This window comes from Trachurus trachurus (assembly GCF_905171665.1).
Source record: "Trachurus trachurus genome assembly, chromosome: 21".
Classification (NCBI taxonomy): domain Eukaryota; kingdom Metazoa; phylum Chordata; class Actinopteri; order Carangiformes; family Carangidae; genus Trachurus; species Trachurus trachurus.
The window spans coordinates 30,167,481-30,308,064 of NC_139899.1; the positions used below are offsets into that span (position 1 = coordinate 30,167,481).

General features: G+C 41.9%; 4 protein-coding genes across 5 annotated transcripts; 3 read left to right on the forward strand and 1 right to left on the reverse strand.

The window, feature by feature from the left end:
* Positions 1-38,963: 38,963 nt before the first annotated feature.
* Positions 38,964-66,886, forward strand: ccdc80 (coiled-coil domain containing 80; the record flags this gene model as incomplete). The annotated part of the gene is made up of 10 exons (XM_083997047.1): positions 38,964-39,369; positions 40,407-40,604; positions 42,395-42,936; positions 43,448-43,801; positions 45,587-45,743; positions 52,021-52,157; positions 55,256-55,407; positions 57,236-57,339; positions 64,211-64,294; positions 66,564-66,886. Exons 1-10 carry the CDS (start codon positions 39,033-39,035, stop codon positions 66,884-66,886), a joined length of 2,388 nt encoding a protein of 795 aa, XP_083853173.1. The 5' UTR covers positions 38,964-39,032.
* Positions 66,887-69,259: 2,373 nt separating this feature from the next.
* Positions 69,260-87,369, reverse strand: slc35a5 (solute carrier family 35 member A5). 2 transcript variants are annotated; one of them, XM_083997054.1, is made up of 10 exons: positions 87,168-87,369; positions 85,021-85,192; positions 84,066-84,164; positions 83,846-83,979; positions 83,622-83,689; positions 82,564-82,752; positions 77,540-77,740; positions 77,216-77,343; positions 74,296-74,564; positions 69,260-70,065 (listed from the first exon to the last, which is right to left on the reverse strand). In XM_083997054.1, the coding sequence occupies exons 2-10, from the start codon at positions 85,145-85,147 to the stop codon at positions 70,000-70,002; spliced, it is 1,281 nt and encodes a 426-aa protein (XP_083853180.1). In that variant the 5' UTR covers positions 85,148-85,192; positions 87,168-87,369; the 3' UTR covers positions 69,260-69,999. The 2 variants fall into 2 exon arrangements, with proteins under 2 accessions (XP_083853180.1, XP_083853179.1); XM_083997053.1 differs by having other exon boundaries at positions 85,021-85,189; positions 87,168-87,368.
* A 2,460-nt stretch (positions 87,370-89,829) lies between these two features.
* On the forward strand, positions 89,830-109,912 carry f5 (coagulation factor V). Its single transcript, XM_083997031.1, has 25 exons — positions 89,830-90,122; positions 90,960-91,042; positions 92,224-92,346; positions 93,986-94,198; positions 94,780-94,941; positions 95,819-96,040; positions 96,752-96,917; positions 98,014-98,197; positions 99,567-99,663; positions 99,764-99,969; positions 100,435-100,582; positions 100,667-100,879; positions 101,067-103,239; positions 103,330-103,498; positions 103,598-103,834; positions 104,504-104,720; positions 104,804-104,983; positions 105,106-105,222; positions 105,771-105,842; positions 105,971-106,056; positions 106,751-106,906; positions 106,989-107,133; positions 107,911-108,062; positions 108,926-109,108; positions 109,221-109,912. Exons 1-25 carry the CDS (start codon positions 89,950-89,952, stop codon positions 109,365-109,367), a joined length of 6,024 nt encoding a protein of 2,007 aa, XP_083853157.1. The 5' UTR covers positions 89,830-89,949; the 3' UTR covers positions 109,368-109,912.
* A 2,505-nt stretch (positions 109,913-112,417) lies between these two features.
* rgcc (regulator of cell cycle) lies at positions 112,418-120,614 on the forward strand. Its single transcript, XM_083997073.1, has 5 exons — positions 112,418-112,577; positions 112,967-113,140; positions 116,619-116,735; positions 117,184-117,246; positions 120,048-120,614. The coding sequence occupies exons 1-5, from the start codon at positions 112,550-112,552 to the stop codon at positions 120,053-120,055; spliced, it is 390 nt and encodes a 129-aa protein (XP_083853199.1). The 5' UTR covers positions 112,418-112,549; the 3' UTR covers positions 120,056-120,614.
* Positions 120,615-140,584: the final 19,970 nt, after the last annotated feature.

Genomic DNA, 140,584 nt, shown 5'->3' on the forward strand with positions numbered 1-140,584 from the left:
AGCTTCAGGGCGGCTGATTTCGGCTCGGGCAGGAGCGAAATGCATTGTGGGTTATCATAGTACGCAGCAGTGTGAACGCTCTGCATACTGTATGATCGATTAGTATGTAGTATGGAGTATGGAAGTATGCAGTATGGAAGTATGTAGTATGGAGTATGTGGTTTCGAACACAGCCCAAGTTTTATTTTGTGATCCGTTTGAATTGTGCCATGACAAAAAAATATGACCTCTACCTGTTTAAAACCGCTGAGAAACCAGCTATAACTCCCTGGAGGCACGAACAACACAAGTGGCTTTCTTGGTACTGGTTTATTTGAAGCTCCCTCCAAATCCACCGTGAAAACTATAACATACAGACATACAGACACAGTATTAATGATTACATCACCAGAGCAAACATAAACATGAAAACACTCGGCAAAGTAAAATACAGAAAACACATTAATTACCTCGTTGGCTGCGTGCCGTGTAAAGGGGGAATTATCTTTGGTCTTCGGTTGTTCCTTAAACACTTTAACACCTTGTAACCACTTAAATTGGTCTTTACCTTCACTAGTTAGCTTAACTACAGCAGATGTGCGTCTTCACTTTTCTCCTCTTTACTTCTCACTCTCCAGAACGGCGCAGCAACACACAGAATGTCAAAATAAAAGCGGTATTTTCAAAATAAAAGTTGACAGCCCTCTTAAGCCCCACAACACACAAAAAACACCTGAAACATGTACCAAATGACAATAATATTATAAACTGTGATAAACTATGACTATCAGCTACACTCCCACCAAATCACACAAATCTTATCGTGGGATTTCTCTTAATACAATACTGTAATCAAGACTCATCAATTTCTTAATGAAACATTTCTGATTAACTATTTGACATGGGATTTCAGTCAAACATTTTAGTCTGCTTCAATCAAAGTAACAACCTTCTGTACAGGTCTTTCAAGCACCACTGTTTTAGTTGTTGGTTTCCCTTTTTTGTCAAACGTGGTATCACTAACCAGCAACTTTAGTTTTCTCACCCTATCATCTGACCCTGGGTAAACCTCTGTGATTCTGGCTAGCTTCCATTTGTTGCGTGGTGCCATATCCTCTTGTAAAATGACAATATCATTGACTTTCATGTTCCTTCTGTTTTTGTACCACTTCTGTCTTGACTGTAAGTTCAGAAGATATTCTTTCTTCCATCGTGTCCAAAATTCGTTGGTCAAATACTGTACCCGGCGCCACCTCTTTTGAAGATAAAGATCTTCGTTGACAAATTGTCCAGGTGGGGGCAGAATGACCGCAGACTTCATTGTGAGGATATGGTTCGGAGTTAAAGGTTCCGGGCCGGATGGGTCATTCAAATGCTCAGCTGTTAGTGGTCTGCTGTTAATGACAGCCATAACTTCATACATGAATGTCCTTAAAGAAGAACTGTCGAGTCTTCGTGCTGACTTGTCAAGAATGGCTGTAAGAACACTCCTTACCGTCCTTATTTGCCTCTCCCAGGCACCACCCATGTGACTTGCTGCTGGGGGGTTTGTAAGGAATTCACATCCAAGACTCTTTATTCTTTCTTGATCCATTTCTTCCATTAATTTGGCGAACTCTCTTCTTGCACCAATGAAATTAGTGCCCTGGTCACATCTTAACTGACGTACATTTCCTCTTATGGCGATGAATGCTCTCAAGGCATTGATAAATGCATCAGTTGTCATGTCGTCCAGCATCTCTATGTGTATGGCTCTAGAACATAGACAGGTGAGTAAGAGACCATACTTTTTGAGCTCTTTTCTTCCCTCTTTTACATAGATCGGACCAAAACAGTCTATGCCAGCATAGGTGAAAGGTGGAGTAGCCTCCAATCTGTCTTGTGGTAAGTCACCCATCTTTTGTTCTTCTGTTGGTCTCCGATACTTTCTGCATTTGACACATTTGAAAATGTGTGATGAGACGACACTGCTACATCCCAGGATCCACCATCCGTTAGCTCGCAGTTCGTTCATCGTCATTCCACGGCCTTGATGCTGGGTCTTCTCATGGAAATGTTTGACAAGTAAAGATGATATATGACAATTTTTTGGTAGAAGCGCTGGATGCTTCACAAATGGGTGCAGTGTGGCGCGACTCAGACGTCCTCCCACTCTTAGGATACCATCCTCGTCCAAGAATGGACTCAACTTGCACAGTTTCTTGTCTTTTGTCTTGATGGTAGCATTCTTTCGTTTTAGGTTCTTTATCAAGTCAGGAAAAGCTTCTGCTTGTACTAGCTTGACTATTACAAGTTCTGCTTCTTTCCTTTCTTCCAAGCTTGTACACTCATTTGGTTTTTGCTTCTTGTCTTTGTATTCACTGATCTGTCTTCTGAGTCTAGCGACTGCCTTTACCACTCTAGACCAATCAGAAAACTTCTTGAAGCGTTCCACTAATGACTTTTCTTCCTTTGCTTTAGTGTTACAGACAAAACTCTTACGGATTTCAGGATCATCTTCTTTGATTACTCCCACCCTGAGTTCTCTGGCCGGCAATTCACACTGCCACAGAAACTTCGGCCCTGTGAACCAAGTGGAGTTCTTGAGCTGTTGTGCAGTCAAACCTCGCGACGCATGATCCGCCGGATTGTCCTCAGATGCAACATAAGCCCATTGTTCAGGTTTTGTACTCGCTTTGATTCTTTGTATGCGGTTGGCCACAAACACCTGAAACCTTCTGGCGTCGTTGTTTATGTAGCCGAGAACAACCATGGAGTCTGTCCAGAAGAACTCTTGAAGATCTTCTATGTCTAGTTCTTTGAGAAGCATGTCACTACTCCTAACTGCGACAACTGCTGCCGACAGTTCCAACCTTGGTATAGTTGTTATCTTGGTTGGTGAAACTCTTGATTTACCCATTACCAGACAGCAGTGAACTTCATCAGATGGACTGACAGCTCGAAGGTAAGTACATACGCCATAGCCAGAGACGCTTGCATCCGCAAAATGGTGAAGCTCATACCTTTTGACACTGCTGAAATGTGGAGGTAAGAATGATCTTTTGATTTCTATTTCAGCTAGGGTGGGTAAATCTCTAATCCAGGACTCCCATTGTGGTTTTAAATGCTCTGGAAGATCCTCGTCCCAGCCTAACTTCTCTCTACACATTTCTTGAAGTATTTGTTTCCCCAAAAGGACAAAGGGTGCCATGAACCCTAGGGGGTCGTACACAGAAGCAACTGTAGACAGTACACCTCTTCTTGTCAATGGATTCAGTTTCACTTGAACTCTGAATTTGAATGAGTCAGATGTAATACACCACTCCACTCCGAGAGCTCTCTCCATGTGTGGTGAACTCAAAGCCATGTCTTGATCTTTGACCACTGCACGTTCTTCCTCTGGGATGGTTGCAATCACGTTCTCATTGTTAGATACAAACTTGTGGAGTCTTAACTTGCCATTGTAGCAAAGTTCTCTTGATTCTTTGATAAGCTTGATAGCTTCTTTCTCAGTTTGAACACTTGCTAAACCGTCATCCACATAGAAGTTTCTTTGAATGAAGCGTACAGTGTCATCGCTGAACTGACCTTGTCCTTGCGCTGCCAGATGTTTCAGGCCAAAATTAGCGCAGCCAGGAGATGAGGCCGCTCCAAACAAGTGGACCTTCATTCTATAGATGGATGGCTTGGCTTGCAAATTGCCGTTCTCCCACCATAGAAACCTCAAATAATCTTGGTCTTCCTTTTTTACGTGGAACTGGTGGAACATGCGTTCCACGTCACACATGACCGCGATGGAACCATTCCTGAAACGGCATAGGACACCCACCAACGTATTTGTTAAGTCCGGACCAGTGAGCAGATGATCGTTGAGGGAGGTTTCTTGATACTTGGCAGAACAGTCGAATACTATGCGTATTTTTCCTGGCTTCTGTGGATGATAGATTCCGTGATGTGGAATGTACCAAGCCGGACTGTTGTCAACTTCATCCTCAGGGACCTTTTCTGCGTCACCTCTTGATATGACGTCGTCCATGAACTTGACATAGTCTTGGTAGTATGTCTGATCTCTCTTTAGTCTCCTTTCAAGACAGTTGAGACGTTGTATCGCACACGCCTTATTGTTTGGCAACTTCGGTCTTTCCTCTTTAAACGGTAATGGCATCTCAAAGTGACCACTGTCCTTTTGTGTAATGTTCTCTTTCAACTTTGCAAGAAACTTCAAGTCATCTTGAGACACTGGATCATTTTCTCTTGCTCTTTCTAAGAAATCTGATTCCAAGATGTTTATGATGTCTGAAGGAATGATCTCTTTCACTTTGATTCTGTTCACATAGTGTACTTTAGTTCTGAGATTGACAGATGTATCCATCGCTGGTGTCACTTGTCTCACTACTATGTGATGACTGATCCCGATGGTGTCACCATAGTCTAGACAGGGATTGCCATGCCCAACAACACTCCATCCGAGGTCTGTACGCTGTGCGTATGGCTGGTTCTCCTTGCCAGACACGACTTCTCTTGGAAGTAAAGCCTGTGAGCAGTTGTATCCAATAAGCAATCCAACTTCACAGTCCTGTAAAGGTGCGATTACTCCTTGAAGGTGCTCTAAATGAGACCACGCCTTTACAGTTTCATCTGTTGGGATGTGAGATCTGTTAGCTGGAATAAAGTCTCTTGTATAGACTGGTGGTAGAGAAACCTTCTTGTGAGTGTAAAACCCTCTGACCTGTAGGTTCTCTATTCTTTGGGAGCTCACTAAGGTGGTTCTTGAGGTCATAGTAGAGAGCTTGAGCTTGACAGGTTCTTTGTTTACTTCCAGAGATTCAGCGATTTCACTGAGAACAAAGGTTGTGTCGCTTTGAGAATCCAAAAGTGCGTACACAAGAACTTCTTGTGCTGGCTGAGATGACGATGAAAGCCATACTGGAATGATTGCAGCTGTGTGTGTGTCAACTTCTTCCAATATCACTCGGTTTGAAGTAGCAGCTGTGGTTGCTTCTTTATGTTGCACAGATTGAGGGTTCACTCTGTATTTTTCTTGAGTTGTACTTGACTGTTCTTGACTTTGAGGTTGTGGTGAGTATCGCTCTTCTTTAGGCCGTACTGCATGCAAACAAGTGGGATGTCGCTTTTGACACACATCACAGACGCTTCTACTTTGGCAACTCTTTGAGTGATGGCCAGACTTGAGACAGCCAAAGCATAGCCTTTCACTTTGAACAAACTTGATCCTGTCTGGAACTGTTTTCTCCATGAACTTCCTACATTTGTGCAGAGTGTGCCCACCTTTTTGACAGAAAACACATAACATGTTCGCTCTTTCATTTAAACTTGTGGCTAGTGTCTTTGCTCCTAAGCTTTGAGGTCTTTGGTACTTCGGTTTCTCAGACTCAGCTTGTTTCAGTGACTGCAATGACGTGACAGGATTACAGGCGATTTTTGCTTCTCTTGTCAGAAATTTAACAAACTGGCTGAAGGAGGGAAATTGGTTGCTTTCTTCTTGAACATCAATAACTTTCCGGTTCCAACTTGCTGTAAGCCAGTCTGGTAATTTCGACAGAATTTTCCTGTTCTCGTTACAGTCATTCAAGATCTCCAATGCTTTAATATGGACCATGGCAGCCTCACAACTGCGGAGGAAATCCACAAACTCTCTGAGCTCAAAGCTGTCTTTAGAGCCTATCTTAGGCCATGCTTGAAGTTTGTCCCTATACGATTTTGCAATCGTGAAAGGATTTCCATACCTCTCTTCTAAAATCTCCCATGCAGCCGCATAAGCAGATTCAGTTCCAAGTAGGAAATAGCCCTCAAGTGCGTTCTTTGCTTGTCCACCTACGTATCTACGCAGGTAGTATATCTTCTCTTTTTCTTGAATGTTTTTCTGGTCTATTAGTGTTTCAAATGAGAGTTTCCAATCATTGTATTTCAATGGATCCCCACTGAAGACTGATGGCTCTGGAACTGGAATCCTATTGGCAGTTAAAGCACCAGCCAGTACTTTAACAAGCTCTGCTGTACTGTCATTTGAGGAGGTCGTTGTAGCTTGGGGAATGAAAGGCATATTTAGCTGTTGTCTTGTTGGAGCAGAATCTTGAGTAACTTCTACTCTCTCTTGTTTTACAGTGTATTTTACAGTGTCTTGTCTCTGCCCTTCTACAGGTTTCATCTGATCATAAACATGCATTCTTGCTTGTGCAGCATTAAGACTTTTCATTGCCTCCAATTGCTGAATCTTTCTCCTCTTCTCCTCAAGAGTCTTTTGTAGAGCTGCATGTTCTTCTTCTCGTTTAGCTCTAATTTTAGCTTCTTCTTCTTCTCGCTGTAAGCGACGCTTGATGGCTGCTGCCTCTTCGTCTGCCACCTTTCTCTTAGCTTCTGCTTCTAAGCGCTGTAGTTCTAGTTCTTCCTTTTCTTGCTCTTGTAGCACTTTTAGAACTGCTTGGCTTGCAGCAGCTTCAGCAGCGGCTTCTTGACGCTTCACAGTAGAATGGCTTGAATGTTCTGAGGCACCTTTCAAGATAGACAGCACAGAACCTGATTTACTGCTACCTGAATTGAAGAGAGAACCTGCTTCTGGCCACTCTTGCTCTTGTTCTGGAATGTTTCCACCCAGTCGACTTGAAGCTTTGGATGCAATGAACTTTGAAATCCCTACACACAGATCCACTCTTCGACGTGTATCCTGATCTGGAGGCGAGACTTTGCGCAGTTCATCATAACTGTGCTGGACATCTACAGAAAGCCCTACGACATCACCAATAATATCTTGAAGCAGATCATCAGATAAAGGCTCTGTTGACTGTGACAATGTTTGCTTAGCTGCTTTAACATGTATTCTCCACTTTCCATATATGTGATTGAACCTTTGTTGGAGCTCTTTAATTTTCCCTTCATACATTTCTTTACCCTTTTCTGTGAGGGTTCTGGTTCTCTGACTTCGTCTAGGCTCCTGAGATTCCTCTTGGTGACCTTCAGCAAAATCTGCTTCTCCATGTTCAGGTTGGTCTTGGCGATGTTCACTGTCCCTAAGACTGTCCCTTTCCTGACTTAAATGTTCTTTTGGTTCTGACATTGTTAAATCACTACTTGATTTTGCAAAACATTAGCAGTTAGGGTGTTCACAAATAAAGCTTAATGTAATAAACACCTGTTGCATCTATTAACAACTCAAACATATCAATTTGTTACTCAAAATGCACCTTAGAAAATTAAAGTGAGCAAAATCACGCAATTAACCTTTAAATGTTACTATACACCCTCAATATCACAAACAATCAGATATCTCAAATCTTAAATGGCAGTTAGTAATCACTAGTTATCAAAAAAAATTAAATATGCACTACAGCAACTTGTATTTACAGAATAACAAACTTAAAAGAAGTTGCAGGATATCAAGCTGCAGAAAAAGGCGATCCTTTGAACTTGCCGCGTCGTTAATTAGTCACTTGCGCCAGATGAACAGTCCGAGTTTTCACTATAACTCCCTGGAGGCACGAACAACACAAGTGGCTTTCTTGGTACTGGTTTATTTGAAGCTCCCTCCAAATCCACCGTGAAAACTATAACATACAGACATACAGACACAGTATTAATGATTACATCACCAGAGCAAACATAAACATGAAAACACTCGGCAAAGTAAAATACAGAAAACACATTAATTACCTCGTTGGCTGCGTGCCGTGTAAAGGGGGAATTATCTTTGGTCTTCGGTTGTTCCTTAAACACTTTAACACCTTGTAACCACTTAAATTGGTCTTTACCTTCACTAGTTAGCTTAACTACAGCAGATGTGCGTCTTCACTTTTCTCCTCTTTACTTCTCACTCTCCAGAACGGCGCAGCAACACACAGAATGTCAAAATAAAAGCGGTATTTTCAAAATAAAAGTTGACAGCCCTCTTAAGCCCCACAACACACAAAAAACACCTGAAACATGTACCAAATGACAATAATATTATAAACTGTGATAAACTATGACTATCAGCTACACCAGCAGTTTATCGTAAAACGGCAACAGAAGTGTATTTTGTGTGACGACGCTCTGCGGACTACAGATCTGGTGTCACACAAAAAATACGTCACCAACTGACGCGGGAAAGGAAGGACGCCATGTGGTGACGTCACCTACGCGACCTGGAGTCTTTCTGGTTACGGACTCTTCAGAATTTTATTTTACAATAGTTTTACAACAAACTGCTGATTTCTCGGCATGAAACGTGATGTTTTAAACATGGCACAATTCAAACGGATCACAAACTAAAACTGGGACTCCCGTTCATTTGTATGGAGACTTTTTTCGAGTTGAGGACCCATGGTGACCGTTACTTCCTGCTTCCGCTTCGGCTCTCTATATGGAGCCTGAGAGGAGGAAGAGGAGGAGTGACTGTCATTAGACTTTTAATGAGGGAGCCATAAGAATCATCTCATATCTCCTCCCATGTGTTCTCCATTCCTGCTGGTGATGTCACAGCTCTGAGGTGGTCTCGTCTCTAGTCAGGACCGAGAGGAGGATGAGATGAGAAGAGACACGTCGGTTATTAAACGCTCTCAGAGACCAGTTGGAGACGACCGACCGCCACCATCTGTGCCATCGATGGAGCAGAAAGCAGCCCCCCCCCCCCCCCCCCCCCCCCCCAGCTCTCAGCCCCGTCACTGATCCCTGAGCAGCTCTCTCATGTCTCTCTCATGTCTCTCCGGTGCCAAACCAGCTGTGTGGCTGGCGCTGGGCTGCACCAGGACCAGAGGCAGCTGAGTGGACCTCTGCAGCTTCTTCTCTTTTACTGCTCTTGGATCAGATTCACCAAAAAAACAAACCAAAGAAAAAAAAACTCTGATTTTTCACCTTTTTCTTGTGGTGAGACACGTTTTCTAAACATTTCCTCTCATGACTTGGAAAACTTTCTTCTGCACGACACTTTTGCGCTTTTATTTCATCTTTGCTTCGACTGGTTATTTCTCTGGACTGCTGTTGCTGTTGCTGTTGCAGTTAGAGTGTTTGAAGCTGTTTTATGAGTAAAATAATGAAAGTTCAGGAAGAAAAAAACACATTTTTATGCAGATGTTGCTGCAGGTGTTTCCTTATTCAGTATTGGACCGTAGCTACCTGCAGCTTGTTTTTCACTTTGAGCAGAATATGACACGTTGTTTAAGTGGTAAAATATATTCTCAGTCTTGAGTTTTAAATGTGACTGAGCCTCCAATTAAGGTACACATGTAGCAGAGTTAAGGTAAAAATCCTACATAGTTCCTCTTTAAGACCTTTCCCGTCCTCTCACATGTTTTCCTGCTTCTGTAACACGTTGTCTGTGAGTGTGCATCCAGCTCTGGAGCGCATTCTTGTCCACTAATAACAAAAGCTGAGACACATGAGATCACAAAGCTTCCCAACACAAACTGCAACCTCATTACAGAGTATGACAACAGACAAAGAGCTACAGCGTGAAACATAAATAAATGAGATTTTACATCTGTTTCTGATTTTTTTTAAAGACTTTTCTTTAGAGTCTGACTTTGTCTTTGTTTTCGTTGGGCAGTAGCCGCATCGCTGCCAGAACAACACTGCCAGCACCAGACTTCCCACAGGTCCTGAGGAGAAGACTGACAGCACATCTGACCAATAGCAGAGCAGCAGAGCAGAAGCCCCGCCCCCCTAAAACTCTCTGTCCGTGCAGAACATCCCAAACATGCAAAGGGAAACTTGAGGAGCACAAAGAGAGAAAGAAACTCAAACACATTTCTTTCTACACTGAAGCTCTTTGTCAAACAAAACCAGGCCAAACCACGACATTTGGTGACATCATGGAGGAATGTGGCATCATGGGAGTTGGTGTCTTCACCACTATCGACATCAGAGTCTCCACAGACTGGATGAGTTATCCACCCCCACAACAAACAACAGAGCAGCTGATTAACACCATCAGTAGAGCAGATTCATCCATCCATCCACCCATCCACCCATCTATCTATCTATCTATCTATCTATCTATCTATCTATCTATCTATCTATCTATCTATCTATCTATCTATCTATCTATCGTTCTATCGTTCTATCTATCTATCGTTCTATCTATCGTTCTATCGTTCTATCTATCTATCGTTCTATCTATCTATCTATCTATCTATCTATCTCTCTATCTCTCTCTATCTATCTCTATCAATCAATCAATCAATCAATCTCTCTATCTATATCTCTTTCTATCTATCGTTCTATCTATCGTTCTATTCAGCTATGGTTCTATCTATCTATCTATCTCTATCAATCAATCAATCAATCAATCTCTCTATCTATATCTCTTTCTATCTATCGTTCTATTCAGCTATGGTTCTATCTATCCATCCATCTATCTATCTATCTATCTATCTATCTATCTATCTATCTATCTATCTATCTATCTATCTATCTATCTATCTATCTATCTATCTATCCATCTATCCATCTATCCATCTATCCATCTATCCATCCATCCATCCATCCATCCATCCATCCATCCATCCATCCCTCTGTTTTCTACCAGAGTTAAAGTCCATGAAATGATCGGAATGGGGAAAACCCCCAGTCACCCATCACTGGTGCTCTAGCAGCTTTATTGTGGAGAGAAAGGGTGTGTGTGTGTGGGGGGGGGGGTCTGAACCTGAGCCATCACAAATCACTTAGCAGAGCACTTTAGCGACCTCAAATGACTGACAGCTACTGACATGGACCTCTGACTGTCTATATTTTCCCCTCGCGCATTTTTGTCTTTCGCTCTCTGTAAGTGCTCTGTAATTGGCCGAGGGCTGAGGGCCGAGGGCCACCCACGCTGACCGACTGCTCCCCTACGGAGAGGAGGAGGAGAAGAGAAAGAAATCTGAAGTTTTGATCCACAAGAAGATATATTTGTGGTTTTAAGAACCAAAAAACCATCTCAGTGTTGTTTTCCATTTCCTCTTTCAGCTTCTCTCTGGAGCTCTAGTAACAACAGGTCGGTGTCAGCCAATCAGAAGAGAGGAGGAGGCTCTGAGTCTCTCTTCTGATTGGCTGACTGTTTTCTAAAGTGATCCGATAAAAATAGAGCAGATTTCAGAATAAAACACTCAGAGAAACCAAATCCTACAAAATGTTGGATGGATGGTGGATCCAGGTGGTGAGGGGGCGGGGCTTAGTTGTGACATCACAAAGTGACAGGAAGTCCTGACGGCTGGTTTTAAGGCCCCGTTTATACGTACCCGGGTATTTTTAAAAACGGAGATTTCCCCCTCTCCGTTTATAAAAAACACTGCGTGCACACCAGTCCGTTTTCAGAAAACGTTTTGTTTACACTAACCCGTGTATATATGCCGTCAAGAGCTGCCAAACCTGTAGGTGGCAGTAGGGCATTGATGAATACTGGATTTTAGTATTCGCCGAATACTTCCCAATAGTCGACGAATAGTCGAATATTCGCCAGATTTTTTTTTTCCTAATCCATAAGGCACCTCAGCTGCCAGCCATAACCCTACACTGTTTGCTTCTGTCATAAATACACAATGTATTAGCTGTCATCCATTGTGGATAAGCATTTACATGTATTTAATTTTACATTTGAAGTCTCACTATTATTTGCTATTCATTTCAACACGTTCTAAAATAAATATTTTTTTATCTGCCGGTCATAAACAGAGCTGCGTCGGACACTCCTCCGCTCTAAATAGCAATATAGCCTAACTTAAGTTATATCCACCTTCGGTCGTTACATGCTATAGAATTTAGAAATAAAATGTCATGTTGACTGATTGTAAAACATTTATTTATTAATGTAAATGTAAATGATTTTTGTACATACAGCCCCGAAGCTTCACTTTTCATTCAAACTAATGTTGCTAATACAGTTGTTAGATTTCATCAATTAGAACAACATTTATCTCCTAAAAAATAATTTAACTAGCCGGCGGTAACCCTCTAAAACCTGCGGGTACGTTAATCAGCGATCGTCGTCACGGACGTCAGGCGGCCGACCAGCTCTGCAGCCTGGGAAGGGTGACTGGCTGCACCCGGGTGGCTGCTCACACAGGCGGAGCTTCACTGATCCGAAAAAAGTCGGAGTAAATGTCCAAACAGGCGTCATTTGGATAAACTAACCGCACATTAAGGATCGAAACGGTTAATTTCCCTCATGAAAAAATATTTAAAAAGTGACACATTAACAGTGCTACCACGGTAACTTTTAGCTGCTGTGATTTAGCAGCTTTTAGCTGCTTTGGCTTCACCGGCCGCAATGCATTCTGGGAACCACAAGCACTACACTAGTCTCACACACGCCCACAGCGCCCCCTGCTGCATATCTGCTGTAGAGCATTAATGTAGATGCCAATCCACGGCTTTATTACAGCACCGGGCTTTTGAAAAAAGAAAAAAAGGAAAAGGCGAATACTCGACTATGACTCACAGCGTCGAATAGTGGTTTTGATAGTCGAATATTCGAATATTCGACTATTCGGTGAAACCCCTAGGTGGCAGTGTAGTGAGAAGCTCAAGCCCACGTCAGCCAATCAGAATCCCGCACATGATCCCGCATAGCAACCTGATAGCAACAACAACAACAACAACAACGTCACTTGCCCTCCTTGCGTGTAAAGTTTTAATATTTTTTCATGCGAGAAAGTAACTGTTTAGATGCCAAATATACGGCCAGTTTATCCAAATGACGGCTGTTTAGAAGTTTGCTCCGATGTTTCTCGGAGAGGTGAAGCTTGAAGCTTTTTTTTTTTTTCGGAGAAGTGAAGCTCCACCTGTTGAGCAACGACCGGGACATCACAGAGACAGTGTCCGCTCTGCATTGCTGCTCGGCCGGCCAGCTTCTGTCGTCCTCCCGGGATCAAAACGACGTGTAAATAACTTACCCGCAGGTTTTTAGAGGTTTACCACTGGCTGGTTAAATCATTTTTTGATGATAAATGTTGGTCTCATTGATGAAATCTAACAATTGTGGCTGTAGCAGTTTGTTTGAATGAAAAGTGAAGCTTCATGTGTGTTAACTGTTACTGGACAGAAGAGCAGCTCAGCCTCGGGACTCTGTACAGAAATCACCCCATTTAAACTTACATCAATAAATACATGTTTTACAATGAACACATCAGTCTGCATAAAATTTTATCATTATTATTATTTATTTATTTTATTAAGTTATGTAATATGGTTACGGTTAGACGTCAGGGTCTGACGTCGGCTACCCAAATCTCCGTTTTTCTCTGTTTTTCTCCGTTTACATGCAAACGTGAAAACGGCGTTCTCCAAAATCTCCACCCTGGCCGGAGTTTTTAAAAAGCATCATTTTCAGGGGCGTTTTCTCCGTTTGCGTGTAAACGGAGGGTGCAAACGATGGTTAATGTCTCCGTTTTTAAAAGTACCCGGGTACGTATAAACGGGGCCTAAGGCTCAGTTTCTGAATACAGGCTGTGTGCATTTCTCTGTGGACTGAGGCTTTGATACTTTCACAGTATTAATATAGAACCTGGAGCTGCTTTATAATCACACTACACATGGACATCTACCTTTATACTGTATGGAGCTTTAACACAAACATCTACCTTTATACTGTATGGAGCTTTAATACAAACATCTACCTTTATACTGTATGGAGCTTTAACACAAACATCTACCTTTATACTGTATGGAGCTTTAATACAAACATCTACCTTTATACTGTATGGAGCTTTAATACAAACATCTACCTTTATACTGTATGGAGCTTTAATACAAACATCTACCTTTATACTGTATGGAGCTTTAATACAAACATCTACCTTTATACTGTATGGGGCTTTAATATAATTGGCCTAAATTAAAGTAATGTAACCAGGTTTATAAACTTATTCCATAGATTATTAACCACGTTTGATGATTCTCATGAACTCACATGTCACATGTCAGCTCTTTTCTCGCTCACTTTTGATCTCCAGTGATCAAGTGATATTTTCTTTCACACAGTCATCAGTGTAATCGTGTGAGAGAGTTGTTCAGAGACTCTCGGTGCTCGCTCGCCCGCTGGAGCTGTGACTGTACCCGAAACTCTGCTGCTGTTGTCTCTGCGAAATGTCAACATTAGTACAACGCAGACTGTCTGCCTCTCTGCCCCACAATGGGACTGTTGTATCAGCGTCAAAGACACGACAAAGTGTTTCAAGTCGGGACACTTGGGAAAGCTTAGCTTGGCTCTGCTTTCTGTGTGTTTTTTGTACAGAATTCAGAGCTCGGGGTCCAAACTCTGTGTGAGCAGCCTGACGATGGCTTCTCAGTCCCTCACACTCAGTGGTGTAGTCTAGGACCTAGATACTCAGGTATACTCAGCATACCCACTGAAAATGCATAAATATTTCAGTATACCCAGTATAACAAAACTATCTAACTAAAGTAAATGTCAATGGTTCTCAAAGTGGGAGGGTTGACAGGGTTCAAGAGGGTCCCCAACCTTTTTCTTGAAATTTTACCACTCTTTCCTAGAATTTTTTCCACTTTTTTCCTTTTATTTATTTATTTTTTTTGAAATTTCACCACTTTTCCTAGAATTCTTTTGAGAAATTTTTACCAGTTTCTTCTCAATTTTTCTGTTTTCTGTTCTACTTTTTACAATTTTTTAAAGAAATTTTACCCATTTTGTATTATTGTTTGTCCCCTTTTTCCTGGAATTTCTTCTAAAATTAAAAAAAAAAAAAATTTCTTAGAAATTTTAACCACTTTTTCAGAGAAATTTTACCAGATTTTACCAGATTGTTCTAAAAAAAAAATTCATTTTCTACAAAATTTTAAAACTTTTTTGTTTATTTTTTTGTGAGAAATTTGTACCACTTTTTTCTAGAAATGTTTAAACTTTTTTGGAGAAATTGTACCACTTTTTTTCTCTATAATCTAATCTAATTTAAACGTATATTGATTGTTTGTGTATTTTCAATTCAATTTCAATTCAATACTTTATTTCGGACACAGCGGCGGTCCATAGAAGAGTAAAAAAAAACACACATGCACATATACACAACAAAACAGACAGATGGTGTTTGCTTCAAAATTTTGTCCAGTGGGGGTCCGTGGTCTAATTTGTGTCAATTTTGGGGTCCTTGATATAAAAAAGTTTGAGAACCACCGGTCTATGTGATACAAGTATGAACAGTTTACCCACCTAAAAAGCAGTATACCCACTACAAAAAATTAGACTACACCACTGCTCACACTCACACACATACACACACACATGAGGATCTGATGTGACTCCACTAAAAGCTTGTTAATAAATCCACAGCAGCTGCATCTTCGTGTTTGCCGAATGAAAAGATCAATGTCCAAACTGAAAACATTCAGCCACATGTTTCAGATCTGGATCATGTTTGTCCACATTCATCTCTCTCTGAGTGAAAAAGGACACAGGACACAGATGAGTCTGTTTCTGCTTCAGAGTGTTGACAATGTGCACACAGTGATGAAGGAACTGCATTGGGACAAGAGGTCACTTCGTTGTGTCCACACAGAAACATTTCCGCTGCGCTGGGAGTTTTTTTGCAGCACATGTGTTGTCAAATCATGTCATCAATGTAAAAACAAAAGGAGAAGCTAAAACTCTGACCAGAGAAGTGGAAGCTGCTGTCGAGCCTGAAGCCTCGGCACCGACATGTGAAAACATGCAACAGAAAAGATGAAGAGTCTTTGGTTCTCTGATGACAACGTGCACACTGAAGGAGCCAGGAGTCGAATCACTGAGCTTCTCTGTCACACGCAGCGCAGTGTTTTGTCTGTTTTGTGTGTTTTCACGTGCGCTAGTGTCCTGGTTTTGATCACAACAGGGTTCAAAGCTGAGACAAAACCTGCTTTGAGAAACCTGGATAAACCACATTCAAATCAAACAATACAGAAAATGTTTAACGACAGTACGACAACAACAGAGCAGATTTACAGTGAGATGATGCTGTGCAGCCTGGTTACCGTGGACACACAACATGTTTGACACAGATTCACTTGTTGCACCTTAAAGGAATAGTTCACCAAAAAATGAAATTCAGTCATGGTTGACTCACCCTCATGCTGATGAATACTCTGGAGTAGTTTTTTATTCCTCAAAATGCATCTGGAGACCCGGGAGGCCGGTTCCTAGTCCAACCAAAACTTTATATGAGAGTAATAGGGCCCAACACAAAAACGTCCATAAAACTACACAAAAAGTGTCTTGAAGGGATATAGTCCAGAGTTTACTGGTCATTTAGGCAAGTCCGGTAACGTCCGTGTGCGTCGCCTGAACGCAAAGCGCGCCCGAGGCAAATTCAACACAGGATTGTTGAGGCTGTAAAAATGTCCTAATTGACGTAGTTTCCAGTAAACTCTGGACTATCTCCCTTCAGGACACTTGGATTGCAGCAGACGAGCAGTGTGGAGGAATATTAAATGGTTTTTGCGTAGTTTTATGGACGTTTTTGTGTCGGGTGCTATTGACTCTCATATAAAGTTTTGGTTGGACTAGGAACCGGCCTCCTGGGTCTCCAGATGCACTTTGAGGAATAAAAAACTACTCCGGAGTATTCATCAGCATGAGGGTGAGTCACTAATGACTGAATTTCATATTTTGGTGAACTATTCCTTTAAATCTGAACCTGGTCTGGTGTCTCCTCCTCTGTGTCTCTAACCCTCCTCTCCTCCATGTGCATTTGTTTCCAATGAAGCCGGTGAGAAATCAATCCATGGAGCGGTGGATAAGGTTATTTATCATCTACCATGTTACCATGTGTATATTGCTCCTCCTGAACTGATAAACACTCTGTCTGCTCTCATGACGTCATGCGTGATATAACGCAGCACCGTCCAAGACTGCGGTGGAGCTCTGACTCTGAGCTGCAGCTGTAAACGAGTCAGAAACAAGAGACAAATCTGCAAAATATTATCAGGAGCACGAAGCAGGAAAATCCCATCACACACGTCTTTACTGCTGCCGTCATGATCCATCTACATGATCTGTCTGTGCATGATGTGTCGTGGTTACACTGCAAAAACTCAAAATCTTTCCAAGAATATTTGTCTTATTTCTTGTCAAAATGTCTCATTTCTGGTCAAAACTAATCTCTTTTCACTTAAAATAAGACTCATCACCCAAAAATGAACTTGTTTTTAGATCATTTTCACTTGTTTCAAACTAATTTTTGCTTGAAATAAGTAGAAAAATCTGCCAGTGAAATGAAGTTTTTTGTGCTTGTAATAAGAAAGAAAAACTTGCCCCACTATCAGATTTTTTCAAGTGAAACTATGCTTGAAAGAAGTAAAAAGTGTCTAAAAACAAGCTACTTTTTAATGTGATGAGTCTTATTTTAGGTATAATGAGATTGGTTTTGGCTAGAAATTACATTTTGACTAGAAATAAGACAAATATTCTTGGTAAGATTTTGAGTGTTTGCAGTGAAACTCATCACTGCTGCTCCAGTAACTCCTCAGACACACAACACATCTTACACCACTCTCTCCTCTCCTTTTGGAAACACTTGTTAAGACTCTGATCATTTTGCTTTCTGTGGTTTAGAAAACTGACTCTACTCCAGGACTGGACTCCATTTCCTCAAACTTTCACTCATCATCGCTGAGACACGTGTCCTCCCGTGCCAACCTCTCACTTCAACTCACTTCAACCCATGCTACAGTTTTCTCTGTGGTCCTTGGCTGAACATCCAGTTTTTTGTTTTGTTTTTTTGGACTGCTGACCTCTTTAAATCCACGTGCGTGCGTGTGAGCTCTAAACGTGTGTGTTTTCACAGGTGTATGTGTGTGTATGGGTGTGTGTGTGCAGCCATCAGTGGGTCAGATCTTGTATAAGATCCTCAGCCTGGTATTACACTGTAAAAATCAAAATCTTTTCAAGAATATTTGTCTTATTTCTTGTCAAAATGTCTAATTTCTAGTCAAAACTAATCTCTTTCCACTTAAAATAAGACTCATCACCTAAAAATTAACTTGTTTTTAGATCATTTTCACTTGTTTCAAACTAATTTTCACTTGAAATAAGTAGAAAAATCTGCCAGTGAAAGCAGGTTTTTTGTGTTTGTAATAAGAAAGAAAAACTTGCTCCACTATCAGATTTTTCTACTTATTTCAAATGAAAATAGACTTGAAATAAGTAAAAAGTGTCTAAAAACAAGCTACTTTTTAATGTGATGAGTCTTATTTTAATAATTTGATTAGTTTTGACTAGAAATAAGACAAATATTCTTGGTAAGATTTTGAGTTTTTGCAGTGTATACACATACATAGTTATACATTAAAAAAAGTAGCTTGTTTTCAGACACTTTTTACTTATTTCAAATGAAAATAGACTTGAAATAAGTAAAAAGTGTCTAAAATCAAGCTACTTTTTATGTATAACTATGTATGTAAATGTATAAATATACATATTTTAGGTATAATGAGATCTGTTTTGACTAGAAATGACATTTTGACTAGAAATAAGACAAATATTCTTGGTAAGATTTTTTAGTTTTTGCAGTGTAGGCCTCTATTCAGCCTCCTCCAGACATCAGAGGTGTTTTGGTGCCCGGCCGCTGGTCGGGAGCCGTTAGCCGCGGGGGGACTTGGCACCGGCGGGCGGCCCGGCCCGGCTCGGGGAGAGACGTGGAGACGCTTTAAGGACTCTAGCTGTGCTTAGTGAGAGAGCAAACATTCTCATCCTTAATCCTCCCCAAAGTAAACTTGACCACCACCAGAACTGGCTGCCCCGGCCCCGCGGGACACGGGACACTGTGCACCAGACGGGATGTTAATAGCTCCTTCTACTTCCTCAGATAAGTTAATGTGCTGCAATGTCTCAGAGCTGGAACAGACTCAGTGCTGGGAAAGTTCAACTCATCATTCATTCACCCCACTGTAGACGCTGCTGTACACACTGCAAAAACTCAAAAACTTACCAAGAATATTTGTCTTATTTCTAGTCAAAACAAATCTCATTCTACTTAAAATAAGACTCATCACATAAAAAGTAGCTTATTTTTAGACACTTTTTACTTCTTTCAAGCATATTTTCGCTTCAAATAATCTGATTGCAAAAAATTGCTTTCACTGGCAGATTATTCTACTTATTTCAAGTGAAAATTAGTTTGAAACAAGTGGAAATTATCTAAAAACAAGTTAAGTTTTAGGCGATGAGTCTTATTTTAAATGGAAAGAGATTAGTTTTGACAAGAAATTAGACATTTTGACAAGAAATAACACAAATATTCTTGGAAAGATTTTGAGTTTTTGCAGTGCACTTACTGAGAGTGAAGATTACACTGCAAAAACTCAAAATCTTACCAAGAATATTTGTCTTATTTCTAGTCAAAACAAATCTCATTATACCTAAAATATGTATATTTATACAAATACATACATAGTTATACGTAAATAAAAAATAAAAAGTAGCTTGTTTTTAGACACTTTTTACTTATTTCAAGTCTATTTTCATTTGAAATAAGTAGAAAAATCTGACAGTGGAGCAAGTTTTTCTTTCTTATTACAAGCACAAAAAACTTGCTTCCACTGGCAGATTTTTCTACTTATTTCAAGTGAAAATTAGTTTGAAACAAGTGAAAATGATCTAAAAACAAGTAAATTTTTAGGTGATGAATCTTATTTAAAGTGGAAAGAGGTTAGTTTTGACCAGAAATGAGACATTTTGACAAGAAATAAGACAAATAATCTTGGAAAGATTTTGAGTTTTGCAGTGTATTCAGCATATATGACTAGTTATGTGTATGTGTGTGTGTTTGTGTGGAGGAAACTGACACACCTGAGATGGCGACTCCAGTGACGTATGTGTGTAGTTTCACCTCATACTCCAGCGGTGTTAGTGCTCACACTGACCTGGGTGAAGCAGCCCTGCAGACAACGCAGACGACCACAGCACCGCTCCATCATCCATCTGTAAAACACAAGTGTGACAACAAGTTACGGCACCAAATTTAGAAATGAAAAAACATTATATTACACTTTAATTGCATGAATCCATCCTGATATTTTCTTATAAAAGCATGTTCTGATCTGATGATACTCTAGTCTAAAGGGTAGATATGCTGTCGGCACTTCCTGTGACTTTGTGATGTCACAACAAAGCCCCGCCCCCTCACCACCACCTGGACTCACCATCTTCCAACAACTTGAACTTTTGTTTCTCTGAGTGTTTTATTCTGAAATCTGCTCTATTTTTTTAATTGGATCACTCAGTAAACAAGTCAGTCAGCCAATCAGAAGTGAGGCTCAGAGCCTCCTCTCTTCTGATTGGCTGACACCGGCCTGTTGTTACTAGAGCTGCAGAGAGAAGCTGAGAGAGGAGAAAACTTTAACATTTAAACACGGTGGATTTCACTGACTGTAAATAATATCTGCATCACCAAACTATGCACTGTTTGTCAGCCTGTTGTGTGTCTGTGTGTGTGCATTATATGTGACTGCACAGTGTGTGTGTGTGTGTGTGTGTGTGTGTGTGTGTGTGTGTGTGTGTGTGTGTGTGTGTGTGTGTGTGTGTGTGTGTGTGTGTGTGTGTGTGTGTGCGGGACACAGAGCCTATAGGCTGGCTCATTAGCCGACAGAGCCACTTGGAGTTATTTGTACCAGTAGCTGTGCATGAAGGGAATGTTATTCTAAAGCCTGACTGTGGAATGCACTGTTCAAACACTATAGACCTGCACACACACACACACATACACACACTGTACGACGTTCCCTTCACATGATGAGTGAAAACATCGCTGTGGCAACCTCACCGGTGTAAAAAAAGAAATCATCTCCTGCTCGTTTTCATTCACACTCGTGTTAAAAACGTAGAGTGAAAACAAATTCACACACAGGCCTGGGAGCGTTTATCAGGAACACACACACACACACACACACACACACACACACACACACACACACACACACACACACACACATGAGCATAAATATTCATGCATCATCATGTATACGAGCCAGACACAGATCTGCACAGTCTGCTGGAGGAGGAGGAGGAGGAGGAGGAGGTCATCAAACGTCTGTCAAGGAGCAGAGGATTTTTCAAGATTTTTAAATTCCTCAGTGAAAACTTATCCAGGGAGGGAGCAGCTGGGTGGGTGGGCCGGGGCCAAGAGAGGGGGGGGGGGGCACAGAGACAGGTGAGGGAGGGAGGGAGGGAGGCAGTCACCCAGGTAACAACAGGTGCTTATTCAGAGCCACCTTTAGATCAGTGAAGCTACAAACTGTCTTTTAATAGAAGAAAGAGAGAATTAATGAGAAAGAGTGTAAGATGTGTTAAATCCAGAAACTGAGTGGAGGTGAAGAGACCCGTGTGAAACCAGCTGTTTATATTGTAACCATGACAACAAGCACCATGTATGGCCAGGGAAGTGGTTATTTCAGGCCAAATAACTTCTATCTTTATCCTTAAAGGGATATTTCAACATTTTTGGCAAATTCTCCTATTGCCATAATCCCTATAGTCGTAGGAGTATAGGTTCATTACCTTTAATTATCGGTGCATGTTGTTTTGAGATCGGCGGGGCAGAGACGTGAGCTGCTCAGCTAACTCAACGGAGGCTAATGGTATTTCTACGTCACATTATGTACCTCATCAAACTCATCAAATACACAATCCAACAACTCCACAACGCTCTGGTGGACAAGTTGTGACCTGCACATTCACCACGCTATGAAATAACCATTATGACACATGAAGAAAATTACTTGCACTTGTGAAATCCCTCTGCCCAGCAGCCGTGTCTGGAATGTAGTCCCGGCTGCATTTCCCTCTAAAACAACTCTGTCTGGTAACGTTGTGTTATTATCTCATAGCGTGGTGAATGTGCAGGTCACAACTTGTCCACCAGAGCGTTGTGCAGTTGTTGGATTGTGTATTTGATGAGTTTGATGAGGGAAACGTGGAAATACTGAGCAGCTCACGTCTCTGCCCCGCTGATCTCAAAACAACATGCACCGATAATTAAAGGTGATGAACCTGCTGCTGTGACTATAGGGATTATGGCGATACATTTGTCAAAAATGTTGAAATATCCCTTTAAAAACCCTAACCTTAGCCATGACTGTTGTGAGGTCAATGCCGTGTACGTATATCAGTATGTTTATTACTATAACACGAGGACCCACACGTCGTGGTGAAGGCGGAAAAGCTCCAGTTCTGATGATGTCACAGTTAAAAAAATAAAAATAAATTTAAAAAAAAAATATGAAAAATCTGTGACAAATGTCTGACATCATGTCCTCCTCCTTCACGGCCTCTCTGTGGATAATTAAATCTGAGTTGTTTATCTGCTCACATCATTTTAACCACTTGACTGAGGCTCATAAAGTCATTAACTGGCTCTTATTAGATTTAGACGGATTAAAGTTCACATCCTGGTGCAGCTCTGACCTGCAGCGCTGCGTTCACCGACTGCAGCGTCAAGCAGAGGTTTAACCTGCTTCAGCTCAAATACTGAACTCATGAGGTAGCCTATATTTACATCATGTAGTATTACACTTTTATATCTCTAAACCTCTTTACTTCAATCAACCAAGCTACTGTGAAACAGAATTCAGATTGTGTGCAGCCACAGTTCCTACTTATATAGATTAAAGTTCAAACATGTAATGTATTAAACCTGCAGCTTTACAAAATAACAGTGTCTGTTTTCACAATAAAATCATCTTTTATTTCACTAAATCGTATCGTATCTGGACTAAAGAAGGTAAAATGAGCTTCTCCTCCAATGAACAGCTGTTTGAACATGGATGCATCACAGTCTAATAATGTAATGTACAACTTTTGATGCTTTAAACACATTTCACTGATAATACATCAGGACTGTTCTGCAGGATTGAAGTATTTTATACATTTGCTCTGTTACTTTAACTTGTGAACATGTGTGTTCTGTTAGGACGTAGTTTAGATAACGGAGGTAAACTACCAGCAGGAGGAGAAAATATTATCAGGTCTGAAATAAAAGTCAGGTCTGAAACACATCTGGTAAAGTACAAACACTGTTATAAGGTCAACATAATATAGGCTATAGTATATATATATCTTGCACTCATAGCTTGTCTTTCTGAACTAAACATCCTCTGATTGGCTGATTGATCGACAGGTCAGTAGCTTCTGATCTTCACAACCTGGAATTCACTTAGAAGTAAAAAAAGAAAAAAAAAAAAAAGAAAGAAAAAAAAAACACACACACCTAAAAACAGCCTGCGACCTCCTGCCTGCAGCCTGAGGCCAGAGAACGAGTGCGTGGGAGTGAAAGGAGACAGGAGACTCTCATCATGGTGGACGTCCAACTTTTTTTGCAACACACAGGTCTCTTATCTGTATTTATTTATTTATTTATTTTCACAACCTGAAGCTGAACCACAAATATTCCCAGAGAGGAATCCGTAGCGCTGCAGTAAAACTCAACTCACTCACTTTCTCTCACACTTACTCACTATTTTTTGAGACCTTGTCCTCTGACCCAGGCCGGTCTCTGCTCAGGGAGGTTTTCTCTCCTGCTCTGTTGCCCGTGACCTGCTGCAGAGTTTCTTTTTAGTTTTTTTCTACCTCCTCTCTCTCCCACTCCTTCCTCAAACAGAAGCATTCATGGGTTGGTTGTTATTAAACCCACAGGACAGAGAGCGACTTATCCACCGCTTGGTGCGAAGGCCAAGGAGAGCAGCACATAGGCCACAGAGGAGCAGCTATATAAAGTACTGTTGTCTGGTACATATTATATGGTATATTCATTTGTCTGTTGGTAAAAACAGGAGGCAAACATGCTGCACAAGGTGAAAGGAGTGTGTGTGTCAGTGTGTGTGTGTGTGTGTGTGTGTGTGTGTGTGTGTGTGTGTGTGTGTGTGTGTGTGTGTGTGTGTGTGTGTGTGTGTGTGTGTGTGTGTGTGTGTGTGTGTGTGTGTGTTTCTCTGAATTCAGGTTAATCCCCTCACAGTGTTTTTTGTAACAGGGTGGTGGTTGAAGATTTTGGCTAAAAGTAGCTGTAAGTCCATAATTAGCTCTGGCATGTAGCACCACATGACTTTAGGAAATCATGAAATTATAACATTTTTCAACAGTTGGTTGAGCTTGATGATGTCAATCTCACAATAAAAACAATGACATAGGCTATATAAAGCCGTCTTCTTCTAAAGACTTGGCTGATGTCACTTTGGACTGAACCATTATTTTTATAACAGGGGAATTCGTATGTTGTTATGGGGTTTTTCAGATTTTTACATTGTTTAGGTTAAAGGAGTCAGGAATATACATACTTCCCAGTTACGATTCTGCATGGTCCCGTTCCCGGTTCCGGTTTCCAGACCGGTCCCAGTTCCGGTTCTGGTTTCCATACCGGTTCTGGTTCGGTTCCGGTTCTGATCTCGGTTCCAATTCTGTTTCCAATCCTATGTCCCCTAGGTCCCTGTCCCGGTTCTGGTTCTGGTTCTGATCCTGGTTCCGGTCCTGATCCCTGTCCTGGTTTCGGTTCTGATTTTGTTTCCAATCCTGATTCTGGTTCCAGCTGCGGTTCTGGACCCGGTCCTGATCCCGGTCCCCTTATAGTCCCACTCCTGGTTGTGGTGGTTCTGATCGTTATCCTGGTATCCCAATCCCGATCCCGGTTCCGGTTCCAGTCCTGGTTCTGGTCCCGGCTCTGATCCCAGTTACGATTCTTGTCCTGTTCCCGGTTATGGTTTCAATTCCGGTTCCGGTCACAATACCCGTCCTGGTTCCAGTTCTGATCCAGCTGAAGCCCAGAGCTCATAGGAGAAGTCGATCACAACCTGATTCTCCACTGTTTATTCTTCAGAAACATCTGGAAATCTCATGTTTTCTTCATAGACTGTAAAAGAAAACTTATTAAATCTGAATATTTATATCACTATTAACAATCTCACTGATCTTTCAGCAACAATAAACATAAAAAAGTCTAAAATCATTCAGTGGTGGTGAAATGGGGCTTTGACCAGCCCTGATAGGAGCTGCTATAGGTATTCATCCAGGCTTAGAAAACACTGGTGGGATAGCCTGCTTATGAATTATGTGGAGAATTGATTCTCTGTCTTTGTGTATGTCTTTTTTCTCTCTCTCCTTCTTAAATCTGTTGTTGTTGATATGGACCGCTTGTTGTGTCTGCAATAAAGATTAATAATAATAATAAAAATCATTTCAGTAACTTGCAACAAAACAATAACCAATCCTTTTTTTCCTTCTGTATAAACAGATGTTATAGTACCGTATTGTACAAAATTGTGTTTTATATTAAAGCAGAAGTAAGTGATATTTTTGTGTTAATATTAGTCTTAAATAGTTCTATCTTCCGACAGCAATCACTTACATAGAGTGTTTGGACCGAAACACGGGTCTGTCAGTCCCTCTGCTCTGCTCTGAGCCGAGGAGAAAACTTTTCTCATATCCTACAAGTTTTATCCAATGAGGAGAGAGAACGACATGAAGGGCTGTGTGTGCAGCCAAGGGATGCGCCTGAATGTGGTGACGTAGGGACGAGGACTGTTATGGTGCGTTCAGGGCATCCCGTAACTGTTTTTCCGACCTGTGAAGTCGTACCAGTTCAATCTGGTACGACTTCACGGGTCGGAAGTTACGAGTGGCCGTTATAGTGACTTTCACAGGTAAAACAGGTCGGAAAAACACGAGTGGGTTGCCTGGAACGCTACAAAGTCGTAAGTTGTGACTTGAAGCTGTAAATTACGGTGTCAAAAGCCTACCTGGAACGCAGCATTAGCCAAAATGACCGGATCGCTTACTTCTGCTTTAACTGGGCCTAGTGCCATATATAAACGTACATTTATAAACAGACCTTCATATTGTTTATAGCTATTAAAATAATACACATGTTCAGATATTCTATGTTTTTATTTTAAATATGTGCAGCCATCTATCAACAGACCTTGTTAACTGATACTCGGCTACTGATTATTATGTACTCTGGTCATGATGACATCACCGTGGATCATTTGGACGCAGGTTAAGGTTCACAGTGGTTCATTCCTAAATATTTAAGTCGGTGGCAACACGGTGGAAATCATCTTTATTTACAGTCTGCAATCACCAGTGATGCATGTGGCTGGTGCTGAGGTATGTAAACCTGCAGCCTGTTGGTCCATGCATCAGCGTAAACCAGGAATCTTAACAAACCTATATCAGAGTTCATCTAAAAAAAAAACACACACACTGTGAAGGCTAAAAGTCTTGGGAAATCAAAATTGCTTGTTATAATAATAATAAAACAAACACGATTAGATGAGGAGGAGAAGAGCTGATAGAGTAATTTATCCAAACAACCAGGAGTTATTAAATCGGATTCAGAGAGAGGGACATTTCCTCCTAAATTACTGATAATCCAAAGAGACTCGACAAGCTGCAAGAGGCCTGACACATTTACAGGCTTATTAAAGATGCCTATCAAAGCATGATCGACATCCCAATCCAAGGAAAACATCCGCTGCTCCGGTCTGATCTGGATGTGGATCTGGTCTAAGATCTGGTCTGAGCGCGACGGCCGGCCTGTGGATCTCTTTACACTGTAGCGCAGCCAGATTTCATTATCATCCTCATCTGTGCTCTATTATATATCAGCTATTTCCTTCCGCACAGGCATGGGATTTCTATTTTGATATGCACTTGGATTTTTTAGAAAAGTTGAGCTGCATATATATTTATATATACACTGTATGTGCTTGTGTGTGTGTCTATGTGGTTTATATTCAAGGTTAATAGTCCCAGCGCTCTCCCTCCTATCGTGGACGTCTGCAAGTCATTATCCGGCCTGAGCTGCAGTGGAACCAACAACAAGCCTCCGGAGGACAGAAACAGCAACATATGGCTGATTTGCACATATTTAATGCTGCATATATTTCATATTTCTCATCATACTGTACCTCCTCCTCCGCCTATGGCTATGCACTGGATGTTTGACCTCCATTTCTTTGTGCTGTGTTGTAGATTCATACTCATACTGTTTTCTTTTTGCGGTGTCGGCCTGTTGGGATGACTCACTCACTCACTCTCTGACTGTCCATGTGGGAATCATTACAGTTTCAACATATGTTAAAATCAGCTTTTTCGTTTTTCAGAAGTAGCTCTGACTGCACCATGATGATGATGATGATGATGATGACGGAGAAGAGGAATCATTTCCAGTTTGTAACGTGGCCGATGCATCAGATCAGAAGTTGAACACAGTGGGTGACGTCTATAAGGATCCTCTTACGGCGAGCAGATTTAACATTTAAAAGCTAAAGTTTGACTATCAGGAATTAACATTGTAGATATCAACAACGTCTTTCTGACTTGTCCTAATTACATTTTAAATAGTTGAATTTTTTATTCAAGATATCTGTTAATCAGATTTGCCTCATCAAAAGGAACATTTCAGATCCACAACTATGTTCATCCTAGGACAAATGACGTAACTTTTTCCATTCATGTGTATGGGGTTTGTCATTACAGATATCTACAATTCAGTTGCAGATATCCACTATGTGAATTACAGATATCTGTAACTAGTAATTCCAGTTACAGATATCTACAACTTCATTTCGCCTAGTCAAAACTTAATTGAAGATATCTGAAAAGGGACATGTAGATATCTTACATAGGAAGAACGTAGTTGCAGATATCTGAAATGTTTTTTTTGACTAGGCAAAACTGAATTACAGATATCTGCAACACACATCCAGTCTGGCTTTTAAATGTTAAAATGGCTTGCCATATCCTCTTGTTATTGTTCCTCGGCCGGCGTCCTTCACACATTCCCAGGGTTAAAAAAAAAAAAAGAGAAAACATTAGCATACCAGTTACTGAACTTCACATGGAGTTGATTTTGGAGTGTATATGTGTGTGTGTGTGTGTGTGTGTGTGTGTGTGTGTGTGTGTGTGTGTGTGTGTGTGTGTGTGTGTGTGTGTGTGTGTGTGTGTGTGTGTGTGTGTGTGTGTGTGTGTGTGTGTGTGTGTGTGTGTGTGTGTGTGTTCGGGGAGTTACAGTGTGCTCCCCGAGATAAATCAGGCTACGTTTTCTTTTTCTTTCTTTCTTTCTTTTCTTTTTTTTTAACTCCGTCTTTATTCCAAACTATAATGTGATGCAGGAATGTGCTTTGTCCTGCTGAGTTTGTGGATGCAGCTCGTTGCAGTCGGCCCCACCCTCACCACCCTCACCACACACACACACACACACACACACACACACAGGCCTGAATCACTGTGTTTTGCTGCTGCTGTGTTCACTGTAGTTTCCCTCTGGCTGATCTTTAACATGAAGCTGCCAGCTGGTGTAACAAACGATTTGCAGTTTGTTTTCTTCATGTGATCACTTCCTGTTTGAATCATAAAGATCCAGTGAAGAGCTCAGTGTCCAATACAGTCGTTGTATTTTACTGTAATATTCTACTTCTATGCTCCACCATACTTATTTGCCACCTTTAATATCAAGTCAAACCTGCAATAATTGGACATAAAGTTCATATTAAATTGATTTTCAGTGTATTTTTTGCATTGCTCAGTGACTCCATTGTTATTATCCATATGTAACCCAGTTATATCACCTGAAGTTATTAGTGGTCTCTATTCCTTTGGCTGCTGCAATTCTTTTCTCAATTTCCTCATCTTATCTTATCTTATCTTATCTTGAGCATATTTGAACCACCTCACCTGTTGATATTCTGTTGCATTGCTCAGAGGTTTTGCTCCACACCAAGTCACTAACCTCAGGAATAATGACCAATAATATAATGTGTTATATAAAGTATAAAGTTTTTAAAACTCCTCAGGCCAAATCAAAGTCAAGTCTCAAGTCACCATGAGAAAACTGTAAATCTTCTATTGAACTGCAGTGAGAGATGATGGATTTTATTGACTTTCATTGTCCGACTCACTTCTCCCACAGTAGGCTACAAAAAAAATACACACATAACACAATGATCTATTAAAAACATACAATATGCAACATTTAATAGTGCAATCACAGCAGCAAGGTGAGATAGAAAGAGTCCAAACGAAGTCTGAGGTCTTCAAGGTTTTGTTTTATTTTGAAAGGCAGCTTTTTAGGATCTGACTCCAATGAGAAATAAAAAACAAACTCCATGTTTTTCTAAAAAACCAATGACAGCATGAGCAAGACATCATGTTCAGGCTGAAGCCGTGCAGATCTAACTCCCCCCCCGCCCCTGGTTCAGGTTTAAGTCTCAGGTTCACCCTTAAACAAGCCCCTCTCCCTCCCTCGCTCCATGATTTATCTGCTCTGCTCCACAGAACAAGCAGGACCTGAACGTCCCACATGTTAGGGTCATTAGCTGGGAAGCTGCGCCATGTGGGGATTGACTCATGGTCTGTCCTCCCACACCGCAGGCCCACTATGATGTTTCACCCCAATGAAAGGCTCCCTATTGACATGATGAATGGGCCCGGGCTCGGCCTCGCGCTCGCAGCCGCAGCTCAGGCGGATCGAGTCGGGTCGGGTCCGAGCCCTAGCTGAGTTTACACATGGACATAATCATCCTAATACACAGCTGTACACATCAGTGGGCGAACACACTTACAGGCTACTTAGCTGAGCAAACTTTACTAAAGAATCTATTCACATGTGTCAATGGGCGGCGTTGTCTGCCACAGAGGTTTATTCAACTAAAAGCTTCTCACACTGATGAAGATCCTCCAGCACCTGAGAACGAGTTTAAAGGGATAGTTCACCCAAAATTGAAATTTCAGAGTCCTCCGTGGCTTCTCTGAGTTACAGGGGGTCTCGGCGTAGCAGTGCATGTCCATATAACGGTTGCAAATGGATACCAACTGTCTTCGTAACAAAAAGACACACCAAAAAACATCCAAATACCTCCATGCTGCTCCTATGTAATGTCCGTCTTGTATTGAAGCCCCGAAATGTGAAATTGTCCCTCGAAGAAAATTAAATAAGTCTATTTTTCAAGCTTGTTTTGTAGCGGAAGCTTCTCGAACTGGGAAGAGGAGCTTCCGCTACAAACAAGCTTGAAAAATAGACTTATTTAATACAAGACGGACATTACATACGAGCAGCATGGAGGTATTTGGATGTTTTTTGGTGTGTCTTTTTGTTGTGAAGACAGTTGGTATCCATTTGCAACCGTTATATGGACATGCACTGCTACAAATTTCAATTTTGGGTGAACTATCCCTTTAAATCTCGTTTTTGTGCTTTCGAAAGTCCCAGAAAAAGGACAAATAATGAGTTAAAGATGTAGAAAATGTGGAAATATGAAGGTTTGTCTATTAGCTAAGAGGACGTTTAAGCAATCTGGTGCAGACATCTGACTCACTGCTCACATTCTGTAGTGATTAATCAATTTAAATTGTTTTAACCAGTGGAGGTTAGCGGAGGCGCTGACTCACGCACTAACTCAAACTATATTTATTAAATAATATCCTCCGTTTGACTGTCCAAGAGAAACAAAAAGGCCCAGCACAGGATTTTTGACCTTACTGAACTTAGTCAAAGAGCAAAAAGAACAGCAGGATCCCATCACCTCATAAACACATTGTTAAAGTCTTCTTGAATTTATATTGACATTACGTAACTCAAATTACCATTTAAAAACTCTCATTGTGGCTCCAAAACATTAACACATCATCAGAACTGTTGTCATAGATTAAAAACCAACAATTTCTTATATAATGGGTCAGAATAAAAGGCTATAAACCAAAATTGAAACCCAATAAAGCTGTAGTTCCTCTCCTGACCACTAGAGTCTCCAACAGTGAGTCAGTCTCCATAGACTCGAATGTTAAAATGTCCTTTAAAGGGGAACTATGGAAGTCCAGTAGCTTTTTCACTGTTTTGCTAACAAAGAAATGTTGAAGCTGCTATTGGGGGCATTTCTAAGGTATGATCTCTGTCTACATGGGAATCGAACCCGTGACCTTAAAATCAGGAGTCACAGAGCTAAGTGACGTTGAGCTTGTTTTCTTGTAACAAATAGCCTAGTTATGAAAAGTATTATATGGTAACCCTTTTATTTGCAGGCCGTTAATTACATGATAATGTCAGGAAATGGCCAAGAAATTACAATTAATTGCATAGTAATGTCTAGAAACAGCCTAGAAATATTCATAGTAATGTCATGGTTTTCATAAAGGAAAAAGATTGCACATGCTTTTCATGCTTTGAATTTTTGTGTGAAAGGCCTCTGTAACTGACCGATATTTCTGGGCTATTTCTACAAGGTTCAAGGTTCAAGGTGTCTTTATTATCCCCAATGGGGCAGTTTGTTGTGCAGCCAGCAGAGGAAGAAGAACCACATACATACAACATGAAAACTCACCAAACAGTGGACATAATAAATACAGCATAGAACACATGATACAATAAAATAAAAGGCAGCATATGGATAAAAAGAGGAGCTACTTGGGGAGGAGAAGAACTACCCCTAAGGGATAGTTCGACATTTTCGCAAAATGGCCCATTGCCATAATCCCTATAGTCATAGCAGTAGGTTTGTTACCTTTATTTGTCGGTGCAAGCTATTTTTAGAACGGCGGAGCAGAGCCGTGAGCTGCTCAGAGCTACGCTACGGAGGCTCATGGGATTTCTTGGTTTCCCTCATCAAACTCATCAAATACACAATCCAACAACTCCACAACGCTCTGGTGGACAAGTTGTGACCTGCACATTCACCACGCTATGAGATAATAACACAACGTTATCAGACAGAGTTGTTTTAGAGGGAAATTCATGCAAAACCGTTGATGCGCGTTCCCGTCTGGGACAGTTTTTCAGCAAGCAGTCTCTGCATTTACCTCTAAAACAACTCTGCTTGCACCGACAAATAAAGGTAACAAACCTACTGCTATGACTATAGCGACTATGGCAATGGGCTAATTTGCCAAAATGTTGAACTATCCCTTTAAAAGACTCACGTGATAGTGTTTCTAATCAATCGTTATTTCTTGGTGATATTTCTTTATATTTAAAATCAACTTTATATTCTTTATATTTCTTATTAAATATTTATTATTTCTAGACTATTATGATGCAATTCATTGTTTTTTCTTGGCTGTTTCTTCACATTATCACGTAAATAGCGGCCTGTAAATTAAAGGGTTTGCATTTGCAATCACAAGGAATGGTTAGTTAGCTTTTGTGTCATTATTAGTACTGTAAGGGTTATCAGAAAGTGTGATGTAAGATATGGTGCAGGTGAGGTGAAAACATGCAGCTGGACAGTGCTGTGCATTATGTCATAGACTTTGGACCATGGAAGCCCGGGGTTCAAATCCTGGTTGGTCTGAAAAGGGGGAAAGGGCAGTTTTTTTTGGTCTGCGTGGCCCGAGGCTTGGCCCGCATTGGCTACATTGACCATTCATAATTCCTCTTCAGGGCCCCCTAGTGGTCTCGGGGCCCTGAGCAGGTGCTTAGCCTTGGGCCGGCTCTGGCTTCAGAAACCTGAGTGTCTGACATGATGTTGCATCGATCAGTGTTGGATTTAATAATAATCCTCAGGCCAACTCAGCTTCAGACTCTCTCTCTCTCTCTTTCTCTCTGTGTAGCTGTGGGTGTTTTCCATCTGCCCTGTATGTTACATTTTTCTTTTTTAGGACTTTCAGGTATTTCTCGTTGCTTGTGGCCTCGTTTCTCTTTCTCCCTCCAGAGTCCTACAACGTGAAGTGTTAAAAAAAGATTTAAAAAAAAAATACAGGACCAGCACAATAAATCAGTGCTTTACTCTCCACTGGGTTTTTACTCGCTGCTGTTTGCACAAGGTGTTCACAACAGGAGTGTGGACGCCGGGGTCTCTGCTCTCAGCAAAAACACACTTGTGGTTGTGGCTGGTTGATATTAGGCTCCACACCCAGGAGCCAGAAACACACACACACACACATATACACATAGCATACATACACACTCACATACTTTGAAAGCTGCTCAGTGTTTTAACATGTGAACTCAGATTCTGCTGAAGAGGGGGAAAAAAACAGTCGCACACATTAAATAGAGGAAACAGAACAATGGAGGGAGGCTGCAAGTGACAGCATGAGACCAGAGATCATGAGCTAAAGAGAAAATCATTCCCCTCGGCTCTGCTCTGACTCACATCAACCCACTTAGTCAAATAGTTTCTGTGTTCCAGTCGTGCTGCTGCGCTGCTGCTCCACTAAAACGTGACAGATGAGAATCATTAGGTTATTTTGGTCACATGTTTGCACCGCCCTTTTTTTATTATTTCTGAGCAGGTCGGTCGGTCGCTCGGTCGGTCTTCTCTTTTCAACTCCGTCCAAGGCTTAAAAATGTTCATGGGTGGAAGTGGTCAAGGAGGAGTCTGCTGCTCCTGAAGCTTCTGAGGCATGCTGGGAAATAACAGCAGACACCAATTAAAGGACGTTATGATCTCTATAATCAGCAGTTTAAATCTCCATACAGTATAAAGGTAGATGTTTGTGTTAAAGCTCCATACAGTATAAAGGTAGATGTTTGTGTTAAAGCTCCATACAGTATAAAGGTAGATGTCTGTGTTAAAGCTCCATACAGTATAAAGGTAGATGTTTGTGTTAAAGCTCCATACAGTATAAAGGTAGATGTCTGTGTTAAAGCTCCATACAGTATAAAGGTAGATGTCCATGTGTAGTGTGATTATAAAGCAGCTCTAGGTTCTATATTAATACTGTGAAAGTATCAAAGCCTCAGTCCACAGAGAAATGCACACAGCCTGTATTCAGAAACTGAGCCTTAAAACCAGCCGTCAGGACTTCCTGTCACTTTGTGATGTCACAACAAAGCCCCGCCCCCTCACCACCTGGACCCACCATCCAACACTTTGTTGCAGGATTTGGTTTCTCTGAGTGTTTTATTCTGAAATCTGCTCCATTTTTATTGGATCACTTTAGAAAACAGTCAGCCAATCAGAAGAGAGGCTCAGATCTTCCTCCTCTCTTCTGATTGGCTGACACCGACCTGTTGTTACTAGAGCTCCAGAGAGAAGCTGAGAGAGAGAGGAGATGTTTTTTCTGGCTCAAAACTTAAAAATAAAACATAAAAGAGAAGTAAAATCTGGAGTTTTAAAGTTAGTCATGTTAGATATTTCTTGTATCTTCGTGTCGAACCTGTTTTCCATCAGTGAAACATCCTGTGATGAACACGCAAACCGTTTTGTCTGCATGCAGTGCACCGTAGCTTCCCTCTCACTGACCTGTCATCGGGCTGATGAAACAGAGGCAGAGTTCAGAGGTCGAGGGGTCGAGGTCAAAGGTCATTGTCTTTATGAACGCTACCCGGGACTGAGCGTGCTGCGTCAACAACAAACTTCATTGGGGTCAGGATCATGTGACGGTGGAGTGAGACAGAGCTGCTTCAACACAGCAGAGCCGATCGATGTAGCTGCTGATGTCGGATCAGCTGAGGAGCTCGACGACGCGACGATTGACATGTTTCTGTCTCTGTAACAATGTCAAGGTGACGACATGTTGGGAGGGAAGAAACTCGAAAATCAGAGATTCCTCCACACACCCTCACCGCTTTATGGGACATCTGAGTTCACACGAAACATCTCGGCTCGGGCCGACAGCTCCAGACGAGTGTTACACTGCTCATGAAAAGTCTTTGAACGCAACATGTGAGACGCAGATGGCTGGTGCAGACGTGTGTGTGTGGGTGTCAGACTCTGTGAGGAGTAAGTTGTTGGACTTTAACAGGACGAGGGTGGTGCAGGGAAAATGTTGCCAAGATGTCTCTTTTCTAAAACAATAATCCTGCTGTTTCATACTGAGCTGAGCCTGAGTTCGATGCCAGAGCTTCGTGCCAATACCACACGGGCTGACGGGTGTCAATCAAACCACAGCTGCATGCATACATCGCCTCATCCTAACCACAAGACGAAGGGTTAACGCTCTGCTGCATGTGTCTCTTCCAGGATCTTCCTGGAGTCGTCTCGCCACCGTTTTTGCAGTTTCTTTTAATTTTTTCCAGCTGTTTAAGTTTCTCCGCCATTTCCTTTGTGCGCTGCGGGACGACTGTGTCCACCAAAGGACATACTTTGGTTTTGTCGGTTTTCCAGTGTTCACACGTACGTACTCAACAGTGTGCACCGCCACCACCGCCATCGCTGCACTGCAAAAACTCAATATCTTACCAAGAATATTTGTCTTATTTCTAGTCAAAATGTCATTTCTAGTCAAAACTAATCTCATTCTACCTAAAATATGTATATTTATACATATACTTACAAAAAAGTAGCTTGTTTTTAGACACTTTTTTACTTCTTTCAAGCATATTTTCACTTGAAATAAGTAGAAAAAATCTGATAGTGGAGCAGGTTTTTCTTTCTTATTACAAGCACAAAAAACTTGCTTTCACTGGCAAATTTTTCTACTTATTTCAAGTGAAAATTAGTTTGAAACAAGTGAAAATGATCTAAAAACAAGTTAATTTTTAGGTGATGAGTCTTATTTAATGTGGAAAGAGATTAGAAATGAGACATTTTGACAAGAAATAAGACAAATATTCTTGGAAAGATTTTGAGTTTTTGCAGTGCATTAGATTGGATGGAGAGGATCCTGGATGATGCTGATGTGAGCAGCTCTGCATCGGCTGCACATGTGGAACGACACATGAACCAGATGTTTAGAGCTCGTGCATCTGCCCCTCTCGTGCCTCAGTGTAAACGACTGCTGGTGTGAGTCCACATGCGGTTCGTCTGAAGGTATAACAAGGCTGGCAGAGCTGGGAACGGTTTGCACTGCGGCTCATGCAGAGTGATGTGATTCAGGCCTGTTCAGGCTGTGGGCAGCAGGAGGACGGAGGGACGGAGTGTAATTAAAGAGCAAATTACAGAGACTTCTGTACATTGAGAACGCACTCAGTCAGTGAGGTCAACACAACCAGGCACCAGCTCGTCCAAACAGCAGCACGGCCTCTGTGTCTCCCCTCTGACTCTTAAAGGGATAGTTCAACATTTTGCCAAATTGGCCCATTGCCATAATCGCTATAGTCATAGCAGTAGGTTTGTTACCTTTAATTGTCGGTGCAAGCTGTTTTTAGAATGGCGGAGCAGAGCCGTGAGCTGCTCAGAGCTACGCTACGGAGGCTCATGGGATTTCTTGGTTTACATCATCAAACTCATCAAATACACAATCCAACAACTCCACAACGCTCTGGTGGACAAATTGTGACCTGCACATTCACCACGCTATGAGATAATAACGGAGCCGTTTTAGAGGTAAATTCATGCAAAACCGCTGATGTACGTTGCGTTCAGGGACAGTTTTTCATCAAGCAGTCTCTGTATTTCCCTCTAAAACAACTCTGTGTGGTAACGTTGTGTTATTATCTCATAGCGTGGTGAATGTGCAGATCACAACTTGTCCACCAGAGCGTTGTGGAGTTGTTGGATTGTGTATTTGATGAGTTTGATGAGGGAAACCAAGAAATCCCATAATGAGCCTCTGTAGCGTAGCTCTGAGCAGCTCACGGCTCTGCTCCGCCGTTCTAAAAATAGCTTGCACCGACAAATAAAGGTAACGAACCTACTACTAAGACTATATATAGCGATTATGGCAATGGGCCAATTTGGCAAAATGTTGAACTATCCCTTTAACAGAAATCACATGATCCACTGTCCTGTATCTTTATCTTTATTGTTTTTATTTTCATTGTACCAGTACAACGAAATTGGAGATGCTATACTCCAAAGAAAACGCACATCCATAAACATTCACATAGAATTGATGTAGGACATCATTAAAGACAACGATAAGAAGATAACGATTAGACCATTTCATAGGTCTATCGTGCAATACTGCATCCGGCAGCAATGGTAAAGTGCAAACAGCTAAGATGGTGCAAAGTCCTGGTCCTGGTCCTGTCCTGCAGCTGCTCTTCAATCCGCTGACATCAGGAGGACGGGATGTTGGGACGAGGCTTGTGAATGAGTCCCAGTGATGTGAATAGAAACAGACGTCTCCATGTTCCTGCTGTAAATAGCTACTAATTATTGTTTTTTTTTAATCACATAAAGAAACTGAAGTCACTGCTTCACAGTCTGAGACTTTTAATTATTCTAACATTGTTTTTTTGGTTTTTTTTTTAGCATCTCTTTCCCAAAGTCTGGCCGGGAATGTTTATCATTCCCAGCTGTGTCATATGTATCCATCTGTATCCCATCACTTGAAGCACCACTGTCTCATTACATAACATGTTTGCTGCAGACACAGAGATGTGGCAGCAGCATTGATCCTCTTTGACATGAATTAGCAGCTCTCCACGCTGCACAGGCTGACCGGCCGACTGACTTTGCCTTCACAGTGAGAGTGGATGTGGCTCCGACCGAGCGGTTTGCTTTTCTTTACTTAGGTCTTAATTACAAGCCAAACTGGGGAAACTTTTCTTAGAGGAAATGGAAAGAGGCTAAAAGAGCCGTCATAAAAGCAGCAAAAAGACAAGTCAGTGCAATTATGTGATTCTGGCAATAAACATGCTGTTTCTCACTATAAACAGTCAGAGAGGGACAGAAAATGGATGGTCAGGTCAAACCTCTCTGAGCTCTAAGTATACACCACCAGCAGCTCTGTGTTTCAGGCTGTTTCCCCTCTCTCTCTGCAAAACCAAAAATAAGAAGCAGCTAGCCCTCTGGAGGTAGATGGGAAAATGTGGTCCACTTGGAGGACATGATGGTGGAGAGGGATGGGGTTTGGGGGCGTTTCCCTGTTGGCTTAAAAAAGGAGGAACTTGACACTGAGTCTGATTATGGTCATTTCTCTTCCCGGTGGCGAGGCGCGGGACTTTCTCTCAATCCACTTTTATTCGACCACTTTCTGAAACATAAAAACCGCCGCAGAGTGCGAAGACACAGAGTTTTTTTTGGTAAAAAAGGTATTTTCTAGTGTAAAGGTGGGGTGTTTACTTTGCAGCAGACTGAACTGGCAACCCGTTACCCCTCGGGGCAAGTCCTGCTGCCATCGCGTCGCCAGGAGTCCGGAGGCTGAGGTTTAAGTGTGGACATTTCTGGGAAAACCTCCAAAAGCGGAGATTTTTTTTCTTTTTTGCCAAGGAAGGCGAACCTGGGAAGAACTAGAAGAGGAGGAGGAGGAAGAGGAGGAGGCGCGTTTTCCTGCTCAGAGTCAGCGCAGGTTCCACAGAGCAGAGGTTCACACTCTGATCTGCTGCGATCACACGACGGGAGGTTTGGTTTCTCCTCCTGCTGCTGCTCCCACAAGATCCACTAACCAGAGCTCCGTTTAAGAGGAAGAAGAAGGAGAAACAATGCAGTCGGAGTGAAGAAGTCTGGTCTGATCTGGAGATGTGACGCGGTTTCCAAACTTTTTTCGCCTTATTCAGACTTCATTCATTTTTGTCCGGAGCTGGAGGAGGAGGAATCAGTGGGGGGAAGTTGTTTCTGGATGCAGAGATGAATGATCTGTGCTCATCTCCTATGGGATTATTATTATACACCTGAACACGGAAGGAAGTGCAGCTGAGATGAAGCTCTGGATTTAACCACAAACTTTTTCTTCTGTGTGTGAGTGTGAGTGTGTGAGAGATAAAGAGCGCGCAGTGAAGTGGATCCGAGCAGCAGCAGCAGAAGGCATGGAGTGAGAGAGAGAGAGAGCTCCCTGTCAGACCAGCCTGGTGCGTGTGTGTGTGTGTTTGTATGTGTGTGTGTGCACGCTGTTCGCCTTTATCTGGAATTAGTCGATTATTATTGACCTCAAATGCGCTAAAGACGCACTGGATCTCTGTCTGTCTGAGTGTTGATCCGTGTTTCTCCGACACATCCACCTCTGCAGGATGATGAGAGCTGCTGTGCTCGGCGTCGCGCTCCTGTACCTGCTGACCTGGACGGGAGAAGCCGACGACAAACAACAGACTCCTCAGGTCAAGCGAGTGCCGTTGCATCGACGCGTAAGACTTGGACATGTCCAGAGCGCATCCAACAACAGGGAGCGCGTCCTCGGACGTTTGCGCCCTGGATTCAGTTCGGCGATTTCTGTGCACAGCCCCACGGGCGCTACGGAGGAGGAGAAGGAGGAAAAGGAGGAGGTTCAGGCCGATGAGGGAGTCCCAGCTGCGGCCAGGAGAGCTGGAGGAGCACGGCCGCTGCTGCAAAGGAGGAGGCTCGGTGTGAACAGTCAGCAGCCGGCGGACATGCAGCAGGATGAGGGGGGCAGAGCCCGGGTGGCCAGGATGCCCAGCAGCGCCGGATCTCCCAACCTGCTGGCCAGCTTCGCGGGGAAGAACCGGGTCTTGGTGATCTCCGCTCCTCACGACTCGGACGGGTACTACCGGCTCATGATGTCCCTGCTGAAGCCGGACGTGTACTGCGAGCTGGCCGAGAGACACGTGCACCAGATCGTCATGTTCCACCAGGAGGGAGAGATGGGGGGCAAGGTGAGGAGGATCACCACGGAGGGGAAGGTGATGGAGGAGCCGCTGGACACGGCGCTCATCCCCAGACTCATGAGCTTCCTCAAGCTGGAGAAAGGTGAGTTTTATTTATTTATTTATTTATTTATTTATTTATTTATTTATTTATTTAACCTTTATTTATCCAGGAAGGATCCATTGAGATTCAACAATCTCTTTTCCAAGGATGTCCTGGTCAAAAGGAGCAACATTACAAAACAATCAATCATACATACTACATACATAGCAGAAGCAAGGTATAGCAAAAAAAGACAATGATAGTAAATACAATAAAAGAGACCCTAAAAGTGCAACACAATTTGAAAGCTAAGAGTCAGGTGCAACTGGTGACCAATAGTTCAGAGAGAGATTTTTAAAAGCCGGAAAGAGGGATGAGAGATCCCATCCTCATCCTGCCTTGCAGGAGTGAGGAGGAGGAGGAGGAGGAGGAGGAGGAGCAACATCTGGATGCAAACATCTCAAAAGTTCTCTGACACTATCTGTGCACCCCAGTGCTGTAGTCTAATGTTTTGTAGTGGGTAAACTGCTTTTTAGGTGGGTAAACTGTATACATACTTGTATCACATAGACCGGTGGTTCTCAAACTTTTTTACATCAAGGACGCCAAAATTGACACAAATTAGACCACGGACCCCCCCATTGGACAAAAAAATTGAAGCAAACACCAGAAATACACATATAATCAATGTACGTTTGAATTAGGCGTACATTTTTGGAAGATTATAGAGACATTTCTGGGGGAAAAAAGTGTTAGCCTACAATTTCTCCAAAAAAGTTGAAACATTTCTAGAAAAAAGTGGTAAAGTTTTGCGATTTTTTAGAAAAATCTGGTAAAATTTCTCAGAATTTCAATTTTAAATTTCAAGAAAAAGTTGTGGACCCCCTTGAACCCTGTCAACCCTCCCACTTTGAGAACCATTGACATTTACTTTAGTTAGATCATTTTGTTGTACTGGGTATACTGAAATATTTATGCATTTTCAGTGGGTATACTGAGTACACCTGAGTATCACATAGACCACTACACCACTGGTGCACCCTCACCTCATCTGATCTGTGATGTGATGTGATGTGATGTAATGTGATGACCTGCAGGTAAGTTTGGGATGGTGCTGCTGAAGAAGACGCTGCAGGTGGAGGAGCGGTACCCCTACCCGGTGAGGCTGGAGGCCATGTACGAGGTGATCGACCAGTCGCCCATGAGGAAGCTGGAGAAGCTCCGGCAGAAAGGCTTCGTCCAGAAGTGTAGAGCAGCAGGTGTGGAGGGGCAGGTGGAGCAGGGCACGCTACCAGGTGAGAGGCTGGAGGAGGAGGGAGGAGGAGAGGAGGAGAGGGGGAGTTGTGTTTTCATAAGAGAAACTTTTCTGAGCTCTGCCTCTGAACAAGACGCCTCAGTCTGATGCTTTAACCAGAGAGCTGTGGTGGGAAATGTAATTCTGTCTGTGGTTTCCCCCTCCAATAAAATATCACATAAAAATATCAGCATCAACATCAGTGTTTCTGTACTCCTCTGCATCTTCCACAGAACTCACCCACTCTCTCTCTCTCAGCGGCTATTTCATCATCACTAGAGTGTATTTCCAATGAAAACGATGACACTATGTTTTGTAGATAATCCAGACTTCTTTGGATTCTGATAAACGCAGAATGAAAATAGATTCTTGACGCCTTAAAGATGTCAGAGGAAAAGAAGTTTCAAATAAAATATGCCCGTCCCAAAAAAAAGTCACAACAAAGTAGCTTTTATTACGACATGCATTCACTGTGGCATCGTTTCGATAAGCTTCTGCAATGTCACAACATTTATTTCTGCCCAGAGTTGTATTAATTTTTCAAAGATTCTCAATGGACTTAATATATGAACTCTGTGGTCACATTGGATCACGTTTCTTCCTTGAAGATGATGGTTCTCCACTCTCCTTTCAGTCTTTAGTAATACGTTGGACGGTTCTTAACCCAGTTTTAGAAGTCTAATCAATCTCCTTAGATGTTTTATTTGCCTGATGCCAATAATTTGACCCTTCTGAAACAGATTAAAGGGACAACGAGGAGTTTGTATTTGGTTATAAAAAAGTCTCATATTAATGTGGATGAATCTACGTTACCCACACTTGTTAATTGCTCCATTTTCGATAAATATATTGTTTTGTCTTTATCGTTATTTTGTTATTATTATTAGTGGTCGACTCGCCCAGCATTTCCTACTTTCAGTTTTGCAGATGCTGCCCGGCGGGTCATGGGAATAACGCCGCCGAATCGCCGTTTATGGTCGGAACTACGACGGTATCTGATCGTCTTTGAACCTCCAACTTTCATTTTTGATCAATGAAAACATTCTTGGCAAATGTTTTCGCTTTTGTCCGTCTTGCGCCGGTCCAAGAATTTCACCATGGGCGCAGAGGCTCATGGGAAATGTAGTGTGAAAACACTTCACTTTCCAAAACTCCTCATTGACCCTTTAACATCTTCTCCACGACCACAGGATGTGTCTTCAGACAAGTTGTTGCCAGCTGAAACATAATCATCCATGCAGTAATTATCCAATAGGAGGCTCGTCTTACCCATTAGTTTGGTTAAAGGGACAACGAGGAGTTTTGGAAAAGCGAAGTGTTTTCACACTACATTTATGAGCCTCCGCGCACCGTAAAATTCTTTGACCGGCGCAAGACAGACTCATGTTTTCATTCATCAAGAATTAAAGTCAGAGGTTCAAAGAGGTTCAGATACCGTCGTAGTTCCCACCATAAACGGCGATTTGGCGGCGTTATTCTAATGACTCGCCGCAAAACCGAAAGTAAAGAAACGCTGGTCGGCTCGCCCAGCATTTCCACCACCACTAATAATAACAAAATAACCATATAGACAAAACGATATATTTATCGAAAATGGGCCCATTAACAAGTGGTAACGTAGATTCATCCACATTAATATGAGACTTTTTTATTGTTGCGGAATTTTTCGTTCCACCGCTGGAGAAACTCCTCGTTGTCCCTTTAAATCCAAGTGGTGACTTTTATTTTGGACGGGCAGCAGTGTATCAACGTTTTTAAACCCCATGATGTGTTTGTGTGTTCGTGTCACAGTAGTGGACTCTCCTATACTAGAGAGAAAACCAGGGAAGAAGATCTTCAGGAAGCCCATACACACCACGACAACGACCACCACAGCTGCCACGACCACGACGACAACGACGAGGCCGACAACAACCACCACAACAACCACAACAACCACCCGGCCCCCCACCACCACCACAACCAGAGCCACAACTACAACGACAACCAAAGCCACGACAACCACCACCAAACCCACCACCACCACGACCAGAAGAACCACCACCACAACCACAAGAAGACCCACTACCACCACTACTACAACCACCACCACCACTCAGAAACCAACCAGAGCCCACACCACCGCCCTGTGGCCCCCGGCCCCCAGAACCACCGCCGACCCGTACTACGACGGCCGCAGAGACAGGGAGCGGTACCCGGCTACTAGAACCACGCCGGCCGGGGACAACCGCACCGACAAGGACGGCAGAGACCCACACGGACGCAGGCTGGTGCCCGCCACGCATAAACCCTCCAAGGTCAAACCCACCAGGAAGAAGAACGGAGGAGAGAAGGTGAACAGTTTATAAAGCTGCGTGTTTTCTACTTTTTTCAGTGTTGATTCATAAAAAAGAACCAAAAAACATCTCAGTGTAGTTTTACATCTCTCAGAGGGGCAGATTTCAGAATAAAACACTCAGAGAAACCATTTCCTGCAAGGGTTGGTTGGTGGGTCCAGGTGGTGAGGGGGGCGGGGCTTTGTTGTGACATCACAAAGTGACAGGAAGTCCTGACGGCTGGTTTTAAGGCTCAGTTTCTGAATACAGGCTGTGTGCATTTCTCTGTGGACTGAGGCTTTGATACTTTCACAGTATTAATATAGAACCTAGAGCTGCTTTATAATCACACTACACATGGACATCTACCTTTATACTGTATGGAGCTTTAACACAAACATCTACCTTTATACTGTATGGAGCTTTAACACAAACATCTACCTTTATACTGTATGGAGCTTTAACACAAACATCTACCTTTATACTGTATGGAGCTTTAACACAAACATCTACCTTTATGCTTGTGCAGGTGCTGACTAACGAGTACGAGGACAGGTATGAACCCAGCAGACCGACGGTGGGAGACCCCGAGGAGGCAGAAACCTTCACCGAGGGCAGTCCCACCAAGAAGGTCAAGGGTAAGCACAACAAGCACGACAAGAAGAAGAAGAAGACGGACAAGGCCACCAAGAAGGCAGAGAGGAGGGGGAAGGTGGGGAAGGAGGGAAAAGAGGGGAAGATCGGGGGTAAGAAAAATGGAAAGAAGCTGTTGAAGTACCCCGAGAAGGAGGACTACCCGAAGCCCACCAAGAAGCCAACGCCTCCCCCGAAGGGATCTCTCAGCTCCTTCCTGGACTACTTTGAGAGCAGGAGGCGGCTGCTGGTGAGAGCATGACATAACAGTCAGTTCATAAAAGGGCTCACTCACTGTTGCCTGGCAAAGATCCTGTTTCAGGCTGCAGGCAGCCAGAGGGAAATATGTGTCCTCAGATACAGTAGCATTATTAAACTGCTCACATCGACCAACTCCTACACACACACTCACACACACTGTTCCATGTGTTTTCTGGCCCAGAGTTAGATTAGAAATTCCTGTGACTCTCATACGTCTGTTCTATATGAGGCTGTGGCCTGCAGCTGGTTAGCATACAGTAGTTTAGCATTCAAAGCTGGAAACACAGGGAAAACTGTTGGTCTGGCTCAGTCTGAAGGGAACAAACTCTGCACACAAATAAATTTAAGCTATTTCATGAACACGATTAAGCTTCTACACTTTCTGTCAGACAACCAGGAAGTCACTGTGCCAGGCTAATGATGGCTCAGAGCTTGGAGGGACGTCACCTTAGCATTTTCCAGTTGAAAAACAAACATGAAAGTCGGAAAACTGGATGATTTATATAACAAAACAAAAATATAATGATTTGTAAGGTAAGATTCCAATGCAAACAATTTATAAAGTTTTTAAAAAGCCATCTATACATGAAAAATATATGTAATGTGCACCAAAAGGAAGAGGCCATTAGCCGTTAGCCGCCACTGCTAGCCATTGTTAGCGATACTATTTGGATAACAACACTCTAGGAGTTTTTTAACACAAATGGACAGTGTAGGAAAATAAGAATTTTACAGTGTGTGAAACAACTACGAGATAAATAAAATATACAGTTGGCTAAAATTGCAGAGTGTTCACCACTGTTGACGAGAAGCGAGTAGCAGCCATCTTGAATTCTTATGTCGGGGCTGGTGGGATTCGTCTGACTTCAGGGAGCATTCATTAAAATTACTACAATTTCTGACTTCTGAGTCTAACATGCACACCTCTGTAAACCTGTAGTGAGACTTGGGGCTGAAAATCAGATTTTGTTACCTTTAGATGGAGCTAGGCTAGCTGTTCCCCATTGTCTCAGGTGTTTATGCTAAGCTAAGCTATCTAGCTGCTAGCATCAATCCTTCATTAAACTCCCAAAAACATTGAACTGCTCCTTTAAAGAGAAGTGAACTTTAACACAAGTTCCTTTCGCTCCACCAAATTACATGTGATTTTTTTTGTTTTTCCGCAATAAGAGGCGGTCAGCCAGAGAAGCAAACAAGCTAATTTAGAGAAGTGATTTGACAGACAAACCAGAAGTCATAAATCCTCAACATGAGTAGGCTGTTGTGTTGAGTTTTTCTTGCCCAGGTTGTGTAGCTGGAAGGTACGGTCACTACTCTTCTGCACCATTTAACAGGAAATGCTCCAATCAGAGCACGTTTGTTTGTTTTCCAAAACAGAAATCAGAGAGCTGGAAAAAGGTTGTTTTTTAAAAGCCAAAATATTTTCACATCTGGAGAAGTAGGCTAAATCTATTTCTGATTATTATTATTTATTTATTTTTCAAACTAGAAAATTCCTCCTGTGCTCCAAGGCAGCAAATTGTCCACTTGTCCCACCTTTTTTTTTTAATTTCCTATATTTCAGTGTAATAGGCGCAGGAAAGTCTGCACATCTGTGTGCTGACAGACTGAGTGTCTCTGTTTTGCAGCGAGTAGAGATTCTTATCACCGCGGTGCTGTGAGCGGCCCGCAGGTTAATGTAAACACCACCTCTGCAGCTCCCTGTGTGGATATGTGTGTGTGTGTTTCATTGCATGACATGCTAACCTCTCCCTCCCTTCCTCCTTCCTTCCAGCTGATTACATCCCCCGGTGAGGAGAACAGTATGTATGCTCAGCAGAGGGATGAGTACCTGGAGGCGGTGTGTGAGATGGCCATCAGGAAAGTCTCCATCATCACCATCTTTGGCTCCCTGACCAACTCCACCATGAAGATCGACCACTACCAGCTGGGTGAGTTGAGTAGTAGCAAAGACGGTTTATAAACCAAGACCTTCCATGACGAGTCAACTTCCTGTATGATGTCACGTGGGCTTCTGCACGGCCACGCCCCTTTAGGGAGACCAGAGGCAGCATAGAGTGTATTGACTTCAATGGGACACCGATTATGCACTGCAAAAACTCAAAATCTTTCCAAGAATATTTGTCTTATTTCTTGTCAAAATGTCTCATTTCTAGTCAAAACTAATCCCTTTTCACTTAAAATAAGACTCATCACCTAAAAATTAACTTGTTTTTAGATCATTTTCACTTGTTTCAAACACATTTTCACTTAAAATAAGTAGAAAAATCTGCCAGTGAAAGCAAGTTTTTTGTGCTTGTAATAAGGAAAAAAAACTTGCTCCACTATCAGATTATTTTAAGTGAATATCTGCTTGAAAGAAGGAAAAAGTGTCTAAAAACAAGCTGCTTTTTAATGTGATGAGTCTTATTTTAAATAGAATGAGATTAGTTTTGACTAGAAATGACATTTTGACTAAAAATAAGACAAATATTCTTGGTAAGATATTTGATTTTTTGCAGTGTGGTCGCAAATTTTGGACTCATTTTTCACAAGCCACATCTCTTCTGAACAGTTTGACACGAAAACAAAAAGAAAATCCACTTTGTTCAAGTCCTGTCTCTGTCTCGACGACATACTCTCGCGAGATTTGGCACAGATCTCCTAGGCAACGTCAAACAAACGGCCGCGAATTCCCGTGAAAATTATTCAAATAATTTTTGTCATGCTAAATATGACTGTTAGTAGTGTAAATATTTAATATTATCATAAAAAAATATGAACATCTCACTTTCATCTACCTACAAATTGTATAAATCCACACACACGTTCACAGAACGAGGTGGGGTGACGGTTGACCACGCCCATTTAGAGAGACAGAAAGTGTATAGCTACCATTTCTATCATTGGAGCAGCCTCTCATGGAGGATCTTTCTGTATATTGAATATCTTTGGTAGTAGCTTCTCTCTCTCAGTGTCAGCGAGTCAAAAAGGCCGAGGGCCGTATGTGGATGATTGGCAGTTCCCTCTCTCAGACATCGATGTTATTCCATCCAGCTCCTCCATCTGGCCGCTGGGCAAATACATCTTGTGCTGAGTCATTCACCTACTGTGGATAATTGTTTAGGAGAAGCCAAAGTCTCGGTGGATGTTTTCCACATTTTTTTTTGTATCTTATGAGAGAAGTTGGTGTTTGGTTGCTGAAAAAGGCTCAAACATGAAGTCAGAGAGTGTCAAACTGTCAGGACTGTCTGTTCTGATTAACTTCAGCTCAAAGAAGAGCGGGTTTCAGAATAAAACACCCAGAGAAACCAAATCCTGCACGTTGCTGGATGGATGGTGGGTCCAGATGGTGAGGGGGCGGGACTTGGTGTGACTGCTCTGTTGTGACATCATAAAGGGACAGGAAGTCCTGACCGCTGGTTTTAAGGCTCAGTTACAGTTTTTCTCTGTTGGTTTGGCTCATTTCTTGAAACAGAAATTACATTCTTAAAACTATAAGACCATTTGGCCAAACAGTCTTACAGTTCTGCACAACAGTACAGCTCACTAGCAAAAGCGCATATCTCTCCCAAAACTGTTCACACATGCTTCAAAACTAGATTCCTTTACCATGTAAAGTGTCAGTACCATCAAAATGGCAAAGATCTTTCTCAATTGCTTTTGGCTCATTTGCATTCACTTAGTGCTTTTACCAAAAATAAACTGGATGGTTCAGCATAACACCATGGATGAGCTGCAGAACCTCATATCTCTCCCAAAACAGTTTACTTATGTGTCAAAACCAAACTTCTTTCTCATGTAAGTAGTCAGTGCCCCCAAAATGCATCATCCCTGTGGCATTCTGTGAGCACTGCAAGTCAAAATGCTTAGATGTTTTGTCACTCTGCCATTGTGAGGCCATGATTGATGACGTGGTCTATAATTGTGGCCCGAATTTCATCAGGCACAACTCTGTGTCTTCTTGCTCCTCGGCCTCTTCCGCCTATTCCACCACGCATCCGCACTCCTCCTCCTCTTCTTCTTCTTCCTCCTCTTCCTCTTCCTTGAGCAGGGAGTTGCTCATGATAATTTTCTTGGCCAGGTACCTCCATGTTTATACTGCAAAAGGTACAGGCCCTAGCCAAGCTCTATACACGTTTGGCAGCATTCACAATCATAGACAGCACCAGTCAGGTAGCTAAACAGCTGATTGATTGGTCATCTGAGATGTAGGAACTCCTCCTTCGTTAGTCAAGTTCTAATTTCACCTGACTGTCAATTACTGTCATGAATTTATGAAATGCTGCAAGAAATTCATATGGTTTTTATGGTATTAGCCTACATTATGTTGACTAATTTTGACAGTTGAACAGACTATTGTGCATATGATGATTTACACAGTGAAATCATGCTGACATGTTTTGGAGAGAGCAACCATTAGACTGAGAATCAACTAATCAGCTTAGATCAGCAAGATCTATTCATTTGGAAAATGTGCTAAATGTATGCTCATTGTGTTAACTCTAGGGTACTTGTACATAACCATTTGCAAAGATGCACTAAGACACTTGAGACATGTACTAAGACATTTGCAATTTGATGAAATCAATGAGAAATGCCATTCTGTTGTGAACATTTGCAAGGTGGTTTGGAGATTTGTCCATGTTATTTTGAGAATGTAATTTCTGTTTCAAGAATTGAGCCAAACCAATAGAGAAAAACTGTAATACAAACATCTACCTTTATACTGTATGGAGCTTTAATACAAACATCTACCTTTATACTGTATGGAGCTTTAACACAAACATCTACCTTTATACTGTATGGAGCTTTAATACAAACATCTACCTTTATACTGTATGGAGCTTTAACACAAACATCTACCTTTATACTGTATGGAGCTTTAATACAAACATCTACCTTTATACTGTATGGAGCTTTAACACAAACATCTACCTTTATACTGTATGGAGCTTTAATACAAACATCTACCTTTATACTGTATGGAGCTTTAATACAAACATCTACCTTTATACTGTATGGAGCTTTAATACAAACATCTACCTTTATACTGTATGGAGCTTTAATACAAACATCTACCTTTATACCGTATGGAGCTTTAACACAAACATCTACCTTTATACTGTATGGAGCTTTAACACAAACATCTACAGTATTCTGTCATCTTCACATCTGGTCAAACTTAATCAAATCAATACATATCATTTGAATTATTTGAGAATATTCTTATTCATTTCTGTTGAACAGCTTCACTCCACTCTCTCCACTGCAGACCGGTCTCTTCTCTGCAGCTCACTACAGTTTCCACGGCTCAGACTTGGTTCAGGTTTTTATGATGTGAACGTTCACAATCTGAACTCCGAGGCAGAGCCGGGTGCCTGCTGCCACGTGTCCTGCTGTCCTGTCCTTGTTTTACCTTCCTCATACGAGATGTTTCCAGCAGCAGCAGCAGCTCCTGCTTTAACATTCAGGGACTCTGCCAGAGTCGGAGCAGGTGACACTGCCGATTCCCATGATCTCGGCCTCTCTGCTCTGACTTTACTGCGCCTCTCGGGAGCAGTTACTTTTCACTTTAAAGGGACATTGTGTAACTTCTCCTGTTATCTATTCACGAAAATCGATTATTTGGTTCTTCAGTGTGTTTTTCATTAACCAGTAATCCCCCCATCAACAAAGTGAAGTGTTCCTTTCAGCTCTGAATGAGCCGTTCATATCATTCATATCTCCATGGAGCGGGTAAGCTCGGTGCTGCTGCCATGTGGTGTCTCCATGTTTCTACGTTCAGTGGCAGCGTGACGGTAGGAAACCACGGAAACTCAGCGGAGACACCGGAGCTGTCGGCTCAGGTGGAGGTGGCGTCTGTGAAAAGTCACCGCGGTAACGCAGTGAGGAGGAATGGAGCGTTACACTGATGCTGCATTCACCTGCAGTCGGGCAGACGGCCGTCGCTAACAAACCAGATGTCATTTTAGTCACAGAAGTCCAGAGAAAGCCGGTAAAACAATACCACATCGCCATGACAACATATTGTCACGTGTATTGTTTTGCCTCGTGCTGACGGACCACTTGTTTACATAGAGGCTTGTTTATGCCGTTACGTGCAGCGGCTGTCGTCAGTCTGCCGTCTGCCCAATTTCACGTGAATGCAGCATGAAAAATACGACTGAGTTGCTTGACATATACAACCGCAACGCTAGATGGGAGGAATTCCTACACAATGTACCTTTAAAGTTTTATTCATGGGTGAAGCCAGTGCTTGTGTGTTGGTATAATAGGTCAGATAAGCTCTTTTAGGTGTTAAGCCGGTGCATATTCTCATTTGTCCAGGTCATAGTATTTCAAAGGAGGTTAAATCGAAAGCAACTGGACTTAGTTATTTGTCTAGGAAGACGTTTCACCTCTCATCCAAGAGGCTTCATCAGTTCATGTACACAGCTGACCAGGCTGGGACTAAAAAAAATCTTTTAGGTGTTGTGTATTGTACGTAGCGAGGAGGAAGAGGAGGAACATACCTTCCTCCTGCATCACCCTCCTGAACCAGGGGGGTAACTCTGCCTCCACTTATCTGCAGCTGATGTGTAAGACAGTTACATCACCACACCCCCACATATCCCACACACACACACACTCTCTCTCTCAATGTAATTATGACTTCACCTTTTAAAAATCCTCTTTAAAAAAAAAAACTCCCTAAACAGCTCCTCGTTCAAAAGGAAATGAACAGCGGGGTGTTTTTACGAGAGCTGCTGTGTCATTTGTGCTCGGCAGCAGCTTGTCCGTGTATTTTGAGACATTTTACAGCCGTCTCCAAAACCCCCAGTCTCCGGGGGGAGTCGGTGTGTGTGTGTGTGTGTTAGTGCGTGTTAACGTCGGGACGTGTAAAACCTACTTTGTAAAAACTTTATGAGTGTGTGTCGCTCCGCACGATGACGAGGTTTTATCCAGAAGGAATGCTGGAAAAAGAGCTGAGGTGACGTCGCCCACCCACACACACCTATACTTACACTTTTGTTCCAGAGGGTCACACACTGCAAAAACTCAAAATCTTTCCAAGAATATTTGTCTTATTTCTTGTCAAAATGTCTCATTTCTAGTCAAAACTAATCTCTTTCCACTTTAAATAAGACTCATCACCTAAAAATTAACTTGTTTTTAGATCATTTTCACTTGTTTCAAACTAATTTTCACTTGAAATAAGTAGAAAAATCTGCCAGTGAAAGGAAGTTTTTTGTGCTTGTAATAAGAAAGAAAAACTTGCTCCCTTATCAGATTTTTCTACTTATTTCAAATGAAAATAGACTTGAAATAAGTAAAAATAGTCTAAAAACAAGCTACTTTATATATTTTTGGTATAATGAGATTTGTTTTGACTAGAAATAAGAGTTTTTGCAGTGCACTGTGTGTGTGTCAGCCTAAATGTGTGTGTGTGAGCATGTACTGTATACAAACAACTGGTCCTTTCAGTGTGGCCCCTCCCTCAGTTTAGTGAGCTCACAGTGTTATAAGTTGTTGGCTGGTTGTGTTGAGAACATGTGCAGCACGACTGTGTTTTGTTGTGTTTTCCTGTGTGTGCAGTCCTGAGTGTGTGTGTGTGTATGTGTGTGTGTGTGTGTCCTGTCTCCCACAGTGCTGCTGGGGTTTTCCTGATGTGATTGCTCATGCACATGACATTACACATCACAGAGTGGGTGAAACAACCACCGAGACACGCACACACACACACACACACACACACACAGCTCTGCGGCCTCTCTCTCTCTGTGTGTGTGTCTGTGTGTGTGTTGTGCACACGCATGCACGGAGGCGGTGGTGATTAAAGGCTTTCGCTCTGGCCTCTGTAAACGCCAGCGACAGTAAATTTGGAAGTCACCGACGCCGCTGCCAGATCTGAGGGAATAAAAGCTGCTCTTTGTGGACTCGTCCCTGATTGGCTCTGCCTGTTTCCAGCAGCGTCGTCGCTTCACACTCGTCTGTTTTCAGCTTCGCGGTGGAAAAAAGGCGTTTTTTACTGCTGATGTCTGAGAGCCCAACACTCACTCACTCTGAGTTTGTGTTATTGTGGTTTAATTTGATGGAAGGAACTTGTTGTACAGCACATTAAGTCGTTTCTCACAGTTTGTGTATGAGCCTTTTCATTTGTCAGACGAAGAGTCTCACGTATAAAATATCAAAGAAGATGTCAAAGAGTCTGTGTCTCAGTGTCCTCTCCTCTCCCCTCGTCTCCAGAGAACGACAAACCCATGAAGGGTCTGCGTCAGGAGGATCTGGTGAACCAGGACCTGATCACAGAGCTGAGGAAGGAGTTCAGCATGACGCACGACGACTTCTACATGATCCTGACCGACACCGACATGAGAGTCAAGGTAGGGACTCTTTCCTGTGGAGCTGCAGGTCCTGGTCCAGTGTTATAGGCCTGACTGAGTGGTATAATACATTAAACACAGTAGGAAAAAGTATTTACATTGATAAATCGGCACAGACAGGAGAGATGCAGTAAGTTTATGGACAGGAACATATAAATATAGAATCACGTTTTCATTCAGCAGCAAGAAATAAAAACTCCTGTCAAAGCAGAAACTAACAAAGTCCCGTCAGGTCTGTCTGTCCATAAACTGACTACATCACTTACCTGTGTAGAGTGAAACTAAGGCCATTTAAACTTGATGCCGTTTAACTAAAACCCTCAGAGTCAGAGTCAGTTTATTTGTCATTTGCAGAAGGAGACTGCATTAGAAAAGGATTTGCAAGAGCTCAAACAGTAACACTTAGGACAATAAGACAGTAGACAGCATTGTTAATAAAACAGTCAAGTAAACAGATACAATAAATAGAAACAGAATAAAAAAGGACAACCCTATATCTGAAAAATTTGGTCTTTTAATGCATTTTCCACATGAAAACTCAAGTTCCAGTTCACTGAAAATGATTTGATTCCTATATTTGTCATTTCTCCTGCACAAATGTACATAAAAAATGAATGTTAAAGTGCTTGACGGTGCAGTAGTGGACTGAGATCAGATCAGATCAGTGTTGGGCGTGGCAGTGAGAGGACACGGTGCATTAAAAGTCCTGATTTCCTGTGGGAAAACCTGCTGCCGCTGCTGTGTGGTGTTTGTGTGTATACAGAGAAAATAAAAAAGAGTTTAATCTTCCTAAACGTCACTGTATGCAACAGACGTCAGATCTTTGAGTTTGAGTAGATGAAGATCTTTATGAAAATGATCTGTTGTGATGTTATTATTGAAAACAGAGGGGAAAAATATTCGTTTTTTATATTTACCCAGGGCTCCAGACTGATGGAGGCATTTTGAGACGGTGCAAGTAAATGTTTCATCTACTTGCACATGTGCAACCAGGAAATTTGCTGTTTGTTTTTTCCAACTTCCAACTGAAACGGGCGACTCAAATAATCTGGAATCTGTCATCACAGGTGTCAGGCCGATGTGTGTGAGGATCATGAATGAAAAGGAAATGTGAATATTTGCTTTGCAAGTTGATTTAAGTGTTGTGCGCCCCTAAATTTAGGTTAGAGGGAGGGGCCACTGTACTGCCTGCGAGTCATCTTCACCTGCTTACGTTAGCATTTAGCCATAATAAACTGTTTCCACCTGGGTGGTTATCGACCACTGGTGCTGTAAATACTGTAAATACTGTGTAGGACAGGAACCAGACCAGACCAGATCCGGGTTTAACAGAATAAATGAAACCAGGTTTGAACTCTGACTTGAAAAGCTTTCCTCCAGGGGCCTCGTCCCTTTGAAGCCTCTGAGACTGGAGGTCTTAAAGGTCCCTCTGATGATATTTGAACAATCTCACTGTAAAAACTCAAAATCTTTCCAAGAATATTTGTCTTATTTCTTGTCAAAATGTCTCATTTCTAGTCAAAACTAATCTCCTTCTACTTTAAATAAGACTCATCACCTAAAAATTAACTTGTTTTTAGATCATTTTCACTTGTTTCAAACAAATTTTCACTTGAAATAAGTAGAAAAATCTGCCAGTGAAAGCAAGTTTTTTGTGCTTGTAATAAGAAAGAAAAACTTGCTCCACTATCAGATTTTTCTACTTATTTCAAGTGAAAATAGACTTGAAATAAGTAAAAAGTGTCTAAAAAAAAGCTACTTTTTTATGTATAAGTATAAATATACATATTTTAGGTATAATGACTTAGTTTTGACTAGAAATAAAACAAATATTCTTGGTAAGATTTTGAGTTTTTGCAGAGCAGAACCTGCTTTGAATCATATTTTCCCCCTTCAGGCTTGTTTTCCTGTTTTATTCATAGCCTCGGTCTCCGCTGCTGTTGGTCTCCTGCTCTTGTATTTACACGTCGTCCACCACATCTGTCCAACACTTTGATCGTCTCTCTCTCTCTTTGAAGGTGGACTGACCTGTCCACACACACACACACACACTGCCAACACGCTGCCCTTAACTGAAACACTGTTTTAATTCACACAACATGACATTTTGCCCAACACCTGTGTGTGTATATGTGTGTGTATGTGCATGCCAGGGTAAATCAGCAGGCTGTTTTTGGAGAGCTGCATCAAAGAGGCCAGTGTTGAGCTGTGTTGAGCTGACAGAGGCAGAGACAGGCGAGGCAGTGAGCGGACGAGGATGTGGGCGTCGTCCTGAGACAGAAAAAGGGCAGAAAGAGCAAAGAAGTGGAGAGAGAGAGGTGTGAAAGAGCAGAGCTGCAGCGTCCACCGACCCCAGGAAGGTGTGAGTGTGTGTGTGTGTGTGTGTGTGTGTGTGTGTGTGTGTGTGTGTGTGTGTGTGGGGCTGTGGTGCATGTGTCACGTGTTCATGCTGAGATTTTTTTTCGCAATCGGTAAATGAAACCACGACGTTGGTGTGTTACTGTGTCTTCCCAGAACTTATTACACAGACACACACACACAGCGAAAGGTCACACCACCACATCCACCAACACATCATTTCATCACTTTATTGGATTCATGTTCCTCTATTGTTTAAACAAAAAAAAAAGCAGCTCAGCTCCAGATTTTTCTCTCTGCAGTCATATTGATTTATTTATTCTGTGGCTTCGACCAGATTTTCAGAGAGAGAGAGAGCATGTGTGCTCTGCAAAAACTCAAAATCTTTCCAAGAATATATGTCTTACTTCTTGTCAAAATGTCTCATTTCTAGTCAAAACTAATCTCTTTCCACTTAAAATAAGACTTATCACCTAAAAATGAACTTGTTTTTAGATAATTTCACTTGTTTCAAATGTATTTTCACTTGAAATAAGTAGAAAAAGATTTTTTCAAGTGAAAATATGCTTGAAAGAAGTAAAAAGTGTCTAAAAACAAGCTGCTTTTTACTGTGATGAGTCTTATTTTAAGCATATTGAGATTTGTTTGACTAGAAATGACATTTTGACCAGAAATAAGACAAATATCCTTTGAGTTTTTGTAGTGTGACTGTTCTGGTTCTGCTTGATGTTTCTCTGCAGCAATCCTACGAGGTTCCCATCGCCATGAAGGCCGTGTTCGACTACATCGACACCTTCTCCTCCCGCATCCGAGAGATGGAGCAGCAGAAGAGAGACGGTGTCGCCTGCAAGAAGGAGGACAAGCCCCGCTCGCTGGAGAACTTCCTGTCCAGGTTCGGATTTAAAACGCACGTTCAAACACACGCGGCCAAAAAGTTCATGCATGCGCAAATATCACACCTCAGGAGGAGGAGGAAGGAGGTTTTCTGCAGAGATTTGCCCCCATTCACACACAACAGATACACACACACACATAGTAGATCTGTAGCAGAGATGCAGGGCGGGGCTGAGGTCAGAGCTATTCCACACCAAACTTAGAAAACCATCTCTCCATGGCTTTGTGCACTGGTGATGTTTGATGTTTGATGATTTCCTGAAAGAGTTGCCACAAAGCTGCAGCCGCTGGAACCTGAGCAGAAACTTCTTTTAAAGGGTAATTACCGTTTTTTTACAACCTGGACCTTATTTCTAGCATAAAATACGATCATTTCCTCACCCAGATAACTTTGGTGTCATTACAAGTCGTTCTGATGAAATGAGCTCCAGCCGAGAGCTGCGTATATCCGTATAATGGAGTCTACAGGGCAGCAGAATGCAGCCTCTAAATAACACATTATCTGCAGAGAAACTCCTTCATTTCACCAATATTTAGTTCTGATAGGCTAGTGCTATTCCCCTCTGAGTCCGGGGTTAGCTGTTATCAACATCCGGGGTCTGTAGGTTGACCTACTGACCTCTGACCTGGATGACGCGGCTTGTTGCTAGCGCTAATGCTACGGTTCGTTTCTGCGTGTTTCTGACTTGTCAGAACAAAATGAGCAGCTGGATGAAGTTCAGCTTCCACAGGCTTCCTCTCCTCAACCTGGACTCACTAAAGCTCCGGCTAGTTGAGATAAAAATGGACCCGAATGCCGAAGCAGAATGATTATTATCAGAATGAGCCGGGCGGCGCTCGGAGATGACATCATCCAGGTCAGAGGTCAGTAGGTCAACCTACAGACCCCGGATGTTGATAACAGCTAACCCCGGACTCAGAGGGGAATAGCACTAGCCTATCAGAACTAAATATTGGTGAAATGAAGGAGTTTCTCTGCAGATAATGTGTTATTTAGAGGCTGCATTCTGCTGCCCTGTAGACTCCATTATACGGATATACGCGGCTCTCGGCTGGAGCTCATTTCATCAGAACGACTTGTAATGACACTAAAGTTATCTGGGTGAGGAAATGATCGTATTTTATGCTAGAAATAAGGTCCAGATTGTAAAAAAACGGCAATTCCCCTTTAACATGCTGCATATAAAAAACCGTGGAGAGCAGAGAGAGTGTGTGTGTGTGCATGAACAAAAACATCTCAGCTTCACGTACGTTTTATATTTAAAACTGAAAAACTGGAAGTCCTTGAATTGTAGATGTTATCATACTGGGGTTTTATTTTTTTTTTTAAGTATTGGTACTGTAGGAAGAAGAATTATTGGGTGGTCCCGACCCAGACTGTTCCCACTTCCGTCAAACATCTGTTGCTCTGCTCCTGTAATCAGCTGGACCACAATTTATAGCGTTTATAAGCAGCGTTTGCCCAGACTGCCGCAGCCTGTGTGTGTGTGTGTGTGTGTGTGTGTGTGTGTGTTTTCCACGGATATTAAAAGTAACACAACCTCCTGCTGCTCCTCAGGGCTGAATCAGTGCAGTCACATTTTCTTTTTCTTTTTTCTTGTCTCTCTGTTACCATGGAGACGTGGGTTCTCCAGCTCCAGATCACAGCACCAATAAGCCGAGATCTGGCAGTGTTTTTTTTTTTTTTTTTCTGTCCGACCATAATTTTGGGACTGTGTGATCGTCCTGGCAGTAAAACAGTACTATGCTGATATGTGCACAAGCTGCTTTCACTAAAGTGCCACTTACAGTAACGTTACAGGGCTAAAAATTGACGGTGATTGCAGGTTCCGCTGGAGACGTCGCCTGTTCATCATCTCCGCCCCCAACGATGAGGAGTGGGCCTATCAGCAGCAGCTCTACGCCCTGACCAGCCAGGCCTGCAACCTGGGTGAGTCGCTACTTTATTTTCGACGATGAAACATTATTAAACAGTAGAAACGTCACCTTTTTATTCAATATAGCAGCATTAGCTTTTATTCTGAGTCATGTTTGACTCTTTTAGCTCCATGTTTGGGCTCCACCAGCTCCTGGAGGAAACATCTGGCTCTGTATAGCTGCTAAATGCTGCAGCATGTTCACCATTGGACCAAATCAGTGATACTTCAGGCTGGAAAACCAAAACCAAAACAATGAGCTTTTTAGATGATTGATGGTGTGTGTTTTTTTACAGTGTAGAAGTAGATGTTTGTGTTAAAGCTCCATACAGTATAAAGGTAGATGTTTGGATTAAAGCTCCATACAGTATAAAGGTAGATGTTTGTATTAAAGCTCCATACAGTATAAAGGTAGATGTTTGTGTTAAAGCTCCATACAGTATAAAGGTAGATGTCCATGTGTAGTGTGATTATAAAGCAGCTCTAGGTTCTATATTAATACTGTGAAAGTATCAAAGCCTCAGTCCACAGAGAAATGCACACAGCCTGTATTCAGAAACTGAGCCTTAAAACCAGCCGTCAGGACTTCCTGTCACTTTGTGATGTCACAACAAAGCCCCGCCCCCTCACCACCACCTGGACCCATCATCAGACAAGTTGCAGGATTTGTGGTTTCTCTGAGTGTTTTATTCTGAAATCTACTCTTTTTTTATTGGATCACTTTAGAAAACAGTCAGCCAATCAGAATAGAGACTCAAAGCCTCCTCCTCTCTTCTGATTGGCTGACAGCAACCTGTTGTTACTAGAGCTCCAGAGAGAAGCTGAGAGAGGAGATGGAAAGCTAGATGGTTTTTAGATCTTCTCATGGATCAATCCTTCAAAATAAGACATAAGACAGAATAGGAAAATACAAATCTTAGAAAGTTGTGCAACACAAAAGCTTTATTTAAATTTATTACTGATCATTGAAAGCAGGATTTATTAACTAATAATAAAGCCACTTGTTTGACTAATAAACCATGTCTTATTATTAGACAGTGGTGCTTGAGAGTGCAGCTGCAGAATTGAGAGGAAATAAATCCAGAGCAGTCGTTTCATCTTGAGCTTGAGTTTCTCATAGGAATTAAATGAAGAGCAGTGAATGAGTCAAAGTCATAACTGTGACAAATGGGTCCGAGTCCCGAGCCAGAGAGGAACGTCAGGAGTCTTGAACTCATCTAAACACGACGACGGGAACACGAGGTTCAAGTCGGGAGAAGAGAGAAGAGACTAAGAGCGTTCCTGATGATGACAGCATTTATTTGGCTTAGCTGAGGAGACAAGAGCCATTTAACGTTTATATTAATCTTTACAAAAAAGACAGGGTTGTTGAGATTATTTTGCGACGGTTTAGATAAATGTGCGTCTCTATTTTTAGATATACAGTAATAATAACACTTAAGTAACTGTGGAAAAGTTGAGAAACAGGCCGGCCGTCGTCAGGAAAAGGAAAAGAGCTCGACGACGGCTCCTGAGAGAGAACAGAGCAGCTCTTTGCCAGTTCTGTCATCTGGCATCCCTCTGCACACACACACAGCATGCACACACACACACACACACATATACACACAAACACAGATGCCGAAGATATCTGGAGGGCTTCGGTAAACAAAAACATTCCTTGTAATCAGTTTGCTCATGTGATTGACATGTTCAGGAGTGGTGTGACTCAGAGTTTTGGCAGCAGGCGACAGGACACATGTCTGGGTAACGTTAAGGTCACGGTGAAGCAGCAGCAGCAGCAGAGAGAATCAAGAATCATTCAACTGAACTGAAATGAACTAAACTCAGACTCTGGTTCAGATGCAAAAACACTGTATACTGTATGTGTTTCACTGCTGCAGCTTCACATGTTAATACACTGCAAAAACTCACAATCTTTCCAAGAATATTTGTCTTATTTCTTGTCAAAATGTCAAAGTTATAGTCAAAACTAATCTCTTTCCACTTTAAATAAGACTTTAGTAAGTGTTTTTAGATAATTTTCACTTGTTTCAAACTAATTTTCACTTGAAATAAGTAGAAAAATCTGCCAGTGAAAGGAAGTTTTTTGTGCTTGTAATAAGAAAGAAAAACTTGCTCCACTATCAGATTTTTCTACTTATTTCAAATGAAAATAGACTTGAAATATACATATTTTAGGTATAATGAGATTAGTTTTGACTAGAAATGACATTTTGACTAGAAATAAGATAAATATTCTTGGTAAGATTTTGAGTTTTTGCAGTGTATGTGAACAACTGCAATAATAATTTACAACATTGTTCTCAAACGTCGACACTGTGTCTGTCTATCAGGACGAACACAACACAATGACTCAGCATGTTGTCGCCTCCTTTCCTGTTTTTTTTGTTTGTTTCTGGCTGCAGCAACAGGAAGTTGTTGGAGCAGCAAATAACTGCATCACTGTGTTAAATATCAAGAGACTCAAATTACACAGCTAAAATAGCTCCACTGGTGAGGCATAGATTGTTTCAGTTATATAATGTAATGTAAAAGTATAATACAATGGATATACAATATCATTTGTAGTGGTAAATAAGATCTATAAGAAGATATACTGTATAAGCTCCATATTCTCCTCTTCTGTCTTTTATTTTGAAGGGTTGATCCATAAGAAGATTTAAAAAAAAAACAAAAAAAAAAAACATCTCAGTGTAGGTTTCAATCTCCTCTCTCAGCTTCTCTCTGGAGCTCTGGGTGGGGTTGCACCAGTTTGGCGTATCTCTTTACTAAATTCAGGATTTAGTCATTACTAAACCACTACTAAACCCTTAGTAATTACTAGCTAGTTTGCAACTAGTTGTTTACTAATTTCGGTTGCACCAGACCAGTGTATGCAATCCCGTATCTAGTAAATGCGTAAGTGGTTACTAGCAGGTTACTAGTCGCATTAAGTGACGACAACAACTCGGCTACCCAATCAGCGTGCGGAGCAGAATGTACACAGGAACAGCTGGGCGCTTTTATTTTGAAATGTGTCCCGCATCGACACGGAAGCCGCCGGCGATGTTGTGGTATTTCTGCCTGCACGGGCAGCTGCACGTACTGGTTGAGGTGCTCACACTGGCGGCGGCGCCACTGACACACTGCCCGACACACAGTACCGTTGTAGACTTGAATTGTGTCCCCAACCACATTCTGCATCGACCCCGTAGCGAAGCAACGTAGCAACGGAGGTAGAGCCCCGTTCGGAACCGTGCTTAATTGCTGCAGCTAACGTTAGCATGTCCGTGATCCACATTATGTGGTCGCGTATTTAAACGGTACTGACAGTAAATATCAAAGTCATCATATACATCTAAAGGGTGGATTCTGTCTCTCAAAAGCCTTTTCCTAACGGCAGGTTCTCTGTTTTGTAAAGCAAACCTCTCTAAATGAGCCGTTATAAGCTAGTCGTTGTTGTTTTTTTCAGTTGGTTTTGATCCTGTGTCGACAAACTGTAACTAGTAAACAGTTACACAACCCCTAGGGTAGGTGTAAATATTTAGTAAACTCTTAGTAATTACTAGCTCTACGTAATTCCTAGTAAAACTGGTGCAACCGATTTTAATTTAGTAATGACTAAATCTTGATTTAGTAAACACTTACACATTTACTGAGGTTAGTAAACACTTAGTGAGAGGTGGTGCAACTGGCCCCTGGTAACAACAGGTCGCTGTCAGCCAATCAGAAGAGAGGAGGCTTTGAACCTCTCTTCTGATTGGCTGACTGTTTTCTAATGTGATCCATTAAAAAACAGAGTAGATTTCAGAATAAAACACTCAGAGAAACCAAATCCTGCAAATTGTTGGTTGGATGGTGGGTCCAGGTGGTGAGGGGGCGGGGCTTTGTTGTGACATCACAAAGTGACAGGAAGTCCTGACGGCTGGTTTTAAGGCTCAGTTTCTGAATACAGGCTGTGTGCATTTCTCTGTGGACTGAGGCTTTGATACTTTCACAGTATTAATATAGAACCTAGAGCTGCTTTATAATCACACTACACATTATGGTCGTCGACCTTTGTACAATGTGGGACTTTTAAATCATTAAATGGACCCTTTAATACACTTGTATTATTAGTCAGTCAGAAAGTCATTAACAGAGGTCATGGATGTTTCAAGACCTCTCTTACTGGAGCTTTCTCTCTCTGGCTCTTTTCAAACCATTTCATATTAATATGTAAAATGATTTTTTCCCTCTTTTTTATGAGAAAAGTAATAAAAACAGAGTTATTAAAATAGAAAAAAGAAAAGTTTACAGTCTAGATAGAAGCTGAGGTACTTCACTGTGGTCTCATAAGAGTTCCCCTTGACCTCCTGATGAATGCATGTGAGGAGTCAGACAGGCCGAAGGTAACCATTAGAGTTATTCTTATTAAAGCCGTAAAGAGCTTCTTCTTTTTAAAGGGATAGTTCAACGTTTTGGCAAATTGGCCCATTGCCATAATCGCTATAGTCTTAGCAGTGGGTTCGTTACCTTTAATTGTCGATTTTTAGAACGGCGGAGCAGAGCCGTGAGCTGCTCAGAGCTACGCTACGGAGGCTCATGGAATTTCTTGGTTTCCCTCATCAAACTCATCAAATAAACAATCCAACAACTCCACAACGCTCTGGTGGACAAGTTGTGACCTGCACATTCACCACGCTATGAGATAATAACACAACGTTACCACACAGAGTTGTTGTAGAGGGAAATACAGGGACTGCTTGCTGAAAAACTGTCCCTGAAGGCAACGCGCATCAGCGGTTTTGCATGAATTTCCCTCTAAAACAACTCTGTCTGGTAACGTTGTGTTATTATCTCATAGCGTGGTGAATGTGCAGCTCACAACTTGTCCACCAGAGCGTTGTGGAGTTGTTGGATTGTGTATTTGATGAGTTTGATGAGGGAAACCAAGAAATCCCATAATGAGCCTCTGTAGCGTAGCTCTGAGCAGCTCACCGCTCTGCTCCGCCGTTCTAAAAATATCTTGCACCGACAATTAAAGGTAATGAACCTACTGCTATGACTATAGGGATTATTATGGCAATGGGCCTATAATGTTGAACTATCCCTGTAAATCTGAGAAGCCTTTATAAATGTTTTCCTTTTAGTTATAGAGTTTACATTGTGAAATATGCCTTATTCAAGTGAAGTGAGATCTCTTTTCCTCTGACGTCATCTGGAGAATGTTTTTCCATATGAGTGAGTCAGGTGACGCTGGGGGGTAGGAGGAAGCTTGTCTCGCTTATCAGCAAACCCAGGACTTTTTTCTCCTCCGACTCATGTGTTGCTCTTGGCCCGGCTGGCACCCAGGCAGGGCTGCTCCCTCCTCCTCTCCTCGCCGGCCCAGACAGACAAAGGGCCGGTCCCTGCTGACTGGGCTGAAGGCCTGAGAGGTTTGATCCTGGTATTCAGGACTTGGCTCTCACCAAGTGAAAAAAAAGAGAAAAAAGCCGGCGTTCTTCTCCTTCTTCTCCTCGGCTGTTTAATGTGGAGTCCTTTCTCGCTTCAGAGGAAAACAGACTCCTCCAGACGGACCTCCACCACGATCTCCTCCTCCTCCTCCTCCTCCTCCTCCTCCTCCTCCTCCTCCTCCTCCTCCTCCTCCTCCTCCTTCCCCTTCCTCTTCCTCTTCCCCCCCCCTCCTCCTCCTCCTCCTCTCCTCCTCCTCCTCTTCCTCCTCTTCCTCTATCCTCCTTTTCCTCCTCCTCCTCTCTCCTCCTCCTCCTCCTCCTCCTCCTCTTCCTCGTCCTCCTCTATCCTCCTCCATCCTCCTCCTCCTCCTCCTCCTGCTCCTCCTCCTCTATTCTCCCTTCCTCCTCCTCCTCCTCCTCCTCCTCCTCCTCCTCTATCCTCCTCCTCCTTCCCCTTCCTCCTCCTCCTCCTCCTCCTTCCTCCTCCTCCTCCTCCTCTTCCTCCTTCCCCTTCCTCTATCCTCCTCCTCCTCTCCTCCTCTATCCTCCTTCTTCCTCCTCCTCTTCCTCCTCCTCTTCCTCCTCCTCCTCCTCCTCCTCCTACCCCTTCCTCCTCCTCTTCCTCTCCTCCTCCTCCTCCTCCTCCTCCTCCTCCTCCTCCTCCTCTCCTCCTCCTTCCTCCTCCTCCTCCTCCTCCTCCTCTTCCTCTCCTCCTCCTCCTCCTCTTCCTCTCCTCCTCCTCCTCCTCCTCCTCCTCCTCTTCCTCTCCTCCTCCTTCCTCCTCCTCCTCTATCCTCCTCTTCCTCCTCCTCCTCTTTCCTCCTTCCCTTTCCTCCTCCCCCTTCCTCTCTCCTCTCCTCCTCCTCTCTCCTCCCCCTTCCTCTCTCCTCTCCTCCTCTTCCTCCTCTTCCTTCCTCCTTCCCCTTCCTCCTCTTCCTCCTCCTTCTCCTCCTCCTCCTCCTTCCCCCTCCTCTATCCTCCTCTTCCTCCTCCTCTTCCTTCCTCCTTCCCCTTCCTCCTCTCCTCCTCCTCCTCTATCCTCCTCTTCCTCCTCCTCCTCCTCCTCCTCTATCCTCCTCTTCCTCTTCCTTCCTCCTCCCTCCTCTATCCTCCTCCTCCTCCCTCCTCTATCCTCCTCCTTCCTCCTTCCCCTTCCTCCTCCTCCTCCTCCTCTCCTCCTCCTCCTCCTCCTCCTCCTCCTCCTCCTCCTCCTCCTCCTCTCCTCCTCCTCCTCCTCTCTCCTCCTCCTCCCCGTTACCTTAGAGACCGGCGCTCAGGACGGCTCCAATAATAAACATGAGTGAAGCCACAGTGGGATCAGTGTGGACGAGCAGATGGGCTGATGGGTTAGGGATTAGAAAGCCAGTCGGTACTATCTGTCTCTTAAGATGTGTGATGTGATGTGATGTGATGTGATGTGATGTGATGTGATGTGATGTGCTGCTAACTCTTTCGTGTTTCTCTGCAGGTCTGAGACACATCGCCGTCCTCAAACTGGTCGGCACGGAGACGCCGGATATGGGCGGAGTCCTGGAGCTCTATCCAATCAACGGTAAGAACGTCCTGATCAATGGGAGTGTGAGACAGGAAAACATGACTAACACACACATGGTTAACAAACCAACACAACAAACCAGTTGCACCAAACACCTTAATGTTTCCTCTTAAAGGAATAGTTCACCAAAAAATGTAATTCAGTCATTAGTGACTCACCCTCATGCTGATGAGTACTCCGGAGTAGTTTTTTATTCCTCAGAGTGCATCTAAATGAGGTAGTTTCCAGTAAACTCTGGACTATCTCCCTTCAGGACACTTGGATTGCAGTGGACGAGCAGTGTGGAGGAATATTAAATGGTTTTTGTGTAGTTTTATGGACGTTTTTGTGTCGGGCCCTATTACTCTCATGGACTACGAACCGGCCTCCCGGGTCTCCAGATGCACTTTGAGGAATAAAAAACAACTACTCCGAAATTCATTTTTTGGTTAACTATTCCTTTAAGTTCAGGTTGAATCAGTTCTTTTCTAAGGGAGCTGGACAGAAACTCTTATCAGCACAAACTTGAGTCCGTTCTTTAGTTTTTCCTCATTTTGTTTGGAAACTGCTTTTGTGTAACAGTTGAACTGACCTTAAGTGATTCTTTATTTAGACTTAGATAAGGAGAAAAATAAATACTTCAGTTGGCAATGTTAAGGCTTTCTTGTGCAACTGTTTTTCTTTTAGAGACATCTTAGCCTTCGATTTGATCCTTTTTATCCTAAACTACATATTATTTTATCTATTATTAGTCTTATTTCATGTGTTCTGTAGTTCTGTTCATCTTGTCATGTTTGAACAAGTCTCATGTGCAGTGCAGCTGATTAATATACAATCATCATGCAAAACTCAACCAAATGTTTACACCTCGAAAGAACATCTACGATCATAGTTAAGTCTGTTTGTTTGGTTGTGTGGCTGTATTCAGCGCTTTAAGCCCAAAACAAATTTCCTTCGGGAGTAAAAATTGATCTAATCTGACCTCGAGTCTGGTTAAAAACCTTAACTTTGAGGTGTTTTGTGCAGCCGAGCCGACCACAGAATCTCAATCAGTCCAGAGTTTCTCCAGAGTCCCACCACTCATCAGTAATTCAGCAAAGAAGAGAATCTACGCTCCGCTTGTTATTCCACCGTGTCTCCAAACATAGAGGAGCCTCAAAGGTTCCTGCTTTAACAGAAAGACGGTGTAGGATGACCGACCGGGCAGATGAGATGTTGCTCAACAAACAAGGAATAAAAAACGGGAGTCAGGCTTGTGCAACACGGTGAAAACCAGAGCGGCTGCCAACGGCGCTGTGAGGAGCAGATACAGTAAATGTAAATGTAAACAGTTAAAAGAATGTCCAAACATTATCCAGTTCAAAAAGAAGTACAAAGAAATTATTTTCAGTATGTACAGGAATGAGGGTGTTTGACAATCACAAGGTGCTTATTGTTATTTATTGGGTATTTACCCACTTCGTTTTATTTGTTGTTACCTTTAGTTTGTCTTTGTATATGTCTTTATATGTATATGCCCATATATCAGAGAGATAAAGGTTAGTGATAATATATTAGAATAAATCCAGCTAGATAAACTTATAAATTAAAGGGATAGTTCAACATTTTGGCAAATTGGCCCATTGCCATAATCCCTATAGTCATAGCAGTAGGTTCGTTACCTTTAATTGTCGGTGCAAGCTATTTTTAGAACGGCAGAGCAGAGCCGTGAGCTGCTCAGAGCTACACTACGGAGGCTCATGGGATTTTCCTCATCAAACTCATCAAATACACAATCCAACAACTCCAAAACGCTCTGGTGGACAAGTTGTGACCTGCACATTCACCACGCTATGAGATAATAACACAACGTTACCAGACAGAGTTGTTTTAGAGGGAAATACATGCAAAACCGCTGATGCGCGTTGCCTTTGGAGGCAGTTTTTCAGCAAGCAGTCTCTGTATTTACCTCTAGTTTGATGAGGGAAACCAAGAAATCCCATGAGCCTCCGTAGCGTAGCTCTGAGCAGCTCACGGCTCTGCTCCGCCGTTCTAAAAATACCTTGCACCGACAATTAAAGGTAACGAACCTACTGCTATGACTATAGGGATTATGGCAATGGGCCAATTTGCCAAAATGTTGAACTATCCCTTTAATGAATTATACACAGTTACAAAATCTTCCAGGGTATGTAAACTTTTGAGCACAACTGTAAATCCTGCCTCCTCCTCCTCCTCCTCTTCCTCCCTCCTCCTCCTCTTCCTCCTCTCTCTGCCTCCTCCTCCTCTCTCCTCCTCCATCATGCAGGCACTGCTACGGTGGAGCGCGAGGGGATGTCGGCCTCGCTGGTGAAGGACATGAGGAACTACTTCCAGGTCAGTCCGGAGTACTTCTCCATGCTGCTGGTGGGGAAGGACGGGAACGTGAAGTCGTGGTACCCGTCCCCCATGTGGTCCATGGCCATCATCTACGACCTGGTCGACTCCATGCAGCTGCGCCGCCAGGAGATGGCCATCCAGCAGTCGCTCGGCATGCGCTGCCCCGAGGACGAGTACGGCGGCTACGGCTACCACCAGCACGGATACGAACACGGTTACCAGGACGGCTATCACCAGGGTTACGGATACTAACTGTATGTGTGTGTGTGTATGTGTGTGTGTGTACAGTGGCATCATGCAAAAAGATGGTCCACCCCTGGTTTAAAACGTCTGTTAATGTGTTTAACAGTTCAATAAGTGGAGGATGAAATGATCTGCAAAAGACATAAAGTTAAACATGAAACTCTCTTTTTCAATATTTTAATCAATATCAGTGTATTATTTTAGTTTTCTACAGTTTCAGAGTGAAAAAGGGAAACAAAGCAGTAAGGCAATATTTGTATAGCCCGTTTTTACCAACAGTTTGTCTCAAAGGGCTTCACATGTCATCATAACAACATCCTCTCACATCGACTGAGGAAAAACTCCATGGAAAACCCTCTTAACAGGGAAAAATTGGAGAAACCTCAGGGTGAGCAACAGAGGAGGGATCCCTCACCCAGGACGGACAGTAGGGGTGAGAATCTTTTACTATCTCACGATTAGATTCGATTCTGATTTTTGGGGCTACGATTTTACGATACGATTTTCGATTCAAAACGATTTGATTCCTAATGATTTCTGCTTCAGTCTGTCGGTGAGCAACGGATTCTCATGATCTACTCCAGTCTGCTTTGCAAGACAGAATGACTAAAGTGTCTTTTTCACATTTATTGAGTTTTAAACATTTATCCATGCTTAGATGGAATTGTTGAAACTGTTGGATAAAAGCAATATCACATGTTGCTTAAGTAACACAATTAAAAGTGCCTCTTTATTTAAAAGAAATAGTGCAGTTAAACATGCTGCCTTTTAAATTCTAAGGAGATGGAGGCCGACAGCCAGCACATTTGTTTCATTTTTTAATTTTATATCGATTCTGAATCGTATTAAATGAGAATTGCGATTCTTATGTGAATCGATTTTTTGACACACCCCTACGTACAAAGCAGCAGCAGCAAAAGAACGGGAAACCCAGGAGACTTGAGCTCTCAGAGAACTTTGACCAAGGATCATGCAGGGGGCCCAAACCTTTGCTGAGGGCCCTTTTCCTTTTCTGTCTTTAAACATGGAAAAGATGAAAAATATATATATATATATATATATATATATATATATATATATATATATATATATATATATATATATATATATATTATATAGTTTAAAATGTAAAGGGAATGTGTCATCTGTAGCTTTATGTCTTTTGGAGATCATTTCATCTTCCACTTGATGAACTGTTCACATTAACAGACATTTTAAACCGGGGGGGGGGGGACAAACTTTTGCAAGACACTGTGCAACTGTGTGTGTGTGTGTATGTATGTGTGTATGTGTGTGTGTGTGTGTGTGTGTGTGTGTGTGTGTGTGTGTGTGTGTGTGTGTGTGCTAACCAAGGATGAAGGAGTTAGCTCCTCCTCTCTGCCTTGCAGCCAGCCTTGTGTTTGGCTCTATCATGACCTTCTTTAACCCCCCAACCCTCCCCTTCAGGGCAGCAGGCCTCCGATGTTTTGTAGCACTTAGTGGAAACTTAAAAAAAAAAAAAAAGCGTTGCCGTTGCTTCCACCAATCACAGCTCTTGGATTCCCAGTCAGTGTCTGGTCTGCTGCTGCAGGTGACGTGGTCAGTCCGTCAGCGTCCTGTCCTGTCCTCTTTAGTTTCATGTGTCTGAGTGTTTTTTGCACGTCGTCGTTAACGTTTCTTTACGTTACGTTTCCTAACATTTCCTTCACTCGCCTTTCAGGTCAAATTTACATAATCAACCTACAGTATCAGCACAGACCTTTTTATTTTGTAGATAACGGGGCTGAGATAAGACATAATATGTGTATTTATTGGACATCTGTTTGCATTTGAGGTGCAGTTATTTGAAACGAAGCTGTCACGTCAGTTTTTCTCTTTTGTAAAGTTCCTGTTGCTATACAATGTTCTTATTTATATACTCCTTTTGTTCTATATGAAAAATAAACTTTTGTTTTACTACCAGTGATCGACTTCTGTGGTTATCTGTAGAGCTACATCTCCCCCTAGTGGCCATATGAGAGAACAGCAGGAAATTGAGTTTCCTCAATCTCAAGAGCTACTGAAATCAATAAAGCTCTTTATAGACATAAAACATGTTAAATTAAGGGTTAATATGTATAAAATTATGCACAGGAGTGTAATAATGTGTTTCCTTTTGGGGATCAATATTTGTAAGATTTCACTTGGACTTAAACGTGATATTGATTTAATAAAATTTGGATGATTAAGAAAGAAAACAGGAAACTTCAGGGGAATAAAAACGGTATCTGATTATCTCCTTCATCATCATGGTTCAGTTTTCATTCACACAGTTAATTCTCAGCTACTTATTTCACCTTTACACTACAACACTGTGGTTTTTATATCTTCTTATAGATCGACCCTTCAAAATAAAAGAAGCAGTTCACTTTAAATGTAGTTTATTTCAGAACAAATGTCGTTCATATGAGATAAAAAAAAAAATGTTATTATGGCACAAATAAGAATCTGAATAGAAATAATAACACTTGATAATATTTCACTGTTGGCAGCAAACACAACACACACTCCACTGCAAAATGCAAAAATGCAAAATGCAAAAATAAAGTTCAAGGCCGAGTAAAAGAACCAGTTGTGCTTCTAGTTTCACACCTACGTGGTCTATTGTGTTCGAGTGTGTGAGTGTGTATGTGCTCATGGCTCCAGTTGACATATGAAAAAAAAGTAATGAATTAATTAATAATAATATTAAATGTCGTAGTTATTATTATTATAGAAGCTGCAGTGTGTGGATTCATTCCCATATTCTTGTTCCATTTAACCTCAGAGAATCAACAGGTTTATGTGCCATGTAATATGCAACAGGTAAAAAACAGAGTGAAGCCGAGTTACAATCATTAATCAAACTCATGGATCGATCAGCTGCAGAGGAATAGCTGCTCATAGCGACAGGATTCATCCCGACTGGCCGACGCAGTGAAGTCACACACACACACACACGTCTCAACATACACACGATGAATCAACACTGTTCTTCTGCGGTTACCTGACGAGTCGACACACTGTAGTAATAAATGCTTTTTGACGGACAGAGGCTGTGGCCGTGCTGCGTTCAGGGACACACATAGGGAGTGAGTCTATACTGTAAAGTGCAGTCTGGTCTCCTACAGCGACTCCTCCGACTCGCTGTCGGTGTTGGGCTTCGTCAGCAGCTCCAGCTCTTCACCGTCCTGCAGAAAGGAAACACAGGGAGAGGATCAGAGAGGAGGAAGAGGAGGAGGAGGAGACAAGGTATTTCTCATCTCCATCTCAGTATCATCACCAAACAACAACTTTCGCTGCTTGTTTTTTAAGACGCTGCAGGGCAGGATTTACTGGCCCGGAAACACGCGGGAGGAAATACTTCACATTTTAAAGCTCCACAGACGTTAATTAACCTGCAGCTTTTTAGTTAGAGCTCAAAACACTGTGGGGGTTTTGGGAGGTTTTACAGTTTTTCTCCATTGGTTTGGCTCATTTCTCTAAACAGAAATTACATTCTCAAAACTCTAAGATCGTTTGGCAAAACAGTGTTATAGTTCAGCACAACACCATAGATCATAGGGCTGGGCCGATACGCTTTTGTGCCGATTCGATTCTCTAACGATTTTTGGGTCCCGATTCGATTTAAATTGCGATTCTGATTAAACAAGTATTGCGATTCGATTTTACCAAGTATTGCGATTTTATATTTCAATTATTGTGATTTTCTTTCCTTAAACAAGAGCAGGTTGAACCAAACACCTGACAATACATCATAAGTCATAATTACAAAAAACAATACACACATCACATCAGTTTGTCTGTTGTGTTTGTTTGTTCACATAGATATCTGTGAACAAACAAACACAACAGGCCGGTTTGACTTTGTCGAGTGTAATGGCACAGAATACATGATGGTACAATAAAGATTGGTCGTCCCAAAAAAAAAAAAAAAAAAAAAAAATTAAAGAAAAAAAGAAAAAAATCATTAATATAAAAATCTCTCTCTCAAAACAGTTCACTCATGTGTCAAAACTAAATTACTTTCTCATACAAATTGTCAGTTTCCCCAAAATGCATCGTCCCTTTGGCATCGTGAGCAATGCAAGTCAAAATGTTTAGATGTTTTGTCTCTATGGCAGAGGAGCATTGAAACATCCCTCATGTCCTCCGCTCAGTCTGAGCCCAGTCCTTCATTCACAATAGTTACTGGACTAGTTTTTTTGTCTAGCTAACAGAATACAATTGTGTATAAAACTGAAAAAAATAAAATAAGTAAATAAAAAAACAGGATTTTAGGGTAAGAGTAGCCTATAAGGTTTGACATCACACATTGCACTCCTACTGTCAAGGAAAGGGAACCATTTTTATTCACATGTAAAGTAACTTCCATTCATCAGAGTAAGAAAATGTATACAGCATGATATACTGTAATATCACAGAATGATAAGTAGCCTACAGTCTGTAAATAAATCTATGGTATTCATGGTTTTACGTTCTCGATTAATTTTGACAATTGAACAGACTATTGTGCATGTGATGATTTATAGAATGAAATGAGGCTGACATGTTTTGGAGAGAACGACCATTAGACTGAGAATCAACAATAAGATCTATTCTCTTGGACATGGTGCTAACTGCAGCTATCTGTGCTTAATCATCTGCAAAGATGTACGAAGACATTTGCAATTTGATGAAATGAATGAGAAATACAATTCTGTTGTGAACATTTGCCAAGTGGTTTGGAGGTTTGTCCATGTTGTTGTTTTGAGAATGTAATTTCTGTTTCGAAAAAATGAGCCAAACCAACGGAGAAAAACTGTAAATCTGAACTCTCCAGGTGTGGTGTCTCCTCCTCTGTGTCTCTAACCCTCCTCTCCTCCATGTGCATTTGTTTCCAACAACGAAGCCGGTGAGAAATCAATCCATGGAGCGGTGGATAAGGTTATTTATCATCTACCATGTTACCATGTGTATATCTGTGTAGTCTTATCTGTCATCAACAAGAGATCTAGGACTCTGGAGCTGGAGACAAGGGACACAATTGTTAAAAAAAAAAAAAAATGGTGTTTTATATTAAACTGGGTCTAGAGCCTTGAATAAAAATACCTTGTTATTGTGCACTCACAACAAAGCTATGTAAATCATACACATGTTCACGACTGACTAATCTAACTGAAACACATGTGCAACGTGTGTTATAACAAATAAATTGTGCAATAATAGAGTTGTATGTATTTATATTGAATGAATGTGAATATGCTGTGCTTGGTCATAGTGTTTGTTTTGCTTTTGTACTTCTCTTTCAATGACACCTGGGGGAGGATGGAGATCTCAATTTCTTTGTGCTTGTTGCAAAGACAAGACTTTCTATTCTATTCTATACATGTTTTTAAATTATTTATAAAGTATCTATATACCTTATTATCTCATATCAGTGCCAGTATCAGCAATGCATGATAATCGTGCATACAAGCTGTTAAAATTAATGTTTTTATTGTAAACATAAATAGGTGATAGCCTATCAGTGCCACTGTCAGCATAAACATACCTGTTATCTTAGCTGCGTTCACACCGGACCTTTTGTTTTTAGAACGATCGACGAGTTTACATGTTAAGTCAATGCAAACGAGCGATGGAGCGTTTTTTCGCCTGCATGGGCGAAAAAACGCTGGGGCTCGGAGCAACAGCGACGTCGCTCGAGATGAGAAATCCCAACTCTCCGGCCGTCAGTCGCTCGTCGCTCAGCGCTGATTGGCTGCCGTAATGCCGGTGGTGCCGGTGTAAACAGAGACACATGGCAGTGGGCATGATGTCATCAAAGCGAAAATGCGAGTCTGTGGCTCTGAGACAAACTGACGAGCGTCTGCACCTGAGCGACGGAGCGTTTTTTTCGGAGCGATAGGAGCGTCAGCGACAAAAATAAAAGCTCCGGTGTGAACGCACCTTTACTGAATATAATACTAATACTGAGCAATTGAAATAATTGAGTCACATTTTAATGTTGTTATGTTTTTATGTGATGTACTGTACCTCCGCAGACCTCTGACTTACGTTATCATTTTATGAATAATAGCTTGGTGGGTGTGTGGTTTGACATTTTAATCAGTCAATTTATGGCCAATTCTTTATCTAGTCATTAAAGCAGAAGTAAGCGATATTTTTGTGTTAATATAAGTCTTAAATAGTTATATCTTCCGACAGCAATCACTTACATAGAGTGTTTGGTCTGAAACACGGGTCTCTCAGTCACTCTGCTCTGCTCTGAGCCGAGGAGAAAACTTTCCTTGTATCCTACAAGTTTTATCCAATGAGGAGAGAGAATGGCATGCAGGGCTGTGTGTGCAGCCAAGGGATGCGCCTGAATGTGGTGACGTAGGGACGAGGACTGTTATGGTGCATTCAAGGCAACCCGTAACTCGTGTTTTTTCGACCTGTGAAGTCGTACCAGTTCGATCTGGTACGAGTTCACGGGTCAGAAGTTACGAGTGGCCGTTATAGTGACTTTCACAGGTAAAACAGGTCGGAGAAACACGAGTGGGTTGCCTGAAACGCTACAAAGTCGTAATTTGTGACTTGAAGCTGTAACTTATGGTTTCAAAAGCCTGCGTGGAACGCAGCATTAGCCAAAACGACCGGATCGCTTACTTCTGCTTTAAATGGTTATTTATTGCGACCATCTGTTTACATCTGTATTTAATGTGTTCAGTAGGGAAGTGAACGCCATGTACACGTGTAAACATTTACACGAAATGAAACAGTAAACGTTTAATAAAAATCCCTAAACGATACACGCAATTTTTTATACATACCGTATATAATTTTATACACTGACCCAAATATAAGACAGTGTTTTTTCCGTCGAAAAAAGTCTGAAAAAGACGGGTCGTCTTATATTCGGGGTCTAGATATACATTTTATGTACCTATGCAAATCAGCGGGTGACACCAACCCTACCGTGTACACATTTAAACGGAAAGCATTGCACCGTTTAGTACACATTCACATCCCTAGTGTTCAGTGTTCCTCTCTTATTTGTGTTTTATGTGACTTCTATGTTGGATGCTTTTATGTTTCTCTCTCCTGCACAACAAATAAGCAAATAAAGTTATTGAAGCTGAAGCTGAGGTTGGTTCACATGCAGCAGCTTGGAGATCAGTTCAGTTCAATAACTTCCTCTTATTCTAAATCCAATAAACTGCACTGAGCTGATGAAATTAGTGGTTCGTCCTCAGTTTGAGTCTGAACGTTGTTTTCATAGCGAAGAGTCGAGTTTCCTGCTGCACTGAAGAAAAACCACATTACAGAGGAACGAGAACCAGGTTTGTCTCTGTGTGTGTGTGTGTGTGTGTGTGTGTGTGTGTGTGTGTGTGTGTGTGTGTGTGTGTGTGTGTGTGTGTGTGTGTGTGTGTGTGTGTGTGTGTGTGTTGCTCTCCTACCCCTCGGGACCGCTCGAACACCTCTCCGTTGATGACGCGCAGCTTCTCCTGCTGCAGCGTGTACTCCAGGTCTTTGGGCCGGCTGGCGTTGTAGATGAAGATGGCGAGCAGCACCACGGGCGCCTGCAGGAAGAAGTCCAGCGGCGGCCGGAAGTCGAAGAGGAAGAAGGAGAGCGTGGTGACGAGGACGGTGGTGATCTGCCCCGTCAGCACGTGGAACATGTTGTCTCTGAACTTCAGGATGAACGCCACCGACAGACCCAGAGCCGCTGTGGAAGTACAGACGAGTTCATCAGCACCGGTCGTGTTTAGTGATAGTAATAACTGGATTTATCTTAAAGGGATGGTTCAACATTTTGGCAAATTGGCCCCATTGCCATAATAATCCCTATAGTTTTAGCAGTAGGTTTGTTTCCTTTAATTGTCGGTGCAAGCTATTTTTAGAACGGTGGAGCAGAGCCGTGAGCTGCTCAGAGCTACGCTACGGAGGCTCATGGGATTTTTTGGTTTCCCTCATCAAACTCATCAAATACACAATCCAACAACTCCACAACGCTCTGGTGGACAAGTTGTGACCTGCACATTCACCACGCTATGAGATAATAACACAACGTTACCACACAGAGTTGTTTTAGAGGGAAATTCATGCAAAACAGCTGATGCGCGTTGCCTTCAGGGACAGTTTTACATCAAGCAGTCTCTGTATTTGCCTCTAAAACAACTCTGTGTGGTAACGTTGTGTTATTATCTCATAGCGTGGTGAATGTGCAGGTCACAACTTGTCCACCAGAGCGTTGTGGAGTTGTTGGATTGTGTATTTGATGAGTTTGATGAGGGGAAACCAAGAAATCCCATAATGAGCCTCCGTAGCGTAGCTCTGAGCAGCTCACGGCTCTGCTCCACCGTTCTAAAAACAGCTTGCACCGACAATTAAAGGTAACAAACCTACTGCTATGACTATAGGGATTATGGCAATGGGCCAATTTGCCAAAATGTTGAACTATCCCTTTATAACAGCCTTTTCCCGACAAGTGATCTCGTGCAAACAATGACAGAGCTGCAGAGAAGAACCACAGCTCTGCTCATGTGTTTATCTGAGGCCTGTCTGGGCGTTAACAGCTCGACTCTGTCAGTACCAGTCTGAGGCCCGAGGCTGCTGGTCACAGGAAATCATGAGACTGCAAACTGCAGAGTCAGACCAGGGTTTGGTTCCTCTTTCCCACTTCAAAGCTCCATGTTTTACTCTTGTGCTGTGTTTGATTTTTGATTTGTTGATCTGTCTTTGGTTTTCCTGTACTTGTAGAGAAGGAAATTTTCAATATTTCAAATATCAAGTGGCGAGGACCAAGTTAAAACAAATGTGCATTTCTGTGGTGGGTTTTAAGCTGTGTGATTCATTAACAATCGAAGAGAAAAGTTGTTCAAATATCTTTCGGTTTTAGAGGGTAGATAAGAAAAAGGTGTAGAAAGGTATTGGCTGTGGATTTTATTTTATTTTATTTGTATATTGTTGGCTGTAAACTGGCATTTCATCTGATGTGAGTGTTCTTTTGTTTTAAGAAAGAAGCAGGTATTATAAGTTTTCTTCATCCTGCTCCTTTCCAATCCTAGGACTGTAACAAATTATAAATGAAATGAATCATTTAGACTGACGAACATTTTCATTCCAACAGATTTTAAACACCCAATAGGGAAATCCCTGCACTAGTAACATCTATAGTATATTTGTACATTACTTTTTAAATATTTGTACTCTACTTACTTATTTAATATTTCTCAATTACTCTTTGTATATTACTTTTATCTTTCTTTAAATTGTGTTGTGCTTCATTGCTCAATGACAATAAAAGGAATTGAAGATTGAAGAAGATGTCCCGTTGTAATTATCATATTATCACTATTATTCATTGCACTTTTGATGTTTTTTTTTTTTTTTATCAGGCTAGACCTGCTGCTATAATTTGCATTTTATTAGAAGTTCTGTTAAAAACATATATATATAGGATATTGTGTGCTGTGTGATGTCATGTCTGTGAATGTATCAGGTACTACATTGTCTGTATTTTCAGTTTTATGTGAGTTCTACAGATGGAGAAGTAGCTTCCTGCTAAATCTGGTGACCACATCTCCTCCGTTTTAAATGATTCATGGAAGTGCACATTGTCCTTCAACCCAATAAAATAAAGAGTTTTAAGAACCACAGTCCATCTCAGTGACCGGGTCAGAGCTGAGTGCTTAAGTGCAGGAAAAAACCAAAAGCAAAACATTAGGGGATTTTTTTTTTCTTTTCTTTTTTTGTGCAAATAGCTCCTTTGAGCTCCATTCAGAGAAAGGAGAAGCTGTGGAACAGACCGGATGCTCCAGTCTTTATCCTGAGCTGCAAAACATCTCCTGGTTTTTGCATAATAATTCATACACAGAGGACAGACGGAGGTATGAGTCGTCTTATCTCAGCAGGTGTGTGTAAGCTGCTCCTGATGCATTTCAACAAATCACACATCTTAAAGGAATAGTTCAACATCTTGGCAAATAGGCCCATTGCCATAATCCCTGTAGTCATAGCAGTAGGTTCGTTACCTTTATTAAGCCGCGAGCTGCTCACGCTAGCCTCACGCTACGGAGGCTCATGGGATTTCTTGGTTTCCCTCATCAAACTCATCAAATACTTGTCCACCAGAGCGTTGTGGAGTTGTTGGATTGTGTATTTGATGAGTTTCATGAGGGAAACCAAGAAGTCCCATGAGCCTCCGTATATAGCGTAGCTCTGAGCAGCTCACGGCTCTGCTCCGCCGTTCTAAAAACAGCTTGCACCGACAATTAAAAGTAACGAACCTACTGCTATGACTATAGGGATTATGGCAATGGACCAATTTGCTAACATGTTGAACTATCCCTTTAACGCTGATCCGCTGCCACTCACCGGTGACCAGCACCAGACCCAGGGAGTAGACGTTGTGTCCGTGCAGGAGGCCACAGTGCACGGTGAGGCCTCGCGCCTCGCTGCCCAGCCCGAGCGTCAGGGCGTTGAACACGACACCGAAGACGTACCTGCAGGAACAAGAACACAACATATTTTATTATTTATTATTATTATTGGAGTGATTTGAGTTGTCTCGTTAATTAATATTATTGTTAGCATTGTTTTAATGTGTCCTATTCTTGTTATTCTGTATTGGTGCAGTAAATAAACTAAACTAAACTAAACTAACAGGAAGCACAGAGCTGAAGAATCTCCTCTCCTCACAGTTTACTGTTCTGGATGAAGATGCTCTCCGTGATCTGGTCTCCCTCTTTCAGGATCTTCTCGTTGTAGATGTTGGCCATGGCCGAGATGAAGCACTGGAGCAGCAGCAGGATGTGGCCGACGCCCAGAGACCGCAGCTTCTCCACCACCTTGTCCCTCCAGGCCTGACCCGGCAGCGACGACGCCCACGACTCACTGGCACTGCAGCGAGAGCATCAACATCAACTACAACGTCACTCAGCACCAACATTTTTTTTAGTGTTTTTAATGAATCTATGAGTTGTTTGATCAATTATTACTACAAAAAGTACAAAAAATGCCCATTAAAGGATAATTACCGTTTTTTACATGCTGGACCTTATTTCTAGCATAAAATACGATCATTTCCTCCCCCAGATAACTTTGGTGTCATTACAAGTCGTTCTGATGAAATGAGCTCGCGTATATCCGTATAATGGAGTCTACAGGGCAGCAGAATGCAGCCTCTAAATAACACATTATCTGCAGAGAAACTCCTTCATTTCACCAATATTTAGTTCTGATAGGCTAGTGCTATTCCCCTCTGAGTCCGGGGTTAGCTGTTATCAACATCCGGGGTCTGTAGGTTGACCTACTGACCTCTGACCTGGATGATGTCATCTCCGAGCTGCGGCTTGTTGCTACCGCTAATGCTACGGTTCGTTTCTGCGTGTTTCTGACTTGTCAGAACAAAATGAGCAGCTGGATGAAGTTCAGCTTCCACAGGCTTCCTCCCTGCAACCTGGACTCACTAAAGCTCCGGCTAGTTGAGATAAAAATGGACCCGAATGCCGAAGCGGAATGATCAGAGGTCAGTAGGTCAACCTACAGACCCCGGATGTTGATAACAGCTAACCCCGGACTCAGAGGGGAATAGCACTAGCCTATCAGAACTAAATATTGGTGAAATGAACGAGTTTCTCTGCAGATAATGTGTTATTTAGAGCAGTGGTTCTCAACTGGTGGGTCGGGACCCAAAAGTGGGTCGCGGACAGCTGGTCAAAAAAGTAAATCATATTTAATGCACATCTGATGTTGGACATGTCTTTTATTTTGAAAAATAACTTATTTTGAAAGGCACACAAGACACGTGAACACAGCAGTTGTAATGGTCCTCCTCAGTTTCTTATCATTTGCTCTGAATGCAAAGATATCAGTTTCTTATTAATGTGGCCTGACTGCAGTGAATCTTGTTTTGTGGGTCTTTATTTTGTGCAGTTTGATATTTATTCACTTTTGTGAACATTCAGGGATGCAAACGGGTCAGGACCAAAAAAGAGAGGAATTGTCTGGCCTCACCATTAACAATATCACAGAAAAGTCAATTTCCAGTAGTTCAACCCCAACCAAGTATTGAGTGCATATAGATGGACAGTTTTCAGAAGGCCAACATTTCTAGATTAAAAATGCTTTTAAAAAAAAAAACCATTGCAATATTTTAATTTTGGAGATACTGATTTTTAGGTCTTCACTGATTGTTAGTCATATACTATTAAAATAAACAGAAGAAATAAAGACATGGGATTTAACATCCCATTCAGTGTGTAATGGACATATAGGCCTATATAATGTGTTAGTTTCACTTTAATTGAACACATTCTACATCGCGGAGGCGACGTCTCTCCTTCACCGTAGAAACGGGGCAGAGCTCCGTGGGAGACACCTGCCTGACACAGCAACGGACATGCACGGGGGGAAACGGAATGCACGCGGATACGCGCCGCTTTGGGTAACGAGCGCGCACGTCGCGTCTACATTGGAGGTGAATAGGAAGGCTGTTACCAGTGTAATCAGAGACAACCATGAATGAGTTGTCGCACACACTGAGGTGAGCAGCAGAGCGGCCGCACCGTGACCACGGTCCGCTCCAGCTGCCTGGTGTCCCCATTACGCACCACGCGTCTTTTCAGTCACTTGTCCAAGTTCTCCTTTACTGTTTTTTTTCGAGACAACACTCATTCTCTCTCTCTCTTTTACCGGCGGTGTCAGCTGATGTGCACATCTGCAGCAACCCAAACAAATGCACGTGTTACTGTTGACTGGCTCTATTCCAGCCACGTGATTGGTTCGGCGCGGTGGAAATCTCATTATCATTGGTTATTTGTATTGTCTGCCAAAACATGGATGAATGAAACCTGTCGACCACGTGACGTCTCATATTTCTATCGAGGAAAAGTTATTTCACAATTTATAGACACAACACCGACAAGCACTGAGAGCCGCATGTTGCAGTGACGTTATATAGGCTATAAAAAAAAATAATCCGCAAATAATAAACCGACGAAAAGGTGCAACTTGCCACTTAACTTCTTGTCGATGTATTATTTGCGGGGGCTTTCGGGGGATCTGCTGACGGTGGAGGATCTGGGACTGATTGACTGTGGACCACCACCAGTCTGATCAGGTCCATCACAGCACAGCAGCTGCAGCTCTGCCCCGCTGTCACATGACGCATATCAGCGCAATCTGTTTACATTAAACCGACATCAGGAGAATAATGAGAATTAGCCTATGATTTAAAAAAATATATATTTGTTTCGAATTTTGGCCCCTGGATCATGATTTTTTTGGGCGCATTCTTGGTAAAAAAAAAATCCTCTAAAAAAAAAGACAGTTGGGATGCATAATGTGTCTCATAACAGTATACTGTGCGTCACGTTATCGTCCTCCCCCCCCCCCCCTCTGTACTGAGCTGGCCGGTACTGGGTAGGCTGCAGCGTCCTGCTGATCACCGCGCTGAGGCACCGGCCGGTCTGAGCTGCGTTCATGTGCCGACTTTAAAACTCTCCAGTCAGTGACCTGGTGGCGGCTGTTTTGGTCGTCAGCATTTTATCCACGCAGCGACCGTCCACGGCTTAGTGGTGTTTTATTCTAGGGGTCGGTGGTGGCTGTGAGACAGCAGCGGCTCCACGGTGAGAGGGGGGGGGGGCAGCTTCTGCTCACCTGACTCTGCAGCTTCTTCATTAAATCCAAACAAACAGTCCGACACAGCGACGCTCTGCTCCTCTTTGACTAAAGTCTCTGTAGCTCATCAGCCCGGAACTCGCCGTCATGGATCAGAAGCGACGGCGGCGTTTGGCCTCAGTGTCTCGGACTTCCAGAGCAGCTACAGCAGCGTTGTGACCTCAACCATGGTTGGTGAGAGCAGAAATGTTGTTGTAGGCCTGTGCATATTCTCATTTGTCCAGGTCATAGTATTTCAAAGGAGGTTAAATCGAAAGCAACTGGACTTATACTGAGTCTCCACACCAGATAGTTGGTCCAGTCCCAGCCTGGTCAGATGCTACATGAACTGATGAAGCCTCATGGATGAAGGTGAAACGTCTTCCTAGACAAATAACTAAGTCCAGTTGAACCTCCTTTGAAAAAAAAAAAAAAAAGTTGTTGGGGGCTCGTGAATTTTTTTTGAAACGAGTGAAAACGAGCGATAAATCGCATTTCTCGCGTATCTCGCGTTTGGTTGCGCGTAAAAGCTCGCGCGAAAAAAAAGCGTTCCTCGTGTTTGTGTGGGAAGCCCCTGTGGGTCTTCCCACCAAACACGATGAAATAGACGAAGACGCGAGGGTCCCGTCGCCATAAAAGAATCGCGTGTATTGCGTCGCAAAAAAAAAAAGTCGCGTATACCGCGTCTCGCGCCTAATCGCGTCTTTGCGTCACGGCCTTTTACACCGCGGACGTAACGAATAAACGGTGACGGTGTGAACGAACAAGATAGAACAGGACCAGACGTGCGTTGTTTCCTCTTTTCACCTACAGCTCCACTCTCCCTTACTTACACGAACTAGCCTACTGTTATTGTTGAGGCCAGAGAATTGTGGGATTTGTAGTTTTGGACCAATCGCAGGTTGTGCTCTTTCTTTTTTGTGATTTTCCCGGTTCACACGTCTTTTTTTTTTTTTAGGGGCAAATGCGAGTGAAATGCTCGCCCATGGTGGGCATAAGAACATTTAAGACCTGTCTAAAATTATTTAAGACTTGAACACAATAATTCAACAAATTTAAGACATTTTAAGGCCTAAAAGTGTGTAATGGACATAGCCTATATAATGTGTTAGTTTCACTTTAATTGAACACATTCTACATCGCGGAGGCGACGTCTCTCCTTCACCTCTGAAACGGGGCAGAGCTCCGTGGGAGACACCTGCCTGACACAGTAATGTACGTACCGACTGCACGCGGATACGCGCCGCTTTGGGTAACGAGCGCGCACGTCGCGCGTCAACATTGGAGGTCGGCAGTTATCAGTATGATCAGAAACCATGAATGAGTTCGCCTCAGTTTCACGTGATTGTCACTGTCAGCCTGTTAGAAAAACATTTTACTGACCCCAGCTGAGACGCTGAGACCCCCCCCCCCCCCCCCCCCCCCCTCAAAACAAAAACTCTTCGGATCTGAATGATTCACACAAGTCACCTAATTGGTCATGAAAAAAGCGAGTTTCGCTTTTCGGCGCGCTGTTTGCATCCCTGGAACATGCTCTGAATGCAGAGATGCATTAGAAGTCAAATATATCATTTTGTGCAGTTTGATATTTCTTTATTCACTTCTGTACATGCAGTTGTCATGGTCCTCCTCAGTTTCATTCATGTGCTCTGAAATGCACTTTGCTCAATAAAGAGCAAAATGAGTTTTTAAAGGCTTTAAAAAAAAAATCTTGGTTTGAATTCTATAAAAGTGGGTCGCAACTTAATGACCATGGGAAAATGTGGGTCCCAGAGTGAGACTAGTTGAGAACCCCTGATTTAGAGGCTGCATTGCATGCCCCGTGTTCTCGCATAATCCGGATATACGCGCCTCTCGGCTGGAGCTCATTTCATCAGAACGACTTGTAATGACACCAAAGTTATCTGGGTGAGGAAATGATCATATTTTATGCTAGAAATAAGGTCCAGGTTGTAAAAAATGGTAATTATCCGTTAAATTCCCCAGACTTCATATGACCATCTCTTCCTTCAATCTGCTGAGGGAACTCTTTTTTCCATCTGTCCCTGAACTCATCACGTCACCTGCTGTTCCTCATCTGCTCCAGCAGCGTCGTGTAGAGCAGACAGGCGTTGGAGGGGGTGGACAGCGGGTTGGCATGGAGACCCGGCACGGCGATGGATTTCTGGCTGCTTCCCGATCCCGTCGTCAAGGAAACGATGGACAGGAAGAGGACGACCAGCGCCGCCCACTGAACCCAGGACAGACGCCTCCTGGAGGAGGAGGAGGAGAGAAACAGAGTGGTAACGCTTTACAATAAGGTTCACACAGAGAGAGTAGTTACTGAGGAACTAATGAGGAACTAATGAGTAGTTACTGAGAAACTAATGAGTAGTTACTGAGGAACTAATGAGGAACTAATGAGTAGTTACTGAGGAACTAATGAGGAACTAATGAGTAGTTACTGAGGAACTAAGGTACATAAAATAAGAGTAGTTACTAAGGAACTAATGAGTAGTTACTGAGGAACTAATGAGTAGTTACTGAGGAACTAATAAGGAACTAATGAGTAGTCTCACTTTACTTAAAGGGACAACGAGGAGTTTTGGAAAAGCGAAGCGTTTTCACACTACATTTATGAGCCTCCGCGCGCACCGTACATTTCTTTGACCCGGCGCAAGACGGACTCATGTTTTCATTCATCAAAAATTAAAGTCAGAGGTTCAAAGAGGTTCACATACCATCGTAGTTCCGACCATAAACGGCGATTCTGCGGCGTTATTCTCATAACTCGCCATGAAGGAAACGCTGGTCGGCTCGACCAGCATCTCCGCCACCACTAATAATAACAAAATAACGATAGAGACAGATCGATATATTTAGCGAAAATGGAGCCATTAACAAGTGTGAGTAGCGGAGATTCATCCACATTAACGTGAGACTTTTTTATAACCGAATAGAAACTCCTCGTTGTCCCTTTAAGGGTACACAAAAAGGGTTACTAATAATTAAGTAATAGTTACATCATTAGTTCCTCATTAGTTCCTCAGTAACTAACTCAAGTTTTTCTCTTTTATTCGTTTAACCATTTAATAAATATTCAAGAACAGAACAGTGCAGAGATTTTAGAGGATCTACCTACTTCAAAACTATTCTGAAGAGCACGGCCGTGGTCAGGATGACAAAGTTGGAGAACAGCACCGCCATGGCCTGGAGCCAAGATGGAGGACAGGACAGAGACACGTAGACACATCAACAGCAAAACACAACTAACTGAATGTTTTCCAGAGCTTTGCATGTTCATGGGAGCCGAGAAGGTGTAAATTTTAATGCACAAAATGTCCTAAAGGAGGAACAGTCACTCACAGGCTGCAGGTAGGTCATCACGTAGAAGATGATGAGGTTGTCCAGGAAGTAGAGGAAGGCAGGGACGGCCCACTTCAGGGAGCTGAGGAAGGAGGCGCTGGAGGAGCAGGCCAGGTCTCTGCAGGACCGACCCTCTGGAGCAACCACAGGAAAAGAGTTAAACCAAAAATATAAAACAAACACACACACACAACTCATCAATAATTCAACAGCTGTTCACCTCGGACTATGACCCTGATTGACATAACCAGGCAGAAGAGCAGTTTGAGCGCCTCAGCCAGGAGGTTGACCGACGCAGGGAGGAAGTCATACTTGTTCTCTACAAAATAAAAGACACACAGTCAGTGATAAAAACAAAAAAACTAAACTAAACATTAAAACATCCAAAGGGAGGGGTGCTCTTGCGCTTCAGCCAAATCAGTAAATCGGTGCTCTCAGACCAGGAAGTAGTAGCACCACCCATGTTGTGTATTGTCTTAAATGTCCATGTGGGAAGGAAGCCAGAATAGCCGATACATAAGGCTGCTATCCGCAATAACAACATGGACTACGCGATAACAAGCCATTATGCGACGGCTAATCATGGCTCTTCTGCTTCTCTCTGTTTCTGTGCCATCGAAAAAATCTCTCCCTCACAGAGAGGAGGTGATATGATCAACAAACTCCTCAGAAGAGAAGCCTACTGGATTTACACACTAAACTCCGTCGAACCACATGGACTCGATGAAGAACTGAATTTATCATGTTTCCTGTAATATTGGATTGTTGCCATACGTGTTCTGCACTGATGATTATTTGTTCCAAGAAATTTTTGTGTAATTTTTATGTGTTTATATTATTCCTTGTGGGTGGGCCTGATTTGCCCTTATCTTGTATTTGCCCACACCTTGTCTGTTGAGTGCGAGAACAGGATTGGCTGACTCTGCACCAATGAGATGAATGAACCTCAGGTTACTACTATTTAACCAGCACTGTCATCCTCAGTTCTGCTTACTCTGATGAAGACGCACACTGGCGTCGAAACGTTAGTTGTTGTGCACCTTTATTAAATATATCTGCATGTTATCGAGTGCTCCAGTCTTTGTTCATTTGGGTTCAGTCCCTGCGAAGTGACGCACTTGACTCTAAAACATTAAAACAGTTAAAAAAAACATGTCAGTGATCATCATCATCACCGGCGTTGGCAGAGAATTTGAGCAGCAGGATGCGACTGGTCCCCAGAGTGACGAAGCCCAGGCCGAGGGCCAGGGTGTAGGCCGAGGAGCGGGAGCACAGTCTGGGGCAGGACTGGCAGCACCGCATGGTGCAGCTGCAGGTGGAGGGTGAAGGGGAATGCAGTCAAACCTGCTGAAGCAACACACACACACACACACACACACACACACAAAGCTGGTATCAGTCCGGCCTATTGTTTCAGGTTCGGAAGTAAATACTACTGGTCAAAATGTACACCGTTACAAGTAAAAGTAGCTCAGTCGACATGTTACTCGAGTAAGAGTAAAAAAGTACTTGCTTTTAAAGGTACTTTAAGTAAAAGTAAGAGTAAGAGTAAATTTCTTATTTTTCACATCAATGAATTACTATAATTTTTTCTAAATGAATGTAAGGAGCTTTTAACTCTTGTTTCTGAGAATTAACTCTTTGAAACCAGCTGCATTGATGTTCTGCTTTTAGAACCACAATGTTCTATAAAGCTGCAGAAACACCTATAAAAACAAATTAAATGAATGGGATCATAGTGGACAGCAATTATTGTCATTTTCACGTTTTGTCCAATAGTATTTTAGAAAAAAAAGAAAAGAAATAAAAGTAACCAGTACTTTTCAGCCTTCCTAGAAATTAACTCGAGTAAAAGTAAAAATATTTGTCTTGGAAATGTATTCAAGTAAGAGTAATAAGTAGCCTACCTATAGAAATCTAATACTCAAGTAAATTTACTCCGTTACTGTCCACCACTGTTTCCAAGGTCTTGGTTTTGTCTCGGATTTTCTCTCCAGACCACAGCTGCAGTGACATCTTTCTTTCTTTTTTTTCTTTTTTTTTAACTACAAATGTCTCTGTCACTGTGTCTCACTTTGGTTTCTCTGATGTAATTCAATAAGTTCTAGATAATTCAAATAGTTGTAGGCCACTAAAGTATCTGCTTAAGCCTGTGAATATTCTCATTCATCCAGGTCAGAGTTATCTCAAGGAAATTTAAACCGAAAGCAACTGGACTTGGTTATTTGTCTGGGAAGACGTTTCACTTCTCATCCAAGAGGCTTCATCAGTTCATGTACGTGTTCTTCTGTTCAATACAAACTTTGTTCACATTAAATATGGTTTAGATTTTAGATCAAATCATCTTTTCTGTATTAGCTGAGGAGGAATAATGTAAATATCAAGACACATGATTATTATTATTATGAGGACTGGGACTGAATGATCTCACATTGGTTTGGGCTTGGTATTGTCTCGGTCTCGTGGGTCAGCTGGTCTTGACCTGACCACAACACTAACAACAGGGTTAAATATAATACAGACTTGGATCATGATGAATGAGCCGTGGAGAGAGATTTTATGTAAAAGGATAATCAGTCAATTACTCCAGAAAATCCTGATCACAGGGTTTGAATTCTTAACATTGTTATGAAGGCCGAGACTCTGATCTGACTCTGGTTTCCACTGTTACTGACTGACTGCACTAGCTACTATATCAACTAGGCTATATGTTGAAAACTAAGACGTTTTCTCTTTAATTCTGACATTTCAAGACTCAAAAACGTGATTGTCAGAACAGGTTGTTTGTTTCTGAGCTATTTAACCATGAATATAAACGCCTCTACACTGACGTTATATCAAAGTGAGGATTAAAAACATGCAATGCATTTAAAAACATGGCAGCATATGAACATGCAGCGGTTAATAAGATCCAAAGCGTCTGAAAACATAAAGGAAACACGTAAATAAATGCAATAACGTGAAACAATAGTTTACATTGCTGTTATTTAAAGGGGTAAACAGAGAATATGAAAACTGAAAGTAAACCATAGCTGCAGCCGCGCGGGTCTGTTCATCCTCTGTCGGTTGTTGTAACAAATGAACAATAATCACCTCCACATATTAGATTGAACAGATTAGATTATGTGTTTACTCTGCGAGTTAAAGAGGAACAGGAGCAGTGTGTGTGTGGGTGAGTCTGTCTGTGTGTGTGTGTGTGGCGAGATAGCGTCGCCTGGTTGGTCTATAGCTAAACAGCTGCAGCGACAACAACACACTTCCTGTTCTGTTATCCATCCAGATGTTATAATGTTAGTTAGTGGTATAAAACATCTGTACTCACGGGTTGTTCCGCTGTTCTCCGGCGGCTCATCGCAGCAGCAGCAGCAGCATCGTAGTCAACAACAGACACACAACCAGACAACAGACCAACCAGGCGCTTCCGGGTTCATCCGCGCACGCGTATTGACGCAGAACAGCCAGGTGTCGCGCTGACGTCATCCCACACACGTCCTCACAGCATGATTGGCTTCAGGCTGTCTGTGTGATCTCACCTGTGTATCATCATCATCATCATCAACCACGGTCTGGTATGTTTCTGTCATTTCTGTTTTTTAGTTTTTACACTCACGCACTTTAGTTCAGTGACGTAGCAGGCTTAATACGCTTAATACACACGCAGGGGCGGGGCTAAAAGGGGGAGCAGGGGTGCCCAGGCCCCGCCCACCCCTTCAACTAGTCAGGAGGAGGAGGTTTGTTAAAGTCAAGTGTAACCGAAGTCTCTGTATGAAGAGACAGGAAAAAGAGACACAACATGGCAGCAAAGAGACAAAATAACAACAAAGAAAAGCTAAATAGTTTGTATAATGACAGAACACAATCATATTGAGGCACAAAACAACTATATGTACACAATGAACTTAAAGAGACTCTAAACACTTCAAAATGGCAACAAGGAGAAGCAAAAGAATGGCAAAATGATGCACAACAATAATATCAAGACATAAAACAATCGATCAATCAATCAACTTTAGCACATTTAAAAAACACACAGGGGTAGCCAAAGTGCTGTAGTGAAACATAAAAATACATTTCAAAATTAAACCAACACTAAGGAACTTTTCAACCTTCATATAATATTTTCATAACTTCTGTGATGGTACATCGACTTACAACAGGTTGAATGACACCTCTGTCATGGCCTGAGGGGGTCTGTATCATTATGGTCTGTATGGCCTTCACTGGCACTAAGCAACTTTGAGGAGCATGGTAGGACACCGGCTCTCACCTAAGTTTCACTTTCACTTTTGTGAGTCACGACGAGGAGGGAGCAGGCAATGCAGCACCTTTCCGTCGGATTGTGTATGTGTGTTTACTGTGAAATGATCCGCTGGTAACAGAAACTTAGTTTGGACGTCTTCTGTTAATTTCCATGCACTGGGAGATCAGGATGTTTACGGTGCTACACGCTGGTGCTCATGGGAAATGGAGTCTTCCTGCAGGCAAAACACTACCGCTTTGGGCCACTGGCGCCGCCAAACTCAACCAAAACTGAAAGTTCTTTAGTACTGCTTTATGTAAAAAGCATAAAAACACAAGCATAAAAATCGCTTATAAATAAAATAAAGAAACAAACAAGCTCACGGCAAGTGCTTTTCAGAGGATGCCAAACACAGTGAAAATATATTAAAGTGTGTTAAAAGCCAAGGAATAAAAGTATATTTTTAACACTTAAAGCACTTAAAGAGACTCATAACACATTACAGGAGACACAAAACAACTACATAATGAACTTAAAGAGACTCTGAACACTTAAAAAAAGACACAAAATGGCAACAAGGAGAAGCAAAAGACTGGCAAAATGACGTACAACAATAATATCACGACACAAAACAACCACAGGATTCACTTAAAGAGACTCATAACACTTAAAGGAGACACAAAATGACAACAAAGATACACACAATAATAATAGAGACTCTAAGTGACCCCAAAGAGACATAAAAAATCACAAAATAACATCAAAGGGACAGAACATGAAAACAGACACAAAATAACAAAAAGGAGAAGACAAATGTGCAAAATCACACACAATGACCACAAAGAGACACAAAACAACACATGGTCATTAAATGTGGAGGTCATGAGTCTTTATTATGTAACAAAGACCAAATTTTAAAAAACTGCATTCATTTTTCAAATCACCTCCTTAAAATAAAAAAGATAAAAAATTCAAATAGGCTATCTGAGCCAGTTCATCTTCATTTAACTTTATAACACATTTCCCAGATCTGAACGGCTGCTACGGTAGAAAAAAGAAAAGAGAGAAAATACAATAAATTAAAAATAAATACACAGGTTTGATTTATGCTGGTAACATTACCAAGATGTAATGTTTGATCATTTCTAATTTATCTCTTTAAATGTAGGTGAATTGTGTTTTGTGGAAGAATGGTTCCTGTTCCGTGGATCTATGTTACACTGAACATAACACTGAAAAACATTAAAGATAATTGCAAATGAGAGATATAAGATAAATGTAAAGCTATTTTTGTTGAAGGGTACAATATAGTTGTTGTTATTAAAAATGTAAAAGCCTGATTCGAATGCATACCTACAGTACATACATGAGACAACATAAACACTTGCATTTCAACATTTTTCCACCCACAGATATAAATTTACTGTCTGGTATATGGGCGTTGTCGCCATCCACCACACACACACACATTGATGCTTTTCCCGTTGAATTATGACGTGGTTTCATGTTTATAAGAATTTCAACCCGGAACATTTTGAGGTGAGAGAGAAAAAATGTTCAACGCTCTTCCCGTCTGACATCCTGATGATTCACAGCCAAACACATGAGGTTTCAATTTACAAGACAGAAAGAAAATACACACAGACACATAGTTCATTGCCCTGGGACATAATGTTTAAGCATGTGTGTGTGTGTGTGCATGTGTGTGCATGTGTGTGTGTGTGTTAGTGACAGATAAAGCACAGAGCCGACCTCTCTGTTGTCAGATCACACTGTCTCTCTCTCTCTCTCTCTTCTTTCACTTGTTGAACGGACCAGCAGCAGCAGCAGCAGCAGCAGCACCTGGAAGGAATCGATCCCAGCTATGAGGCTCCGTGTCCGGGCTGCTGGAGCTCCATGGTGTCCCCTCCTGGTTCTCCTGGTCGTCCTGAACGTCCTGACCGTCCCCAACGTCCACGCCAACCAGGACACGACGAGCAGAGAGAGACACTTCTACATCGCTGCTGTGGAGATAGACTGGAAATATGACTTACACAGGTGGGATATTAAATAATAAGAATAAGAAGAAACACAACAGTATTTAGTGATTTCTTTTTGGTAACACTTTACAATAAGGGTGCCTTAATTACCATTAGTTAGTACATTATTAAGCATTAATTAACTGTTCACAGATATATTAACAATCATTACTATGTAGGATTAGGAAACACTAATGTTTACTACTCAAAGTTAGTTAAAACATTTAAAAGTTGAATAATATCATCGTCAACTTTATTTATATAGCACATTTAAAGGCTGAAGGCCAGCCAAAGTGCTTTACAGGATAAAATAGTCAGCAACGGTAGCACTACAAGCAAAGCAGTATGACATACGAACAAATAAGCAATACACATGAGAACAGTAAGACAGTATAAATCCAAAATACAGTGACTTAACTCAGCCAAATGTAATTAGTTATAATTATTTGTGCATCACTCAGCATTAATTAACACATTAGTTTATATATTAATGCTTAATAATGTACTAACTAACCTTAATTAAGGGACCCTTATTGTAAAGTGTTACCATTTTTTTTATTATTATATTTATTTCTTGTTAATTTAATTTAAAGAATAAACTTAATGTTGTCTGTGCCTTGAGTTGATCCATGTGTAACTTCGTTGTCAGTCTGTTACTGTTATCTATGAAAGCCTCAATGTTCCTGTTCCTGTTTATGTATTTAGACATTTAGATATCAGCAGGAATACATGTCGTCTCCTTCTTGATATCTAATCCATAGTTCTGTTGTTGTTGTACATTTGTTTTTTGTTATTTTGGGGGGTGGGTACAGTATTTAGCTGATTCATGCCTGTGGTTTTTTCCACTCCTCTGCAGGTCTGGTCCCACCTATAAGAAAGTGGTCTTTCGGGAGTATGATGAAGGCTTCAAACAGGCCAAGACTCATCCGTCCTGGTTGGGTAAACGCATCCGTCTGTCTGGATCTAATTATGACGAGACATGATGATGAAACTGTCTTGAAGATTCACCCACACTGATATCAATCTTTATGTAACATCAGCAGGCTTCTTAAATTTGATTTACTTGAGTCTATCAATAGAATTAATAGAAAATGATGCAGTCTTTTTAGTCACATGATCAAAAAAAGGAATACTCTAAGGCAGAAACTTATAGATAAAGAGCTTTTATCATTCAATAATCTCAATTATCACAATATTTCCTCTAATTTCCAAGTCTTGCATTTGTTATTTGTGGTTTTGCAACAGATTTCCCTGCAGCCAGTACGTCGTACCTGGTCATGTGGCAAATAAAACTTGCTGAGTGCTGAAAACATACTGTCTAATACAGTCATATCATAGACTGTTACTGTATGTTTAGTCTGGACTGTATGTATGGAGATATTGATTTAGAGCAGTAACCTAAAGGAAGTTGAGGACTTTTAACAACTGTCCTACCTGAATATTTTCTAATTTCCTTCTTATTAGCACTAGAGAAAGAAGCAACAGCAACATATTGATCGGTTTCTAGGAAAAAATAAAGTAGATTTTAGAAGAGAGATTAAATATTGAACAAGGTAAATTGAAACACATGAGCCATTGATGACATATTATTAGCTGGTAATTGAAAGTCAGTGACTCAGCACTAACACAGAGAGACAGTGTTGATGAGTCACTGTGAAGTGTTGTTTCTTCACTGCAAAAACTCAAATATCTTACCAAGAATATTTGTCTTATTTCTAGTCAAAATGTCATTTCTAGTCAAAACAAATCTCTTTATACTTGAAGTTGTTTTTTTTTGTTTTTTGTTTTTAGACACTTTCAAGTCTATTTTCATTTGAAATAAGTAGAAAAATCTGATAGTGGAGCAAGTTTTTCTTCCTTATTACAAACACAAAAAACTTCCTTTCACTGGCAGATTTTTCTACTTATTTCAAGTGAAAATTAGTTTGAAACAAGTGAAAATGATCTAAAAACAAGTTCATTTTTAGGTGATGAGTCTTATTTTAAGTGGAAAGAGATAGTTTTGACTAGAAATTAGACATTTTGACAAGAAAGAAGACAAATATTATGGAAAGATTTTGAGTTTTTGCAGTGTTTCTTGTTCTGTAGCCTGAGTGTGTGTGTGTTTTCCGTCTCTGCAGGTCTGCTGGGCCCCACGCTGAGGGCCGAGGAGGGCGAGACCATCGTCGTCACCTTCAGGAACATGGCGCCCGGGGCGTACAGCATCCACCCGCACGGGGTCGCGTACGGGAAACAGTCGGAGGGTGAGTTGGTGGTGGCGTCCGTTAACCAGGACCACACACTGCAAAAACTAAAAATTAACTTGTTTTAAGATATTTTTTACTTGTTCCAAACTAATTTTCAATTGAAATAAGTAGAAAAATCTGCCAGTGAAAGCAAGTTTTTTGTGCTTGTAATAAGAAAGAAAAACTTGCTCCACTATCAGATTTTTCTACTTATTTCAAGTGAATATATGCTTGAAAGAAGTAAAAAGTGTCTAAAAACAAGCTACTTTTTAATGTGATAAGTCTTATTATAAGTATAATGAGATTTGTTTTGACTAGAAATTACATTTTGACTAGAAATAAGACAAATATTCTTGGTAAGATTTAGAGTTTTTGCAGTGCAGCTGCTCTGCTGTCTTGTGTCTGTGTCCATAAGGGTCACGCAGTGTGATCAGGAACGTTACTCACTCTAATAATTTACACAAAGATTGGCCAACACAACAAACACGTTCTGTTTGTCTTCTTCTGAAACATTAACCAGGACAGGATGATTTATCAAAGTGGACGGTACTGAAGTCCAACAGGGTCGTTGCTAAGCTCGCGGAAATCCCTGTCTGTCTGTCTGTCTGCCCTTGTTTTAAAATGAAAGAAGAGCTCACAGGAAACTCTTCATTAACTCTTCATTAAAGCAGAATGTCCTGTCACAGATTTAGTTATTAAAGTCAACAGTCTCCTGCACAGTCAGAAGAGGAAAAGGATTTATATTACAGTAAGGCCAGACACTAACAGGCAAAAACACAGTTTTTTCATGCACTGATCAATTTTGAGATTTTGGGCTATTTTTCTTCCTTAACATGTATTCTCTCTCAGAAAAGTCAAAAGAAATGGTAGAAAATCCACATTAAGGTTTTTATTTTACTTCATTTAGTCTCTTTTGTTGGTAGATTTCTCCTAAATTCACCAAAAGTTAGTCTGACCCATGTCATGTCAGGTGTCATTGTAAAGCTCTCTCTCTCCTGAACAATGATGTAGGCTCCAAGAATGGTCATTTCCTTGTCATTTCCTTTCCAATCGTAAAAGTATGACTTACATTAACAATCTATGGAATTTTACAGTATAAGTCTTTATAGGCCGTTTTCTCAAAATGAGTTTTTCCTCAGACTCAGAGCTAGAAATCTCCACTTCAGCAGCACTTACAGACACCAAACCTTCCAGTTTGATTCCTGTCTATATTCTGAAGGTTTTTCCAGAGGGGATTGTTGATATATCATTCACAGCCTGATTTATACAACATTTTATTACTAAAAACATGGTGAAATTTGATTTTTTTTTTTTAGGGCTGGTGACAGTATTTTCTCATTTACAAAGTGATAAAAAGAGATATCCAGAATCCCCTCTGTAAAAACTTCTGACTCTAATATGTAAACAAAATAAAACAAGAATTTTGAAAGTCCATTGTTCAGATTTCGGTTCTGGAAATGTATGCAAATTAGTGCATATTTCATCAGATATTGCCTCATTTACATATTCAAACATAAAATTTGACAAAACTTGTAATACAAAAAATATTTGTCTTAATGTGAGTGATAAAGTTGGGAAGTTTCATGGTGATATCTGTTATTTTTCACCTGTAGTGTCTCCCCTAATTTGACTTTTTCGTTTTTTTGTGTGTGTGCAGGAGCCAACTACTTTGACAACACGTCACAGAAAGAGAAAGAGGACGACATCGTGCAGGCGAATGAGGAGCACGTCTACACCTGGGAGGTGACGCCGGATGTTTCTCCACAGGCCGACGACCCCAGCTGTCTCACCTACACCTACATCTCCCACCGCGACGTGGTGGAGGACTACAACTCCGGCCTCATCGGGACGCTGCTCATCTGCAAACCTGGTGAGAAGTGAGAATATTTGTCTTATTTCTAGTCAAAATGTAATTTCTAGTCAAAACCAATCTCATTATACTTAAAATAAGACTCATCAAATAAAAAGTAGCTTGTTTTTAAGACAGTTTTTATTTCTTTCAAGTCTATTTTCATTTGAAATAAGTAGAAAAACCTGATAGTGGAGCAAGTTTTTCTTTTTTCTTTCTTATTACAAGCACAAAAAACTTGCTTTCACTGGCAGATTTTTCTACTTATTTCAAGTGAAAATTAGTTTGAAACAAGTGAAAATGATCTAAAAACAAGTGAATTTTTAGATGATCAGTCTTATTTTAAGTGGAAAGAGATTAGTTTTGACAAGAAATGAGACATTTTGACAAGAAATAAGACAAATATTCTTGGAAAGATTTTGAGTTTTTGCAGTGTACCAGCCTGAATTTTACTCAGTATCGGATCGGAAAGCAAATTTGTGGTATCGAACATCACTAGTGAGCAGTGAGACCTGGATGATGAGTCCTCACTTTGGTTTCGAGTGGGAAAAACTGAAATCATCAATCCTTTCCCCTTGTGTTTATTTGTTTTTGTTTTCCAGGAAGTTTGGACGAGTCGGGGCAGCAGGTCGGCATCCACCATGAGTTCGTCTTCCTCTTCGGGGTGTTTGATGAGAAAGAGAGCAGGTACAAGACGAGCGGCGGCGCCTTCGACGACCACGTCAAGTACACCATCAACGGATACACGAAGGGATCGCTACCCGGTCAGTCAGTTCGTTCCTCTGTGTCCTATTTACATTTAAATCAAACCAAGTCGGCCAATCAGAAGAGAAGAGGCTCTGAAACTCTCTTTTGATTGACTGACTGTTTTCTAAAGTGATCCAGCTGAGCAGACTGAGCAGATTTCAAAATAAAAGACTCAGAGAAAAGAGACATAGGTGGGCGGGGCTTAGGGTGACTGCTTTGTTGTGACATCACAAAGTGACAGGAAGTCCTGACGGCTGGTTTTAAGGCTCAGTTTCTGAATACAGGCTGTGTGCATTTCTCTGTGGACTGAGGCTTTGATACTTTCACAGTATTAATATAGAACCTAGAGCTGCTTTATAATCACACTACACATGGACATCTACCTTTATACTGTATGGAGCTTTAATACAAACATCTACCTTTATACTGTATGGAGCTTTAACACAAACATCTACCTTTATACTGTATGGAGCTTTAATACAAACATCTACCTTTATACTGTATGGAGCTTTACCACAAACATCTACCTTTATACTGTATGGAGCTTTAACACAAACATCTACCTTTATACTGTATGGAGCTTTAACACAAACATCTACCTTTATACTGTATGGAGCTTTAACACAAACATCTACCTTTATACTGTATGGAGCTTTAACACAAACATCTAATATAAATATAGTATAAACAACCTCAACACAACTTCACTTGTGTTTAACGTTGTAATGTTCTGCTTCTTCTTTTCTCACACTCCTGCTGCGTATGTACAGATGTGTGTTGGATGGCAGTCACCATAGTTAGTGTAATAACATTCACCAGATGTCTTGTGTAAACTGTATAGATGAAATAGACAAAGTGATGGACAGTCTCCTCCTTCTTCTCTTCTCTGTCCAGATGTGAAGTTGTGCGCTCACGCCCCTGTGAGCCTGCACCTGGTGGGCATGAGCTCCGAGCCCGAGGTTTTCTCTGTGCATCTGAACGGACACGTGCTGGAGCACATGGGACACAAAGTGCCGTCCGTGGGTCTGATCAGCGGCTCCACCGCCACCGCCACCGTGGTGACCGTCTACAGAGGCCGCTGGCTGCTCTCCTCATACACCAACAAACACATGGAGGGTAGGAGCTTCTCTCATCCAACATCCATCCATCATATAGTACAGTGGTTCTCAACTGGTGGGTCGGGACCCAAAAGTGGGTCGCGGACCCAAAAGTGGGTCATGGACAGCTGGTCAAAAAAGTAAAGAATATTTAATGCACATCTGATGTTGGACATGTCTTTTATTTTGAAAAATAACTTATTTTGAACGGCACACGAGACACATGAACACATGCAGTTGTAATGGTCCTCCTCAGTTTCTTATTATTTTCTCCATTTGCTCTGAATGCAAAGATATCAGTTTCTTATTAATGTGGCCTGAATGCAGTGAAAATACCTTGTTTTGTGGGTCTTTACTTTGTGCAATTTGATATTTATTCACTTTTGTGAATATGCTCTGAATGCAGAGATGCATTAGAAGTCAAATATATCATTTTGTTGGTCTCCATTTTGTGCAGTTTGATATTTTTTATTCACTTCTGTACATGCAGTTGTCATGGTCCTCCTCAGTTTCATTCATGTGCTCTGAAATGCACTTTGCTCAATAAAGATAAAAATGAGTTTTTAAAGGCTTTAAAAAAAAATCTTGGTTTGAATTCTATAAAAGTGGGTCGCGACTTAATGACCATGGGAAAATGTGGAGCCCAGAGTGAGACTAGTTGAGAACCCCTGATATAGTATATTTCACCAGCACAACCTCATCTGGATGTTTTTTTTTCTTGCTCTTGCAGTCGGCCTGCACGGCTTCGTGGATGTGGAGAAGTGCGATGCCTTCAAAGCGCCGGTACGCTGGATGACTATTGCGCAAAAGCGCGAGAGCCAGGAGTGGAAATACTACATAGCAGCAGAGGAGGTTGTCTGGGACTACGCACCCAACCCGCCTGATCATGTTGATGAGTAAGCAACATGAAAACTAATCAGACGTCTCTTTGTGGCAAAACAAGCTCATTCTTTGTGTTAATGATTCATTAATGGAGCTGTTGCAGATGCTTCATTCATTACTACAGCATTTTAAATGAGATGACTAATTGCTCTGTTTGCTGTGAAGCTGTGACTGACATGACAGTGTTGCATAATTATATAATAGTTTTGTTAATACTTACTTATTAATACTTACAAAATCCAAAGAGAGCATCACAACCAGTGTAGAAGAGCAGAGTAAAAAACGTTATACACACATTTCTGTCAGCAGTAGAATGAGTAAAAACAAGAAGAAAGGAGAGGGTAGTTTCCAGAGAGTTAGTGCTTTGATAGGAAATGTCTCAAGCTTTGACCTTTGACCTCTATATGCATACTTATATCAGAGATGTAATTGGGGACAGCTTTAAAACTCAGCAATAAAACTTTGAAATCAATTAGAAATCTAATAGGAAGCTAATGAACGAAGGGAGGCAGCAGAGTCATGTGACTTACACATATACATACATAGTTATACATAAAAAAGCAGCTTGTTTTTAGACACGTTTTACTTCTTTCAAGCATATTTTCATTTGAAATAAGTAGAAAAATCTGATAGTGGAGCAAGTTTTTCTTTCTTATTACAAGCACAAAAACCTTGCTTTCACTGGCAGATTTTTCTACTTATTTCAAGTGAAAATTAGTTTGAAACAAGTGAAAATTATCTAAAAACAAGTACATTTTTAGGTGATGAGTCTTATTTGAAGTGAAAATAAATTAGTTTTGACTAGAAATGAGACATTTTGACAAGAAATAAGACAAATATTCTTGGAAAGATTTTGAGTTTTTGCAGTGTAGAAGGAGAGGGCAATTTCTTTGCTTTGATAGGAAATGTCTGGTGACACCTGGTCTCAAGCTTTGACCTTTGACCTCTATATGCATACTTATATCAGAGATGTAATTGGGGACAGCTTTAAAACTCAGCAATAAAACTTTGAAATCAATAATAGGAAGCTAATGAACGAAGGGAGGCAGCAGAGGCATGTGACTGCACCATCCATGTGTCAAACCTCTTCTTCTCATCTGTTTCTTGTAGGGACTTCAGGCTCCAGTACTTGAAACAGTCGTCGACACGCATCGGTCGTAGGTACAAGAAGGCGGTGTACACGATGTACAGCAACGAGTCGTTCACTGAGAAGATTGAGCAGACTGAGCAGAGGAAGAAGGAGCTGGGCATCCTGGGCCCGGTGATCAGAGCGCAAATCAGAGACCGTATCACGGTGAGACCATCACACTTGTCTCAAATCAGTTCTGTCAAAAAGGGCCTTAAAGCGTCACTGTGTAAATGCTAATTTAAGTCGTATTCTGATCACCTGCTTCAGCTTCGTCTTAGTTCTGACTGATGCATCCACCTTAAAAGCATGTACGTAGTTATTTAGCCATTAAAGGATAATTTCCGTTTTTTACAACCTGGACCTTATTTCTAGCATAAAATACAATCATTTACTCACCCAGATAACTTTGGTGTCATTTGGAGTCGTTTTGACGAAATTAGCCCCAGTGGAGCGGCGCGTATCCGTATAATGCGAGAACACGGGGCATGCAATGCAGCCTCTAAATAACACATTATCCGCCGCAAAACTCGTTCATTTTGCCAATATTTTGTTATGATACACTAGTGCTATTCCCCTCTGAGCCCGTGGTGGCATGTTATCAACATCCGGGGTCTGTAGGTTGACCTACTAACCTCTGACTTGGATGATGTCAATCAATCAAATCAATCAATCAAAATAAACTTTAATGTCCCCGGAGGGAAAATTGTCATGGACAATCAATGCTGTACATCCTGCATACAGATTATAAAACCATACACCATATCACATACTCACACACACAACCAACAGAGATCACTTACAGACAGTACGACCAAGTTCCTGGTTAACACAAGTAATAAATAATTATAGTAAAAAAAATAATTATTGCACTTTCACCTATAGCCTATTCATCTCCGACCGCTGCCCGGCTCATTATGATAATAATCATTCCGCTTCGGCATTCGGGTCCATTTTTATCTCAACTAGCCGGAGCTTTAGTGAGTCCAGGTTGAGGAGAGGAAGCCTGTGGAAGCTGAACTTCATCCAGCTGCTCATTTTGTTCTGACAAGTCAGAAACACGCAGAAACGAACCGTAGCATTAGTGGTAGCAAGTTAGCCGCGCTGGGCAGCGGTCGGAGATGACATCATCCAGGTCGGAGGATAGTAGGTCAACCTACAGGCGCAGGATGTTGATAACATGCCACCACGGGCTCGGAGGGGAATAGCACCAGCATATCATAACAAAATATTGGTGAAATGAACGAGTTTCACCGCAGATAGCAGAGTAAGTGAGTGTGACTGACAGACCCGTGTTTCAGACCAAACACTCGGAAGATATAACTATTTAAGACTTATATTAACACAAACATTCCGCTTACTTCTGCTTTAATTTTTCAGCCATGGAGTTTTCTGTTTGGTTCATCTGCTGTTCAACTGCGTGTGAATGTAAACGCTGATTAAAGCTGCAAGTCTGCACTTTAATCAGTGGCGTTACAGATGCATGGCTGTGATGATTATACTGTGTGTCCTCACACGTCCTCCTGTCCTTTCACAGATTGTGTTCAAGAACATGGCTTCCAGGCCCTACAGTATCTATCCACATGGACTGACGATAGAGAAGTTTGATGAGGGAGCCAGTTACCCAGAAGGAGGTACAAATGGTGTTCAGCACTTATTATACTGCATTTTCCTAACTGGTTAGATTATCTGAAATGGTAGGCTATACAGTTTATCTGATGATGTGTTTGCCAGGAAACCAGTCTCATGCCGTTCAGCCGGGTGAGACACACACCTACATATGGAGAGTGCTGGAAGAGGATCAGCCTTTAGAAGGAGACCCTCGATGTCTGACCCGGATGTACCACAGCGCAGTGGACACACCGAGAGACATCGCCTCAGGACTGATTGGAACGCTCCTCATCTGCAAGCACCAGTCCCTCAGCGTCAGAAACGTGCAGGTAAAGAGCAGCTCCACCTGTTGGCATGTTAGCGCCTTGGTTCTGTTTGTTGATTGGTTGGTCCAGATGGAAATATATCAATATATTTGATGGGTTTTCATGACATTAGTTAGCTACCACCATGAGGTTCATGTTTTGAAGCTAACTCATGAGATTCCTTACAACCTCAGCTGTGTTAAGATAAAGAACTGCAGCTTAGTTGGCATGTTAGCCTGCTCAGATGTTGATTTTACAGATTAAAGCATGACGCCTACATTTTTTTGTACAATTTTGTGGTGATGAAAGATGTCAATAGCGCTAATAAGGCAGTAAAACAAAGGTTAGCCATCTACATTGATTGTATATTCAACTTTTAAGACATGTTTATGGCTATTGACAATAGTCTAGGTGTTGAAAGACAAAATAAAGTCAAATTTAAAAGTGGATTCATATCAATGGACGAATCAAGGGCTTTTGTTTGTACAGATGAGAGCTGACAAGGAGCAGCATGCCATGTTTGCTGTGTTTGATGAAAACAAGAGCTGGTACCTGGATTACAACATCGGCCATTACTGTGATCGAACCAAAGTCAACAAAGGGGACCCGGACTTTTATAAGTCCAACGTCATGCACAGTAAGTTTTATCATAATCTGAGTGAAGCTAACAACAGCTGATCAGTCCAAAAGATGACTAATATTTCTGTCCATGTCTTCACAGCGATTAATGGTCATGTGTTTGAGAGCACTCCAGTCTTAGGCTTTTGCACCGGTGAGGTTGCAACATGGCACGTGTCGAGCGTCGGAGCACAGGACTACATCCAGACGGCTACGTTCTACGGTCATCCATTTGAGCTGAATGAGCGGATCGAGGACTATCTCAGCCTCTACCCCATGACTGGAGAAAGCATCACTATGGCCATGTCCAACATTGGTCAGTCAGGACTTACAATACCTTTTTATGTCAGATTGTACATCTCTCTTAAGTATTCTCAACATATGTATAATTTAGCTATGCTTAAGGCCTCGTGTGATGAGACAAGGCAGACTATCAAGCCACAATTTTTAAACTTGAGCGTGTTTTTAAAGGTCTGTTATGGATGATTTTTCTCTTCAACCAGGTGTGTGGCTCCTAGCTTCCCTGAATTCCCATGAGACAACCAAAGGAATGCGGCTAAAGTTTCAGGATGTCGAGTGCTATCGTGACTACGAGTATGAGTACGAAGATACAAGCAATCCCTTTAATGCCTGGAGTCCTAACAGTTTTGTAGACCTTGAGAAAAAAGAAGAGAGCAAAAAGAAAGAAGAGGGCAAGAAGAAAGAACCAGAACCAGAACCGATAAACAAAAAGTCAGTGTCAGAGGAACCAGATTATTTCACAGCACTGTTTGCACAAGAATTAGGTCTCAGGTCTCTAAAGAACCAGACTGAGGACCCAGAGGTGGAGAGGCTGGACCTTTCTTTTCTAGACTATGATATTGTCGATGTGGCTGACGGGAATACGACTAACACCAAGAACTTCACTAAGAAGAAGATTAACAGTGGCACCATTGTTTCACAACCAAAATCACTGAATGAGACTGACGGGACAGTTGATGGAGAAATCCTTACAGCTTTTGATTTGCTGAACCAAAGCATTATTGGGAATACAACACATGTACAGAACACGAGTGATGCATCAATGGTTGACAACTCTACATTGAAAACAGAGAACACAACTACCATTAATAGCCCAAACGCATTACTAAAGAATGACAGCAGCACTTCACTAGCCATTGCAGATCTTGATAATGATGCAGTGTTCAACAAAGAAAACTCAACAATTGACAGTGAGATGACCCATCTTACCACAGCAGTACAAGAATCTACCAACCCTACTGTAAGACCAACTGGAAACGCAAGTTCCCCAATGCATGTTGAAAACATTACTGACACCCTGACCAGTGATAACCAGACTTTTGTGGGCACGATCTCCTCAGAGGAATCAAAAGAAAAACTCAGTGGTACCAGGGAAAATGGAGGTTATGGAGGTCAAGGTCCCTCAGAGAGCAGTGAAGAAGTGTTTATCTACCTTACAGATGGAGATAACAATGCAAAGGTGATAAAAACCACCTCGGTCAAAACGCAGGGCCACAACTGGACTTATGATGGAAAGCACGAAGTAGAATCTGTGGAGATCCCCGACAACATGATGAAATATCTTGAGAGTCCTGAACCAACCCCTGAAATAGCCTCTGAAACAACCTCTGAAGCAATCTCTGAAGCAACCTCTGAAGCATACCCTGAAACAACCCCTGACACAACCCCTGAAGCAATATCTGAAGCAACCTCTGAAGCATACCCTGAAACAACCCCTTCCATTGCACCATACCCTGAACCAACCCCTGAAGCAACCTCCGAAGCATACCCTGAACCAACACCCGAAACAACCTTTGAAGCATACCCTGAACCAACCCCTGAAGCAACCTTTGAAGCATACCCTGAAACAACCCCTGAAGCAACCTTTGAAGCATACCCTGAAACAACCCCTGAAGCAACCTCTGAAGCATACCCTGAAACAACCTCTGAACCAACCTCCGAAGCATACCCTGAAACAACCCCTGAACCAACCCCTGAACCAACCTCCGAAGCATACCCTGAAACAACCCCTGAAGCAACCTCCGAAGCATACCCTGAAACAACCCCTGAACCAACCCCTGAACCAACCTCCGAAGCATACCTTGAAACAACCCCTGAAACGACTCCTGAAACAACCCCTGAATCGACGCCAGCCCCGGCCCCAACCCCAGCCCCAACCCCAAAGAAGAAGAAGAAGAGAGTGCCCCTCCGACAGAGACCGCAGAGGGGTGAAGCTATGAAAACAAAGAGGAGGAAGGAATACAAGCCTCTGCCAAGGAGTGGCTTACCCAATGCTTTACCATTCTCCCCTCGTGGCTTCAACCCAATGATGACGCCACGCGGGTCCCGGCCCGGTGCACCACAGCCCTTTTCTGACGAGGAGGAGCTCATTAACATGCCCGTGGTCATCGGTGTGCCCCGGAATGACTTCAGCGACTACGAACTCTACGTTCCTGGGAATGAGCCTGACCATCTTGGGCTGGATGAGCACGATCATCAGGCAGATGAGTATGAGTGGGTGACCTACAAAGACCCATACAGCGGTCATGACGACATCAATAACCTCAACTTAGATGAGACCATCAAGTACCACTTAAAGGTCTCAGGACAGAAAGCAAAGATGTACTTCATTGCTGCTGAGGAGGTGCAGTGGGACTATGCAGGCTATGGACAGAGGTGAGCTCAGAGGTTGTGGTAAGAGTTGCTCATGTGACCTTTTCTTACCTGCAAGTAAAAAACTAAAATAATTTTGTGTTACTGCCACAGGAGGCAAGACAAGTTGCCACTGAGCAGCAGAGTAACCTCATTCACCAAGGTGGTTTTCCGGAGATACACAGACAGCAGCTTCAGCACACCCGACGTCCGTGGAGAGTTGGATGAGCATCTCGGCATCCTGGGACCTGTCATCAAAGCAGAGGTTGGAGAAAACATCTTGGTAAGTCAGACAATCTACTGTGAGAGGGCGTCACTGTCACTTTCAACAACCTTTACGTGTAACTCTCAGAAATTAACTGTTTTACTGTTTTACGTTCAGGTGACATTCAGGAACAACGCCAAACGGCCGTACTCCATTCACCCTAACGGGGTCACCTACGCCAAGCAGACAGAGGGTCTGTCCTATGAGGATGGCTCCACGTATTGGTTCAAATATGACAACGAGGTCCAGCCCAACACCACCTTCACATACTTATGGAAGGTCACTGACAAGGCTGGGCCAACGTCAGAGGAGTCGGACTGTCGCACCTGGGCCTACTACTCAGGTGTTAATCCTGTGAGTACTTGATACTAAATATGAGTTCAGTTTGGCAAGGAATTAAGAAATGCAGCTCATAAACAGTGATGGGAGTAATGGCGTTACTAATGGTGCTACTTTTTTCAGTAATGACTCACGATGAATCAAAAATGTTACTGTTTCCCCCGTTATAACGCTGTTGACTTGACTCAAGAAGTCCCGTCACTAAATAATACACCCGTTTTTAAAGTGTACGTTATATACACTTTTTTTTCAGTCCATCAACTAGTCGGAAAAAAGCAGTTTATCTCAGCTTGAGTGAGTTGGTTCGTTCCAGGCAAACAGGAGGTTAGGGGGGGCGAGTCCAAGTAATTTGCCATATTTGAGCATTTTAAAGGAACGCAATAGTTACTTTTCCTGGTAATAGTTACTTTTTTAATCTAGTAATTCAGTTACTAACTCAGTTACTTTATTGGGAACGTAACGGTAACTACAACTAATTACGTAACGTGCCCAACACTGCTTATAAATACATTAAAGCCACTCCATTTTGAATTTAAATCTGTGACTCTGGTACCCTCTAGTGGCAGCTTCAAGAAGATAGTGTATGCGCTCAAACTACAGACTGTTGCTTTAGGAGCTTTAGATTTGATTGTCTATGGTTATATGAAGCAAAGGTAATAAGACGGTCCTTGCTCTGTATTTTAGGAGAGGGACATCCACTCTGGGTTGATTGGGCCTCTGCTGGTGTGTCGAGAGGGAACCCTGAGCCAAAACATGTCAGACATGAGGGAGTTCATGCTGCTTTTCATGACCTTCGACGAGTCCCAGAGCTGGTACTACCAACAGAACCGCGAGTTAATTCAGAGGAAAGCACGAGGAAGAAACCTGGGGCATTTCTTCAAGGAGAACTTCAAGTTTCACAGTAAGGGATTATTATGTGTTATACATGGTAACTGCCGATTAGATTAAATACGATATTGATAATATGTCATGTTTTCTCTCTAGCCATCAATGGCATTATATTCAACCTGAAGGGCCTGAGGATGTACACCAACCAGCTGGCCCGCTGGCATCTCATCAACATGGGTTCTCCTAACGACTTTCAGAGTGTCCACTTCCACGGTCAGACGTTCATCCACAAGCACGGCAAGAGCTACAGACAGGCGGTCTTCCCTATGCTGCCCGGTTAGCAACATTATTCTTGTTTGTGAACTGAATGCAGAATAACCTCTGTTAGCTTAGCTACTTGCTGTAATGCCGATGATGATGTTCCAAGTTGTTTACTGGACCAAAACTGTCTTTTTCAGGGAGCTTTGCCACTCTGGAGATGTATCCGTCCAGACCAGGCCTGTGGCAGCTGGAGACAGAAGTTGGTTCCAACCAGCAGAAGGGCATGCAGACCCTCTTCCTGGTTCTGGATAATGGTATAAATATTTCATGAGTTTGATTGATTGATTTGTTTGATTATTGATCTCAATACCAGAGACAAATTGTTTTCAGGTTATCCATCCATTATTATATACGTCTACTCAACTCTCATGGACGTGAGATCTCAGTTACTCCTTGAAGGAACTTCTTCAGACTTGGAACAAACAGTGACAAGGACATAAAGACGGGTTGAATTGATTCTAGTGGCAAAGGTCAAAAATATGTGGTGGTCACAAATAAAGTAAAGTTTGGGAATAAATGCCCCGACACAGGTTGTGACTTTTAGTGAAAACCCCTGCAACTCTGACCCCTTTGCTTCTTCTGCAAACTCAACAAACAACAATGAACCAAAAGCGCCCCCTTGTGGATTACATAAAACACTGTCTGATTACAAAATAGGACACATCACAAGTAGAAATGAGGAGTGTGATTAAACTAGTCCAAGAGGCGGAGACACATGGCTTTTGAACTAGTGATTTCATTTTTTTTCTAATTACATCGTCATCCTCTAATACCAAGACATTACTTGTGTGTCTCGTCTCAGACTGCGCCCATCCACTGGGTCTGGAGTCAGGCAGCGTGACGGACGAGCAGATCACAGCAACCAGCACTAGAGGTACCTCCAGACCTCCATCCTGTCTGCACCCATCACCAAACACCAGGCTTCCATGAAATTATTGCATAAATGCTGCTGTAGAGCTCTGTACTGCAAATGATGTATTGTCAATACTCTCCTCTTTGAAGGATACTGGGAGCCTCATCTCGCCAGACTGAACAACCAGGGGAAATACAACGCGTGGAGCACAGACCAGGGCAACAGCTGGATACAGGTGTGTGGTGTAGGTGCAGTAAAGTGGATTTGGTTTCTAATGTGTTAAAGGTATAGGATTCCCCCCATCTAGCGGTGCGGTTGCATATCGGAACGTATTCTTGATGTTGCATTCACGTGAAATCGGGCAGACGTCAGACAGACAACAGACACTGCATGTAACAGGATAAACAAGCGTCTATGTAAACAAGTGGTCCGCCAGCACGAGGCAAAACAATACAGGCGTGACAATATGTTGTCATGGCGATGTGGTATTGTTTACTTGACCCACGTTTTACCGTCTTTCTCTCGTGGAGTAAAATGACATCCGGTAGGTTTGCCGACGGCCATCTGCCTGACTGCACCTGAATGCAACACCAGTGCCTCCATCCTTCCTCACACTACACAGTGGTGACAGTATTAACAGTCCAAGCCGACAGCTCCGCTGAGTTTCCGTGGTTACCATGGTCACGCTGCCAATGAACGTAAAAGATGGCGATGCAACATGGCCGCCTCGGTTCGGTGCATCGCCCACTTATGTATTTGTAACAACTTGTAACAACTCATTCTAAGGTACCAGAAAGCTTGTTTGCGGGTGTGATTCCACTGAAGTGAAATACGTATTTGATTTTTGCTAATAAAAAGCCAAATAAGTTACATACGGGGGCTTTGGGGCTTTAATACAGTCTGATAACTGTGGACTTCCTGCTGCACAGGTGGACTTCCAGCGGCCCGTTGTGATCAGCCAGGTGGCGACCCAGGGAGCCAAGCAGATGTTATACTCCCAGTATGTGGACAGGTACCTCATCTCCTACAGCACCGACCGGCGGAGTTGGACCTTCTATAAAGGCGACAGCAGGGATCTCATGAAGGTGGGTGGGAGATCACGTCTTCAAACTCAGAGCGTGTGAGTACAGTGTGTGTGAGACTTTTTATGCCTCCATCTTTCACCAGGTGTTCGACGGGAACCACGACGCTTACTCGACAAAGAGAAACATCTTCTTCCCTCCGGTGGTTGGACGGTTCATCAGGCTCTACCCGCTCCACTGGTACAACAAGCCCACAGTTCGCATGGAGTTCTACGGCTGCCAGCTCGACGGTAAGATGTGACCACGTGTTTATACCATCAGGCACATCATTGATGATGTATTACATATATATAGCCTATAATATATGCAGTCGGCCCCAGTTCGAATCCCGCATTTCCTGTCTACCTCACTATCAAAATAAAGGCAAATATGCCTAAAAATATACTTTTAAAAAAGTAAAACAGTAACATGACATATACATTTCCTTTCTTTTCATTTACATTTTTTCCCTTTTACAGCTGCACATAGTCTTTACACTTAAATTCAAGAATTGTGCAAGAAAACATTTTTAAAATATATATGAAAATAAATACATTAAAATAGAAAATAGTAACAGTTATATTACATACATTTAGAGAAAGAGCAGAAGAACAAAAATACATTTAAAAAATTGATAAATAAAACAAAATAAATTAAAAAAAAAAAATCCACTCTGGATATACCCTCAAAAGACATTGTGGCCAAGAGTCCTCGTCCATAAACTCATTGTAACAAGCTGTTTCCATAGTTTTTTTAAGCCTTAATAAATATGTGATTTGCTCCATCTGGTAAATGTCTCATATTCTGAATCCATTCATTACATGTCGGGGGATTTGGCTTTAACCACCTGATCAATATGCATTTTGATGCAGCTGTGAGCAATAGATTTAAGAGGTATTTTATATCTCTTGTAGTATCACTGTATATATTTAATGGTTAATTACTTTGCAAATATTTTCTTAAATCATACTACTAAAGTTCTAGTGCACGTGTAGTTTGTAGTTGAGTCTGGGTTCCTGTGTCCTCAGGCTGCTCGGTGCCTCTGGGAATCGAGAGCGGACTCATCGAGGACCGGTTCATCACGGCCAGCTCCACGGCCTCCAGCTGGTACTCTGGACCCTGGACCGCCTCGCTCGCTCGCCTCAACAAGCAGGGCACCATCAACGCCTGGCAGGCCAAGGTACCAGTGTGCATGGGCGTGGTAGTGGGGGAAAAGGGGACCTGACTACCCAGGGCCAGAGTAGGGAGAGGGCCCATGAAAATCCTGAAATTATCTCTTTTTTTTGGGTGATGTTTTTATTTCGAATGAAATGCCCCCCCCCCCCCCCCCCCCCCCCAATTAATTGGTGTCATAATTTATTTAAAATATATTGATAACATCACTTTGACTCTGTGTCAAAGTCTTCCCAACATATTGACATTCTGGGGGCCCCCTCTTGGAGGCGTAAAATGGTTTAGTCCGCCCATAGACAGCGGCCAGCGACAAGTGTAACGTCAGTGAGCCCAGATTAAATGAGGCTAGCTTTCATCATGCATGCAAAACATAAATCGGGGTATCAGAAAAAGAAAGAGCAGAAAGAAGGCAGAATTAGGGGAAGCAACTGTTAAAGGGATAGTTCAACATTTTGGCAAATTGGCCCAATGCCATAATCCCTATAGTTTTAGGAGTAGATTTGTCACCTTTAATTGTCGGTGCAAGCTATTTTTAGAGCGGCGGAGACTTATGAGATGATAACGGAACATTACGAGTTGTTTTTGAGGTAAATGCAAAGCCAGTATAGTGCCGAAAAGAGATTGCTTGCCGAAAAACTGCCCCCGACGAAAACACGCTTTGGCGGCTTTGTATAAATTGACCTCAAACACAACTCAGCGCTTCGTGCACTGGCATGGATAGGGGCCCACTGACATTACGAGTGTACAGGGCCCAGAATTTGATGCTACGCCCCTGCCAGTGTGCAGTAACTGACATGTCGGGTCTAAACGAACCCATTCAAATCTGTGAATTTGAAAAGTAAGATTTAATGTGTACGTTCTCTTCCACAGTACAATAACATGAACCAGTGGCTGCAGGTGGAGCTTCCCCAGGTGAAGAAGATCACAGGTATAATAACACAGGGAGCCAAGTCTCTGGGGAAAGAGATGTACGTCAACACCTACACGCTGCTGTACAGCCACAACGGCCTCCACTGGATCCCCTACTCAGACGACGAGGACCTCATGGTCAAGGTGAAAAAACCTGCAGTGAAATGACACAGTTCTTTGACTCTGAAGGACGAACTGACTCTAAACAATGTCTCCTTCTTCTTCTCCTTCTCCTCTCTTTCTCATTTAAATCCAGACGTTCACTGGAAACACAAACAACAACGACCATGTGAAGAACTACATCTTCCCTCCCATCTTCTCGCGCTTCATCCGCATCGTCCCCAGAAGCTGGATGAGCTCCATCACCATGAGGATAGAGCTGCTGGGCTGCGACTTCGAGTGATTTAGATGACGGCACACGTCAATAAACACACACATAGAATATATTAAACCGTCTGCAGGCACAAGAAAACACACACATACATTTGTTAAACTCATCATATAACCTGTGAAACTCAACTGCTGCATAAATCTGAGTTCCTGCTGCTGAGAAATTACAGATTATTTCTTGCCAGATGTGGAAATTTACATTAACAAATGAATACAGTGCAAAATTTGGTATTATATAATTATTTTCTGTGTTTTTAAAGCAGTTTAAAGGCCCAACAACAAAGAAGCATTGTAAATTATGCTATGTATTAGTCCATATACAAATCCCATACACCAATAAGGGACTGGTTTGTGTGCCCTGTTTAGAAAAGTGTGAAAAAAGTCATCATTAATGCAGCAGGTCTGAGTGATCGTTAGGTTTTTGTCAATAGTTTTATGTATTTTTAACCTAATATATTGTATTTTATTCCTCAGAAATATATAGAAATGAATGTAAATATGTAAAGTAGACACCATGTAATTTATTTTAAAAATAAATGTGATTACTATTCTTATATATTCAGTGGTGTGTGAGCATGTTACTAATGACTTAATGAATGAAAGGATGGATCATAGATGGATGTTGTTTGCCACATACACAGATAGTGCTGGTATCCCAGGTATGAGTATGTGAACACTGATATGTTCTCATGGTGTCTTGAAGGTGTCACTTTTAGCACGGGGCTCTTCTCCCCCCCCCCACTGCCCCGTCGTTAAGCAGCACCTCCAGGCCTCCAGAGTCAACAGACACGTGCAGCTGCAAACACATGGCGTGTTTATCCATTTGCTGCTCGTGTTAAACGCGGCGCTGGAGGTGTGAAAGTCTCAGCGTGGCATCATGTCCTGCTGCATGATACCCCCTCGCTCATCTGTGGGGACAGATTAACTCACAAATTGCTTTATTGGACATTAAGTGGCTGTGGAGAGGGAGTGGGGGGGGCAGTGGGGAGAACCAGCTGTTTCACTGCAAAAAAACTCAAATATCTTACCAAGAATATTTGTCTTATTTCTAGTCAAAATGTCATTTCTAGTCAAAACAAATCAAATGATGCTCAAAATAAGACTCATCACATAAAAATGTGCTTCTTTTTAGACTTTTTCTACTTCTTTCAAGTCTATTTTCATTTGAAATAAGTAGAAAAATCTGATAGTGACAAGTTTTTCTTTCTTATTACAAGCACAAAAAACTTGCTTTCACTGTCAGATTTTTCTACTTATTTCAAGTGAAAATTAGTTTGAAACAAGTGAAAATGATCTAAAAACAAGTTAATTTTTAGGTGATGAGTCTTATTTTAAGTGGAAAGAGATTAGTTTTGACTAGAAATGAGACATTTTGACAGGAAATAAGACAAATATTCTTGGAAAGATTTTGAGTTTTTGCCGTGTTGTGATTTGACTGTGGGAATAATGGAGTAAAAACAACACGACAGGTCAGTGCACGGAACGGAAAGAAGCTCAGGTAAGTTCTCTGAGGTTTGTTTGGACAGTGGGAGAAGCCTTAATCCGCTGCTTTAGGAAAAATATGCAAACATACATGTGCTGCAAGGACTCGTTGACATGTTTCTATTGTATCAACGTCTCCATCAGCAGATGAAGATCAAACTGACTCCACAGTAAGCTCCACCCACTAATGAAGATGATGATTGTTGGTTAAAAGTGTAAAATCGAAGGTAAAAAAATAAAATAAAATGTGCTCAAACCATTCGTCCACACAAACATCTGCTGCAGCTGTGAGGTTTCACCACCAGGTGTCGCTGCAGCCTCACCTTCAGCCCACACCAGACTAAACATCACTATCACCTCCACCAGCAGCAGCAGCAGCCTGATGGACGTTCACCTGATAACATCACCACACAACCAGGATCTCAGCACAAAGATAATGTGACACTAAGCTTAAAATATATAATATTATATAAATTAGCTTTTTAAATCCTAAATTATCTGAATATATCAGCTCAGTGCAGCCTGCCGATGTGAAGTCCAGAGGCCTCATGGGAAATAAGATGAGCTACTTTCATTTTCACATGAGGCTGATGGAATAAAGGTTTGAGTATAAATCCTTCCAAACATGTGGTTAATGATGCCATGATGAGATATATTATACATTACACTCTGTTTCTGAAAAGTTTTGTATTCCACATTATTGATTCCTATTCATTTGGAAATAAACAGGTCGAATCAATAAATAAACCATACTAATGTGTTGAAGTCAAGATGACATCACATAATCAATCACTAAATCAAAGGTGATTTGTGCATGGCCACAGGTCAAAGAGCCTCAACAATGACTGAGTATAACTGATTTTAGAAGTTATAATAACATAAGTGAACAAAACAACACTAGAACTGGTGATAAAATGAATAAAATACCATTTAAAACTTGAATAGTTACAAAAAAAATAAGTGACTAACTAATAAGCCTATTAATAAATGAGTAAAAATCACATTTCAATGAAAGCTGAGGTGGATTTCTGTAAAGTATGACTCCATATAAGTTATAAATATACATATCATCTATATGGATCATATTAATATCATATATCATGTGTGTTTCCGACAGCGTGTCATTGAGATACAGTCATATCTTTATATATGAGGCTGGAGGCTCCTGGTCTGTAATTGTCATGATCTGCCCGGTGACACAATATGAAAAGAAGCGGTGGTCATTATCAGAAATACACACACACACACACACACACACACACACACACACACACACACACACACACACACACACACGGCTTGTTTACAAACACACTTTTATGAGCGAGACGTCAGAGGAGTGTAACTTCAACCGGGAAAACTTTTATTGGCCACTGCACTGACTCACACACACACAAACACACATATATATATAGAATATACACACACAGAGAGAGACACACACACACACACACACACACACATGCACACACACACACACCCCTCCCATCTGCGGTCTCGCGCCGTCTCCGCCCACTCTGAGCAGCGCTGGTTAAAAAGCGGGAGTCTTCGGGTGGAGGGTTTAGTTCAAGACCTGGAGGAGTGTGGGACAGAGCAGGACTTTATACACTGACAGGACTAAAAAAACTCACTCTGGATCCACAGAGAGAGAAACAAGAAAACTATAATCCAAAATACATTTTCATTCATCATCTCAACCTGGCTCCTGGGATCATGAAGTCTCCACAGCTGAAAGCTCAAGGTAAGAGCTCATCATCATCATCATCTAACCGTATGATAGCCTTTTATATTTTATTGTGAACTAGGCTATAGGTGGAGGCACCTGATAAGCTCCTTGAGTTCTCGCCTCTTCCTGCACTTCAAATTGTTAAATTGTTACTTTTACTTGTGTAATTTTTTAACTGTGCAAACAAATAAAATCTAAAAATCTAACCCTGTTTTAATTATAGCCTAATAATAATAATAATAATAATAAAACATTTTCATAAATGTCATCATAGTTTCAAACTTAAAAAACTATATTTTAATAGGAAATATGATCATTATGATTATTAATGGCGTTATAATTTACCTATAAATAGCTATTGTGTTCAATAAATAATCCTATATTTTCTGTTTCGCTCGTTGCAGCGAAGTTCGTGGACGAAGAGGACCTGACCGACGTCCTGGGCGAGTTCGACGCGGTGATCGAAGACTTCACGTCGCCGGTGGAGAAGCGTCACTTCCGGTACGACGAGCACCTGAAGACGATGAAGAGGAGGAGCAGCGCGAGCGTCAGCGACAGCGGCATCAGCGACACAGAGAGTAAGCAGCACCGGAGTGTGTGTGTATGCGTGTGAGTGTGATGGTGAATGTGTGTGTGTGGCTTTATTATGGGATAGTAGAGGAGGAAGCATCGATATGTGGATCAATATCTTCCAATCAGACAGGGAGGGGGGGAGGGGAGGGGGTCCAGACTGGAGATCAGGGGCCAGATTCACAAAACGTTCTTAAGAAAAAAAAAATCTTCTTAAGTGTCATTTTTTTCTTAACTTCAGTCTTATGAAGGAAAAAGAGAAGAAGTCATATTCTCAAAAAAAAAAAAAAAAGTTCTTAAGTAGCCTATTTTCTCAACTAAATTCTTAAGTTTCTTCTTAAGAAAAATCTTAAGAGTAAATGGTATTCTTGAAATCAAAGTTCTCAAATTTGTTCTTTACTTTTTTCTTAGCTCTAAGACAACCTTGCCCTGTCTTAAAATTCCTACGGCGAATAGCTAAACCTCTAATATCGCCTTTTTCAACAAATTTTAGACAAGTTTAGACTAGTAGGTCATACTTTAAGTAAATATATTTCTTGTATTATTTTCCGCTCTTATTCCCATATTATTAATTTTCCCCAGTAGTAATTTTTTTCGTACATTAATTTAATCCACCATAACCTCCAGCTCCTGCCTTGAAAAGTTTCTGCATCTCTTTTTGTCCTTATCCATGGTTAGTGAGTGACTGACGGTTAAGATGCGAACTGTATGCTGTTTGGTGCATGCAATGCAATGCAGTGACGTATTTTAAGAAGTTCTTATAAAATAAGAAATTCATAAGAAATGCCTGTTCTTAAGACTGTTCTTAAGACAATATTGAGGAATTGCACTAAGGAACTTTCTTATGAACTTCTTAATTTTCTTCTTAAGATCTTTCTTAAGGACATATTGGTGAATCCGGCCCCTGTGGTTCTGCAGAAGTGTAGTTTTAGTTTTAAGGACTCTCCCTCCACTTTGCATCAGAAGCTGCTCTGTATCTACTATCTTATCATGTAGCATCAGGACGGCGGCCGGGGCTCTGGCTGCTGCTGGTTAACTGTTGCACATGCAATGCAGCGCGCGCTCACGCACAGACACGCAATTACCCAGAGAGATAAAGAGCGAGCGCGCCAGAGAGAGAAAAATCCTTGATGGCGGTCCAGAGATCTGCTGCTGAGATTGAGCTGCTGCTGCTGCTGCTGCTGCATATCTTGGCTCACCTGCCGCCAACATATTGTGGCTAAAACGTTTTACTGTCAGATGTTAACTCTTATTACTCTACCATACACCCCCCACCTTACCCCCCCAGCCCAAACCCTCAAACCCCCCTCAGGCTGCTGGATCTTAGGGGGAAAACATGTTTCTGATGATAGAAGAGACACAGAGCTGCATACAGACTCGTTGAGTTGTTATATATTAACCATGTGAACACAGTGGGTGTGCTGCAAAAACTCAAAGGATATTTGTCTTATTTCTAGTCAAACAAATCTCATTATACTTAAAAAAGGACTCATCACAGTAAAAAGTAGCTTGTTTTTGGACACTTTTTTACTTCTTTCAAGCATATTTTCATTTGAAATAAGTAGAAAAATCTGACAGTGGAGCAAGTTTTTCTTATTACAAGCACAAAATACTTCCTTTCACTGGCAGATTAATTTTTAGGTGATGAGTCTTATTTAAAGTGGAAAGAGATTAGTTTTGACTAGAAATGAGACATTTTGACAAGAAATAAGACAAATATTCTTGGAACGATTTTGAGTTTTTGCAGTGTGGGTAAAGAAGGAAATCATCAGGTGTTGGAAGAACCTGTGTCTTCTGCGTCATGTTATAACGCTCCGTCCTAACGAGGCAGAGAGGATCAGATTCCTGCTCAGGCTGCGTCCTCTCCATGGCGCTGACGGGAACAAGAGGCCTGTCGTCCTATTGTGCTGCAGCCTGATGGATGGACGGACGCTGATGAATGAGCAAAACAAAGGGAGAGGAAACAGAGAGAGAGAGAGAGAGAGGGAGGGAGGGAGCTGATGACAGAGAAAGAGAAATGAGACAGTTTCAAGTCAAACTCAGTGTGTGTGTGTGTGTGTGTGTGTGTGTGTGTGTGTGTGTGTGTGTGTGCGTGTGTGCGTGCGTGCGTGCGTGCGTGCGTGCGTGCGTGCGTGCGTGCGTGCGTGCGTGTGTGTGTGTGTGTGTGTGTGTGTGTGTGAGCTCCCCTGGTGTGTGTGTGGCGTCTTCTGTCTCACCCTGTGTGTTCAGTGCTGAGTGGTGCAGGTCACAGAGCTGGTAAAGTGGTCGACATCTGAGACGCTGTTGTGTTGAAGGCTCTGAGAGGATCGGGCTGCTTAAAGTAAAGATAGTACAACATTTTGGCAAGTTGGCCCATTGCCATGATCCCTATAGTCATAGCTGTAGGTTCGTTACCTTTAATTGTCGGTGCAAGCTGTTTTTAGAACGGCGGAGCAGAGCCGTGAGCTGCTCAGAGCTACGCTACGGAGGCTCATTATGGGATTTCTTGGTTTCCCTCATCAAACTCATCAAATACACAATCCAACAACTCCACAACGCTCTGGTGGACAAGTTGTGAGCTGCACATTCACCATGCTATGAGATAATAACACAACGTTACCAGACAGAGTTGTTTTAGAGGGAAATTCAGAGACTGCTTGATGAAAAACTGTCCCTGAAGGCAACGCACATCAGCTGTTTTGCATGAATTTACCTCTTAAACAACTCTGTGTGGTAACGTTGTGTTATTATCTCATAGCGTGGTGAATGTGCAGGTCACAACTTGTCCACCAGAGCGTTGTGGAGTTGTTGGATTGTGTATTTGATGAGTTTGATGAGGGAAACCAAGAAATCCCATGAGCCTCCGTAGCGTAGCTCTGAGCAGCTGGCGGCTCTGCTCCGCCGTTCTAAAAATAGCTTGCACTGACAATTAAAGGTAACGAACCTACTGCTATGACTATAGAGATTAGGGCAATGGGCCAATTTGCCAAAATGTTGAACTATCCCTTTAATTGATAAAAAGAATCCAAAAAAAATCTAATTTAATCGTGCAGGAAAATACGTTTTATGAGGTGGTGACTGTAATTATCATCTGAGATCTCCATAACGATCTGTGTGGAGAGACCCTGAACGCATCACGGATAAATCTTCCCTGTGATGCATGTGTGTTGTTGTGTGTCTGTGCAAAACACAACCACATGCATGAGTGTGTGTGTGTGTGTGTGTGTGTGTGTGTGTGTGTGTGTGTGTGTGTGTGTGTGTGTGTGTGTGTGTGTGTGTGTGTGTGTGTGTGTGTGTGTGTGTGTGTGTGATGGAGGAAAAGGTGTCATTACAGGAGAATGCAGTGATTACACACTGAATCTGCTCCACTGACACACATCGCATTCATGCACCAGTGTGTGTGTGTGTGTGTGTGTGTGTGTGTGTGTGCATGGAAAAGTGAGCATTCCCTCCTAATCTAATTAGTCTGTGTTATCCTCTCTCTCTCTCTCTCTCTCTCTCTGACAGGTGCCGACTCTCTCAACAGAAACAGCTTCAGCTTCAGCGACGAGCGGCTCAACTCCCCCACCGTGTTCTCCCCCACCTCCCCCGCCTCACCCCCCCCTCTGATGATGTCACCAAAACGTGAGTTACACACACCGTTCTCTGACTGTAGAATCAGAATGTAGAATCAGAATGCCTTTATTTGTCATTATACTCGCGGTATAACGAAATTAGAGCCCCCCTTCAGTGCAAAACAAGCAATACCATAAAAATACAATATAAATAAATAGATAAAAATAAATTATATGCACAGTATATATTGCACAGTGAGTTATGTATATTGCACAGTACATTGAGGTAGTTGAGTATATTGCAATATATGTTGAGGTTATAGTCCGGTATAGGGTGTGTCTGTGTGCGTCAGTGCATGTGTGAGTTCAGAGTGATAATGGCTGTGGGAAAGAAACTGTTGTAGTGTGACAATAGAACCAGAACCAGAACCAGAACCAGAACCGCCCACTTCCTGTGTGATGTCCAACCTGTGATTAAAGCTGCAACACAAACTCTTTCTCTCTCTCTCTCTCTGCAGCCAAACTGGGCGACACCAAAGAGCTGGAGGACTTCATCGCCGACCTTGACAAGACATTAGAAAGTAAGTGACAGTGTTAATGTGAACTCAGCTGTCAGAGCCCGTTACTCTGGATTATAGCTTTAGCGTTTGTTCCCTGTAGTTGTCGTCTAGTCCCTTTTAAAGGGATAGTTCAACATTTTGGCATAATCCCTATAGTCATAGCAGTAGGTTCATTAACTTTAATTATCGGTGCATGTTGTTTAGAGATCGGCGGGGCAGAGAAGCGAGCTGCTCAGTGAACACAATGGAGGTGAAACTCATCAAAAACAAATCTAATACACAATCCAACAACTCCACAACGCTCTGGTGGACAAGTTGTGACCTGCACATTCACCACGCTATGAGATAATAACACAACGTTACCACACAGAGTTGTTTTAGAGGGAAATACAGAGACTGCTTGATGAAAAACTGTCCCTGAAGGCAACGAGCATCAGTGGTTTTGCATGAATTTCCCTCTAAAACAACTCTGTCTGGTAACGTTGTGTTATTATCTCATAGCGTGGTGAATGTGCAGGTCACAACTTGTCCACCAGAGCGTTGTGGAGTTGTTGGATTGTGTATTTGATGAGTTTGATGAGGGACAGGGGACTGAGCAGCTCACGTCTCTGCCCCGCCGATCTCAAAACAACATGCACCGATAATTAAAGGTGATGATGAACCTACTGCTATGACTATAGGGGTTATTATGGTGAGAGGAGTATCTGACTAAATGTTGAACTATCCCTTTATGATGATGATGATGATGATGTGTCAGGAAGTGTAGAGGAGCCGAGGACCACGAGGCCTGCGTGGAGAGACAGGCAGCAGATCAGTTTTCACTCTGTCACTCAGTCAGCTTTAAAAAGAAAAACCTAAGTGCTGCCTGCAACACTGTCAATTAGCCCACACCACACCACAGCACAGCTCTGTCCCATCCTATTCTCTCTCTCTCTACATATATATAGCACATACATGAGTGTAGTGTAACCTGAGCAGCCCACAGAGCATCATGGGTAATAGACATCCACGGCTAATCTGTGTCGGAGGCTCTTTCTCTCTTTCTTTCTTTCTTTTTTAACTACGGGGCCTGTGAGTGTTGGAACTTGCATCGGAGCAGCAGCAGGAATGTGCGCTGGTGCAAACCGGAGCTGAAACTAAGTCACACTGTAAATGTCAGGAATGGAATGAGACAGAAAGAAAGAAAGAAAGAAAGAAAGAAAGAAAGTGGGAGTCGAGGCATTTTTCTTATTTCCATGTTGTTGTGGTTTTTTCCTCTCCTCCTACTGGGTGAGGGTCTAAGTGCAGAGGTGTCAAACTCATTTTAGTTCAGAAGTCTCATTCAATTGGGCCAGACCGGTAAAATAATAAAATAATGACCTATAAATAACGAGAACAAACATTTTGCTTTGTTTTAGTGCAAACAAGTACTTAATTAAGATGTTTACCGTTATTTCATTATCCATTTGCATCCAAAAAACAACGCGCTTGACCTCCAAAGATATAAATTGGTGCTGGATTCTCAAACCAAAGTCCATATAGAAAATGTACAAACAGTACAGGAGCGCACTCCAAATATGAGTTTTTTATAATGAGATGAACGTTTCAGGGAAAATCCTAACCTGGAAAACGCTGGAGAAGGGATTTCCCCAAAACATACTTGAATTTGGAGTGCGCTCCTGTACTGTTTGTACATTTTCTAAATTATCCTTTTACATAAAATATAATGAAAAATCTGCCACAGATGAGACAAATATCTGCAATTTCAACAATATTATGCCTCTTCTGTCTTCAATATAATTTTCACACAGCCTGATTTGCCCCATGGGCCGCATGTTTGACCCCCCTGGTCTAAGGTCAGAGGATGTTGTTATGATGCTATTAGAGCACAATAATCGATTATTAAATAATCGTCAACTATTCTGATAATCTAATAATCGGTTTGAGTAGTTTTTTGAGGAAAAAAAGTCAAAATTCTCTGATTTCTCTTTGGTTTGTGGACAAAACAAGACATTTGAGGACGATGTCATCTGGTGGTTTGGGAAACACTGATTGATGTTTTTTTTAAAACATTGTTTAACATTTTATTGACCAAACAACTAATCGATCAACCGTTTAAATAATCGACAGATTAATCGATAATGAAAATAATTGTTAGTTGCAGCTCAAGATGACGTGTGAAGCCCTTAAATACAAACTGCCTTGCCACCCACCGCTCTGTTCCTCTGGACGCTCAATGTCCGTCTTTCTTCACTGCAAAACATCAAATATCTTACCAAGAATATTTGTCTTATTTCTAGTCAAAATGTCATTTCTAGTCAAAACAAATCTCATTATACTTAAAATAAGACTCATCACATTAAAAAGTAGCTTGTTTCTAGACACTTTTTCCTTCTTTCAAGCATATTTTCACTTAAAATAATCTGATAGTGGAGCAAGTTTTTCTTTCTTATTACAAGCACAAAAAACTTGCTTTCACTGGCAGATTTTTCTGCTTATTTATTTAAGTGAATATTTGTTTGAAACAAGTGAAAATGATCTAAAAACAGGTTAATTTTTAGATGATGAGTCTTATTTTAATTAGTTTTGACTAGAAATTAGACAATTTGACAAGAAATAAGACAAAAAGATTTTGAGTCTTTGCAGTGTTTCTCTGGACACTCAGGCCTCTAGCCAGCCAGCCAGCCCCCCCACTCAGTATTAGCCATGGAGAATGTTTATTAGGGCCACCGCCGCCGCCACCACCACCAGTGTTTACGATGATCAGTCTGTGGAGTAGAAATAGAAGCCGTGACCCGGGAGTCTAATCAGGTCCGTCTGTCTCTGTCTCTGTCTCTCCTCAGGCATGTGACACCGAGGCTCGCAGTCGACCGGGAGCGAAGCCATGAGAGAGGGAACGAGGGAACGAGGGAGAGTGGATGCCTCTTTCAACATGCACCTGCCTCCTCACATTGAAAACCACCCAACAGGATACAGCTGGATGGCACCGCGACTGCCAAGTGGCTCCATGCAGCACCGACATCGGGTCTAGCCAGCTTCCAGCGGCTGCAGCCTACGGACAGCGACAAGGGTCAAAATTAGCATCGGGACAAGAATATATACTCCACAGCAGCAGCAGCAGCAGCTTCCACAAGGAATGACAACATGGAATATTTACTACAAAGAAAGAAAGAGTCACTGGAACATTTATCGTCCCAACTCCCTCATCCAAAAACTTGAGCTGGAAGAGTATTTAAGAAAAGATTAAGAAAATGGCTTTTTATAATAGAAATATATTTGTAATTTTATAGAGCTTCTTATTGTACATTTTTCTTCATGTTTCTTTTTTTTTGTGAAATATATTTTTGTATCTTGTGTAAATATTATAATGATAATAATAAGAATAATAATAATAATTGTTCCAAATTCTATCTGCCTTGGTATTAATTAACAGGACGGTCAGATTCAGGTTGTCATGACGCCCGTCGACTGGAGTTAAAAAGTTGGTTACATGTTTAAATGTGAACTGAAAACTTAATCCACTTGGAAACAAAACTGGAAAGCAATATGTGTATTTAATACAGCTAATGCCTGCCAGAGACAATATTAAAGGATGAAATATTGTTCTTTTAGTTACACGTGGCTCCTCTCGTCATTTCTGATTCAGACACACGGGTCGGGTTTTAATGAGGCTGCATGTTCAGCTGTTTGCAGTATAGATGCTTTAAGTTAAAGATCCCATATATTTGAGCATTTACAATCCATAAAAAGATATATTTAAAACCATCTGACTGTTGTTTTACATCTCCACTCTCTCTCAGGGTTAATAAAAGTTTATCAGATATCAGATTAAAACACTCAGAGAAACCAAATCCTGCAAGTTGTGGGATGGTGGGTGGGGCTTTGGGCAACTGCCTTGTTGTGACATCACAAAGTGACAGGAAGTCCTGACGGCTGGTTTTAAGGCTCAGTTTCTGAATACAGGCTGTGTGCATTTCTCTGTGGACTGAGGCTTTGATACTTTCACAGTATTAATATAGAACCTAGAGCTGCTTTATAATCACACTACACATGGACATCTACCTTTATACTGTATGGAGCTTTAACACAAACATCTACCTTTATACTGTATGGAGCTTTAATACAAACATCTACCTTTATACTGTATGGAGCTTTAACACAAACATCTACCTTTATACTGTATGGAGCTTTAATACAAACATCTACCTTTATACTGTATGGAGCTTTAATACAAACATCTACCTTTATACTGTATGGAGCTTTAACACAAACATCTACCTTTATACTGTATGGAGCTTTAATACAAACATCTACCTTTATACTGTATGGAGCTTTAACACAAACATCTACCTTTATACTGTATGGAGCTTTAACACAAACATCTACCTTTATACTGTATGGAGCTTTAATACAAACATCTACCTTTATTTTGAAGGAGCTTTAATACAAACATCTACCTTTATTTTGAAGGAGCTTTAATACAAACATCTACCTTTATACTGTATGAATATAATATAATAATATAAAACACTAAAACACTGCAGGAGTTTCCCTTTAAGCACATGCAGGAACATGTTGTGTGTTCCTCTGCACCTGCTGCTGCTTCTACTTCTTCTACTATGGGAGTGTTTCTGGGCGTGTAGCCGGTGACCTTTGACCCTCGGTGGCCAGCAGACGGAGGGGTGCCTCTGACATAAGACTGTATACTTCGGCCACACCTGCTGCCGGGGCCGGGGAGGGGGGAGAGGGACGGGGGAGAGGGGAGAGGGAGGGGGGTAATGGGTAGTGGTCACACCCTCCTGTCTCCCTCCACCTCTGGAAATAGCACCGTGTTGCTACAGACGTTACATAAGTCGCTGCTTTGTTGAGTGGTTGATAAATGAGCACAGAAGGTAAGAGAGGTTATAATATCTATTTCAGTGTGTGTGTGTGTGAGTTTACATTCCTGGGAGGAAGTGAATATCCCACCTCTTCCTAAAATATTCCAAGGCGTCTATTTTGGTTGTTTTCTTTGGTACCAAACTCCACTTGTGCACATAGTTTTAAAAAAATAAAGAAGAAAAAATAAAGAAAACCTCGCCGTTTGATGTCGATCTGATCTGGACTCAGGTCTGCAGGGGCTGAAATCTGGGAGGGAGATCAGAGAGAGGGACACAACAGGGAGGTGGTGTGTGTGTGTGTGTGTAAGTGTAAGTGTGTGTGTGTGTTGCTGGGTTAATAAAGTGCCGAGGTGGTGATGGAGCCGCGGTGTTACCGGTCAGCAGCTCCACCACCTACCGGCTCGGAGGGAAACCTGTGTGTGGTTTGATTTCACTGCAGATATGAAGCCTCGCTGCATTTAGAGCTTGGGCCCCCCCTGGTTTAAAATGTCTGTTACTGTGAACAGTTCAGCAAGTGGAAGGTTAAATGATCTCCAAAAGACATAAAGTTCAACATGAAACACTCTTTTATCAGTGTGTTATTTTAGTTTTCTACAGTTTCAGAGTGAAAAAGGGAAACAAAGCAGCAGCAGCAAAAGAACGGGAAACCCAGGAGACTTGAGCTCTTAGAGAAGTTTGACCAAGGTACAGACAAGAGATTTACTATTTACACACTGGGATAGTTTCCAAAGGGGGGGGACCTTTTCCTTTTCTGTCATTGTGAAAATGTAAAAGATTTGGAGTAAATGACCGCACTCGAGACCAGCGTACGCCAAGGTGCCAGAAAACCACAGAGAAGAACATCTGCACACTAGGATCAAATGCAAGTTTCACTATTTAAAGGGACAACGAGGAGTTTTGGAAAAGCGACTTTCACACTACATTTATGAGCCTCCGCACCGTGAAATTCTTTGACCGGTATAAGACAGACTCATGTTTTCATTCATCAAGAATTAAAGTCAGAGGTTGGAAGATGATCACATACCGTCGTAGTTCCCACCATAAACGGCGATTCAGCTGCGTTATTCTCATGACTCGCCACGAAACCGAAAGTAAAGAAACACTGGTCGTCTCGCCCAGCATCTCCACCACCACTAATAATAACAAAATAACGATAGAGACAAAACCATAGATTTATCGAAAATGGGCCCATTAACAAGTGGTAACGTAGATTCATCCACATTAATATGAGACCTTTTTATAACCAAATAGAAACTCCTCGTTGTCCCTTTAATAGACAAGCTTTCGGTCAAAAGACCTTCATCAGCATGAGTTCAGTGGAGCCTTTTTATGTGATTCATCAGGGCAATGTAAAAGATGAGAACGAAAATATTTACATATTGATCAAAATGTAAATCTGTAACTTTGTGCCTTTTGGAGATCATTTCATCTTCCACTTGCTGAACTGTTCACTTAACAGACATTTTAAACCAGGGGGTCCAACACTTTGCTGAGGGCCCTTTTCCTTTTCTGTTGTTTTGAAACTGGAAAAGATGAAAATAAATATATATATATATAGTTTAAAATGTGACGTGAATGTGTCATCTGTAACTTTATGTCTTTTGGAGATCATTTCATCTTCCACTTGATGCATGACACTGCATGTGGTGGATTATGTAATGTGCATTGTCCCATTTGACTTTGGTTCGACAGCAGAAGGAGGAAGAAGAAGTTGCATGACACTGTATATTCATATCAAATCCTCAGTCTGTAGAGAAATGCACTCACTTGGAGCAGCAACATGTGCAGGAGGAGATTTCAGGACATTCAGACTCAGACTGAGACCCCCCCCCCCCCCCCCCCCCCCCCCCCTCCAGTCCCAGCTGTGCATGGCTGCTCTCTCTCTGCAGCCTGTGGTTGATCCGGCCTGTAGCACAGCGCTGGATGCCAGAGAGATAATCTGATGGCAGGAAGCTGGCATGCAGCTCTGTCTCTGCCCTGTGTTGTTTCTTCTTCACCACAGTTGGCACAGAGAGAGAGGGGGGGGGGGGCTGTCTGAGTCCACCTATCTGCACCGCGGGGCTCAGGGCTCCTGCCCCCCACACCCCTCGGCTGGGCAGCTGGCACTGATCTGAGACACCTTGTTGACACAACACATGATCCCCTGAGGACAGAGGCGAGGCGAGGGGTGTGTGTGTGTGTGTGTGTGTGTGTGTGTGTGTGTGTGTGTGTGTGTGTGTGTGTGTGTGTGTGTGTGTGTGTGTGTGTGTGTGTGTGTGTGTGTGTGTGTGTGTGTGTAAAACAACCTCCCGCTCTGTCCTGGCAGCAGTGGGCATCTCACTGGCAGCGTGGGACGGTGGGAAAGTAGGAGCTGATAGCATCATAGCATCAGCATCATCATCATTATCATCCTGCAGCCCATAGCTACAGATATTCATTCCTATCAAACAAGGATTAGTAATAACAGCTTATTTTTACCGTCTCCCCGAACATCTAGTCATCAATCCAACATTAAGAGGCCCCAAGCTTTGGACTGAATTAAACTGATCACTTATCCTCCCATTGCATTTTTAAAAAGAATCTGAAGGAATTTTTACTTTCCACAGGAACTTAAAGCAGAAGTAAGCGGTATATTTGTGTTAATATAAGTCTTAAATAGTTATATCTTCCGACAGCAATCACTTCTATAGAGTGTTTGGTCTGAAACACGGGTCTGTCAGTCACTCTGCTCTGCTGTAAGCCGAGGAGAAAACATTCCTTGTATCCTACAGCCCCCGCCCTCGTCCCTACGTCACTACATTCACGCGCATCCCTTGGCTGCACACACAGAGAGGACCGCCCCTTTATGCCGTTCTCTCTCCTCATTGGATAAAGGTTGTAGGATTCAAGGAAAGTTTTCTCCTCGGCTCAGAGCAGAGCAGAGTGACTGACAGACCCGTGTTTCAGACCAAACACTCTATAGAAGTGATTGCTGTCGGGAGATACAACTATTTAAGACTTATATTAAAGCAGAAGTAAGTGATATATTTGTGTTAATATAAGTCTTAAATAGTTATGTCTTCCGACAGCAATCACTTACATAGAGTGTTTGGTCTGAAACACGGGTCTGTCAGTCACTCTGCTCTGCTCTGAGCCGAGGAGAAAACATTTATCGTATCCTACAGTTTTTATCCAATGAGGAGAGAGAACGGCATGCAGGGCTGTGTGTGCAGCCAAGGGACGCCGTGAATGTGGCGACGTAGGGACGAGGACTGTTATGGTGCGTTCAAGGAAACTCGTATTTTTCCGACCGTGAAGTCGCACCAGTTCGATCTGGTACGACTTCACCGGTCAGAAGTTACGAGTGGCCGTTATAGTGACTTTCACCGGTAAAACAGGTCGGAAAAACACGAGTGGGTTGCCTGGAACGCTACAAAGTCGTAAGTCGTGACTTGAAGCTGTAATTTACGATTTCAAAAGCCTGCCTGGAACGCAGCATTAGCGAAAACGACCGGATCGCTTACTTCTGCTTTAAAGCAGAAGTAAGCGGAATATTTGTGTTAATATAAGTGTTAAATAGTTATATCTTCCGACGGCAATCACTTCTATAGAGTGTTTGGTCTGAAACACGGGTCTGTCAGTCACTCTGCTCTGCTCTGAGCCGAGGAGAAAACTTTCCTTGTATCCTACAACCCCCGCCCTCGTCCCTACGTCACCACATTCACACGCATCCCTTGGCTGCACACACAGAGAGGACCGCCCCTTTATGCCGTTGTCTCTCCTCATTGGATAAAGGTTGTAGGATACAAGGAAAGTTTTCTCCTCGGCTCAGAGCAGAGCAGAGTGACTGACAGACCCGTGTTTCAGACCAAACACTCTATAGAAGTGATTGCTGTCGGGAGATATAACTATTTAAGACTTACAGTATATTCCTACTTCAAGTCCTACCTTAATTCCTGCTGCTATTGATCTTTTGTCTTTTGTTTTTGTTTAGCTCATGTAAGTTGTCTGCTTGTCTCTTGTTTTGTATTATTGACAGGGGTGGAACCTTGTACAAGTTCACTAGGACTTCCTTCCCTCCTTGCGCAGTGTTATACGCATTTTTTTTGTGCTAAACAAATAAACCTAAACCTAAAAGATCGAATAAACTACTACTACTACTACTATATAGCGCCTTTCATACAAAAAGTGCATCTCAATGTGCTTTAAACAAAACAATTATAAACAATATTCATAAAAAAATTACTAAAAGGTGATAAAACACACTGATAAACAATAAAACAGAAGCAAATCATACAAATAAAGTTAGCACCAAGTTAAAACCAATTTTGATGCCTTACTCAGATCCCTATAACTATATACTTTACATCAAGGTGGATTCCTACGCGAGGCCCCTCCAGGCTGCCGTAGCGGTCGCTCGCTCTATGAATAGACAAGGACACACACACACACAGAGATGTGAGTCCACATCACAAAGAGACAGAAATACACCGAGGAGCCAAATATCAGGTTCAACTTTCAAACCATCACTGGTGTCCAGATGTCAGAGCATTAATGAGTGTGTGTGTGTGCATCATGTTATTTTGTGCAGGTTGTGTGCATGTACTGTATGAGCATGTTTCTTTCTCTGAGGGACATCTGCAGGTTCTTCTCCTGTATTTTGGCTGTTTTCTATTATTTACATACATGTGTGTTTAAATGTCTTACTGTGTCTTTTATTTGACATACGTATTGGTATGTTGTTAGTTTTTTAAGTTGAGTGTTTTTATCGCACCGACCTGGAGAGGCACCGTGAACTTGGTTGTGATTTTATTGTGTCTTTAATGATGTAAAACTGCACTGCTGTAAGTAGAATTTTTTTTTGTGTTCTTGTAGTTTCATGTGTCTGTTTCCTGTTCAGGGAGGACAGATGAAAATTAGATTGTAGCTAAATCTGGTACGACTGAGAGCTGTGTGCACGGTCCCTGTCAAAATAAAACAACACAGAAATACTTATCATTGTCACTTACGTTGCAATATTTTTACACCATAGTCACTTTACCTATCAATACTTTTATATCAGGCCACCTTATATCTTTATATCCTCAGTACTTGTTTTGCACATTGCCTGGTTGAAGGTTGATTTGTTTTATTGTTTATTGTGTCTATATTGTGTCTGTTGAGCTGTGTTGTGTTTGTGTTTTCGCTTTTTTTTTTTGCCCTCTCTACTTACTTTCTTTTTTAACTTGGCGGGGATGTGGGATGAATAAAGTACATCTAATATAATATAATATAATATAATAAATAGCAACCAAACATGTGCTGTGTTCTGTATGTTATGTGTTATTTTTTTGTGTTTTTTCTTCCTTTAAAATCAATGAACGTATTTCTAAAAATAAATTTAAAAAAAAAGCTTCTATCTAGTTTCCTCCGGCCCAAGTCAAGTCGACTTTAGACTTAGTTCATCCCCATGTGTGAATATGTGAGTTGTAGGTTTCTTCTTCAACCACAGACAGATTATTTTTAATATGAAAACCCAGTAATTTGTCAAAAAGTTCAAAGATATTGGAGATGAAAAGAGTCTAACATTATATGTGTAGGGTGTTTAGAGGAGTGAGATGAGCCACAGCGGGCAGCGGCAGCAGCAGGACAGCCGACATGTATGTCTATACGTCTGAGCTGATGGATGAGAGGCAGCGACCTCAGACCTCAGACCTCCGGCCTCAGGCTGCAGCGACGTGACACAGTCCAGATCACAGGCAGGTTCAGCTGTCATGGAGCTGCTGGGACTCACTCACTCACTCACTCACTCACTCACTCACTCACTCACTCACACTCATTATGATCCTGATGATCATTATCCTCATTATCCTCATTATCACCATGATCACTATCACACTGACTCATCTGTGACCTGAGCCTCCGTCTTCAGGACCTGGAGATGAAACCAGACAAACAGAGAGCGAAGATGACACTGAGCCTCGTCTCCACCTTTGGGAAATTAGGTCACAGTGTTGTGAGCAGGCAGATGCTTCACACACACTAGAGCGCAGAGGTCTGTTTGTGCCCAGTTGAGATGTGGTATCTTGCCTCTGGCGGTTGAAACGGGACATTTCCATTCAATCCCAGAAGAGAATAGAAAGTGTCACCTGTGTGACCTGAGAGAGGTAGAAAATGAAATGCATTTTTTGTTTTACTGTCCTTTTTACCATGACTGTATGTGACAGTGGTGGTCCTGTCACTATGCCTCCAATTGATCATGTGCCCTGGCTACTTGGCCATGGGGATGTCCCTTTGGGTGACTGGCAAGCGCGCATGACTCGGTTCAATGTTGGTTCAATCCCCGCCCGGGCCCTCTTCACCTTGCCACATGTAGACATACCGGTGAGCTCTTTCTTAAAATGACCCCGGACTGTCCTGATTTGTTTTCTGTGTCCGATGACTGTAGACTAGCATACCTGTTTAGTGAAAAAGTGTTTTATTTAGCTCAGTATGTGTTGAATGCTTATACCAAAAGCGCATGGGCACGCTTTATGTTTGATTGTGGATTGTGCTTTCTGATGACTGTAGATCCCAGATTAGTGCATGTGGAGATGTTCTTTTGTTTATTGTTCTTTATTTCTTTTGGTGTATCTTGTAAGCCCATGAGGGCTGGGCACCCTCTTGGTGTATGACACCGTGAAAATAAAAAACTAACTAACTAACTAACACACACACACCAGGCTGTGGCCGCTGGGAAGTCTGGACAATGTGTGGGCGTGTCGGACCTGACGGAGCCGTGAATTTACAGCTCATATACGTAGCTGACGGAGGAGGAGGAAGAAGAGGAGGAGGAAGAGGAAAGAGGAGGAAGAAGAAGAGGACGAAGAGGGAGAGGAGGAGGAAGAACAGGAGGAAGAGGAGGAAGAGGAGAGGAGGAGGAGGGAAAAGAACAGGAGAAGAGGGAGAGGAGGAAGAGGAGGAGAGGAGGAGGAAAAAGAACAGGAGGAGGAGGAAGAAAAGGAGAAAGAAGATGAGGAAGAGGAGGAGGAAGAAGAGGAGAAAGAGGAGGAGGAGGAGGAAGAGGAGAGGAGAGGAGGAGGAGAAGAGGGAGAGGAGGAAGAACAGGAGGAAGAGGAAGAAGAGGAGGAGGAGGAGGAGTCAGGTCACCATGGTTCCTCTCAGACTCTCGCTCCTTCCGAGGGGAAAATGTGACACGAGACTTCTTGGCTTGTTTTGTAACTAAGGAACCAGAGTCGGATGTGGACGATGAGCATTTTCTAAACTGGACAAACCATAATAATAACAACACACGTTGTTATGACAACAGAGTTCAGTCTGACTGTTATGTAACAGCTGCCGTCAGAGGGAAGTTCCTCTACTCTATATCTGTTCCTCTTCTTGCATCACTGGCTTCCATTGTTGCTTCTCATAGATACAGGCTGTTTTCTACTGAGGGCAGTTGTGAAAAGGAAAACCCCGGGCAAACTGCTGGGGGGCCCCAGGGCTGTTAGGGCCCCTACTAACCCCACCCCACCTCAGCAATGTCCCTAAATACGATTTACAGCGACATCTCAGTAGGAACCCTCCCTGAAGGGGCCCCAGCTCATTTCCAGGACAATACGCATTCTTTTACAGAAATGAAAATAAACGGTTGGTTATTTACAATGTGACGACACTGGCGTTAGTTAGTGTTTTTTTTTAGGTTTTTGACTAAATAAATTTTGCCTCAGGCCTAAACTGGTTGTAGCTGCTAAAGGAAGAGTTCAACATTTTGGCAAATATGGAGTTGTTTTAGAGGGAAATACAGAGACTGCTTGATGAAAAACTGTCCCTGAAGGCAACGTGCATCAGCGGTTTTGCATGTATTTCCCTCTAAAACAACTCTGTCTGGTAACGTTGTGTTATAATCTCATAGCGTGGTGAATGTGCAGGTCACAACTTGTCCACCAGAGCGTTGTGGAGTTGTTGGATTGTGTATTTGATAGAGTTGAGCCGGATACACGTTCTCTCTCTCTCTCCCTCTCCCTCTCTCTCTCTCTGCCGGTCGTCGGAGTTTCTTTTTTTTTTTTAACCGTCAGCTGGCTCTAACCATTTTTTAAAAAGTTTTTTTTAACGCACTGAGTGTCTGACACTTTCTTGCTGTATTTCATAAAACATAGTAGTGGTATAAATTACAAATTAAGCTACTCTCTCTCCCCCCTCCCCTCTCTCTCTCATGATCAGTTATACAGAATGAGTGATACACAGAGAGTAGCTGACACTCAGCTGTCTCTGTCTCTCTCTAAATAAATAAAAAAGAAAAGAAAAATCACACTGATCATTAAAAAAAATTAAAAGTTAAAAAAAAGTTGAGTATGAAAACTCTTGTTCATTACATTTTCCTTCATAATTGCAACAGCATGTGTTGTATTCATTGTTGCAAAACTTGTTCTGTAGGCTAAATAATTTGTTTGCTATCGTGATCAAAGCCATTGATCTGAAGCTCAATGCTGATGCTGTCCTGTAAACAGTTTTCTAATTAGCAATAACTATAACAATTTCTGATCAACCCATATCAATTGCATGCTTAAAATAACATACCGGTTAAAGCCCTGCCCATTTCAAGACAACCCGACCCACTTCTGGGTCAAACCCCGCCCACTTCCGGTTTAGGCCCCGCCCACTCCGAGTACAGATACAGATACAGATAATTCATATGGTTAACAGATACAGATACAGATACAGATAATGCTGTACTCGCTCATCCCTAGTATTTGATGAGTTTGATGAGGGAAACCAAGAAATCCCATAATGAGCCTCCGTAGCGTAGCTCTGAGCAGCTCACGGCTCTGCTCCGCCGTTCTGAAAATAGCTTGCACCGACAATTAAAGGTAATGAACCTATGACTATAGGGATTATGGCAATGGGCCAATTTGCCAAAATGTTGAACTATCCCTTTAATATCATAGCATTGTAGCCCTGTGTTGCTCCTGCACACCAGTTGAAACTGGTTGTGATCCTAAACAAGTGTAAAGTTATTTAATCATTTTAATCATTTTATATAACATTTCCTGACATATGACTTCATATAATAAACATTTTTAAAAAGTGGGGGAAGATTAAAATTAGGGATGTCCCGATCCGATCACGTGATCGGAAATCGGGGTCGATCACATGGTTTCAGACTCGATCGGAATCGGACGTTACATCCCGATCAGGAATCGGATATATTACATATCTACATGTCAGGGTTTTCCTATCTGTCTAAAGCGAAGACGGGCCGCAAGGGGGGGGCGTATTATTGTGAGATTGTGATATTGTTACATCCCTAGTAGAGCACAAAGAACAGAAAAATAGTGGGATGATACAGTTGATCTACATTAAAAACTTTACTGCATTGCCAAAGTATCGGATCGGGACTCGGTATCGGCAGATACTCAAAATCAAATGACTCGGACTCGGACTCGGTGGCAAAAAAATGTGATCGGGACATCCCTAATTAAAATAGGAATTAAGTACTAAGAGTTTGTAAATCTGTTATTTTCTCTAAGATGTATTAACCCTTAGATGCATAAGTGGGGTCAAAAATGACCCCATGGCTTGTTATTCTTCAAAATCTTTGAAATTAAAAGTAATTATAATTTCATATTCCAGGTATTCCTCATAAAACATGTTTGTGACATGAGGCCATTTGTAGTTTTGTATTTGTATGTTCCTGCTGCACAGAGAAGAGAGAAGATGTTTGTGTGTTTACATATGTGTGGACAGTGTTATGGTCCCCAGGTCTACTGAATGTTCTCTGTTCGTCCTCCATAGTCAAACAGACAGACGGACACACAAACAATGGATTTTGACATTTTTGATACCTGATTGATTGTTTTGTGATCAAATGTGAATAAAAAGTGATAAATGAACATGTCAAAAATGAAATCACTCTTTTGTTGACCAAAATATAATGAAAATCATCATCTTTAACCAAAATTAAAGACATTTATTGCAAAAACGCATTGATTCTAATTGGGGTCATTTTTGACCCCACTCATGGAAGAGTGTAGGTATTGGTAGCTCATGCATCCAAGGGTTAAATACTTACATATTTAAAAAGAAAGAAAAAGGCTCGCACACCGCAGGGCTCCTAAATGCAGTCCATTTATTATCAGGAACAGTGTAACGTTTCGAGCAAAAGCTCTTCGTCAGACATATACTTACATATTTATAAAGATGAGTGTGAAGCTCCAGAGAAACACGGTGGTCCGGTCACTGGCCTCGTAAAGTTTCCTCCTCTGCTAAGTCGATCTACGGTGTCCCCCAAGGCTCAACCTTGGGTCCGCTTTTATTTTCCATTTACACGCTCCGGCGCTCTCTGCAGCAGCATCATCATCTGCAAACCTCATGTACATAGGCTACATGACCTCTGGTGACTCACACATCGATCCCTCCACCAGTCAGACATGATGACTTGCATATCTCCACCATCCTGCTGAAATAAAACACTGACTCAGCACTTTATAAACTGAGACTTAAACAAGCTCAGATGCTCATTTCACTCAAACAAACTGCAGTATCACATGTTTTCAGAGAGAATGATGATAGACAGATGCACAACCTCAGAAAACATCTGATAACTTATTAAAGTAAAGCAGTGTGTGTGTGTGTGTGTGTGTGTGTGTGTGTGTGTGTGTGTGTGTGTGTGTGTGTGTGTGTGTGTGTGTGTGTGTGTGTGTGTGTGTGTGTGTGTGTGTGTGTAGGTGTGTGTGTGTGTGTGTGTGTGTGTGTGTGTGTGTGTGTGTCTGTTAGTGCATGTGTGTGTGTGTGTGTTTCTGACTTGCTGCCATGTATTATTTGATCGCTGCAGTTGGCCGGCGCTGCAGGTTTTCCACGTAGCCGTAGCAGAGCTCCAGCGCTGGGATGTGAGATGTTGGCACATGCTGCTGAGAGGTGGTGATAGCAGCGGGCTGGGGGCCCGTCGGGGGCCTCGGGCCTCGGCCAGCGTTTAGACACAGCTGCCTCCCCCGGCTCGTCTGCTGCTGCTGCGCTCGGCCTCCGCTGAGCTGGCTGAGTCACAACCAGAGGAGAAGTGGAGAGACTCTGCTGAGCTGTAACACACAAGTATCATAAAGCGTTTGAGCCTCTGTGGTGAGTTGGTGAGTTGGATGTGTGAGAAAGTGTTGAATGTGTTTGTCAGACAAATGAAATAAAGCTGCTGTCAGAAGACGCAGCGGATCGAAACCAGAATCAGATCAGAACCAGATCGAAACCAATATGCTCTTAAGAAAGATCGGTAACACTTTACTTGAATACCACCTTTTTCAACAAATTTTAGACAAGTTTTAGACTAGTAGGTCATAGTTTAAGTCAATATAATTTGTGATTAATTACACAAAGAGCCTGTTAACTGTTAGTTAGCATGTTAAATTACTGTAAGTTTTTTTGTACGTACATTAATTTCATCCACCATAACCTCAAGCTCCTGCCTTGAAAAGTTTCTGCATCTCTGTTTGTCCTTCTCCATGGTTAGTGAGTGACTGACGGTTAAGATGCAAACTATACGTTGCTTGTTGGCAAGTGCAATGCAATGCAGTGACGTATTTTAAGTACGGTAGTATGAAAAATAAGAAATTCGTAAGAAATGACTGTTCTTAAGACAATATTGAGGAATTGCATTTACGAACTTTCTTATGAACTTCTTAATTTTAGATCTTAAGACATTTCTTAAGATCTTTCGGCAACACTTTACTTGAATACATGTTCATAAAACTGACATAACAGCTGTCATAAACATCAATGAATACTTATGACAGCTGTCGTTAAGTGTCAATTGGTAAGTTATATCACTTTTGATGCAAAGTTGACATTATTTGAGATGTTTTTGTTATGAGAACTTGACATAATTTTAAAATGTTGGCAATTAGGTCTGCTATGACAGTTTAAATTGTCTTTATGTCAAGTTGTCAGAACAAAAACATCTCAAATAATGTCAACTTTGCATCAAAAGTGACATAACTTACAGAATGACACTTAACGACAGCTGTCATAAGTATTCATTGATGTTTATGACAGCTGTTATGTCATGGTTATGACAGTGTTATGTCAATCTTATGAACCCATTTACTCTTAAGTTTTTCCTTAAGAAGAAACTTCAGAAGAAAGTTGAGAAAATTCTTAAGAACTTTTTGGGAGAATATGACTTCACTTTTTTTCTTCTTATGACTGTCTGAAGTTAAGAAAAAAATGACATTTAAGAAGATTTTTTTTTCTTAAGAAGGTTTTGTGAATCTTGGCCCCAGATCTGGATCACTGGCCGAGGGACCGAGTCTCTGAGTCAGAGGACCAGAGCTCGTCAGGGTGAAGTGAGTCTGATCGTCTGTTTCCAAAGCGATGAGTCACTGAGCGATGGAGGTGAAGAGGAGAAGAGGACACGTGGCGACGGAGTCCCAGTCGGGTTCATCGCCATGGAGACGAGACAGAGGAAAGCGAAGGAGCTGCTGCAACAACAGAGAGCGACTGAGTCTGATCAACACAAACAATGAAATGAGCTCATCTGAGGGATGCTGCTGCACACATGTTCATCCTCCAATCACCTAAACTACGTGTGTGTGTGTGTGTGTGTGTGTGTGCGTGCGTGTGTGTGTGTGTGTGTGTGTGTGTGCGTGTGTGTGTGTGTGTGTGCGTGCAGATGGCCCTGTGCTGCTGTCCGTCTGGTTTCCATCTGTCTGTCTCCCTTTCCTCCTCCTGTCTCTTAAAATCTGCTGATAACAGCTTCATGATGATGAACGAGACCGAGGCTTCGTCTCTGCTGCTGAGAAGAGAAAATAAAACGGTTTTTAAAAGGATAAAAATAAACTATAAACACAGAGAAGATTATTATTATTACAGGGAAATATCAAAGTCTTATCATTTAGCCATTATCTGACTAATTATCATATGTCTTTTCACTTCATTTAAATTGTGTCTTAATCTTGGCTGAAAATATGTTGTGTGACATCACGGTGACCTCTGATGTGTGTTTATAGTTACTTCCTCAAAGCTGTCACTGAGATGTCACATTCAAATTTGAGGTCTCAAGCTGCTGTCCCAAGCTGTTGCTATGGAAACAGAAGAAGAAGAAGAAGAAGAAGAAGAAGAAGAGGAGAAAACAGTGAGTGAGTGAGTCAGTCATGAACCCGGCGTGGGATGAGCTGAAGTTGAACGACAGAACAAACAAAGACAAACAGAACAAACTGTTACTCAAACAGTTCATTAACCAACTTCCTGTTTCAGCTTCTGTGCACAGAGGAGGGGGGGGGGAGGGGGGGGGGGCATTAGAGGAGGAGGAGGAGGAGGGGGCAGTTGACCACGTCCACCATGTCCACTGTGTCCTCCTCATGCATTGATTCACTGCACTGAAGTGCATCGGTGAGTCAGTGACAGTCACTCTGCAGGAATGTGAACCACTTCTCCACCCAGAGCCGCTACAACCGTCCTCTCTCTTCCCTCAATGGACGTCTCTGTTGGGGGGGGGGGGGGGGACACTCATCAGGATTAAATGTGAGGTGGGGGAGTGAGAGAAAGAGAGAGAGAGTTCCTGAGCTCAGATTGAGCGTCTCTAGTTTTTTTAAAGTGACTTTTTCTGATGTAACTAGTGACATATGTGCAGGGCCGTAGAAAGGTGATGATAACTCTAGGGGCCCAGTGCCCAGTGGGGCCCATAAAAAACCCAAGTAGTCTAATCTTTGTATGACTGATTTATTCTATAATTCTATAATAATATTCATAGTAATGCTGCATTAGCATCAAAACAAAGTAGGCTAAATAAAAAATGATAATACATACGTAGTCTAAGAAAAAAAGTGGAAAAGTCAAGGGTAGGGGCCCACTTTAGTATTCTTTAAGGGGGCCCAGAATTCCTAGCAACGGCCCTTTATATGTGACAGTTTGAGAACAAGATACATGGTCATAGATCTTGGCTAACAACGGTTTGGCTTCTTCAAAATTGGATTAATAAATATATAATATATGATAGTGGGAAAGAATCTCCAAAGTTTTTAAAGGTTAAACACGACCAAGCCATGGAAATAAAGGCTTTTTAACTTTTAAATGAGGAATTATTTTCCACTATCATTTAATTGTCCCATCCAAAGAATGCAAAGCACCTCTAGGGAACAGTTTCTGAGTCCTGGAAGCTCTTCTTCACAGACATTTTGTTGAAACAGCAATATATGTTAGAAAAAAAAAATTAGAAAAAGAAAAGAAATGGGCACCGTTCTTCATCTCATGTGGGAATTCCCCCTGGTTAACCCATTCTGGCATAAAGTTTTACGATACTTATAGAGCCTTGGGCAGGAATCACTCTGCCTGTGTCTGACATAACCAACACTAAGAGTGGAAACTCTGCATTTATATTTTTATTTAAAGGAATAGTACACCAGGTTGTCCCTTGAGATTGGATCTCTTTTGTGAGAGAGACCTAAGGGATAACGGGCAAAAGGCCGGTGACATCGGGATTTTAATTTAACTTTATGAGTCACTTTACTGCTGAGGAATTATTTATCTGTTTTCTTTTTCTGTATCCCAAACGTATGTTTCCAGGGACACTTGTGTCTTCTCTCTGCTGGACCATCTGAGCTGCTTTTTTCTTCTTTTTCACTGTGTTTATAAATGAATAAAAAAATAAAAAAGTAAATTGGGGGGTTGTGACTGTGAGACGCTGCTGCCTCTGAGACAGTGAAAGACAAGATGTCGTCCACACGTTTCTGCTCCATTACACACAAACCATTAGAAACAGATGAGCCATCTGATCCAACCACAGTCACAGTTACAGTTACAGTTACTGAAGCTGCTGCTGCGATGAGAAGCTGCAGGAGAATCTGATGACTCAGTTCCTATTTTAAACAATGTCCTTGAACTCAACACTGTGGTTTGACTCTTATCAGACATTTACAGTAAATAAGCATCATCATCATCATCATCACACCTGTCTCTGACCACAGACAGCTGAACACATACAGCTGTTATTAAACCACTGCTCTGGTTCTTAGTTCTTTTTTTCAACAAAACTTAATTTGAAAACACAAAAAAAATTGAAAAAACATATAAAAATTTTTTCATTGATTAAAATATGCAAAAAAAAGTGGATAAACTAATGTAAATTTGACATGTTGTCTCTAATTACATAATTTTAATGTGATGGTAATTACTGAAGCAAAGTGCTGCCACAAAAAGTTTAATTTCACAACAATTTAATAATAATAGTTTGTAAAAATGTGAAATGTTTCATTCTTCATGTGATAATGATAATTTGGTTTTAAATTATAGCATGAAATGTATTTCATTTTTTACAATATAAATCATTATATTGTTACAATGTGATGAGTTTATATGTATAAATAACATGAAAAGCATTTTGTTAGGACAATAAACTTGTGATACTGTTTTTAATATTATTCTCAACTTGCTGATCATCAACATGTAGAGTTTCTGCTTCACACTGAACCAGTCTGAACCGTAGACTGCAGGTCTGAACACAACCAGGTGGAACAAACAGTTGATACATGAACATTGTATCAGAACAAACTGTGAATGTTACAGTTCAAGAGAAAAGGAACAAACACAACAACACGGTTTGTTTCTCTGTGTGTGTGAACTTCACTGTTACAGACAAAAACCATCGTTAATAATTAAGATCCAACAGATGCTGCTGCTTCCTCTGACTCCCCCCCCCCCTCCCCCTCCTGCTTTCACTTCTCCTCCTGTTTACCCCCCCCCCCCCTCACCCCCCCCCTCCATTCTTTATCTACACACAGCTACAGTAAACTCTGTCCCTTTGTCCATTGTCTCTTCTTTCTTTACCTGTCTTTCTGTCTTTCACCCCCGACACCGTGCACCTCTGGCTGTTTTCCTTTTCACCACAGTGGCTTTTACTTTTTCCACTCACCTGCCCCCCCCCCCCCCCTCCTCCCTGCCCTCTGGTCAGGTTAGAGAGGTGGGTCAGTGTTTGGCCCGTCATTAAAGTTGAGTTTACACGTGAACAGACTTTCCCTGGGAACTGGGTGGGGGGGTTGTTCAGAGAGCTGGAGGGGGGGGGGGGGGGGGGGGGGGGGGGGGGGGCTCACCTGTCTGATGGTAAGAAGTTAAGAAGCTTCACTGTTGAACTCTGCAGCAGAGATTGTGTAGTCATTGTGTTGAGCACGTGTTTGTGATCATGTGACTACTTCACCTGCACAGTTACGTCACTCTGGAGAAAAAGAATAAATACGAATATTCTAACGCCTCAACATCTGGCAGATTTGCAATTCACCAATTTCCTCTTCCAGTGTTTTTTTTGCAAAAGTAACGATACCAAACAAATACACAACACCATTCAACAATTATTCCAAGCAACAACTGAACCACACTTACAGGACCAGAAATCAAACAATTTGTTATATTTATCGATTATCTTGTTTCATTCATTCTCAATTCATTCTCATGATTGTTCCATAAATGCAGCGTTTTTACAGAGATGGATGCACTTTTAATATTAGTCCGAGCTTCCTTTAAGTTCATATTTGTACTTTCTCTCTTTTCAAACATGTTCACAACTTTGCCCAGCAACAAGTTATTTACTTTATTTACATTATCTGTGCAATTGTAGTACATGTGATCTTGTACTATAGCTTTTTTTTTTTTTTTTTGTAAAATAAAGACTACATAACGTGTCGTTTCCAGTGCTGAACACACTTATTGTTGTAGCTTTGTAAGTTAAAAGCTTTAAACAACAAGTGCACATGGACTTAATATAATAATGCACTTTGCTGTGTTGTGTATGGAAGTGAAATTATTTAACAACATAGTTTTTCTTTGTGTTGTGTGTATTTGCAGCCTGTGTGTTGTCAAACTGATACAAGAAGATATTTGCAGAATGTGTTTGTTTTCTGTCTGTTTGCAGCGTATTGACTCCTCCGGGCCACCGTAGTCTCACACTGAGTTTAATAAACTAACCGTCCTCGTGTGGAGCAGTGAACTGTGTCCACACTTTAGATTCACCTGGAGAGCTACACCCCCCCCACACACACACCCTTACCCCCCCTCACCCCCCCCTCAGGGCAACATCAGGCCACTTTACCCTAAACTGTGTGTTTCATCTTCAGAGGAGGCCACGGGGCATCAGTGAAACCCCCTCACCCCCTAATTACTGCCCCGACACAGGCAGCGAGAACAAGACCAGAGGCCTGTACTGCGAAGGAGGCTCAACATACCAAGGCTTTGTGCTCAAGATGCAGCTCAACAAACCCTCAAGTCCGCAATCAGAGCTAAACGGTACTGTGACGGTGGTTATCAACTTAATTAGTCAAGTCCGGCTCTCAGCTTTGTGCTCTGCGCGCGTTCACATAAAAGGGGGCGTTTGACGTCATATTATTCTACTTCCGCACGAAATTGATCCACAACGGGCTGATTTCAGCCAAGACGAGTGCAATTGTTTTAATGGAGAGAGTATGAGCGATATTTAAAAAAAGCACGATCACAGCCTGAAGCAACAGTGTTGCTGCAAATATGACAAGAGAGGAGGCTGCTTTTAATTTTTCTGACAGCTCTTGCGCTACTTTTAAATATGAAGCTTTATCCATATAAACTACACACAGGGCGAGGTGTGCGTGTGTGTGTGCGTGTGTTAGACGAAAAATCAGAAACAGGGAAAAAGATGTAGTGTAGGCCCTATTTGTTCTTTGTCACAGGTTTGTTGCAGCTACGTCTTGTGAGCGTAGATATATATATATAGCTAGATAGATAGATAATAAATAAGCTAATAGATAGATAGATCATAAATTAAATGTGTTATCTCTCTCTCTCATCGGCTCAAACAACCAGAGAAAGTTTCAGCTGCAACAAGACGCTGCATGTTTCCTGTTTCCAGCTGTAAATCAGCTCCGAGCTTCATGTTGTGTAACAGACGAGTCAGCAGGTCTCTAGTCTGTAGCTACTGGGACTGGGGGCCGCCGTAGTTACATCTTGTTGCCAGGCGACACCTAGTGGTCGTACAGTAGTAGTGATGCTGACGACATCGTAGTATAAAGAGACAAAGTTGGTGATGTGGCGTTCAGTTCCCAGGTTGTTTCAGTTCTGCTTTAAACCTTCTGCAAAGTTAACCACCACGTCTTTGTTGTGTTATTTTTGTAACCATGACAACAGAGATGGTTTAATGTTAAGGAAGTAGGCTAGGCAACTCAACATTGATCTATTGTAAGACCATGCAACTTAATTAACCCCAAATTGACATCTTTTCCTAAACCCAACCAAGACATGGCCGTTACCACAACAACTGTGGTCATGGCGTTGGGCTACGGGTCGTATCGCGGGGGGTAAAAAGATTTTAAAAAGATGACTAAAGTGGTTGTTCAGTTTGGACACTGGTTGAAAAATAACTTTATATTTAAATTTTTTTATTTAAAACGTTCTTGGGACGAAAACAGCTGTTGATGCTAACGTTAGCTAGCCTATTGAAAGATGTTTTTGGCAATAGGCTAGGCTACTTTATAATAACTATACACTATAATATTATTAAACACTTATTACAACATTCATAAAGAATCCTGTCTAAATTTACACAAATTAGTTAATACACACAGCTCTAAATGTTTAAATCT

Coding starts and splice junctions, on each gene's coding strand:
- slc35a5 (XM_083997054.1), bottom strand. CDS start 85,147: ATGCGGTGCTGCCAGTCCTGCCCCAGACTGTGCTCCCGCTCCTCGGCC. Junction 82,753..83,621: donor CTCTTCAGAATAGTTTTGAA/GTAGGTAGATCC, acceptor CTCCTCCTCCAG/GAGGCGTCTGTCCTGGGTTC. Junction 77,344..77,539: donor TTCATCCAGAACAGTAAACT/GTGAGGAGAGGA, acceptor TTGTTCCTGCAG/GTACGTCTTCGGTGTCGTGT.
- rgcc (XM_083997073.1), top strand. CDS start 112,550: ATGAAGTCTCCACAGCTGAAAGCTCAAG. Junction 113,141..116,618: donor CGGCATCAGCGACACAGAGA/GTAAGCAGCACC, acceptor TCTCTCTGACAG/GTGCCGACTCTCTCAACAGA. Junction 116,736..117,183: donor TCTGATGATGTCACCAAAAC/GTGAGTTACACA, acceptor CTCTCTCTGCAG/CCAAACTGGGCGACACCAAA.
- f5 (XM_083997031.1), top strand. CDS start 89,950: ATGAGGCTCCGTGTCCGGGCTGCTGGAGCTCCATGGTGTCCCCTCCTG. Junction 98,198..99,566: donor AAATCAGAGACCGTATCACG/GTGAGACCATCA, acceptor GTCCTTTCACAG/ATTGTGTTCAAGAACATGGC. Junction 109,109..109,220: donor ACGAGGACCTCATGGTCAAG/GTGAAAAAACCT, acceptor ATTTAAATCCAG/ACGTTCACTGGAAACACAAA.